General features: G+C 39.9%; 2 protein-coding genes across 17 annotated transcripts; one reads left to right on the top strand and one right to left on the bottom strand.

Moving 5' to 3' along the window:
- Positions 1 to 503: 503 nt before the first annotated feature.
- SHC3 (SHC adaptor protein 3) lies at positions 504 to 60,423 on the top strand. Of its 13 annotated transcripts, none has more exons than XM_033085934.2 (16): positions 822 to 1,092; positions 1,825 to 1,964; positions 2,255 to 2,339; positions 2,932 to 3,086; positions 3,224 to 3,385; positions 18,594 to 18,664; positions 30,744 to 30,807; positions 33,398 to 33,517; positions 36,681 to 36,734; positions 41,650 to 41,701; positions 45,679 to 45,805; positions 46,866 to 47,019; positions 47,980 to 48,076; positions 48,981 to 49,175; positions 51,275 to 51,570; positions 54,537 to 60,423. In XM_033085934.2, exons 5-16 carry the CDS (start codon positions 3,236 to 3,238, stop codon positions 54,663 to 54,665), a joined length of 1,509 nt encoding a protein of 502 aa, XP_032941825.1. In that variant the 5' UTR covers positions 822 to 1,092; positions 1,825 to 1,964; positions 2,255 to 2,339; positions 2,932 to 3,086; positions 3,224 to 3,235; the 3' UTR covers positions 54,666 to 60,423. The 13 variants fall into 13 exon arrangements, with proteins under 13 accessions (XP_032941820.1, XP_032941819.1, XP_032941818.1 ...); XM_033085933.2 differs by having other exon boundaries at positions 3,221 to 3,385; XM_033085929.2 differs by lacking the exons at positions 822 to 1,092; positions 2,932 to 3,086 and adding an exon at positions 504 to 801 and having other exon boundaries at positions 1,886 to 1,964; positions 3,221 to 3,385.
- A 2,540-nt stretch (positions 60,424 to 62,963) lies between these two features.
- On the bottom strand, positions 62,964 to 72,684 carry S1PR3 (sphingosine-1-phosphate receptor 3). Of its 4 annotated transcripts, none has more exons than XM_033086378.1 (2): positions 72,641 to 72,684; positions 62,964 to 67,319 (listed from the first exon to the last, which is right to left on the bottom strand). In XM_033086378.1, exon 2 carries the CDS (start codon positions 67,135 to 67,137, stop codon positions 65,992 to 65,994), a length of 1,146 nt encoding a protein of 381 aa, XP_032942269.1. In that variant the 5' UTR covers positions 67,138 to 67,319; positions 72,641 to 72,684; the 3' UTR covers positions 62,964 to 65,991. The 4 variants fall into 4 exon arrangements, with proteins under 4 accessions (XP_032942269.1, XP_032942270.1, XP_032942267.1 ...); XM_033086379.1 differs by lacking the exon at positions 72,641 to 72,684 and adding an exon at positions 72,413 to 72,505; XM_033086376.1 differs by lacking the exon at positions 72,641 to 72,684 and adding an exon at positions 72,244 to 72,324.
- Positions 72,685 to 121,896: the final 49,212 nt, after the last annotated feature.

The raw sequence follows: 121,896 nt of genomic DNA, 5'->3' as shown, positions 1-121,896 counted from the left end.
TTATGTACTGTTTCTAGTCCCAGGAACTATAAAAATCAAGGTTTTGAAATGTTCCGTTCTCCTACCCTAAGACTGGATTTGTAAGTGAGACAGTTTCCTGATCAGACACTGAAATAGGCACTGGATTTCAAGCACTGTGTAATTCAGTGGCTTCTGCTCCTCTGCAGTGTCTAATGCCAGATTTGCAGGAGAGCTCTGCATCTAAAGGATGCCTTGGAAGCATTTCTCTGTCCAGTGAAAGTTTAAAGGATTGCATCTTTTGCTGGTGCTCTGGGAAGCTTTTATCCTATAGCTTTCCCTTTGCCTAGCATTCCCTGGAGTGATGATCATACTGCCTTTAAATATCTACTGTGCTAACAGGGTAAATAAAGAAGAAATAAGTATATGCAATTTTTTTTTTCCAAGGAGAGCTTTGGATTTGTTTTTATGGTTATTTTTATGGGGGTTTCTGTTATTTGGGTTTTCTTTGTTTGTTGTGGGTTTTTTTGTTTGTTTGTTTTGTTTTTACCAGAGGTCTCTGAAGGCAAACCTGTAAAATCTGTGAATCTGCGGGCGCACAGAGAGCAATCGAATATCAAACAAAATGTGCACATTCATGTTCCTATCCTGGATGTAAATGAATTGGCTGAATGAACACAGCCGGGGAGAAACACAGATCTGACTCCACGGTTTTCTTCACATGCTGCTCCTATGGACACCCCAGGCATTTCTGTGGCAACACCCTGTCTTCCACGGGGGCTTCACGACCCATCCCGGTCTGCCGACACGCCGGCTTCATTTTCTGGTGTTGCAGCAAAAAAGGTGCCGCCTGTGCTGGGAATGGGATCTTCCACTATTTAGCAAGGCTTTGCTGAATGAGTCATCAAAGCCGGCTGGTATTGGCTGGGCTGGTGAGCACCCAAGGGATTGCCTGGCAGAGGCTGCGAGGCCTCACTTCATTCACAGAAATGTGGGGATGCTAACCAGCCCTTTCATTCACACGCGCAGCATCTCATTCACATTTTGCAGTCCTGCTGGCCGCTTCTAATGAAGAGAGCCGTTCGGGAGCAGTAGGGTTTTCTGGGCAGTAGAGACACGTAAAAATAGGCTATGGTGTGTATATTTGCTGTTGCTGTGCTAGGAGGATGACGAGAGGAATGAATGCTGTGAGGATGCTGTAGCAGGTTTGCTGTGGGGTGATGAAAGGCTGTTCTGCAGATCAGTAGAAAACTGCTTTACATTGACTAGGACATTGCCATTCATCACTGCTGGGATAAGAGGTGCTGACTTAATTCAGTATGTCATGAATATATTAATTAAATACCTGCATTTAAGCCGGCTGTTTCACTGTATTTACAGTTTGTATAGTGCAGCCTATAGTCGTGGGAGAAGGAAGGAATTCCATAGGCTTTTTTCCTTTAAGTTTTGCTGCAATTAGCCATTTATTTTAAAACTTACTTTGCACTACACAGATTCTCTGGTCTGAATTTGTTTATAATGCAGTTTGTTGTCCTACATCCAAAAACTGTTTTGCAAAGCATATTGATTTATATGAAAAAGCCATATGGCTTGTGATGGGCATTGTGTATCACAATGCTGTACACATTTGGACTTTTAAAGAAATTGCAGGAGGAATGAAATACCTGGGTTTTGCATGTTTTGCTACTTCTCCTGATCAAATGTTTGTGACTGACATTTATGTTTGACTGACATTTAAGGCTTGTTTGTTGTTGGGGTTTTTTGGTTTGTTGTTTGTTTTGTTTTGTTTTGTTTTGTTTTTCCCCACTGCAGGATGTCAGTTTGCTGCTACCTGGACTTTTAAATATTTTTTCAGAGTTTTTTCAGTTTTTCAGAATTAAACCAAACATTCCAGTGAATTGAAGATCCTCTTCATGTTTTTCTTCAGAGGGAATACAGTTGTGAAAGAAAAAACATCTGTTAAGCCTTTTGTCGGACATCAGAAAAATACCTTTCTTCACACATAGGTACTTACGTAATTTCTGCATGAAAATAGGATGTTCTTGTGAAGTAACAGGGAAAAAGGATTTCTTTCTCTATTAAAATTTGAATATGACAGTTTCTGTGAGGGACAGCATTGACAAAAAGGCACTGTTAGGCTGCTTTTGTGGAAAAAAATGTATATTTTCTGTAGTTCTGTTCATTTGTTCTGAAAACCTTTAAGGTGTCTGTGTTCTGCTGCAGGAGCAGGAGAGGGGGATTATATGTATGCAAATTTTGTCCAGATATTTGCTATCTAATTGTGATTTCTTTATAGATTCACAAATATGTAAGGTGGAAGAACATTTTAACAGATGAATAAAGTGTGGTGTTTCATAAAGGCTTTTAATTCAGTTTTAAAGGTAATTGCCTTTGGTACTAAAAGGGTGGTGGGAGGGAATAGGAATTAAAGGTTGGGAGGAAGTATCTGTTTGAGAAGATAGGAAAAGGGAATTTGAGAATTGATTGGTGCTAGTGTGCTGTAAGTGGGTGGATGTGGGGTTTTTTTTCTTCTCTCTCCTTTTTTTTTTGGCTACAGGAAGTGATTTGCAGTGTTCACAGCCTTTTGTTGAAAAGGGTCCTTCTCATTTGTGTGAGTCATGCTTTTGCTGCGAGCGAGTTGGCAGCTCTAAGCAGGACTGGGATCTCAGTCACAGAAAACTGTTACTTCACCCAACCTTAACAGGGAACCAAAAGAAATTTCTTTAAAATATATATTTTTTCATTTTTCCTTATACTCTTTTCTTTTTTACCCTAAACTCTTGTTAACCCTCTGTGTCGTTATGAATTGCTTGCTATGTTAGTACAGGCATCTCCTGCATTGGCATCAGATTTGCCAGAACATATGCAGGAAAGCAGATAGAAGGGCATGCTTCAACGTACCAAGTATAACCGCTTCAGGAATGATTCTGTGACATCTGTTGATGATCTTTTTCACAATTTGCCCATGAACAGCAAGGTCTCAGCAGTTGCTACAACTTCAGCTTCTCCTTCGTACCTGGTCTCACCAGAAGTGCTCCGCAAGGACCAAGAAGATGGACCCACCGCCCTGTGTACCCTCATCCATAAAGTGTCCCACTTGAAACTCTCTAGCACGGGCAGCCTTTTGGGTATCAAAAACCTCTCCTCTGCAGTAAAGGAGCTTGCTGTCTCCAAATTGCAGGGAAGCTCGAGTGCTTCTAGTTCAGCAGCAGGGGCTTCAGACAACACATGTAACCTTGTCTCTGCCACTTCGTGTTCTCAGCAGGACGTGAGCAAGATGAGTATGGGGAAAAAAGCATGGTCAGAGGAAATGCACCTGGGAAGTGAAGATTGGAATCAAACTAGCAGTTTTGTCGATAAATCCTCTCGAGGATGGCTGCACTCGAGTGAGAAGATCCTGGGACCTGGTGTGACGTACATTGTGAAGGTTGGTCTGTTTTCTTCCATTCTCTGTTTTTATCAATGAAAAATTCTCTGCTGGTTTTGCTGACAGGATAGTCAGGCTGAAAGAATCTTTTTTTTTTTTTTTTTTTTTTTTTTTTTTGGTGCATAATACATGAAATGTAAATGCAGGAAGGAAGGGTTGGGAAGCTGTGTTAATTTGTTACATTAAAGCAAACCTGCAAATAATATTCTACAGCTGTATAAAATCTTCTTCCTAAGCTAAAAGCTGATTTGATTTGGGTTTTTTAGCCTTCTTCTGAATTTAGGTTTTCAGTGTTATCTAGCATATTGTATCTATCTTGGAGACGTAGGCTTTCAATATGTCTGGTGCAATATACAGGAGGAAAGACACACTCCTTGATGTGAGGAGAACTGCTAATCATGCATGAATTTTTCAGTTTTAAAACCCTCTAAGGGCAAGTGTTTTTTTAAAGTGAAAGGATATTTAAGATCTTAGAGCAGTAAGGCAGAGAGCACAGTTCTTATTCTCTTTCACAATTAAAAATAATGTTGTGGGTAGAGCAGGAAAATGCAGCTTGTTTTACATAATGAGCATTCAGCCACCTTAAATGTTATTGCTCTTTTCAGTTCATTGATACTGCATGTCCAGAGCAGAGGATCTTAAGTTTGCAGGGTAAACTTAATGTTTCTGTATGCTTTGAAAATATTTTGAAACCACCTGTTAAAGTAGAGCTTTCAAGATATGCAATGCTTTCTGTAGTTAGGTAAGAATCTGGTTACACCTTTCAGCATAGTGTGCAGAAAGTGTAAAAATAAAATTACTGTCCAGAATTCATTCTTCAGTTGCCATTTTCATTTACCAAGAGGCTTTTGTATCTTAAGAGTTAAACTGTTTTGCAGCAGGCTATTAACATTACAGGTCTATTTTTAGTGTCATCTTATTTTTGGTGTAAGAGTCACAGGTGACTTTATTTCAGGATGCTTTAAAACTGAGTAACACCTTTGTTGCTTAACTCTCACTGCTTTTTCTCAAGTCTCATTATCAAAGGCAGAGTGCATATTTAGCTGTTGGGGGACTTTCATTTCTTTGTGTTAGTGGTGATAATTCTTTGTGTTAGTGGTGATAATAGATTTAGCAGGTGGTGGTAGATTGTTGGTAAGTTGGCCAATTGAGAGCACTGTTGAAATTGTACTTTTTTACTACTCTGAAATTTACTGGAACTACAAAGGAGTCAGTGCTACCTTTCAAGCCACAAACTGCTGCTCTGTTACTCTTCAAGAAGTGTCTCAATAGAAATAACCTACTGTCACTAGACATAGTGCTGTTGAGACTCTGATGTTTTTTTGCACAGAAATACTCTGGTTAACAGAATGTCATTTATCATTTTCATATTAGCTCAGGGGACTCAACCATTTTACTTTTTATTTTGCTTGGGATAGTATAAGCCAAATAATGACTGTGGGAATACACTGCTGCTGTTAGTTTTACCTGAAATGATCACTATGAATCAGAACAAATACAGCATTCACTATCTTAATCCTTTCAGTAGCTGATCTACTATGTGCTAGAGGAAGCTCATAACTTTGAATTGAAATGAGAATTAAAGTTATATAGAAGTGGGCTAACATTTATAGTTAGTAATTTATCCATACCTAATAGAGATAGTAGAACAAATATTTTATTAGTGCAACTGATGTTGGGTACATGAAAGTGTATTTTTACACACTGTATACATCAGAATTTTCAAAATCAATAAAATAATTTACTTTTAGGTGTTTGTTAGTAGTTTGTTAGTCATTAAAATGTATGGAATCTGGTGTATTGTTTCTCTTAAAAAATATTATTACTTTAACTTCATGGGTTTTGGCATAAGAATCATGGAATAGTGCTCTAAATGTAAAAACAAAGATTGAAAATAAATACCAATATAAGTGGTTAATGAATGAATGAAATAAACTGGTCCTGATTAGTTCCTAATTTGCTTGCTTGTTAACTATCTCAGTTTTCCTTGGCAACTGCAGCATTCATATGGATAAGAAGTGCAGTTCCCAAATCCTTAAACATTGTTTGCTACCAAGGCTTTTATCCAATCAGACCATCAAATCACTACACAGATGATGTATACTGAGGGAAAAATTCCTTGGATACCTCACGGCTATACTGACTGTCTGGGGGACTCATACCATGTTTAATTAGTACCATATGCCTTTCAGAAAATTCCATATGCCATTAGTTAAATGAGACAAAAATTAGATTTGATGTTAACCAGAAAACTGATTTTTTTTTTTTTGGTGCAAATGTGCACTGGGTTACAATTTCTCATCAATCCACATTTAAAACATAAGATTAGTCATGAGACAGGGTTAATTGTAACTACTGGGCAGTTTGATAGCTCACACTGGAGTCTTCTGAAGTAAGAGACACAAAATTCCAAAATTCCTATTGCAATATATGAAAAATCTGAAACTTCACTGCTGTTCCCACGTTTTCTCATATTACTCATTTTTAAAATAGGCAGTGTAACTCTAATGCTTAAAAGGGGTGTAGGTTGATGATAAACTGTAACTATATTCTGATTTTCATGGTCTGCTGCAATGCAACTATTTTCAGCCATAAAAGTGCTGGTACTTTCTAAATTTTTTCCTCCCACTGGATTTCATGTTGCATTTTTATATATTATAAAATAAAGATTTTCACAAAAACAACCCCAAAAAACACTTTAGTAACAAATTAGACAATGACCATAACCATATTTGGGACATGATGTCTTAATACTACTGCTGGACTGTTTAACAAATAATGAATTAATGGTGGGGGGGAAAGAAAAAAAGAAAACAGAAGTGGTTTGCTGTGCTGAAAGTCCTTAAAAAGAGCTCGATGCTTTCTCTATAGTGGGGCTGATTACTACAGAGAAAGATTACAAGTGCTCATGTTGTCAGAAAAACAAATGCATAGAATAAAAAAAAGTGTAAAAAACTGAATAATGTAACCACAGTTAAATGTTTCAATGTAATCTGTCATTTCCAATGATAAATATCTACTGATGAATATAACTGGGTAATGTTATAGACATTTTGGAGTTTGGTTTATTTAAATAAGAGCACAACAGTCAAGAGGCAAAATGCATTTCTATCTTCAGGTAAGTCGTGGCTGGATTTTGTAACAAGTGTCAATGAGTTTAAAATGCAAAATGCTGTTGTTCAACAGTTCAAAGCCAAATAAACCAAAAATACTGTATAATTTTATATACCTGTATGAAGTGTATCTGAAAAATCCAGTAAGATTTCAAGTGAACACAGTAGTATAGAATAGATCTGGGTAAATCTAGTGTTAAACATCAGATAGAAATATAGTATCTAAGGGAGAGGAAGGAATAACTATTTTATCCAAAAGAATCACTGCAAGTCAGGCAAATAATATTTAAATAAAAAGGACATTAAATATTTATTATTATTATTAGTAGTAGTAGTAGTATAGCAAAGTATTCGAAGAATATACGTAATCTTAACTGCAATTATTTCTTTAACATTTTAACAGTTTCATTCCTTGTGAGGGAGTAACAGCAGTTATATCTGATGTGGAAAACAGACTTAATTGTGAAGCTGTTCAAACATATCACCAAGTAAAGGCTTCAGTTCTGCAAACATTCCTACATGACACTGTTTATGGGAGCATTGTCATTGAAATAATTGAGGCTACCTTTGTACACTGGAAGTTAAGTGTGTGCTTAGGGATGAACTGAATTGCTGTGTCTCTTTAATGGCTAACCTAGACTGCAAAGCACAGCCTTAAATGGAGCTAACAAAGTGGAAACTGCATCATATGTCGCCTTCCCCTAGAAGACTTCAGGACTCTTTGGAAAAATGTTTCTCTCTTGTTTTTGTTTTTTTTTTTTCTTTCTGTTGTAGCCAGAATTTATTTACTTCTCACCAAAAAAACCCCAAAACCCCCAAAAAACCCGCAAAAAACAAAAACACAAAAACCAACGAAACAAAGCAAAAAACCAAAAAAACCCCTACCATATTACAGCCAAGCTTTTTTTTTTTTTTCTTTTTGGTTGAATTTATCTTCTTTATAGAAACAAATATGGAAGTGTGTTTGGGTTTCTTTTAATCAGAGTTAATTTCAAATTTTGTCACTCAAATTGAGGTAGTGCTGTTGGTTAATCACTGATCATTTGGCATGGCCTGACTAAAAACATACTCAGTAGGATTTTGTGCATATAATTTCAATTTAAAAAAACCCCTAAACACAGTCCCAGAGCATTCTATTTGTAATGAGGTATACATGTTTAAAAAATTGTGTTGTGTGTTTCAGTCATATGGTAAAAATAGGATAGAATACTGACTTTTTATTTCAGAGTTTGCTACCCTCAGCCTGGGTACACAAACAGTGTTAACAAAGACTAATGAAACTGGCTTATCACTATGGGTTGTAAAGCTGCATGCATGCAGATTAGGGGAGAGAGAGAAGTAAGTGACAAAGACAGCTTTGGTTTAAGTAATTAATCCCTCCTATTGTACTATATTCCTGAGAGATCAGTTAGTATCCTTTCCATTTCCCTTCACTGTTATTTGGACACTGTTAATATATGAAAGAAGGACATTGATGCCTGTTGCTCTGTTGAAAACCTTTCTTTTGATGTTCATGGACCTGACCTACTGTGGGTCTGTTGTACATTCCAATAATAGGAAAAGAACATTTCTCATAGAAATTAGATCAGATTCTACAGGCAGAAATCATATCATAGAGTCTTTAATTATAGTATTATTCTAATTACATGAATCAAGTGCTATTACAGTACATTTGCACACATTCTGTAGAAAGCAAAGCATGTATTGATTTCAGAGTTGAAGGAGTCAGCTAGCGACATGAATGTCTGTTCTCCAGTACATTTGGAGTGTTTGCATGGAATATTTTTGTTTAAAGCAAAAATTATACTCTTGCTAGTTTTTTATCCTGCTAGTTAGGTATGTCCTACAATTTTAAAATTCCTAGATGAATTTATTTGGTTAGTGTAGGAGGTAAAATTGCATTCAGGTAGAATTCCTTCTCTGTTTTTCCTTGGAAATTGGATTGTTGGTTTCTTTATTTGTCTTCCAACAATGTTTACAGTAGGAATATCATGTGACCAATGTAAATATCTGCCACTAGAAACACAAAGAAAACACATAGATGAATCAAGATCTTCAGGGAAAACTCATGCCCTTCTGTGCTGCTAGAGTAAAGGCTCTCTTTTGTCCCAGTGACAGGGTGTTTTTCTCTCCTAGCCGAAGAGAAATCTTGTCTCCACTAATGCAACAGCTATACTTGTACTGCAGCCTGGCTTAATTTTGTAGCTGAAAGTTCAAATGAATGCTGAAAGTATCAATATTAAATTTTCCTGTTTACAATGAGAAAAAACTTGGATCTAGAGTGTAGAGTCAGAGACAACCAACCTTTCCAGCTACTAATGCTCTTTCAAGGTGTTTTACTCCCTCATGCAATGAAACTAATTTCATAGAGGAAGAGGGGTTCAGTATTGCTTCTCTCCAATTCTGCATTGTCATGCAATATTAATTTAGTTTGATCCTATATATATTTATGACAAAATGTAATGCAGCTCTACCTTTGTCAGCTGCAGGCGGGTCTGAGGCAGAGCCTGACTATTTGAGTTGTGATGGGAATAGTAATGGGACTCAGTGCAAGCACATTTCCAGTCATCCCTTGTTTTCTGGAGAGATTGGGCACAATTCAGTAGGGATAATCTAGAATGTTTATTTAATAGGTTAGATATTTCCCTTGGCTTTTCAAATAAGTTTTCATAGGGCCAGGTAAGATATCAGTCTCAAAAGGCTAAATCAGACATTCCAAGTCACAGCTTAAAGTTCAAAGGCTGAAAAACCCACATCTGAAATTAAACAGAAATGGCAACCAAAGCCATAAAAACTAAAAATAGACAGGGTATAGGGTGACACAAAGAAATAAATGTGAGGTAGACAGAAAAAGCTGCCTAGTCTTTATTTTTTCTACAGCACCATCATATTGGATTTACTGATGCAGGGTTTTTGTTTGGGTTTTTTTTTTGTTTTGTTTTGTTTTTTAATTTTTTTTTTTCAACCTCAGAATAAATCCTGAAATGAGAGACATAAGTTGAACAAATACCTTCAATAACAAGGATACGAACAAAAGAAGGAGATTTTATCTTAAAATGTTGCCTAAGCTCGCTTAGCACCATTTCCATCCTTTGGATATGTTGTTGTACTGTGATGGCTTTATTTCCATTTTTGGCTCTTACTAATTTAGGAATGACGCAAGAGAGAGAATGTCTCATGGGACAACAACATCTTTCCTGACTAACATTTGACATTGCTTACCTGTAATAAAGTAATTATATGAAACAGAATTGTCTCTTTTTTTATAGACAAACTGCTTTCATTAACCACAGGACATTTTAGAAATACCTGTAACTTCCCAAAGAATTGGAATGTTTCAGAAACACTGCCTTTGTCACCGAATGTAGGGCCCGTGTTTTGTCACCACATGTTGAATGCAGATGCTACGGTGTTACTCATGTTTACTAACATTTTTTGTAAATTAATTGTGTAGAAAAACGAAGCAGCTAGCGACTGACTGGAAACATTGTACGAATTCTCTGTAACCATATATTCATTTCTACCAAGAATAGAAAAACTGAAAAGAATGGAAAAGCAGGGCTGTTTAGTTTTGGGCACAAACTGGAAGCTGCAGGTGCCAATTCTGAGCTGACCCTGGCCTTGGGAGTTTTGGGAGTGGTAGTAAAAAGTGAGCCTGCTTGGAACCATGGAGGGCCTGGTGGTACCCCTGGCCTCCCAGAGCTGCTCTGCCTCTGCATAGCCTTTATGCTGCAAGCAAACCTTCCTGAGACTTTTCATTATTTGAATCCAACCTTGGAAATCTCTCCCCTTATCCCCTTTTTTCTGCACAGTGGAGGTTATCTTTTGGGCACTCTTACTGAGAACACAAAAAACTATGGCATCAGCTATAGGAGAGTTAAATATTGGTAAAGACCCAGAAAGAAGATTTGATTTAATTGCTGAACTCTTTCTGTGAAGACCAGAGGTACATATGGCATTCACATAAAAAAGTACTCCTTCTCCCTCTGTGCATGTTTTGGATTTTCAGTTTTAACAGTGACAAGTCCTTCCTACACCACACCTCCAAACGCACAGTTTAGAAAGAAGAATAGTATATGCATTTCAGATACTTAACATGGGTGTGTATTTGACATAGTGGAAAAGCACCTGTTAGATATTTTGTCTTCTGAGTCTGTGCTTTAATGATACTCCTCATCAAGAAGTTCTACTTGCTAATGACTCTCTTATTCTCTAATGACTGAGGAAGAACAAGTTCTTTAATAGCTAGATATATTTACAGTGTCCATATTTACGGTTTCAAATGTCTAATGATGATTTCCAACTATTGAAGCATATTGTTTTGGCTGCAGAATCTTTTGTGTGTTTGTGTTAAATGAATTCTGATGCAGAACATAAGCTACTGGAACTAATTTGCATGGTGCTTTAAAGGGAAGTATATTTTAGTGGATATTCAAGGTAGCAGCAAAGCAGTCTGAAAAGTATTCACTGAATTAAAGCATGCAGATGTGAAAACGAAGCAATTCACCTCTGCTACTGCAGTGCATACTCTAAGTGGTTCACACTGCAATAATTGCATTCACTGTTATTATATATTTTGAAAATTAAATCTATAGAGCTAAAACTTGTGGTGGTTTTTTTCCCCTCAAATGTAGCTTTTTTAAGGGAATTTTTTTCCTATCCAAAATATTAAGGATTAATATACAATATGTTTGCATTTAAAATAATAGAATAAATCACTGTCCAGTGTGAACTTCTGATTCTAACATTCTGATTCTAACATTCCTGAGGTTTTGTGAGAACATTTATCGGTAAGGTAAGAACATAAGAAATATTGTTCATGCGAAACTATCGATATGGGATTTTTCTGAAATCTTGTGAAGGCTCTGTTCATTTAGCATCTCTGCTACATAAATAGTTTTGAGCATGATGTTGGCAATCTTGTTTCATCCACCTGCAAGTAAGAAATAAGAAAAAAGTATTTTATTTGAAGATGTTTTGTTTTCAACCCCATTTGAGATGGAGATTAGAAAATTGTCAGAAGCAAAATTTGTTTCTCAGTTATATCTTTCCCCTCTCTAGCAAGAAATGAGACCTCAGAGTTGACTCAAGAAATTGCTTTTCAAGATAAGATAAAATATCTTATTCTTTTCCTAGCTGAATCTTTTGCCTTTTTAAGAGGTTCTGAGTCCTGACTGTTGAGTTGTTTGTGAGATGCTGCCAGAATGCTTTCGCAGGGTAAGACAATTCATAGAAAGGGCTGGCTATCATTTACCACTTAAGAATTGTTAGTCTGAATATATTGGACATATAATCTATTTTTTCTTCAGAAACAAGTTATTGTACAAGAGGAAATAGGAAGGTACTGGTCAGAGTTGGAGGTATTCTTGGGAGAACTGTGTACTCTCATCCATTACTATAAAAGCAAACCACCTGTTTTCAAGAGGAATGACAGTCATATCCATCATAATTTCTGCTGTATGAAAGCTCTGTTGGTTTATTTGTCTCATGGAGGATTTTGTGATGATAAATTTACACTGAATGGTTGAGGCTTATCTGTAGTTGAACCCCAAAGAAGATTTTCTGTTCTGTTTCCACTCAATCAATCCTTTCTTAGAGTTTTCCATCTGGATTGGAGCATGCATTCTTTAATGAGAAAAAAACCTTTGGGAGAAACATTGATTCACTGTAAAGTTCTGTACATGATTACTTACTGGTGTAAAAATTACCAACTGCAAAAGTATGAAAGCACAGAAGAGAACCTTTCTATTTTCCATGGCTGCATATGTTTATGACACATTTTTGGTGCCGAATTCTGATACTGTCTAAATATAGGGTCTTTTCCTCGTTCAGAACAAGGCTGCCAGTGCTTCTTTCATGCAGGATTTCTGTTTCCACAACCAGGTATGCTGTTCTGCATGTAGCAGGAAAGTACACAGCAGAGGTACAGACTGGGGGTTTGGCATATACGGGTAGAGCACAGTCATCAGGTACCCCCAGAGACCTGCATAAATGTCTGAAGATATGTCTTGCCCCAAGGGGAGGGAAGGGCAGGAGACTATGGCATGGCTGAGAGAGCATGTTAGCTAAGCCCCCCTGTTAGCTAAGATTTTAATATGGTGTTCCGTGATAGTTAGGCAGATGATTTAAAGGCAAATACATTTATATTCCAAACTGTTCGAACTTTTCAGAGAAACTGAAATCTCTAGCAGCTTACTTAAAACTCTGTGACTCCTGCTTATACAAATTTATTTCTCTCTGAATATGTAGTCTTGGTTCTGCCCACAGCTTTTTCTAATATTATAACTTACTCTACTTTAGAAATGTCACAGAACAAATTTTCCATCCCATTCTTCTACTGCAAGTGGCTAGGTAAACTAGCATAAATCTGAATGATTTTGTGCATGCCGGACCTCCTTTTAACCACACTGCTGTCTGTTCATCTGATGGTAGCCAGCATTTTCAAAGTCTACCTCCTCTGCTCATCAAATGCTTTGTATTTTCAACAACACCTGAAGCAAAAGGGAGTCCTGCAGGCTTCTGTGATGCCAGAGTTTGGTTGAAATGTTTGCTGTGATAAATGCAGGACGGTGGTTCTCCATCTACCAGGAAAGACCTTCCCTGACATTTGACAACGCCCTCTTAGAAATGGGCAGCTCTTAAGGTAGGAAAAAAAAAAACAAAACAAAGAAAGAAGCAAAATCCCACAAAACAAAGAACAAAAGCTCCACAAAACAATAAATAAATAAAAATGCCTACAAAAAACAAGCAAGAAAGGTTTTTGCACATTAGAGTGCAGGTCTTGCTAATCATTGAGTCCAGAAAAATTTACCAGATTCCCAGATCTATGTCCCTTTTGGGTAGCTGAGCCACATCGTTGGGTTAATGACTACTATGATATTGTAAGGGGCCTTTACATATGTGTTTTTTCACGATGAGTGCAGTACCTCTATATTTAAAAGATTTCAAGTGTTGATCAAATCATATAAATAAAATACATACAATTACACTATGGTTTCTATATGAAGTAAAGAAGCAAATGTATGTTTTGATATCTTCTCTTTTTATGCCCATCCCTTGCTGATTAGCAGAGTTAAGTAATTTTCTGGTGCATGTCTGAGTCTAACTGGTAAGGTATTCAGGGTAATAAATGTTCTTGTAAAGGACAGTTAAAAAAATAGGAAGCCTTGTGGCCCTTACTATTTTTCTTGAACTTATTTTATTAAAAGGAACACTTTCTGATTACAGTTCCTTCTTATACTTGTAATTTTTTAAAAATATTTTTTAAATCTGTTCAAAAATTGTTTTTGTGAGTGTTTTTTTCCCTGCTTCAGTGGTTTATAAAGTGGGTATTGTAAATTCAGTTAAGCTGGGAATTTCATCTAATATGATATCAAAGGGATTGAGTTTCATATTAATTGTTTGTTTGTGGACATCTGGATTTGAATCTTAATGTGATTTAGCGTAGATAGCAAACCTGAAAATAATTTTTCAGTATTGTAGAACATTGTTGAACTTTCAGTGCACATTTCATAAGCTCCTTTAACTGTTAATGGTGATACCTGAAATTAGAGGGAACTGTCATTTTGATGCATAAATAAATGTGTATTACACTAGTAGCAATAGAATCTGAAATAAAATCTTCTTTTTAAATAGGAGAGCCCTTGGCCACAATTAACTAGCACCAGTCAATTCATACTAACTAGTCATTTACTTCCCTGGAATAATTTAATTCTGGACTAGCTCTTTGGTGAATGAGAATAAAATACAAAACAATAAAACCCTCAAAACCAAGCAAACAAATTCCCCCATCCCTGAAAAAACAACAACAAAAGAGAAATGTAGGCGTATGACTTGAGATACATGAGAATCAGATGCGGCAAGCAAAAAGATACTCACTTTTTCACTTTTGCACATGCCAAGTAAAAGCGCAACCTAAGCCCGTGGGTGAGAAAATTGCAGTGAATTGCCCAGCTTATTTTATTTCTATTTCTGGAACTTAGATCTCCATACAACACCCAGAACCCAGGAATCAGAATCTAATTTTTGAGCCCCCAGGCTATTATCTGCAGCTGTGCAATGTAAGAACATACTTCGGATACATCAATATTTGAAGGCGCAGGCTAATTTTTGTCTAACAATACAAGTGTATGTCTGTTTGCTGATGTAACCATGTTATCTCTCACGTGACTTGTACAAGGCAGGTACAAGCTGCAGAGCAGTGAACCACTCAGATCTGATGATGGTCATCTGGTTTCACAGATTAAAACCAGTGAATCTCAATTTACTAAGAATACCCATGCAGTTTTGATGAGCTGATGATACCCCGGTAGTTTGGATTCGGAGGTTGAATGTTCTTATTTTGTTTTAGAGTAGGTCATGGGTAGATATGCTATGCACAAGGCAGACACTCATCTGCTAGACGTGTATGTAGGTTGGACTGCTTCAGTGCTGTATGGAGCTACATCCTGATGGAATATTAGAATAAGTCTTACTACGTTATTATAAAAGTATTTCTTTCAGCTTCTCAGTCCAGCAGTGGAGAATTTCTTCCAATAACTTGGTATTTTGAAGAGGTTGTTAGGAAGCACCAAACAAGGTTGGTCATATTTCTGGAGCAAAGGGCTTCTCTGACAGTGACTACTCTCCTTTATTTTTTTTCCTCTTGGCTCCAAGTACACGAATGCATTCAGCCAGTGTTCGTGTCTGTTTCTGAGAAGTGTTGAGAGATCTCAATATCCTCTTTTACACAGGCTTCTGTAAAAAGTTTTAGTTGCTGAACAGGAATTTTCTGAGTCATAAAGAAGACAGGTACTTTAGGGAGTATGGAACAAACGCATATGGGACAAACCAGAAATCTGAGACATATAACCTTCTCTTACACTAACCTGTCAACATTGTAGCTAATAAGGATGTTGGAACCACATGGAATGAGAGCTACATGGTCCCACCTGTATGTGGCACTCTGCTTCCTGCAAGGTACTGTTTAGCATGCAAAGTACAAGTTATGAATCTAAAATCTCTGAATGGGAAGGTATTCATTCATATGAAATTCATACATTTTCCTTGAGAAATAGTACCTTTCCGTGTACACAAGCTGGAAACTCATTCAAATATTATAAAGTCCACAGAAGGCATAATGTTATCTGAGAAAGCTTGGAATTGGTAGTCCCAAATCCTCCTACTTCAGGGTGGGCTACATCTTGATATATTTGGTTCCTGAGCAATGAGAGGGAGGATGATAGCAGGAGCTCATAAATTTCACAGTACACAGTAGCTGATTGGTTAGAATATACATTAAGTTCTGGGTGAAGAGGAGCTTTTTTTAGAGGTAGACTGTTTTATAACTTTATTTTTAATGTTTCATGGAATGCCTAAAGCAAAAGGTAGCATTTCTTTTTAATCAGGGTATTTATTTGTTGAAATAAATGAATAATTTATTTCCTTGCTATCTTGGTTGTATGTCTTCTTTCTGTGGATCCTTGTCAGGATGTACTTCAAATGGATATTTTTAGACAGCAGTGTTGGTCTTGGGGAGTAATTGAAGCATAGCAGTAGGTGAGTTATATGTCCCTGTAGTTGGCCTTTGGACCTTTTGAATGTCAGTTTTTACAGTAATTTCGTTACTTGAAAACATGCCGTGGTGATTAAGTGTTCACATCTTTTATCCCAGCAAATCAGTTGCCATCTTTGCATTGATCAGTCAGGAATACTGCAAGCCTTACTATGTTGTGTTCAGCTGTCTCCGTGATATGCATAAAACTAGTACAGGGTAATTTTTCCATCTGACCTTCCTTCAGTCTGACCTTGTCTCTATTTTTGTTAATGCAGATCAGGTAGTATGACTCAAAGGAGTCTGAATGCACGTCTTCTAAGTATGTGTATGGGTTTTTGTCTTCTTATTCGTCTGTTTATTTTGACAGTGGCTTGTGTGCACATGTTTTTGTGTATTTATTTGCACGCCTGCATGTACTTGTCAAAATACCTTCCAGAGTTTGCTTCCAAAATGCTGGACCTGGTTCTCAAACTCATGCAATTACTTTGCTTTAAAAGACTTGTGGCAAATATAGGTAAGTGAAGGAACAAGGCAGCCCAAGAGTGTTTTAGTATTGAGAGGTCTAAACTAACATGTTTCTGAAATAATTAAATTTCTTTAACAAAACCCACAAAGATACCTTTGAAGAGTCATACCATTTATAGCATATTTAATTACAAAAGCATCTCATATGAAATAAATAATGGGCAAAATTAATCTCTGAAAGCATCCTAGATGAAAACAAAATGACATAGAAAGAAAACAAGAAACTATTGATCATTGCTGTTTACTGGCATAAGTTAAATGATTTCAGCTAATTATCTCAGATGATACTAAAGAATTTAATCTCCAAGAAAATGAAATCACCCTCTGAGATAATTAAAAATAGAGCTAATGACTTAGCTTCCTTCATCAAAGCATGAAAATGTGGTTGTACATGTTTTAAGTACTCAGGCAGATGTATACGCAAAAAGAGGAATTTATTTGTAGTAATGTTGGTGTAGTTTTACAGTGATGACAATTTGAGAGTATGATCTTTAGCTTGAAATATTCTTGTGCCAGGATTTCTTTAGACAAGATGCTTTCCACTAATATTTTATAAACTTTCAAAAAACATAGATTTGGAGATTTACAAAATATTCTGGGAAATGGATCTTGAGATAACCCTTCTCAGAAACTGTGTGCTATCATAATGCAAGTTCAAACAATTTAATGTATAAGAGTCAGTTGATGTTCTAGCTAATTTCCTTCAGTGTTGTGATAACTTCATAGCATTTGATAAAAATAAATTAAATAATAGTGGATATGTAAAAAGAAACTAGATATTCCCTCATCCTGTTAACATTTTATGATATACATATTTTTATGGAAAATCTTCACTGAAATTCTTGATATTATGGTTACTGATGCAGTCATTCTCTTAAAAGATTATTTTTTCAGCAAAAAATAAAATTCCCAAACATGCAAAAATTGTGTCCCCATTGATTTTTGCACCATTTTCATCACAAATAGATTTTATTATGCTGTGAAGATAGAAAAACTGATATAAAACTGATGTAAGAGCTGATATAAAAACACAATGCTAGAATAGCATCATGGTCATCATTATGAGGCTCATGGTGTAAAGACTTCTCTCCAATTCCCCAGACTTTCAAAAGTCGGTTGTATGGTTGAATACTTCACTACTTGCAAAGATGCTGCCATGGGCTATGCCAGTCATGAGGCAGTTTGTGCAAAGACGCCATACAAATATCAGACAAAAGCTTTAGCTCCAGTAGGCTTTAGCATATGCAAGTTATGTCCACTTTTGGAAGCAAATCTAGAAGATTCACCTGAGTTTTTCTCACTCCCAGTGATAGATACTGTTGAATTTTAACATCTTTCATAACGGTACTCCCTTTTTTCCACAGAGATGCAGGGCAGAAATCTGGGTCAAAAAGTCTCATCTTATCTTAATATTAACTAACCTTCATGTCATTCCTTTCTTGAATGACCCTGTTAAAGCAATTTCCCATCATGGATTATTAGTATATTATATTAGCTCTTCCCACCTTTTTACTACTACAATAAATGAAAACACTAAATCATATCTATCCCTGAGCTGTTTATTAAGAAATTTGGTTGCTGTTGTTCTTTTCAGCTTTCCCTGTTATAAGTTGCCTTTTTTTGTTCTAATGAGACTTAATTCTCTCCCTTTTAAATAACTTTGTCCTATTAATCAATACTAGATAAACTTCCTTTACCACATTTCCTTGCTCATTATTATATCTGAAGTGGATCAATTAAGAAAGAAAAAAACTAAAAAAAGCACATCAACATATTATAAATTGAGTGTATCACAGTGACCAGGTTAAACAAAAAATGATATGTTGAATGAAATGTGGCACTCTAATAAAACAAAATGTTTATGGAACAAATCTGTGACACAGAACAGCACAATCACAACAACCTACTTTAGACATAGGATAAATCAAATGTAAAAATAAGAATTGTACATTGCCTTGTTATGGATAGTTGCACTTTCTCCCAGAACTCAAGCATAATTATAATACATTTTCCAACTGTTTCTTTTTCCTTCCAGTACTTGGGCTGTATAGAAGTCTTACGGTCAATGAGATCTCTTGACTTCAGTACTAGAATGCAGGTTGCAAGGTAAGATTTTGTACAATTATGTCTTTTAAAGTAACTTCTCTGTCCCCAGAGTGAAAAGGCCAGAAAGATGGCAAAACACATGGTAAAGGATTTTTGGATACCATAAGTCCACTTTTAAGTTTTGTTTTTATATGTAAATCTCTTTTGTGGTATTAATACAGTTTCCGCAGGACTTAAAGGCTATTTTCTCTGTGGATTTTTGATATGCCAGGAGCTACTTTAGAAAATATTTACCTGTTTATTATGCTAAGTAAGGCACTTATCTGGGTACCAATTTAATGACATTTAAACCAGTGAGAATTAGAACATGTTTAAAATCTATGTTCTTAAAATTAGTCAAGGGAGCTGGTTTGGAGCCCCATGTTTATGGGTTTTTATGGTAATTTCTTTCAAAAAGTTGTCAGATTATAAACTATTTGCCCAAAGGATATAAAGGAAAATATATCACCACAATGATACCAGAGGGAGGGAAAAAAAAAAGGAATTCTTTCTTTTTCAGACTGTATGTAAGAAACAATAAGCTCGTATTTGTTTCGTACGACAGTTCCTTTAAATGCGTCATGGTATTTTTGTGAGAGCAGTATATAAGTATAACACTGAAGAAGTAGAAGGGTCCATGATTTATTTTCTACTATGAAGAGTATTTCTGAGAACTATAGGAATGGTGTTTTGCAGGCCTTTTCACTTGAAAAGCTGACTCATTGATTTCAGAGGAATATAGCACTGATGTCTTCTATCAACTGGACACCACTTTTTCAGATTCTGGAATTGAAATGATAAAGAAATCCTTTTCAAAGAAAGACATATGAAGGGATATTACTGGATACAGTGCTTGAATTTCACCTCCTTGGAGTGTCTTACAGTTGACAATAAATAAATCCATCATAAGCCATATATCATACCATAAACAGCTAAATACTTCTTTTATTAAATGAGATAAATAATTTGTTTTTAGGTTTGGATGCTAATCATATGGTCTATATGCATTGACTTTGAGTTACACTTGCATACAGCAGCTTTGAATTGGGCCATGTATGTCCTCACAGAAAGTTAACCATTAATTTGTCAAGATGCTGCACTGGTGAGAGGCACAGAAGCCAAAGGATGGTAAATGACAGAATCCTGTTTTTCAAGCAATGTGGACTATGAAGGCATTTGATAATTTGCCTACTGTTCTTTTAAAAATGTATCATGTACATTTCAAATATTTCAGCCATAACCTTTGAAAATTATTTCATATCTAAGCAGACTTATAGTTCCAACATAGGAGGTATATCTATGTTTACCACTTGGAAATTGATATTGGCTTACAAAACAGTTATGATAATTATTTGGTTTGCTTTCTATATCAGGAAGTGAATTAATCTTAATTTTTCTGCACAGTTTCCTTCACTGTAATGCCTTAATTGTAATAGTGTTGTACTTTTCTTATTACCTACTTAAAGGCACTATTCCAACATGAATGCATAAGCATATTTGGTGATCTGAAGTAATATGGTCTACACAAACAAAATATCTTTGCATTGTAGTTCCTCTAATAAAAAATGCAAAAGTTTATTGGCTTTTACTGTGAAGCTAACTTGGAATTGTATGTTTTTGTGTTGAAGTTACAGCATATTTCACTACATGAAACAATTTTGTTATCCCGCCTTCGTCTAATTATATCTAGAGCACAGATTTATTTTTTTTTTCCAAACAGGAAGCCATATCTTCCTGTTTTGCTTTTTATTTTGCATTTATAGTTTTCTGTTTATCATAAAACAATGAAATCTCATAGTTTTTGTAATGTAGTTCCTGATCTAAATTTTTTTGGTTTTTAGGTAGCTTTCTAATCAGGATCTAGCATCTTAATCTGCATTTTATTATTTCATCTGGCTCTAGAAATCCCCTTGTCATGTCCTAGGTTTTCAGTACTGACATGCTTCGTTGTGTAGCATTTCATTTACAAGCCTATTGTTTATTAAGAAAATATTATTAAGGAATTGCTAAAATTCTGGTGTGTTTTAAGAAACATAATGTAGACCTCAAAGTATGTACTTAATTAATAAGGCTGCTGTTCTGATATTACAGGCGCCAATTTCCTCTTAAGAAGACACCTGGTACCAAATGGTCTGTGCAACCCTTTGATTACAAATAAAGTAAAAGCACCTGAAAATTACATTTATGTCTGCTACATCATACATGTATTTTTAGGTACATCCATTACCAATTTCTCTGCAGCTTGCCTCCAGTAAAAAAAAACATCCTGGTAACCTGGTGGCTTCTGATGTGGTGTGGCCAAGGCTTAGGTCTGTAGTGTTAGCCATGACTGCATCCGCCAAGGAGCCTGGGTCCATAACTGAAGTAAAAGCTTCTCTGTGTAAACCTCTCTGTGGTGTCTCCTCTAACCAGAGAAACAGATGTCACAGCAGCTGCAATCCCTTTCTGACCCACGTCTTTATAAATTGATCCTACTGCATGTGTCTTACCTGTTGAATCCATTATTTTCTCAAGACCTTTCAAAACCAATCATAGAAGAAAGTGATCTGTCTTGGACTGATATGACTTCTGGCATTATGCATTATTTACTAAGTATGACTAAAAACAGAAAAAATGAATCAAGTTACTTGATTTAGTGTGGAAGCTTGGATGCATTTCTTCCTAATAAGTAGGCATCATGTTTGACACATACAAAGCCCTTACTCCCTTTTTAGCACTGCATCACATGCCTGTCCCTGACTCCTTTCTTAATCTTACTTTTTCTCCATGTTGCAGAGCTTAAACATAGGAAGTCAGTTATTAGGAATCCTAAATTTACCTTTTTTCTGCCTTCTAATTATTGCATATGTCATTTTATGTCTCTGTCATCTTTGAGGATGAGCAAATCCCCAAAGTAAAATAAGCAGCAACAATTCCTAGAAGAAAAAACTTACAGGGCTTAGTAATGGGAGGGTAAGATATGTAGTCTCTTGCTCTGCTTGAAAACTCCTGGTATTATTTTAGACAAACTGCTAGTCCCAGTCACAGACAACTCTGTGATTAAATGAATTAGTGCTTGTAAATGGCACTTAAATTGTTGAGTGAATACTTAGAAATTACTTAAAAATTGGACTGAGATTTCCACTTCTCTGGTGAATTAGAGATAAGAAATTCATGGGTAAAGGTTGTGTAGATAATTTGAATGACTTTGAAAATCACAGCTGTTATAATGTATTAGGAAAGTATATACATCAGTGTGCATGCATGAATGTATCTGACAAATGAAGAACTTTGGCTTCAATTTCAGGAACTGCACCAAAGCCCCAGAGTAAATAACATTCCTTCTTTATTGCAGTCCTGTGAAATATCAGCTTATGTCATCTAATGCTGTCTAATCCTGTAACTTGTGTTTATTTGCCTTTTCACTTTTTGTAAACTAAAATGATAAAACTTGCAGCAATACATTTATCTTCATGTGAGAGCAGTGAGCAAACACTTTCACTTGGCATAGTCTTCATCAGATCTTAATAACCTTGATGGTGCCTTGCAGTGGTATTACTGCCCTAATTTTGAGTTGGAGGAAATATGAAGTTACGTAAAATTTCTAACAGATTTTTGCCTTTATCATTACACATTTGAAGTCTCAAGATTCTCTCATTACAGGGGAAATAGAAGAACTAGAATAGTATTAAGCAATTGTATTGTATTTATTTTTTCCCATAATGAATGTAACGTCATGTGAATTCTTGAGCAAATAAGAGGATGCACCAACAACGGTCAGACATTACACATAAATGATAAATGAAAGACAGCTGAATCCACATGTTGCATCTTTAATTACCCAGTGATAATTCTTGTAACACATGTGATGTCAAGATGATTTTCTTGGGCAGCAAGACAAACAATTTTCAACATAGTGGAGGAGCAGGAAGACTAGCAGACAAGACTACTGAGCTAACCATGGGTGGCAAGTGGTTAAAGTTTGTCCGAAACCTACCATCATCGTCATAGGAAGGGGCCACTCTTAAGCTTCTGTGGCCAGGCCCTTTGTGCCTTCAGGCTTTTTGTAAAATAATAAGTTAAAAATCAGGTAAATTCTTTTGTAAATGTGCAGTGTTTGAAGTTCATTGTTTGTTTATTGTTAAAGCTGTATTAGAATAGTGAGTCCTCACTTTGTGTTGTATGCATAAGTGACTTACGCACTGATTTGAATTAAATGTTGCATGCACCATTTGTTGTACATCTGAGTCTGAACTACAAGGATGCATGTTCACTGGCATCTAATTGAATGACATCAGTTTACTGCATGCAGCATCATGAAGTCACACTTCGCCATGTCAAGTAAAATATTATGTTGCATGCTGTTTTAATAGCAATAGGTGAGAGGACTGAAGTACCTCATATCAGCAGTGGACTCAAATCCAAACTCTGATCCTACATTAACTCTATTGGGATGAACAGCTTGAAAAAGATTCCTCTCCAAATCTGAGGCCTGGACTTTATTAATAAAATTATTAAACCAAATCCATTTATGCCAATATTCTTGGAGGAGAGATTGTGGAAATCCAAATTTTGCAGTTGTATTTGTGTCCAATGCTAAACAATATCAAGCAATTCAGTTGATGTACTGTTTCACCTGTATCTGTATTGTTTGCAGAAATTGTCAGCAAGCATCACTGAAAAAAAGGGTAGAAGATGTTGAAAAGCAAGAATGTGTCTCCTGTGATTTTTGAAGGCAGATAGGTAAACTGTTATCTGCAGTAAATTTTGTATTCAGTGTCCTCCTTGACATGATGTCTTGCTTAAAGGTGAGTATGTTTTATCTCTACCCTCTTCCATGTGAACTCTGGGTGTAGGGTGGTGCTTAGGGGATGACAGAACACATGGACCATTTGCAGTTGCAGTAAGAGGTGGGCACAGTTACTTTACAGTCAAAATGTGGGTAGCATGAGATGCTGGCTGGTTCACCAGGAAGCAGGAGTCTACAAAGTGATAGAAACATCCCTATAATTCACACAGCACACCTCTGAGTGGGGCAATGACAGCTATGGTGACTGATAGTTTGAGAATAATTTACATTTTCTAGTTAAACTGTTATTAGCACAGAAATGGGGTAAAATAAATAGGTTTTTGTGTGCCTGAGACTGGAATATTTCCTTTTCAATGCAGTATTATTGTAGAAATTTTTACCTAGCATTTGAATAATTTTACTAACATATGCTAATGCAAAGCCAGAGTGAGAGCAATTAATTGAGCTCCCCCAGTCTATGTGCCTTTGTAAGGAAACAAAGAGCCTCTTGGAGAACGGAGAAGGTGGAAAGTTGGAAGCCAAATAGTCAGGGAAGCAGTTATGGATATCACTGTATCCTGGGTTTTCAGAAAGACGGTGACTCCACTGCAGAAGCAGTATCTGAAGTAGAGTGCTATTAAACATGTTTTAAATACAAATTGCAGTTAACAACTGACAGAAACCTGGAAACCAAGACACTCCCTAGTTCTGCTTATAGCACCTGGCAGCTTGATTGCACAAAGAGTTGATGGCATAAGGAATTGTTCACATGACATGTCTGGTCACACCTGACAGTTCATCAACACTGAACAGTCCTTTTTGGCAAACATGGCCCAGATACTTATAAAGTGTCATCTGTATTATACAGAGCTTTTGTAAGATACCTCTCTCCAAAATCCTACTTTGGACATGAAGCCAGTTAGGCATTAGAGAAAAATAGCTGTAAGACTAAATGTTTTCACTCTACTTCTGTAACGTTTCCTGTGTCTGTCTGCCTTTGAAATATCTGCTAATATCTACTGTTTGAGAGAAAATACTTTAGTAAATGACCTGAGGCTGGGCCTAGTTTGGAGATGACTGTGATCCTGATATAGCAACAGAAAACAGTTTTAATTTCTCTCTCCATTTCTCTGACCAGGACTACAATAAGTGCTAGAGACCAGGCTGAGTGGAAAAAAGCCTGAAGGTCATAAAAGACATTAAAGGATTGAGCTACTTAGCAGATCTAAACCTTAAAGTACATATTTTTAGATGTTTTTTGTGTCATTGACTATATTTTTGACAGTTGGAGGGCTGTCTATAAGGGAGGTTTTGTAGCTGAACATTGAACACCAAGGTTTCATATACTCTTTATGTTCACCAAAGCTGTGTGTGCATGCAAAGTTAATAGATATATCTAAGTAGTGTGCCAGTGGAATAAACAAATCTCACTCCACATTTCTTAAAATAAGATCATTGTTCAGAACTATTGTATTGGAAGAAATCATCAAGATCAGGTAGATTTTTGTGTTACTGATGCATGGAACTGGGTTTTCTGCACCTTGCTTGCATGTTATAAAAGAAGGAACAAGTTGTGCAGAAATTGTCTCAAATATTCCTTTAAAAGATAGGTCATGTATAAATACTGAGAACAGAGCATTGAGCATACCAATGGATAAAAAGTTTCTTTGCCAATAAAAGCAAAAAAGTCCTTTGAACTGCATTGATTTCTCTTGGGAGATTAATGGAAGTCTCACACTGAAGATGCAGGAGCATAAGAATAACTATCATTAGATGGATTGCATACTGCATATCTAATGACATGTGGTATTCTATGCCTAATATTTGCCAAAGCCAACCACTTGAGTGTATAAAGTTTATTCAATAAGCCAAAAATTAAGTTGGCCAGCTTCCTTTCATTTTCTGCTTTTAGATTTTCTACATGTGAGAGAACTCCATTTGAAGAAACAGAATGGGAGCTGAAAAAAGTAAAAGAAGAGTCATCATCATCTTGCTCTACAAGTGATATCAGCTTGTGTGACACATCTGCTTGATGTCACCGTCTTCCACAAAAGTTTTCTTCCAGGCTTCCCACCAAGACAGGCTTCACTTCAGTCAGGATGGTGACAAATGGCATCACTTGGTCTCTGCACCAGTTTCTGTGGGCGTTCCCCCTCAGGGGTGCTGCTGCATGATACTCTGGATTTGTGGCAGTAGGTGCATCTTTGCCACAGAGTTAGCTCCCCTTCCTTTCCATACCCTTGATTCATTCTCCTTAGCTGCTTCTTCAGCCTTGCATCCTCCAGACATGGTCAATCTGCTGTCAAATACTGGTTCAGAGGTTGGGAATGTCCCCTGTGCTACTCCAAACAGACCATGCTCATTTTACCTGTTTTGCAAATGAACAAAAAGTATTTCAATTATTAAACAGACTTCTAAAAATGTATTTTTGGTCTCTGTTTTTTTTTTTTTTTGTGGTTGTTATTTTGTTTTGGTTTTGTTTTTTAATTTTCTCAGAAGAAAGTTATTTTTAAATTTAGTACAGACTTCGTTTATCTTCAGCAAATACTGGTACAATATTTGATTAAAATTGACAGAATCTGTCAATTAGTACTGTTAAGAAATAACTATAAACCTTCTGAACAGTTCTTCCATTCAGAAAGTTGGTCTTTTGATGTCTGTTTTTCAACCTGTGAAATCCTAAGCTTTTGAGGTGGGGGAAAGTAAACTTGGGAACTACAGGACACTAGAATATTTTAACAAGAGAATATTAGTAGGTTTTAAATATTTTGATACAAAACGTTTCAGACTAAAATGTTGTCACTTTTTCTCATCTCATTATTTGAGATGATTTTACTTTTTCCAAATATGCTGAGAAAATCTCTGCTTTTTCTATGTGTGTGCCATATCCCTGAAATATGAGTTCCGGAATTCTGGGGTTTAATCAATTAAATCATAATAATTTAGACCAGGAACAGCACAATCAAAAAATGGAGAGTATTTTCGTGTTATGATGTTTCATAGAGGAACACATCTGAGCTTTTTGAGTGGACTACTTTGTATAGCAGAATAAAATATCACTAAAGCTATGAATGATACCAGGACATTAGTGATTTTAATGGAACTAAATGGCAATGTAAAATGTCCTTTTTTTCTGCCTCAGATGTCAAGCCACTTTAAAGCAGAATAGGTCAATCTCAGAATATTGGTGATTTTTTACTGAATACACTTGAATGCTGAAATTATATTCAAAATACGCAACCTGTTTTGTGCCAAGAAAATGACTCCACAGTATGACCATCTGCAAAGCAGAAAATACTCTTGGGCAGATTTGGAACTCAGCATGTGGTCCCTACTGCAGACAGCACGGTAACTAATTTTACAAGAGATTGGCATAACTCTACAATGATTTTTAGCTGAGCGTAGCTGATGAAGCAGGATGTGGCTTAGAAAGGTAGTATGTCTCTCTGTCAAATAATTTTCTTATTAGAAAGGAAGCAAATGTTGTCACAATCAGCTTTTCCAAAATGTGTAATATTTTGTCATGCAGATATATACAGAACTTCTGTTTTTGCCTTCCTTGGGCAAGTGTTGCCATGCAGAAGCCAGGTGATGTCATGCTCAGCCTAGTGGCAATATCTGTTCCTGAACTTGATTTGTGGCTCAAGTTTTTGTGCTGCTGAGGCATTTGCAAATTTGATTTACTGAAAAAAAAGGATTATATCCTACCTGTCAATGCAAGCTGGAAAGAAGTCTTTAGGCCATCCTTTCCACATCACCAGCCTATCTGGCTATCTGTGCACAATTTCACCCACAAAATGATCTAGAATATTCTGGACAGAGTGATCAGGGAACTGGCATAGAATCATAGATCGGTTTGGGTTGGAAGGGACCTTAAAAACCATTCAGTTCCAATCCCCCTGCCATGGGCAGGGATACTGATCACTGGACCAGCTTGGTCAGAGCCCCATCTAACCTGGTCCTGAACACTTCCAGGGATGGGGCACCCATAGTTTCTCTGGAATATCTGTTCCAGTGCCTCACCTTCCTCCCAGTGGAGAATTTCTTGCTAACATCTTGTCTAAATCTACCCTTTCACTTTGAAGCCATTCCCCACGTCTTATCACTAAGTGCCCTTGTAAAAAGTCTCTCTTCACCTTACTTACAGGCTCCCTTCAGGTGCTGGAAGACCGTATTAGCTCACCCTAAAGCCTTCGCTTCTCAAGGCTGAACAATCCAAATTCTCTCAGCCTCTCCTTATAGGAAAGGTGCTCCATCCCTCTAATCATCTTGGTGGCCCTTGGATAAATGCATATCAGTGCAGTGGCAGATGTTCAGTCATCCTTTTTCTTCTTATTTTCTTCAAATACTGATTTTAGACTCCTTAACTCCCACGCAGGAAAAGTACTGTGCCTTCTGTTGCAGGCATGCAAAGAGTTGCTGCCAGGACATTCTGACCTTGATTACACAGAATTGCTCTATGAATATGTTTTCTGAAGTTCCCAGTATTTTCACTACAAGTATTGTTAACTTGAACTCTGCAGTTGCTTGAATACATTTGGTATTCACAGAGGTTCAAACCTCAAAGAATCCTAGTCTTCCCACAGCCTTTGGGAACACTGAGTTCTATAAAACCAAGATATTTTACCAGAAAGGAAAATAGATAGCTGGAAATTGTATAGTGATTTTTTATTGAGTTAGAGGATGTGTAGTCCAGGTTTTCCAGATATTTTTTTAAAAAAGTTTTCTCTGCTTTACCAAGACAGGGCATGCAAGGTGTAGTCAAGGCTACCTTGCAAAGCCTTGCCCTGGGCTTCAGCCTTTTCAGCTAGTGCATTTCATCTCCTATGCTCAAGTGGCAGTTTTGATCAACAACGTCCTTGAATGAGATGAATCTATTGAATAACACACTTAAAGTCTGGTTATCAGGAGCTGGCAGATAAGAGAGGTAGCAGCAAAACTGCTACAAGACCCAACCCTGCACTAGAAAAATAACAAGATTGCACCGATTTTTTGTTGAGTGCAGTGGTCTGAAAATCCCCTTGTCTTTCTCTAAGTTCCATGCTGCCACTGCAGAGAGAAGATGATGGGAGTAAAAATAAGAAGAGAAAGGAAATTATAGACTAATTTATCCCTCAAGCACATATCTGAGAAATCCAAGTCCTTTCTGTGAGAGGCAAAACCTACGAGGTATCTCAATGCACCAGTTGGACCACTGGAAGAGACAAAGAACTGACGAGTGTTGGTGATGTCTCTGTGAGAGCAACTTGCAGTCAAGATGCTTAGGAAACTAAGACACACCTGATCAACAAGAGTCATAGGTCTGAAAGACTGAAGTGGGCTGGAAACTGCCACTGGCCTGGGCTTCCCATTCTATTACCTCCCAAAGGATTTGCTTCTGCAGAAGAAAGAGATGGGAAACCACAAGTTTTACCTTAGCAGCCAGAGAGGATAACTCTGTGAAAGATGATGTCTGTTTTTCTTGAGTCAAAGAAAAGCATTTTTGGTGAATTTTTCTTTTGAGAGGTGCATATTTACTTTTCCCTGGTTGCATTTTCAGGAGTAACTCTTGTCTCAGTATCATAGAGATCACTGTGTGATGCTTGCTGTGCTTTATTTCTAAGATGCATCTGACATGTTCTTTTAAACCACCTGCTTTATACTTGCTCTGTGAGAAAATCTAGTAATTACTTTAATTAAAACACTTTTTTTGAGTTAAAAAAAATGTTGGTAAAGGTGGGAACTAAATACAGGTGCTGAACCATGAAATGGGGTGCTGTTGTAGCTATAATGATCTGAGCCCATATGCAAGGAAGGGTTTGTAGTGAGAGGCAATTTTATTAGGTTAACAGATGTAGGTAGGGGGAAAAAAGGCATAAAACAAGTCACGGAACAATCAACTTCTCCTCTAGACCTGAAGAAAAGATAATGTACTTGAAAGAATTTTTAACCATCTCTTGCTATAAATCTCATACTTCTTCAGAATGGCAGGACTGCAAAACCTACTCCAAGGTGTGTTCCATTACCACAGCCACCCATCTCCCCAAACCAATAAAACATGGTTCTTCCAGGTGATTCAAACTTTGGATTGGGTCCAAGCTAAAAGCACACAAGGCATAACTATGTAGCAATTACTGGTTGCCATCTGATGTAATCTGCCATATTTGCTGAGCCATAAGTTGAATGCTGATGTGAATAAATGACATCGTTCTCCTGACTCACTTGTTGATCCTGTGTGTAGTTGATATGTACAGATATAACATAAAGTTAATATCATTTATGTGTTTATCCAGCTGATATTTCAAGGTTTTGACTATTTTGACTGTTCTTTAGCATGTAGTTCACTGTTTCCCATTCTGTTGTTTTCTGGTTTGGTTTTTTTGGTTGGTTGGTTGGTTTCGTTTTGTTTTGAGTTTTGGGGGGTTTTTGCATTAAAAAATATGTGCTATTTGCATGAGTTGGATTCTAAACATAATGTGCTGTTAGTCTCAATTCATATTAAAGATAGTTAAACAAGATTTGGAGTCTTACTTGTTCCTGTGAAATTATTTCATCGTGCAGTGGAAAAAGCCTATTAAAACCTTGTACCTAGTGGTCAGAGGGAAGGTCTGTTTGTTTACAAGAGAAAATTCTGGACACTGACCAGGCTGACCATTCGGATAATAAGTTGTTAAGTACTGAAAGGAACTGTAAGTTTTGTTTGGAACAATATGATTTCAAGAGTGTTTGTGGTGTACAGTTACTCTTTTTCTATGAAAGGGTATAGATTCAAATTAGTTTTTGATATATATTTCTTTCCACCTACCCAAGCACTATGGGAAGAATGAAGCAATGCTAAAAAATTGAAGCAAAATATTGATGGCAATAATTTTCCCTATAATATAAACTTAAGACCACTAATAAACTACTCATACTGTATTGAACTAGTATAAATTAAAATGTTGTACATCTCATATACTGTGTAGAACATATGTATCACCAGGAATATTTTAGGGTTCTGATACTATCTAAAGTCTTGTGATTTTGCTCTCACTGGAAAATGCATAGTATAGTAGTAAGAAAAATGGTGCTTTCTAACTCTCACATTAAAATAAATATTTTTTTTTAAAAAAAGGTGGGAAACAATGTACAAATGTGGATGGTATTAAGAGCAATATTCTCATTTACAGTGAGAAAAGGTCTTTTTAATAAAGTGAGGGAACATTTTCTTTTTTAGAGGAAAGCTAACTGACCCACTAACTATCTTCACTTGTGAACAGAAATACAGTTGAAACCGTTCTTTCCAGTGCATTTCAAGCATAATGAAGAAGCCCACACATTCTTTTGCCATAAAGCTTTTTTCTGTCTCTTCAGGGAAGCAATCAGTCGTGTTTGTGAAGCCATGCCTGGTGCCAAAAGAGCCTTCAAGAAACGAAAGGTATTTTTTTTCTTGTAGTGCAGTTGTCTGTATTTTCTCTGTTCAGCACAGTGGAGACCAGGCACAGCAGGCAGGTGACTTTAAAGCAGCTTTGAAAATTGCAGATGATTAATCATTTAAAGTATTGGCTACTTTTACTCACTGTATGTTGTTACCTGCCCTTTTGGTCAGGATCTGCTTTTGTAGGCATCTGGAAATATAAATACATCTAGGATGAAGATTGTGACTTTATGTTCCTTCCGTAGAAACCTCCTCCTTCTACCTTCTTTTTTTCTTTTATAGATTGCAGGTGGAAAAGTTAAAACCAATAAATGGTATGCCTTTTCATAAAATGCATTAGTAAATTATGAAAATATGTTCTGGAAGATACAGCAGAAGCCCAAAACATATATAGTTTTGAAAGTGACTAGATTTGTTCTTGAAGGATAGATCTGCTGATGACATTTAATGAGTTTGGTAATCACTGATTTCTGGAAATGGAAAGAGAATATGAAGTGATCCTTTGCTCCCTATGCTCTTTCCATAAACACCCGTAGCTGATGCTCAGTGCCCAGCAATGATGGTGAGTCCGGTGTGTACCTGACAGGGTTATTACCATGCTTTTATTTTTATTTGTGTGCTGGGAGTTAGTCTTCAGACAGGGAGAAGAGGAAGCCTTGGCTCAGCTCCTGCACTGATGGTTCCCAAAGGTCTCTTCCAGGGAACTCCTAGCAAAGCTGGGATGTAATGCTATTTCTAAGGGAAGAAGCATAGGAAGTAGTTAATTATAGCCCATGTGTGTCCTCTTGGGCACAGAAGGAGAATGGGCAGTTGAAGGAAAAGGTCTGCCTGCTTCCCCAGCTTCCCCACCATCTAGGCAGAATTTCAGCAGAAAGGAACATGATGAAATGTCACTTGTTTGCAATGGAGAATTATATCCTGGTAAAATCAGTCATACGTTACAACATGGGTCACAACATAACTGGAAATTGTTTCAGAAATTAGGACTGTGGTTTCACCTCCACCAAATTTCTTGATTCTCCAGCTTTTCATTTTAAATCTGAAAGTAAAGATGAAAGTATCTTTCTTCTCGGAAAGAAAAATGACACAAATGTAATTGAAAAAATAAGTTAAACAGAGTTCCAAGTACCTAGTGAGACACCTTGCTGTTTTTAGAAGTGATATTGCTTATCTGTTATTGAAAAGAGCAACAAAATCTCAGATAAATGTCAAAGACCTGTCTTTCACTGGTCTGTACATTCATCATGTTTCTGCCGCTAGTGGCATATCATTTTGGTTAAGGTGACATGTACTTCCTGAGGCCAAATTTTCACACATTACCCACACTGTGGTTAGGTAATCCTTAGGAATGACCCAGGAATCACGAAGGATTCAGAAAGAAGAGATACAAGAACATTCAAAAGAGTTTGTTCAAAAGAGAAGTTAATGAAGTACTAACTCTGTAACATGAAAGGGTTGAAACAGTGCAGGACGCGGTACACAGGAGCAGTATGTATGTAATGTATTTTTAATCAGTTAAAGAGAAGGAAAAATTGAATGCATGCAAAGTTTCAGGACTATCGAAGCTCACATGTGTCCATCCTACTAGGAACAAAAATATCCAAGCTTGCAAGCAGTTTAGGACAAATGCAAACATAGCAGCAGAAGAACACTGTCTCCAGTCATTTTGCTTTTATATCCTAATATAAAATTAGGACCAGTGTGAATATTCACCAGTGCAAGTAGAGCAAGTTAATGGACTTGTTCTGTAACTGATGGGAAGCCAGATTTTTTTACAGGCCGTGGTTACTTGAATGAGGCTGCTCTCATGCAGCTATGTGGCTCCCTGTAGCTGTTGAAGGTGAGAAGTTTGTGAATTTTCTTTGACAGCATAATTTCTGTTGCTACAAAACTGCCTAAGAGCTGGTGAAATACCTATAAAAGTTATCAATACAGTTACATCTGCTGTATTACGTTCTTAGACATTATCTGATAATCTTTAGATACATGTTTTACCCCAGCAGAAAGAGATTTTATTTGTCTATATGTGGCTTTTACCTACTCTTAAGTCTACAAGCAAAGTCATAGAATGGTCTGGGTTGGAAGGGACCTTTAGTGGTCACCTAGTTCATGACATTCTGTATCCCATTTTGTGAGCATTCCATCGGTATCCCTGGAGTCCCACTTTACATGTGGCAAGGGGGTAGAACAGTCAGTAAATGCAGAGCAAACAACAGATTTCATTTCAAGGGTTGAAGCTATATTTATATAACAAGAACATTGTCATTTTAAGATACTGACTGAAGGCATTCATTTTAATCTGCTTACTTGGTCCCTTGGTGAAGATAAGATTGTGCTGTCTCACAAAACCCCTGTTTTATTCGGCCAAGAGTAGGTGAAGAACTGCTTGGCTAGTATCATTATTATTATTAATAGTAGAAGTAGTTGTATGAGAAATATTTTCTGGAGGAAAACAGCTGTTGCAATTAAATGATCTTTGAAAAGTCACAAGTTTTTAGAAGCCTTTAAGATCACTGCTAACCCTGCATACAATGATAGTAATTCAAAAAATCAGAGAACAAAAATCTGCTTTTTCCCCTCCTCCTCACAGCCACCAAGCAAAGTCCTTTCTAGCATCTTGGGAAAGAGCAATCTTCAGTTTGCAGGAATGAGCATAATGTTGAATATCTCCACCAGCAGCTTAAATCTAATGAATCCGGATACAAAACAGGTGAGTGTAACTTCTGTATTAATTTGTGATGCTTTTGATGAACAGCCTGCTGCACAATTACTTGATGTCTGCCAAATACTCAGTTACTCAAAGTTATTATTCCTCAATAATGTCATAAAATGAATGAACACAAAATATTATCATAGTGGAAGTCAGCTTATTTCACTATTCAACACAACTTTGATGAATTATTTTCTTCTTGCCATATTTCAGGTAGATCAGTTTTGCTCTTAAAAGACCTATGATGTGGAATATAATTTTCTGGTTGTGAGTGTTCTTATTGAATAAAATTACAAACTTTCAGAGTCATAAAAGGGATGTACTTGGAGCAATAACTAAAATACTGAACACGCATCCCCAATTTTATTGTTTTCTTCCCATTTATAGTTTTAAAGGGCAAACTGTTCCTGGGGTTGCTGCTAAAAATACAGCCTCAGGGATTTTGCAGTGCAGTGAAAGGCCAGTCTTTTAGAGAGACAAGGCAGACTTTTAAAAGTAGTTCATTTCTTCTTCTTCACTGTGCTGAAGGTACAAACAGACTTTCGGGAATCACTGCAGTGGTTTGTGAATGATGTATGAGACGAGAAAAATCTTTGCTCAGGGTATATATAAAGAGGAAGCAGACAGACATGCGTAGTGACTGCTGTGCTATTTGCTGTGAACCACATATTGCGTTAGGGCATGCAACTTTCTGCCCAGATACAGACAGAGAGGGGAAAAAAGTAAAATTCCTACTGTCCTTTGGGGCCTCAGGGTTAAAAAATAAGAAAGAATGTATACACTGTGTATTAAAAAGCTTGCTGTTCATTACTATGTTTTCATTGGTATATCTTCATTCTTATTCTTATTTAGGGAACATCAGAGTCCCTGCAGTGAGCAGCGAGGCTGTGGGCACAGTGCTGTAACTGGTTGCAGTAATGTGTAGCCTTACTGTGGAATACACACAGCAGTGGTTTTCATAAGAACAGTTACCCCCACCGGAAGCATAAGAACTTGATGTTAATTAGCTCTACTAAGGAAGTGCCAAACCCTGAATGTTAGCTTGTTGACAGCTCACTTCTCGGGCAGAAATATAGTTAAACTCATTTACTTCAGGGAAGACTCGTGCCCCACATGCTTTGCCTTTTCTCTGAATTAACAAAACTGTTCATCTTTCTCTCATATCATTCTTTTTGAGGTAGATTCTTCTGGGTGCTTTAGGCCTGGGAAACATCTGGTTTCCCAGAGATCCCTAGTCTGGCTGTGGCCTGCCTGGTCTCTTGTTTACGCCAAGGATTTGATTTGCAGATAAGCATGGCCCAGCAGATTTGCCCTTTGAGGCCCCACATAGGAGGATGGCTGTGAACTTCTGTAATAGCCTCTTTTCTTTTTCCTGGCAGATCTGGAAGGAAAGCAAAAAATAAATAAATTAAAAAAAAAAAAAAAAGACTAAACAGTGTGGTAGAAGGAAAACAAGTGCACGTACCCCTGCACTACGGTTCTATGAACATATTAAGCAGGGATGAGTGGAAAATGATTTTGTTTTGCTTACTTCTTTAAAACAAAGATTGGTGTAGATTGAAAGGTTTCTAAACTATATGCTGACGTTAGTGAATTGTTTTATTTTAAGCAATGAAAGCATTGATAGTTTACTGTGTCTCTTTTCAATATTTTGGTATTGGTGGAGGTGGGGTGGAGAGTACCCCTACCTCAAACTAAATTAGCTGTGGAATTCAAAAAACGCCTGATTTGAACTAATTATTTCAAGCACTTTTCAGCTTCCTTAAAAATTGGAAAAAAATAGTTTAGCGACAATCAGAAATAATTTTTCTTTTATATGCTAAAATAAAAGATTAGGTTATTTGCACAAGTCAAGATAGCAATAATATGGAATTGTGTAATAGAACTTCACTAGTTGCATTCTGTTATTAGGATATTCTACATTTAATATGCATTCTACATACTATATATTCTGTTGTTACTTCTAAAAGGGAAAAAGAGAAGGCAATCCTCACTGCTGAGTAAGAGAACACTAATTCACCAGTGTACACTTAAAAACTAACCACATCTTTGGAGGCTCTTCTGGGACAAGCAGGGCTATTGAAAATGAAGTGGCCTTTACATAAAAGAAACACTACAAACAGTAGTCACCTCTCTCTGACTTAGTGAAGCAGCACGATCCAGAGAAAGTCCTGCCAGACATTTTTGTTTCCAAGGAAGATATTTGATCATTCAGATCTTTAAGAAGCAGGTTAGGAGAAAAATGTTGGAGAATGTTTTTCTAGACTATTTTTTTCCCAGAATGTATTTTTGTATGTGGCTCCCTTTCCAAAGTGAAGAATAAAGATCCTAATTCTATTGTCAGATTCTCTGAGGTACTAAACACGGGCCTGGTCCACAATGAATTCATTAGCATGACTTCTGTGACTCAAATCTAAAGTGAATATTTCTTTCAAATGACCTTTTCTTTCTTGGTTGATACATTATTTCAGTATTAAAAGATATTTTAAGCTAATTCTCAGAATAGCAGAGATGTCCTGCTTTTATTAGAGGTTCAGGACAAATTGTCTCTTCCCAAAGAAATATCATATTAGTTCAAACTGTACATAAGCAATTTGAATTTCAAATGCCCTGGAGTGTGCCTATGAATTTGTGTGCTACACTGCAGCTGGATTCAAAATTCTGTTTGCATATTGTAAACATGTTGCTGTTTGAAACATAAAACAACCAGTAGGTGTTGGATGCAATGTTAGGAATCTTAACTGGTGTACAGGTTGGCATGGTTTCATCGATTTCACCAAAGTGGCATCAGCAGAAAAACGGTTTGATGAATAGGACCTTTTGTTCCATTCATCATTATCGGTAATAAAGAAGGTGAGTTTTAGCAGATTAAAATTTCTCCAAAGACACTCTCGGACAGGTCTGTATGATTTACTGGAGTTCTGAGTACATTTAGCAATCTTGCAGTGTCCTGATACATTTTAAAGAACATCAGAATAGATACATTCATCCATAAGTTTGTTTATATTGTCATGCTACTCTTTGAAGTCCTTGTAGGTAATTTTGATCTTGATTTTGGACTTTCACCAGCATACAAGCAAAAAAAAAAAAAAAAAAATGAAATCAACATTGCAAACTGTAAGAAACCCATCTGATTCACCCTTATTCTTTCTGATCCATACAGATCATAGCAAATCACCATATGCAGTCTATCTCCTTTGCGTCTGGAGGTGATCCGGTAAGTATTTCTCTAAAGTCTTCTCCCACACAGATACTGCTTTATGAGGACCCTGTGACAAAGTTTGAGGCATATCTTACCTAAAGAAAAATATAACCACAATAGCTCCTGTTTCTTCTTTCATAATTTTTAATTGATTGTTGCCATTGAGCACTCTTTGAGGGGAATGGCTGACAAGTGTTCATAAGCATTCATATAGTAACTGATAAGCAGGGCTTTTTTTTTTCTTCAGGGTAATGTAGAACATTCATATGGGCATTTTAAGGATTTTTATCCTGTTTTCTATCTTGCACTTGTTACAGTAATAGAATATGTAGCAGCTATATTTATAGTATTTATAGTATTTATAGTAATGCATGCTTTTCTTTTTTTTCCTTCTCAACTGTGTGCATTGAAAAGCCTGCTAAATTCTGGCTGCAGGTATATTTGCTACTGTCATGGAGCTTGAAGACAGGCTTTCAGGAAAAGCACAGATCTTTATCTTCTGTTTTGCAAAGCCTTTAGATACACCTACAAATTTTATTCATTTTGATCAAAGGGCAGATTCCTGCTTATTGTGCTTTTCCCTATTTTTATAAGCTGTTCGTCCAAAGGGATATTAATAAATGGGCTTGAAAAGTATTTGTCACTCAGGAAGCAAGGGGAAAAGTATGAATTAGTGATAGTGCTCACCTTTTACCTTAGAGGTTTGAAAGCTTTTAAAGTTAGATTAATTGAATTAGTACCTTTTTCTCCTTCATGTGATTATCTGTCATATATCAGTCATGTACTACAGTTCAGGCAATTTCTAGCCTGCTTTCTGAGTTAATTCTCTCAGTTCAACTCTCTTAAGGTGAGGATGCTTGGTGCTTTCTTTGTTCATTTTGCTATTGTCAGAAAACATAAAGGCAAATTTCAGTCTCAGTATAGCTTTGCTGAGCTCAGTACAATTACAGAAGGGAAAAGGACACAATATCACAATAATTTGGGGAACAAAAAATGGATCAACAGCAGCTTTGGAACACAACAGATTGCAATGGATGCTGTAAATGAACAATTCCTGAAGTGGGCAGAGGAGTGATTAGCACAGCTCCCTGTCTCCGTAAGAAGATTCTTTGCTGCCCATCTGCCATCCCAAATGCTAGGTCCTGGAAACACCATTTCACACTGCCCACTGATGAAATGATTTACCAGGAAAGAGGAGAGGAACAGCAGTAGAATTCTGGATTTGGAGTAAACAAGCTTTTCCAAATGTTTTAGAGAGCGAAAAATCTCGCTACTGAGTCAGTGTTCTACCAGAGAAATAAAATTGCATGCTAGAAGGGAGGCTACAAGGGAGCCTACAAGGTACAGTGAAATTATGAATGTGTGTTCCCAATAAGACTACTTCATGAATTCATTCTGGTGTTGGGAGGAAGGAAGTAGTATGAGTATCTAATGTTTTTCTACAAGCTTGTCTCTGGCCCAGTGAGGAATGACTTTAAATCAAAAGCCTGTGCAAAAAGCAGCTGGTTCCTTTGTCCTGGATGCATGTAGAAGATGACAAAATGCAAGGATGTGATTTAGCTTACAGCTTTATTAACTCATCAGAGAGCCATCTAGACATAATTTCCATCAGCCCTTAATGATTTCCACTTGGTAGTGGACTGCCACCACCAAACTGCATATCCCAACCACAGCTGGCCTCCAGACCAAATCTATCCCCAGACCAATTTATCTCCTTATGCGAGTTTTAAACTGGTTTGAGAAAAGCCATAGTGACCTAGGAAGCTAGTCTGTGCCCATCTTTCTTCAGGAAGTGGTTCCCTTATTTTGAAGTTATTTTGAAGTTTGGTTTATTAGGAGGTAAGACTACTCTCACTTCTCTACCCCATTAACCTTTCTGCTCTGGATATCTACCTCCCAGCAAATAGCTTTACAACCTTCCTCCCACTCCCTTACCATTAATTATATTATTCAAAAGAGAACCCCTGGAGAAGTGTTCCACAGTGCTGGAGAAGGGCTTGAATACCATGTATACTTTTGCAATATTCCCCTTTGCAATGAGACAATTTCTGGCTGTGTCAGTATATGGGAGCTTAAAAAATCTCCCAACCAAATCCTTTTACACACCATTTCAGAGCCATTTTTATTTCACTTCCAAGGCTATGTTCTCAATCCACTTTAGCTTTCTTCAGCTCCTCCTATGAGACACTAAACAATTTTGCTCCACAGTAATTTCAGGTGGCTGTTTCCAGGCTACCAGACAAGACATCTGTTTTTGGAGAAATCTGCTGAAATTTTGGAGAGGAGGATCTCATAAAGACTAATATACAGGTCTCTCAGAGGTCCCTGAAGTAGTTTTTCAGTTTCAGCAATACCTCCAAATTTTAGCACCACAATGCAATGTCTTTAGGCTGAAAATTATAGCTCATTCATACTATTTTTCAATCCTTGAATGTCAAGGATCACTTTGCTCTGCCAGCTTATCCCTGTAGAGGTTTTGGATGGGGGTCTTATAACTTAGCCACACTGAAATGTGACCACCTTAGGTCCTTAACAGTTTGTCATAGTCAGCTTGAATCTCAGAGCTTTAAATTAAATAAGGAGTAGGTGTTTTCAGACTGTCACACCCACGCTAGCTATGAGATAGATCTATGATTTACTCAGGTATAAACGTATCCATTAGCTATGCCTGAAGTAGTAAATTGATCTGTGGCCCATTTTCTAGTCTTTCTGCCCCTGAAATAAATAACACAGTGCAATTTGCACCCACACATTCACTCTCTTCCCACGTAGTGGTCTCCTGGGATCAATGCCAAGCATGTACTGGTCCCTCAGAGTTTCAGGACATGCTGCAAGAAACCAAGACAGTGAGACAAGAGCTCTGTATTACTTGATACTGTGGACGTAGTCACCTTTGTTTTCCCTTACTTGTTGATATGCATCCTTAATTCCACTGCAGTCACTGCCCAGACACTGTGCCAGAGGATATGTTAAGAAATTATGAGACAAAATGGAAGGGCTATGCTTTTTTAACAGACCAGCCTTACTGCTGCTGTGTCTGAGTGCCTTGCAACAATGCATTAAGTGACATGGTTTCACATCTGGCACCAGCAACCGTAACTGTGCTTCGTCATTTCCCTTGCTTTCTCCTTAGGAAGGAAACTGTATGGACATTCAGTGATTTGTTTTGGGTGGCTGGTGATGGTGTGTGTGCTTGACTAGAAAAAGCTGTGCTGAAGAAGTCTATCTTTTAACTGAAGATTGATGTTTATTGTGACATTAGATCTTGGCATAATTGGCAATGATCCTGGATCAGTCACCTCAAAAGGCTTTTGGGTAGATTTACGCAGCCAGCTGTAATGTATCCTGTATATCCTTTGGGTTTAGCTATATCTGAGTAGCCAGGCATGCCAGGAAATACCAGATCTAACCAGGACTTCCTGATTGCATCAAGGCAATATGGCATTTTCCAGATATATCAGCAGGCCTGAGTGTTTCCCAAAAACCCAGGCCTTTCTGTTTCATCTGCATAACGATAGAAGTCTGTAACACTTGCACACAGGAGCATAGGGGTGGCAGGAGAGGAATAAAAAAACCCCCAAGAATATGTCTGTGTGCTCTTGCCAGAAAATCCACCAGGCATGTGGCAACAGGAGTGGCAGGGAGCAGCCTGAGGGCTGGGGGAGGGCGTCCAGGGATACTGCTTGTCAGAGACAAGCAGGGGCTGAGCACCTCTGTGCCATATGGCACTGCAGTCAGTAAAGTAAACACCTGCTTGTCACACATGAATAAATGCCATTGCTCAGTATTTCTGAGGAGCAGCGCTGTTACTCCCACTCTTTCTGCCACAGAACCAGATGATTATTCATCTTATGAACCAAAATCTCAGGGTAGTTTGAAGATAAGAACTTGTAATTCTATTCCCTCCTAAATGAGGCCTGGGCCAAATCCTACTGAGTTTGTTTAATTGATGGAAGGGATTTAAAAATTCTGATGGATTTTACATTCTGTAAAAAGGAAAGTGGTGCAATTAGTACCAAAACCCATAAGCTTTTATATGAGGTTTAAGCAGTATGCAACTGTAAAACAAATTACAGTAATTTCACGAATACAAGCCGCACCAATTTGACTAAGATTTTGCTCCTAAACTGGAAATGCGGCTAATACTCAGGAGCGGCTAATATGTGAATAATTTTCTGACATTTACAACCTCAGAAGTGCCAGCCAGAGTGCCGAGCTGAGCTGCTGCAAAGTCGGCATTTTGCGATTGTTACAAATCGCTACTCTGTTGCACCACGGGTGGAGCCTGGCTGCCTGCAGGCAGCACGGGGGCGGGGAGAGAGGCGGGAGAGCTCTTTCCTTCCCTCCTCTGCCACAGTCCGGGGAAGAGACGGGGGGAGGAGAGGGGGGACCCGGGCCGCCCCTGCCGCAGCTCGGGGAGGCGGCGGGGGGGCTCCATCCCCGCCCGCTGCCACCGCCGCGGGAGCCGGGGGTGCTCCGTCCCTGCCTGCCACCACAGGGCAGCGCCAGGCTGTGGTGACTGAGCCCAGTGGCAGCAGCGGCTGGCCCCCAGCGGCCCCGCCGAGTGGCAGCGCCGGGCTGGGCTACCTGGCCCCGTCGGCAGCCCCTAGCGGGCCGAGCCTGCACAGCCCAAGCCGAGCCAGTAAACCCCGCCCTGCCGCCATTCTGTTACTATTTGGCAACTTTGTTGCACGTGGGTCCTCCCTGCAAACGACAGAGCGGCTTATATTCGGGTGCAGCTTATTTATGGACAAAAACCAAAATATTTGCCAACACCCAGAGATGCGGCTTATACTCAGTGCGGCTTGTATTCGTGAATTTACTGTTTGTCATTGGGGCTCTGCCCACAGGACTCTACATACTCTGGATTGTGATCTTTTGCTGTAATCAGTACAAATCATTCATTGTAGATGTCTTAATTTTTTGACAGGATACTTCAGACTATATTGCATATGTAGCTAAGGATCCTGTTAATCGTAGAGGTAAGTTTGAAATATCTATTTGATGTCTGTTTTTCCTTTGAGAAACACTAATTATTCATGGCTTAGGTCAGATTCCACCCCGACCCCCCACATTTATATTTTCCACCCTGAAAAATAGAAATGTAGAATGTAGCCCAATCAAAGGATTGCCTTTGAAAGAGCCATGGAAAAATTGTGTTGCTGTAAGAAGCAATAGTTTCTTTTTCAGTCTTGGAATAAACAGGTCTTGCTGCTAGTTCATACCCAAATATAATTTTGATTCTCTTCATCTCTTAAATCAAACACTTGCCTTACTTGGCTGTGTGAGCTTCTAGGCAACAGCCAAGTCTTACCTACACCCAACTACTGTGCAAGGGCTAAGCAGTCATCTGATTAAGTCATCTGATGAGCCAGCTGAATCTGTTAGGTCTTCCCAGTACATGCCTAACTGGCAGAATCAAATTGTGTTTCAAATAGCTAGCTTTTGAGTCAGCTTACTGTAATTCTCTTTCTTAGTGAAGGTTTACTCAAGGTTGTATTGCTTTAGTAGCAATCTGTCAGGGACAGGGACCTGCTGGTTGATTGTGTTCACTAGGTCTTAATGCAACATACAAAGTAGTTTGCAATGTACCTGAGAATCTATTTACTATTCATAGATCATAGAGACAGAAGAACAGACTAACAGGAAAAAAAATAAAATTAAGTACTTCCTAGAGGACTTCTGCAGAATTCAGACACTTTAACTTCAAAATGCCAATCCTGCAAACCCTCAGCTGCCCACCTTACTGTAAGCACAACCAATCCAGTAGCTTCCATATGTAGCCATCTTTAATGATACCTGAGGAATATGCTGTGTACATGTCTAGAGATGTCCAGACTTGAGAGTATTAGTTCATAAAGATTAAGCATACTAGGCACTAAGCATACTAATATGCTGAAAGGAAATGAAATACCTAGAAAACTTAAACTGAACGGGAGGTAGGGAATAGTCCAGTTCTTTGCAATATGTGTGACATTACATCATGTGTCCCCTGTCATAGAGGTTCCAGTGTCAGGCTCTGGAATGCGTAGTAGAGAGTGGCTCTCCAGCCCTGTATCCTTTTGCTAAATCCAAGACTGATTTAATTGTTCTGAGAGACCTCAGTCAATGTAGGGACTAGCGCTGTGGACCAGATATTTGCTCTGTAGGGTTTGGAGAAGCCCTGTGCTCTGTTTTCTGTCCCCATATGAGTGGATTTTGTACACTATGTTCCTTCTGCACTGAGTTCTTCCTGTACTATGTTCCCTCTCTTTACATTGATTGTGCTTATCCTAAGCTTCCTGTGACTTTGAGCTAGGCTGTCCTAGACTGAGGAGTCATCTGAGCACCTGATATTGTTGTCTTCCTTTGGTGTATTCAGGTCAAGTAATTTAGTTTTCTTTATGAAAAGATTGACAGATTGTAGCATTCCAGCTACTGTGCACATCCTCCATCCTTCAAATTTCTGTACCTCCTTCCTTCGTCTTCCTGCAGCTGTTTTAAAAAGGTATGTGATACCTGCATAACAGAAGCTGCCACTATAGCAGAGAATGCACCTTCCTATCTTTTTCTGCTTTTGTCCTCTTCGTCGGCTGGTTCCTCCTAAGCCCTTTTTGCTGCAGTGAAGCACTACTACCTCATGTGAGATTCTTTCATGCTGTGATCTTTAAGCCTTTAGCACTATGGTTTTCCCATGGGTGCTTTCCCACTTGTGTGCATACATCAGTGGTTTGCAGAATCATGTCTTTGTATGTCACCTGTATTAAAACACATTCTTTAAAAGGATCTAATTTACCAAGGGACCTGAATTGCCCTCTTTCACTTACCGTTCTGTCATTCTTTGTGTTGTCTGCAAATTACTTTAAAAGGGAATTTGTCTTTGCATCTCTATCTAGTGCAAATGTTACTGCTGCTGTTAGTGACGCTACCCTACCATCAATGCTGTAGTATAGCTTGCATATTAGACTCATTTCTTCCCAAGGATGGAAAAGCTGTCTTCGTGCTTTGCATTCTGGATCTAGCAAGCTAAAGGCTGTCTATTTTCTGCTGTAACATTCACAAGAAATCATCTCTGTGTGAGCCAAACCTTCTCATCCTTTTACAAGAAGCATATCTCCTACCTGCTGAAAGTCCATTCACGTATCCAAGGAAACAGGTTACTCATTATGTCACCTACTGAAACTACTTAATGACTCATGCTTCATTTCAGCTCCAGAAAGGTTCAGCAGTGAGCGATGTCGCCTCTTTAAATTTGCACTCTAGTTATAAAGTGCAAACATTTTAGCTTTGTTTGGCCTAACTACTTTTGGTTCACATTTTCAGAGTGCACCTCTGCACCTTCCATGGGGGCTGATTGTGCAATGCCAATAGCAGTGTTGCAGAGGGCATAAAAAACCAAATGCCTCACTGCTAGTCAGGGATGTCTGCCTCTGTCTTTGGACACATGGGGGTCCTGTTTTTGTCTGCTGATTCCACTTTCAACATGCAGCTAGGGACATTTTCCCTGGACGAGGAATTTCAGCTTGCTGGTTGGCATAGCAGATGTGCTAAGGTGAGAAGAGACCACTGTATCTGTTTGGCACTGTACTGGTGCCATCTCATGTGAACTAGATCCTGCTGCTGCTGCTGAGGAAGAGACAGCAGGCATTCCTTACTTGCACAACTGCAGGTTCCTTGGCCCTTTATTCTTGTCTCTTCAGAAGTCTATCCAATATTTCAGCCTCTGAAACAGTAATATCTGAACCTACTTACTCTCCCTGTATTACTTTAACTAAATGTCATGATCAGTCCTTTTATGTAGGACACCAGCATCAAATGGACTTGGTTCCGGTGAGTTGGACACTGGACATGTACTAAAATGCATTTTTTCAACTTAAGAGTTTATATTCAGGTTATTAAAGCAGTCAGGGGTGCTGGCAACCCCTGTTGCTGACACAACAAACCAGTGACTTTGAACAAGAACCAGCTTCCCTGTGGCAGGACCTGGGAGAGAACCAGTTTTAAATCCAATCCAGGCTATAGCCAGTAGACAATATGCTTGTCCAGCTCTGAGTATGGAAAATTAACTCACCTGGGCTTCTCTGGATATGACTGAGATGTTGTTCATTGAGATCTTTGACTTCCACCTCTTAGCGCCCACCCGTGCTCCTGCAGTATTGAGTGAGCTCTTCACAAGTTCACCTCTTTGTGTTTTTGCATATGGTCAGACCTCCAATCCATTCTCTGGTTTAAAACCAGCACAGATTTGGCTGCTGAGACAGCTGATAAAGTTTTCTCAGCCTTCTTTAGGAAGAGAGTTTTGTTGCTGTCTCCTCCTTTACTGCCTCTGTTGCAGTGGCTTCAGAGAGGTTGCACATGGGAAAGTGCTGGAGTTAATCAGAGTGCTCTGCACTCCTCAGCAACCCCACAGTTTCCTGGGAGTGTCTCCATGCAAACAAGCAGGAAAAAGTACCAACCTCTGTATTCCTGGAATAAGATCAGGGCTCATTATCTAGAAAGTACATGCGGATACTGCTCCTCCCTCAGACTGCAATTTGGGAAAAAAGAGCTGCTTGTGAACTTGGGGTGATTAGACATAGAAGTGAAGTAACTAAACTGAGGAAAACAAATAAAGCTTTTATTGTTATTACCATGTGTTAATATTTTTTAAGTTTCAATTTAAAGCTTAGAAGTTTTACATAATTGGTTGCATTCAAGTAATAACAAGCGAAATGTTGAGTTTCTTTTCTGTTCGTGGGCATGTTAAAATAGTGGAACGGATTTGTAATCTTGTCTATAGCAGTTACACATCAGTGTAATTTTATGTAACCTTTTAAAAGTTGTGATTGCCTGAAATTCACTGCATCAGAAGTGGGTTTTATTGAAATGTGCGCATCACTAATAGGGCAACTCAGTTTGACATGTAGGTGTTTTATTACAGGTCATTGCATCCCACCATGACATAAACAGTGATTTGCATGTATCAATCTTTTTCATTTAGCTTGTCATATACTGGAATGCTGTGATGGCCTGGCCCAGGATGTCATCAGCACCATAGGGCAAGCATTTGAGCTTCGATTTAAGCAGTACTTGCAATGCCCTTCGAAGACACCTACTTTCCCTGATAGGTGAGTGCAATTGCAGAAGATAGTTAAAGAACATTCTTTAGCTTTCAATTTACTTGATAAAATGCGGACAATTTTGCTGGAGACAGATGGGACTTGAATGCTTAAAAAAATTTCTGTTGTATTAGCAGAACAATGCTTATCTAATGAATATGAAGGAAGTGCAGTCAATTTAAGAGAATAGTCTAAATATGGATTTAAAAATGATGTTAAAATGATCCTGTGTTTTGTGCTGTAGTTTAGTAGGTAGAATTGGATGCCCAAGAATGATTGTTATTTGTGGCATTTCCTCATTACTGTCACAGCAGCTGTGTCAGTTTAGATGGAGTAGGTCAGACTGCTGGGCTTCCAAAATGACTAATGATGTTTCAATATTTCTCATATTAGGATGATGTTTCTAGGAATGTGATGTATTGCAGGGAGGTTTGAATGCACTGATATCTTAGGGATACAAACTCTGCTTGTATGTGTTCAAATTGCTGGAATATAGCCTTCTGTTTTCTTCAGAGACATGGATTTCTATGTGCTTACTAACATTACTAGAAACGCTAGTGAACTTGTACCCTCTGTAATCTCTTATATCAGAGCAAAAACAGGTATATAGGGAATATAAAATGCTAATATCCTAATGTGGAAGCCTGCTGTATTCACATCTCTTGATTTTGTGAAGTTCTTGCAGAATTACATTGGTGATAGAGCAGTTATAACGAGAGACAAAGATTTAGAGCCTAGTAAATCTATCAAGTCGTAATATTTCAAGTCCTCTTTTAATGTTAGATAAAGCTGTTTGTTAAATGCAGTTCATAACGGTCTTTAAAGCTGAGGTTAAAGATATTCTATTCAGCATAAAGAATTTGATCCATTGCAAAGGAGGTTTATGTCAGTTTGTCTAAACAAAGAAGATCTGCTGCATGATCCATCATTGCTTCCTGACTTACAGTGGTAGCTGAAGTGTGCATACAATATGCAGTAGTGATCCCCTGACAGGCACTCTTAACCTGCTGAAAGTATCTGTAAGTGCCTTACAAGTGAGAGGCAAAAGAAAGCACTCTCTTCCTTACAGGATGCAGAGTTTTGAGGACCCATGGACGGAGGAAGATAACGAGGCAACAGAGCATCCCTATTACAACAACATCCCAAATAAAATACCTCCCCCTGGCGGATTCCTTGATGCCAGGCTCAAAACAAGGCCTGCCACTGCTGCAGACACAGCTCACGTCAGTATGATTTCATTTCTAGTCTCTTGCTGACTGATCCAAATTTTTTAAAATATATGTTTTATGGTGGATACCTTGGGACTGTCTGTAACTTACAGACCTTCCTGTGTGGCCAATTTCTGTCTGAATGGCCATTGCAGATCAAGGGGGCAACGTATTCGGCAGGTTCAGAGCAAATTAACGGAGGTGAAATCCTTATGGTACTAAAAGATTAACCAGGTTCAAGGAACAGAAATCCACTGGGGGCTACTACATTTGCAGAAACCATGTCTGTTTCAGAGAATATCAAATAGTGCACATTAACTGGGAGTGATTTAATACAGAATAATTTAAACAATCTAGTGCAGTCATTACTAACAGTTCATTATGTTAATGATTTGGCAGTGATCAGTATTCAGCCAGGTTGCTAGGTAAGTTTTCCACCTCGTGTTGAACTAAGGTCAGCTTGAATATTTCTACCAGCACTCCTATCAAAAGTTTGACTGCAGTATCCATGTAGTCCCCTAAGAGGTGCTTTCAGATCCAGCACAATTCTGCTTGAATCCAGAGGGGTCCTGTCTGTAGCCCACATCCTCCCCTCAGTGCCCAAGTGCATCCCCTGGTACCAATGTGAGTCTTTGAGCTCCTTCTGTGAAGAGTGCTGGGGCTGTCTCCTGGTTCCATGTGTGTTTCTGTGGAACACTTTTCCAAGTAACAGGTTGTCAAGACTGACTGTGTGAGTACAAACTAAAGAAATGGTGCTTCATTTGGTATCATGGGGGTCACTAAGAACAGAAAGCAGGGAAGAGCACCTGAAGTTCATTGGTAATATCTTGCTCTTACACAAATGTATTTGTATTTGATGAGTTGGAAAGGAAGAGTGAGGGTACACAAAATACATCCAAGGAAATTGGCAGAACCACTTGTTTTGTGTAATTTTAAAGGCAATTGAAAAATTTCTTCCACATGTGTCCATTCTAGTCTGCATCAGGAGTGGGACGAGAGCAAATTTATTATCAGAGCCATCACTTAGGAGAAAAATTCAGTGAAGAATGGCATCACAGGCCTGTTAAACAAGGTGAGTTTTGCTACTTTTAGCTGTAATACTGCAGGTGGTCTTGAAGGGCAAAGCACATGAAAGTCTGATGCCTCAAAGTCTTACTGCAATAAACTGTACTTGGTTGATAGGTTCCCTTTTCAAAGTTTTAGTCTTGATACCAGTGAAATTTGATAATGACCTCTGGATAAATTATTAAATGCACACCTTCATGAAAGATTATCTTCTGCAGAGCAGTTCATAAATAAAATTACCCAGACTTTCAGCTTTCTAACTTTCTATATCTTAAAACCCTATGATATTGAAGGGTCTGCTGCATTATCTGTTCTGAAAATCTGATCCACTAGGGTATGCAAAATAGAATTTTCAAATGAAAACCTAAAGTGAGAAGTTTAATTCAAAATGTGAAGCAATGCTCTTTACTCAACAAATAGCAAATAGTGCATAATGTTCCTGTTGTTGTCTTTGAATTTCAAGTAATTTCAAAATATATATAAAATTTCACCCCATCCAGCATTATGTGGTACCTTTACTGTGTTTCTAGTGACACTTTCATTCAAATGCCAGAATATATTTACTATTGTTAATCTGCTCACACTTGAGGATTTTATACTTTCTCCTCCTCTCATGACTCCCCAGCAGAATATAATTTTTGAAATTTATAATCTTTATTTACAAAGATTTCCTTTCCTCCTGGGAAATAGCCCCATCATATCCTCATTGAAATATAGTTCTGAATCCATTTAATTAACACTTTTTTCTACTAGATCCAGCAACTATTGACCTTACATCTCCCAGTCTGGGAAATTTTAAAACTGTGGTGATGTGGTGTGATGATAAATGGTCAACACTGTTCTGTCGATTACATACACACACACACCCCAAAAATAAACAACCAACCAAAAAAAAGTCTTGAATTTTCTAGGATCTCTGGATATTTGTAGTATGTCAGAAGAGAAATCAGAAGTAGCACCAACAGCAGAGCTGCCAATATATGTAAACACCCAGCATATAAATACAGAAGATCTATTGGCACTTCAGACAGATGATGAAAGTACCTTCAGTGGAACAGCAGAGGATGCTGAAGCAAGCAGCCCAGGAAAGGATCTGTTTGACATGAGTGAGTTCCCTTCCTATTCTCTTCCTTTCTAACCAGTGATCAAATATGTTTATGCATTAGTTCTGTATTAAAAACAAAAAAAAATTTTTTTTTTTAGTTTTCCAAATTTAGTGTTCCTGGTGTAGTTATGGTGAATTTTAGAATCCATTGTGGTTTCATATTGGACTAAACTAATATAAGGGTGGCTGAAGACTTGCAGTTAGCCTGTAAAATATCTGAGTTAAAGTTAGTTGCAGTCCATGCTGTCCTTAATGTCACAAGCAATTATGTTAGAAGAAAAATTAATAAGGAAGCTTGCCATAAGGAAAGTGAAGGAGGGTGAAGGTATGGATGGGTGGGTGGAGAATTGCTTCAGCTTGTCCTGTGAGTGTGTTATGAGGAAGCCAAAGCATATATGAAAAGTGTTGTGCCACAAGGAATCTAGTATGGAATTAAAGCACTGACTTACCTCTTAGTCTGGGTAAACCTACTGTCCTATCTGTTTCAACTTTGAAGACAGCTTTTCCTAGATCAAAATCATCACCATAGCTGCAAAATCACGGCTTAAGCATCAGTCATAGTCTGGCATTTGTGCTACTAATACACATTATTTTCAGCCTTGAGGAGACACATAAACTGAAGAAATAGTGAAAGAAATTTGATGCACAGAATTTTTTTTTACTCTTCCAACCTCAAATAAATTGCTTATCATGCTTTATTTAATTTGCATAATTAAAAAGCAGTGAGACAAAGCAGTTGGTGCCTACAAATTATTTGTAAAATAAAGTATCTACATTTCTGCTATCTTAGTATAGAAAAAAATATTTTCCTGTCTGTATTTCCACAGCTTAGTGAGATGTTCAATTGAAAAAAAGGAGGAGAAAAAATATTTGACAGAGTCAAATCTGTCGGTGAATATAGATCTGAAATGAGAAAAATCTGCTGTTTGAAATCAGAGATGTTTACTCTTACCATTGGAACATCAGAGAAAAGTAGTATTAGCAAATGTGCTAATTAGGCCTAAGTTGTGGTTGGTTTGGTTAAACATATGTTGGACTTCATGCAGACTGCGGTATAGTGAAGACATTTATAAGCTACTTTTATAACTGGCTGAGATATCAATAAGCAGCAAGAGCACAATATTTTTCCTGTTTCTTTGACCTAAACTGGCCTCTCTGTGGCCCCATGCAAACAGGGTTTTGTACTCCTCACATCTGAACAATCTATTTAGAGCTGGTGTATTGCTTCACTCTGCCGCTCTCCAGATGTCCTTTTGTAAGCCTAGGGGCACAGAACATTTCTTTTTGATATGTACTGGTGGGCCAGATGAAGGTCTTGCAAGAGTAAATAGCTTCCAAGAGGTCAGTACAACATGTAATGAAGCACTCTATGGCGTATTTGCTATTTCTGTAAGACTGTTGGGATCCATAATGACGCTTCTTTCCACTCAAGTCTACAATTGCACTGAGTTCAGGACTTAGCTGAAGTTTGTAAGAGGCTTCCCCAAGGCTGATTGTTGCTAGGTAAATGATGTTAAATTTGCTAACATGTGTCTGTTTTGCAAGGTTCTCTTCCTAGATGGTGGCTAGGAGTAGGCTGAGTGGTGAAGGTGAATGTTCCCTACTAGACATAGCCTTGGGCTGAAGACTCAGTAACGGATAATTTTAAATGAATAAGTTGTTTGAACAGAGACCAGATATGAGTATAATGACATTAGGTACCCCTATAATGCAATTTATTTGAAATTAAACTGTCTGACATACCTAGAAAGACTGAAGGAGAGATTTGCCTGGTACCAGATCCTATAAATACAGCTGTTGACAATAGCCACTACTGAAATAAACCAGTACCTTTCAAAAGATCTTGCCAAGGTCAAGTCTGATTTTTATCAGTATCATTCCGTGCATAACATACATTTTAAACACATTACAGTACTCAGTCTTAATATATTATATAAATCAGTAAGTCTATTAGTGTATTTTCTCTCATTTTTTTCATAAAGATGAAGAGAAATGGCTGTAATGAAAAATAAATCCAGTTTTAAATGAACAGAATATCACCATTTTGCTACATGATTTACCTTTGAATGATCCTGCTCTTGTTTCTTTCTCCATAACCAGAACCATTTGAAGATGCTCTCAAGAGTCAAACATCTGAGGCTATGTTGAAGAAATCCATCTCCACGGGATGCACCAGTCCCCCTTCATCCAGAGTAGCTGTCCGGACTGAAGCTGAAGAGCTGAGTACAGAGCCATGGTATCAAGGAGAGATGAGCAGGAAAGAAGCAGAACAGCTATTAAAGAAATGTGGAGATTTCCTCGTGAGGAAGAGTACCACGAATCCTGGCTCCTATGTGCTGACAGGCATGCACAAAGGACAAGCCAAGCATCTTCTTTTGGTGGACCCAGAAGGAACTGTAAGCACTGACTTCTCACTAATAGATGAGGTTTCTGACTCTACTCATTTTCTCTAAATGCCTTTAATCTTCTTTGCAGCTTATTTACACCTTATCATAAGCACCACCTCATATCTCTGATGTGCCATCACATCTCTAATTGTCTCTTGATGCCTAACAGAAGCCTGAGCACATGATTTCTGCACATTGCAGGGAGCCTTAGGGCGATTCCCAAGCAAGTTTACACTTTGACCACTGCTGTGCAGTCTTGGTCAGGAGTGCAGCTAAGCCACTTGCCAAAGGAAGGAGGTTTGGCTAGCATGCACACAGGCAATTTGCACTTGACATCTCTGTTGCCTGGGATATGGACCAGGCCCTCTATTCTCCTGCATGTATGCCCAGGACAGAATTGGGGTAAAGCCTGTTCTGTCTCTCAGCTGACGAAGGGACCTTCCCCACAGCAGGATGGAGGGGGCAAGGGAGCTCTAGTTTTCTGTAGCTGTCCTGCCCTGCTTCTTTGGAGACATAAACCCTTCAGACAAATTGAAATCATTGTCATGAGTTTTATTCTTGGTTCCTGATAGCTGCATTCCTCTGCAAAGGACAGCTTTAGACTACCTGCCCCATGGTAAGTGAGAAATTCCCATAAAGGGGCTGGCATCTGAGCTGAGAAAGCTGAGGCAGAATTACGTCAGTCCTTCAGAGCCTGTATTGCAGCTTTGAGTAGCATCCATGTACTTATTGCAATTAATTACATTTGCCACATGAGGCCAGTCAAAGAATGGTTTGGCACTCTTGAGGTGCCAGCTGCATAGCCTCGGGTTTGCTGGGAACACCAGCACAAGGGAGTGGCTCTACACCTCATGAGGGGCAGCCTCTTTAGCTAAAATTTGCCAACAGTTTTGTGACTCCTGTGACAAGGTAGCCTAATTCTCTTTTAGGCATAAACCCACAAATAACTGTTACAGGCTAATGCAAGAGAAACACTGCTGTGTGGCCTGGCAAGGGCAGGAATGCTGTGTCCCACCGGGAACTCTGCTGCAGTGCTGACCAGCATGGAATACTCAGGTTGTGTGATGACTTGCAGGACATTTTCTTCCTGTACAGGCTGGAGGGCCCTCCCCCCGCCATCTTTGCTGTACTGCCTCTAGCGCATCTCTAATTTGCTGATCTCCTTGGTTAGAGACCTGCTTGTTATCTGCACCTATCCCTTCCCTCAGCTTGCTTGTATCACCATGGCCCAAATGGCTCTGAGATGCTTTGCTCAGGAGGCACTGTTCCAGAACAATGATTTTCTGCAACTATGGTTAGTTACAGACAGCCGTGCTGTCTGTATGATCTGTGGGATCCTGACACAGCTTCTGAGCAGCCCTATTTGCAACTTGTCAAAGTGGAGAATCATCAATAAAACGCCAGTGTGTGGCCAGCCACCACAGCATGCCAGTGGCTTGCGTTTCGTCTGCCTGGTCTCAGCGGGATTGTTCTTGAAGACTGATTCACACAAACTCTGCCTGAAAATTAATTTCACACACAGTACCCAGTGACATGTAACAGGTCTTAAGGGTGTGTTCTCAGAGCAGAGTTAACTGTCCAGTTACTTCTGCTCTCATCCTGCTAACAAAAAAGTAAAAAAGGAAAAAGAGAGCCTTCATTCAGATACTTACAATGGAGGACTGAAGGATTTTTCCAGATTTAGAATTAGACCTCTGGTGATGGTAGAGTGTCTAACTTATGGTAAGAACATCTCAGAATACAGATAAGTAAACTTAGTGCTTTCTTAAAGATACCTTTTTCATTTTGAAAATATAGTTTGATTTTAGAGAAAGTGACGTTTCAAAGCAGAATGTTTCAGAAATTGGCAGAGCCTTTTGGTATCCTTCACCGACATAACTATGTGTAGACTGACCAGAAAGCATCATATGCCATCTAAGTTATTTGTTTCCTTTTTTTTTTTTTTTTACCCTGTGACCCATTGTGTTAAGCTTCTAGCATTTTTTACAGAACTTAATGTTGAAACTAAGTTATTACAGGGGAGGTGTCCACCACAGCATTAGATGACTTTTGAAAGTTTTAACACAAGTTGTTCTTCTTCGTGAGAATAGCTCAAGGAGAGCAGACAACATTTCTTACTCAGAACAGTGCTCACAGGCATTTGCTTGAGGCAGCATAGAACCAGCCTAATACAGAATTTTAGTGCAACATGGTGTTTGCTTGGTGGATCTGTGCTCTGCCTGTAGCAGCTGTATGCCTAACTCATTTGAAATATAGGAAGGAAATTTTTTGTGAACATGTGGCTAAATAATAAAAGATTGCTTTGTAATATTTATTAGTTTCAGGCTTCTGGTAATTTTGACTGTTTTATCCTGCGATATCAGTTTCCTCCTATCATGGCTGGAATATCACATAGCAGCAGAATGCTGCTACAGAGGATTGATATGTGGGCTAGAAAAATTATTTTTCCTGCCCTGAAGTGATTTGGTGAATTGTGCAGCACAGGACAAACCCAAACTAAGCCAATACAGTGGCTGGATCACTTCCTAGGAAGGTCTTAAGCACAAAAATGCTGAGGTGCACAAAGAAGCTGGTTTCTGACATATCTGGCATGATAGCTCTTTCATATTAAAAAGGTGCAAATACCTCAAAGAAATACTTGGTCCTTTGAAGAAGAAAAATTGATCTAAAAATCTGACTTATAGTGAAACAAAATCGTGAATGAAAGTTTTCAAGCAGACCTATCCATAAAGAGTAATAAGAATAGGCTGGTCCACAGAGTTGCATGCAAAATATCTATTTGGTGAAAATAGGGGAAGTGAGAGAGAAAACAAAAGCCACACTGGAGAAGCACCAAATTTCCACCAATTTTGATGGACGAGGGATCAGTTTCTAAAATAGTATTTTGTCATTTTATTCTTAGACAATTTTAGTGTGACATTAAGGGGAAAAGTACCTTACTCTTTAATCTATCTTCTTGCATCCTTTTTTTGAAGGTTCGTACAAAAGATCGCGTCTTTGACAGCATAAGTCATCTCATCAACTATCACCTTGAGAATAATTTGCCTATAGTTTCTTCAGTGAGTGAACTCTGCCTGCAACAGCCTGCTGAAAGAAAACAATGATTCCAGATAACTCTTTTAGTTATTGCAACTTGCAATCTATTACTGGCAAAAATTGCAGATCTGAAAAGAAAATGTACATTAAAAAACCCCCATATATTCACACACATTTCACAAGTGTGTTTTAAGTTTAAAAAGCCCCATTTCATATGGTACACATGAACATTTTCAATGCTTTATGTGACATGAAATCACAGCAAAAGTCTTTCTTAAAAGTAATTTCAACAAAATTGTTCAGATTCTCTAATGTGAATGTTGATAGTGTATATACACATTATATATACAAATACAGTATATATTTATATTTTTCAAGTCAGTCTGTTGACAGTATAAACTATCTTCTGTGCCATGTGTTTTTACCAAAAGAAAAATGACAAGTGTGATTGTTCAGATAAAAAAAATAGAATTCAGCAGTCTCAATTTCTTGAGAAATTTAATATTACAAATCTTATTTCTGATTTTACCTAAGAAGCACAACTATGGGGATCACAGATGGATTATGCTAGTTAACCATGGAAGGAATCTGAATTCAGTAACTAGTATTCCAACTCAGAAATTTAGCATAAAATGTTTTTAAAAAGTGTTATTCAGTGTCACTGATATCAAAAGGATTCTATCTTTCCGACATCAAGTTTGAATTCTTATATGATGCTATTCAAAACATTTGTATCTTTAGCAATGATTTGGTGTGGTCTCTGTGTGTGAGATGTGTGCTTTGATTTTTCTACTGATATTGTAACAGTGTACTGTAACTTCAATTTATTAATTTCAGTGCTAAGATTATTTATAAGTAGTTCTCTGCTTATGGTGAAGATCTAGGTGTCCTTGAACTAAGAGTCTCAAATCAGATGTTGCATATTGATTAGACAAGTTCAAATAACTTGTGTTTAATAGGCTTAAACAAGATGTACATGACTGTTCAAAGACATATCTGAAAAATCTTTTCTTCTTATAAGCATTGAAAACTGTCTGAACTCAGTGATCAGTTTTGCAAATGATGCAAACGACGTCACTTGCATTTACTTGCCAAAGCATAACTTCATTTGGCCTTCAGCAAGTGATAGGTATTGGAAATATACTGTTTTTCTCTAAATAGCAAGTTAAAAAAAATACACATATAATAAAGACACATTTCTGGCAGAAATGCCCTTAACTTTTGGTACTGGGAAATGCTTTAAGGGATGTTTGTACTGTTCACATTTAAGCATTATATAAAGTTATTTTCCCATTCTATGAATCTTATTATGAGTCAAACTCAATAGACACAGTTCCTGTAAATGCAATGCTTGTGCCAGAGTCAAGATTTAGCCTTCAGCAATCCAAGGTTTTCTCTAGCACTAGTCTCTCACATCAAATCTTCAGAGTTGATTCATAAAAACTCAACAGGGTAAGTCGAGGTTAAGTATCTGCCTACCCTGCAGTATAATTAAAGTTACATTTGGTTCTAAGATTTGCTAAGTTTAAAAATTATTCCAACCATAATCAAACTAACTGAAGAATTCCCTCAGAATATAGTCAAGACTATCATGTTAAAATTCTGAAATACCTTTCTTGTACCTTCTACTTTTAAATATGGTGAAGTTGCAACTTGAAAGTTTGATTTTGAGTAATCTCAAAACTGAAAATTATTGAGACACCTATTACACCTAATGATGTAATCTGCACCTTTGTAGAAATACACTTGATTCTGTAATTAGAACCTCCAGAAACCGAACTAAGACATTAGTGAACCAAATGCTTGTGATTAATTTTACTAAAGATAGTTATTATTTGCTATTTCTAGGTCTGAATGAGAGCTGAGAGCAAAGGAGGGCAATTAAATGCTGAATTCAAGTCAAATCTGTATGGCACTGAGTTTAGTGGAATTCTTAAAATTTTGTTTTACTAGACTGGGAGTGACAAGGAAATAGCAAGAGATCTTATGTCCCAAAGTAGTATCCACCAAAATGACAATCTGAGAGTCTCAAAAAATTACTTTATTTATCCATGTCTCACCATATTGCAGTTTAAATTATCTCAGCTGCCACTTTTTAAAATATATAATGCTTGTTATTCCAGGCTCTAACCTTCCTGTAGCCATATTCTGGAAAGTTTTCACTGCAGTATCAGTACCTATAAGAGAAAATGTCTTTTTTTTCCTTTGAATATTGTATATAATTTCAGTAAAATTCTGCTGCATAAGCCCCTTAGGTGTCTTCAAACAGTCCACCTCCTTCCTATGTCTGTTTTGGATCCCTAAATACCCTGGAAACATGAGACAAAATTTGGGTGTATGACTTAAAGGCACTAAACATACACTGAAATAAATATCTTAATTTTTTACCACAGCCCCAGCTGTAGCTTTAATAACTTAGCAGCCACTTAGCTGCACGTTTTGGAAATTAAAGCCGGTGTCAAGGAAACACAAAATGAAACTGCTTGACAGAAATACTAAATTTCCCAGACTATATTTCACAAACTGTGCCTCCAGGGAAATGTGGCTATTTTGAGCTGCTCTGTCAGCACAACCAATTTTCCTAGCTCAGCATATCCCTTGATGATGCAAAGGTTACATACATCTCGTCTAGATGCAGTGTGGTCTGAGATGGCAGCAGCACCATTGCACTGCGACGGTGCCCTGCTGACACCATGGGCCAGCAGGTCCTGTCTGGCCACACATCAGGATACACAGGCTTTTCCACATGGCTGAGAGCCACAAAGCCTCAAAACTGTCCAGAAAGGAAGAGCATGTATGCCGCTCCATTTGTGGATCCTGGCATGTTTTTTGTCCGTGTCATTCAGGTAGATTTGGCCTTCCCTTTTATGAGAAGGTGAGAAAACTGTAAAACAATTTGGATAGCAGTTCCAAACCAGTTGTCATGAGAGCAATTTTAAACTGATTTAAACCAGAACTAATGAACCTGCTAGAGTGGCCAGGCTTGCTTCTGTGAGGAGCCAACACTGCAACCAAATTAAGAGATGTAAAAGTAATAAGATAGATTTAAATGCTGATAAGTTAGCTGAAAGCCTGACAACTGACAGCATAATAATGTGAGTCTTTTAATGTTATTTTAATAGTCTTTGGTCTGGAGTTCCTCACCTTTTTTATTATTTCTTATGCAAACTCAAAGACTAGACACTTGCTTGTGGTAATTCAGTACCATGACTTCAAGAAGTGGGATTTTACTAAAAGAAAAAGATTTCTAGATTCAGCAGAAATCACCGAGATTAGGTGATATTGACATCTTTTGATGTTTTTCCAATGAACAGCTGCGAAGTCAGAACTGGAACTCTAAATATCCTGCAAGACTGTCTACATTGGTTTTGAGTCGTATCTGATTAACAGTTTTGATTCCAGTTGTGTTGCAACTATAGGAACCAATAACAATGCAAACACATTCAATGCCTTTAAACAAATAACATTTCTATGTGAACCAGGTGATTTTGATTACTTTTTATTGCAGATCTAGACTAATTATTAAGTTAATAAAATTCACCCAGTGTTGCTGGCAGTGATAGGCTGGACATCTAGGCACAATCATATTCCCAAACTTTCAGTTATTTCAGATGCTTCAGAAAAACTGCATTACCTTCTGACAAATGGGAGTTTGCTCAGAGTGAGGAGTTGCTCCCTTTCCTTAATGTAAGAAGAGAATGTTCAAACTAACCATGCCTGACTGATCACCATATGGGAAGATGCAATTTCCATGGCTTAATGTCTGCCTTTTTGCCCAGTTATACAGTTGTTTCACTCCACTTAATTTCATACAGAGTTCACAACTGGAGGAAACACTGGTTCTGCCAAAACCTGTCTGCCAGATATTCAATAAAAGCTTGAACAAAGGACATAGTCCCTATATTCATACTTTTTCCACACTGTGGAATAATATACCTACATTTTTTATCATCATGGTCCCCAGGCATCACGTAGAGTTAGATGATGAGAATATAAAAAAAATTATGCTGTAGTATGATTGCTGCTGGCACATCAATGCCAGATGCCAGCTATAATGCATTAATAACAGAATTGATGCATATTTAGACATTTGTCAGTAGATTTGATAACCAGCAAAGTTTTGCACCTTCTAGGAAATTTGCAGTTATTAGAAGGACATTTGGAACTTGTGAATATTCTGCAAAAAGCTTACAAATGATGCTTTCAAAATTTTGTTCTTAGCATCCAATGTCTATCCAAAGTAAGTGGTAGAACCAAGAATTTATATTAAGTAAACCATAATCCATATTTGCATAAAAGAAGTCTAAACTGAAGAGACATACTTCCCTTTTTATCTGCCTGACAGTTTCGAAATATGTCTGCATAAAATCTAAATTCAAACATGCCTTAGTGTACTGTCAAAACCACTTGACTTACGTGGTCTTTTTTGCCCAAGCTGAAGTTTGCGCTCTTCACACATCCATGGGGGTTCGAAACTGTGGGTGAATTTCCACTTAATGCTCTATGATCAGCTGGACTGACTCTACTCACTTGCATACAGTGTCTGTGGACCTTGGTCATAGCTGCATTGGATGCAGCTGGAATGAGGGCAGGCCAGTGGAAAAGATAACATGGACATGCAATTTGCTTGCAGTTAACCAGAGGCTTGGATAGAGTGAAAAGCTGTCTTGGGAGCGAAAACTTCAGGGATAAGAAATGTGAAGCCTGGAAACATGAGCCAGTAGGCATTTAAGCCACTAATGAGAATAGAGAGTTGCTGCCAAATTATAAACATGCTAATGGGTTGATAGAGTTAAAGCAGAACCTCTGGGGATACAAAACCTACTGCTCATCTCTTATTGAGACATTTGTGTTCACAAGCCCTGATCCGTTCCTCTGCACACGCCAACGTAAACATCTCCTAAGGCTACCAGGGAGAAAATGCAGGGCTTTTTTTTAATTTTTAAAATTTTTGTCTCAGTAAAGGGGATAAGATTTCAGAGCTACACATTTCTAGCAAAAGCACCATACAAAGAATGTTTAAACCTTGTTTAACAACAGGTCATGGAAACCAAAGGAAGAAAGAAGTTAGAACTAGGTGACTCATTCTGCTACCCCACTGTGTAAGAGACAGTGCAGATGACTCAGAAAACAAAGGTGGCTTCAGAATTTGAGATTAAGATGCAGATTTACACTTTATGTAGCTATCATGAAGATCAAATAAAGTTCAGGTCAAGTGAAAGCTTTTTCTAGCAGTCCTCCTTTTTCTTCCATGAGGAAAAGGATACTGAATACATCCAGGTATACATTAATTCAAAATTAAATTAAATTTTCTATTAAGTGAAGAATGTGAAGATTAGTATATATTTGTGTCCTTTTTGTCTGGATTGCTGTGATAACTGCTTCCTAGTAAAGTCCTGCAGAGTTAAAACTTGAAAGAAGCTAGGTTTCTTCTTTTGAGGTAAATGTTTTTCTTTGCATTGTGTGGGCAGCAACAACAAAACTAAAAAGTGACTATTTTGCTGTAAAAGGAAGTTTTATTGTACAATTGTTATTTAATACTATTTATTACTTTTAGAAAAATTTTTAACTGAGAATTGCAGGAAAAATAACGTATGTGGAAATATTGTGATAATTTATATTCCTAACCACTTTTGTGAATCTCAAGTGTTTGCCTCTCTGCTGACTGTGACATTTTAGCTGTAGAGACAAATTTTGTCTCTGAGGAAGTCCTTGAGCAATGTAGTTTGGAATATAAGTGTCATGCAACTGTTTTCTGATTATTCAGTTTGTATATGTTTAACCAAAGTAATAAAACAGTGAGCACTATTACTAGATTGAAATGCATGTAAAGTGGGCTTGAGTCTATTCTCTTATGCTGAGGTTCCTTAATGAAGTTTACTTGCTGGTTTGGGGTTGGGCTTTGGTTTTTTTAATTGACCTGAAGGGAGGCCTGTTTTGTAGTAGAATGTGTGCCATTCCAAAAGGTTTGTATGGACACTGAATATCAGTAAGTCAATCAATTCCTCGATCCAGTAGAATTGGGCATGAAAAATGTCAGAGGACCAAACAACATATGAGCACCTGGACCTCAGCTACACTGACCTTACACCACCACAGGAGCTCCACTTTGACACAGACAATACGTGTGTTTGTATTCAACAAAATACTATTTTCATGAAAGCATGTTAATGCAGGCCCCTTCTTCTGAGCCTGATAATGTCCTGTCCTGGAAAGGCAGCTATCCTGCTTGGCACGCTGGATAGGTGAGAATAGAAAAGGGTAGTCCACTCCACGATGTTTTGCTGTGGAGAGTGACTGCAAGGACAAGAGCAGCCACTTTGTGTACTGTGGAGAGGGCAATGTCTCCATGTCAGCACGAAGCAGAGCTGTGCTGAGCTATAGCCCCGGTCCTCTTCCTCCACTGACCACATATCTTCTTGCAAAGGCCCCTCCTTCCCTTTTGGCCCCTTGGACAAAAGCTGAGCCCGAGCATGCCCTAGGAAGTTACACTGCTCTTGGGGAAAAGAAATGCATCTCTGAATGCAAACTCTGCATGCCTCTGCATGGTGCCTCCAGCTCTCTTCAGGTCCTGGAGGGCCACAGGGCAGCAGCAGCAATCCCCTGTCACTGCTGCTGTGCCTGGCCCTGTGAGTCCAGCCACGAGAAGGGAGTGTCTCCAAGCCTGGCATGGCCTAGGTTCCCAGCTCCTGCTAGGAGTGTCCCCAGGTGGCAGGTGGAATGGCACCTGCAGGTGAACACCAGCACATCTCCGCTCAGGAGCAGCTGACTACCTCACTTTGAGGCCCCGAGGTTTTTGGTGTCTGGCACTTCACACAGATGTTTTTGCCATTTCCTTACTAGAGCAGTATGAAACAAGCCCGGAAGGCAGCACAAAGCTTCACTACAGTCACTTCTTGCAGAATGTCTCTCCAGGGAGCAGCCATGCAGAGCAGACAGCCCTCGAAGCAGATAGGCCAAGGGACTAACCCCACTCCCAGAAAGCAGGGACAAAGCCCTTCCCCAGCCCTGGGGATGGCAGATGCAGCACCTGCCACCCTCTGCTGCTTCATGATTCATTCACAGAATCATGTAATATCCTGAGCTGGAAGGGATCCATCATGTCCAACTCCTGGCCCTGTGCAATACACCCCAAGAGTCACACCATGTGCCTAAGAGTACAAATGTTTCTTCAACTCTGTCAGGCTTGGTGCTGTGACCCCTTCCCTGAGGAGCCTGTTGCAGTGCCCAACCACCTTCTGGGTGAAACTTCCCCTGACTCCTCAAGGCTGTTTCCTCAAGGTCTGTCACTGGTCATGACAGTGAAGAGGTTCTCTTCCCTCATGAGGATATTGTAAACCACATTGAGATCCTCCCTCAGTCTCCTCCACGCTGAAAATACAAGATTCAACTGCTCCTCGCACGGCTTCTCCTCCAAACCCCTCACCATCGTCATGGCCTTCTATTGGACTTTCTCCATAGCTTAATGTCTTTTTTATACTGTGGTGCCCAAAACAGCCCCCAGCACTCAAGGTGAGGCTGTCCCAGCTCAGAGCAGAGCAGGACAATCCCCTCCTTGCCCGGCTGTGATGTTGTGCCTGACGCCCCCCAGGACAGGGTTGGCTCTCCTGGCTGCCAGGACACTGCTGACCCAGGTTCACCTTGCTATCGACCAGGATCCCCAGTGCCTTTCCACACTGCTGCTCTCCAGGGTCATATTCTCCCGCCTCCCAGTCTAACATACAACCAGGACCCCACCATCACAAGCGTGGAATCCATCAGTTGCCCCTGTTAAACTTCACACGGTTAGGGATTGCTTAGCCATTGATTGCCCTCTAATTTGAAGACAGAGGCAAAGAAAAGAATGTGTTAAACACCTCTGCCTTGTCCATGCCCCTGTTTGTGAGGTGACCATCCTCACTCTCAGTGGGCTGATTTTATTTCTCAGCTGCCTTTCGTCACTGATACTGAATAACTCCTTTTATTGTTCCCCACATTTCTGGCAGCTTCATCTCCAACTGAGCTTTAACCACACAAATTTTCTCTCTATGCTGGCAAACAGCATCTCAGTATTCTTTCCATGCCATCTGACCTTGCCTCCACTGGGCACACACCTTCAATTTTGGTCTCATTTCCAGGAGAAGGTATCTGTTCAGCCAAGACAGCCTTCTGCCTCTGGAGTATTGTCTTGAGACACAACATCCAAAGTTTAAATGAATGTTTTCCACAGAAGGCCAAAACCTTTTCACAATTCTTTGAAACATGACTGCTACTCAACACCTTTAGTTTAAAAGTTTGTGGTTTTTTTATTAGAAGTTTTCAAAATGTTTCTGGTACCTAATGAGCTGAAAACACTAAGACCCTTGGCAATAAAAGACTCTTGGAAAGCAGATTGTGAAAACCTTTATTTTCTCCATAGGTGGCTGGATTTGTGTTTATTTAATAATCCATAATCAAAACGAATATTCCAACTAATGAAATAATATGAATGAAATGTTGGTCTTTGTAGCCTTTGCTCCATGTAAAACCAATTGGAAAGGAAAACCAAATTTGGTTTCCTCTATGCTCAAATCAGTCTAGATGATAAAAGGCTTAGATTCTGGGATGTGTTTGGAGGAATCTTCTAATATTTTAAGGTGAAAGAAGATATTATCCATATTTTCCATCTTCAAGGGTATGTCATCTTCCTGGCTGTTTAATGTCAACTGCTGTTAAACCCTTGACTTGTCCTAATTTAAAATTCTGCTCTGAAATCTTCCACCATCTATGCCTTATCTAGTACTTCCCAGTGGGATGGACTCACTGAAGATTGTATTGACAATAGTTTTTTCCTCCAGTCATAAGTAATCTGTAAATTGTATTAGCAGTGTTACATGTGAAGCCACAAATCTTAGAAACCTGCTTCGTGTACAGCAGGGTAGTGAACTAACAAAATATCCCCACAGCTCCACAATAAGAGAAGGAAATCAAAGTAGAATGAAAGGGTTTTGTCCTAACAAGCAATCACATGGCCTTTAACAGTGGAGTTCTTTGCATTACTTGTGCCTCACACCAATACTGACAACAGCTAAGGCTAGAATGCAGATGTTAAAACTCACTTTATGGACTTTGGCTGTTAAAAAATTTCATTTTTCACCTATATGAATCATGTAACATCTTTGACGTGAGGGTTGGTGTGGGCTCAGCCACCATGTTTTCTCAAACCATTGTGTTCCTAAGGCCTCTCTGCTCTACAACAGCAAGGAAACTGCCACGTGCCACCACTTTGGGAACTAACACAAATATAAAAATATTTTAGCTGGCAATTTTAAAAGCCACAACTTTGGGAGAACTTCCACAATACAGCCCAATAGCAATGTAAAATCTAAAAACCTAATTAAGCCATGGCAACGCAATGTCACCAGTTCTATTTCTCACAAAGCTACAAAGCCTGCAGCCTGCATTTACAGTCATGCTTACCTTGGTTTAGCTTTTTTCTTCTTCTCTAAGTGCACTGTTTTTCAACATTTTTGGTAAAAATTATTTCATATTTACTACTCTCATTCACAGTTATTTCATTCAAATACAATTCTTCTTTGTTCTTATACACTTTTCTAACACCATAAAACATTTACAGACTGTTAATTTGTAAAAGATAATCACAATGCAAACCTCTACATTTTAAAGGTTTTTTCTACATAAAATACACAACTGATACACTATACATACTTGAGAAGTGTCTAACGCTGCTGCTTTAAATGATTAAGACCAGAGTAAAGCTAAGAATAAGTTGTTTCAGGCTGTGTATTGAGGCTGTATATAGCCTCAACTACTTCTGATTGTGCATAAGGCAAAGTGTATTTTGAGACATTAAACACAAATCTTTGAAAGAGCACAATAAAGTTAGATGTATACATTCTTACTGAGACAATGGGAACTTGTCCCAGAATTTCCCATCAAACTCCACTGAAGCCTCCAGCCATAAAATACAATTGATTGAAGTACCATGGGCTGCTTCCATGGGGACCTGAAACCAGATGTCTATGAAGTCTTCACTGCTCCAGGACTCAGGGAACCACTCTGACACTCAACATCAGCCTGGGCCCAGGCTGGTAAGGCAGTGACAACGGTAAAGTTTTCAGGTTTCTCTGGAACAGGCTCTCAAAAGGCTGGGGCTCCAGGTCTTTCAAACTAAATAAACCTTCCTTCCAGATCCAAGGCAGGGTTGGGTATAAATGGAGATATGCTCCATTTATGGAGCAGGACCCTGTTGTACCGCATCTTCCCTCTTGTATCTGCAAAAGTGTCCAGAAATGGCAGAAGCATTGGATTCCACTGACAGAAAATGGGCCGTTGTCCCACTCGCTGAACTTTCTGGGGAGAATTTCTAACACAATCCCACACTGTGGTAGGGTCTGGAAAGGAAAGAGGGAACTCCACAGGAACCCACTGTGGTTCACTGCTTTCTGAAATGACACGTCTCTGTTTCAGAACTGAAGGATTCAGCTTAGGTAGTGCATTCACAACGTACACAGGTTTACATAGGCTCGACATACATTTTAAATATATTGAAAATAGTAAGCAAAAATATATGCGTTGAAGCAGCACATACACTTGTTACACATGTATTGAGGGGTCACATTTTAACTACTTTAAATAGCAAATATATATCCTCTCTCAAAGGTTTACTACTGCTTACTTAAAATATGTTGTGAAATGTCACAGTGACAACTGTCAGGTTTGTCTTTCACTAAACATGGAAAGTTTGAATAACAATGGAAAAAATAAAAATACTGCATTGATATTAAAGTTTCTGACAGCTAAAAGCTACTACTTCATTTTAAATATCCCCATTGAAACGCATCTATTTGTACAATTAGTCACACTGTATACTGCAATACAATGTTTAGCATGTTGTAAACTTTTACCAATCAATGACATTTTAATGAGAAATTGTACAAATATACAGCTATTTATACCACATACTTATAAGGCCATTAACACAACAGTAAGATACATACAGAGAACTATAATCACCAACTTATGCAATGAATTCTTCTCCCAGCTGGCAATAACTGGGCTCACCTTACAATCGTCAGCAGTCTTTAGTGAATGCTGAAGTTTATAGCAGTTTTTAGTGATGTCTTGCAAGATCACGAGGTGTCAAATGAAGCCTTAGCATGCACACCATTGTGGCACATGATGTCCTGAGCTGTGCATGGACTCTGTCCTGGCTGCTGGGTAGCATGAAAGGCTTTTTCTGAATCAGGTGTGTCACTGAATGAACACCCAAAGCGAATGATTGTTGATAAATAAGTTCTCAAAGTTAAATAAATGGTTAGTGTTTTTCCCTGTGACTGAAGTGCATGAATATTTAAACTACACTCGTAGCTCAAACTTTAAAACCACAGAAAAGTACTTGTCTCAAGGAGTCCTTTACTTACAGAAGTTTCCATTGTGAAATGAAGATTCATTTTTCTCAGCAATACATGAGGGAACATTTATTGGTGGGAAATCTTCCTTTGGCTTCTGGGTATTGCTGCTGCTGGATTTACTTCGACTGTTATCTGGAGTGGGTTGGATAGGCAAAGATCTGGCCACCTTGGATTTCACCAGGCAGCCACAAACAAGGCGAAAGAAAGCCCGACGCATTTCCTTACTGGCCAGGGTGTAGATGATGGGGTTCATTGCAGAATTTATGACGGCCAGAGCAATAAACCAGTGGGCTTTGTACAAGACGGAGCACTCCTTGACTCTGCAGGCCACATCGATGAGGAACAGGATGAACAGTGGAGACCAGCATGCAATGAAGACACTAACGACGATCACAACGGTCCTAAGGAGTGCCATGGACCTCTCAGAGTTATTGTGGTTGGTGACATTACGACTGCTGGACTTAACCAGTATGTAGATACGGGCGTAAAGGATGACAATGGCAACCAAAATGGCTATGAAGATACTAATGCAGAACACAACATACTTTTTGGAGTACAGAGGCAAAATTGTTGAGCAATCTGTTAAGCTGTTTATACAGTTCCAGCCGAGGATGGGGAGGGCACCCAAGGAAATTGAAATAAGCCAGCATGTACCAATGAGAAGAAACACTCTGTATTTTTTATTTGCATCATAAGGTCTCATTTTAATCATGGTCAAGTGCCGCTCAATAGCTATCGCTAGCAAGCTGAAAGTAGAAGCTCCCAGGGCAACAAACATGCTACCTTCCCTAATGAACCAGATTGTGGAGGACAAGCTCAGAGTTTTCTTCCCAGACATAAGAATGTTTACTTTGTAAACAATCCCAGCTAAAAGATCACAGAGAGCTAGATTGCCAATAAAAAAGTACATGCGGTTGTGAAATTTATTGTTTTTCCATATGGCAATCAACACCATCAAGTTTTCCAGGACTATGAAACTACATAGGATAAGAAATGAAATAGTAGGCAGGTCTATTTTATCAGTTGCCTTTTCCCTTAAACCAAGCTTTCCTGTGTAATTATAATGCAGTGCAATCAGAGAGTCCACCTCTTCATTTCCTTGAGGGCTGACAAGAGCATCAGGTGTCATGGTAACTGCTGCCATCATTTGTTTCTTGATGGATGCTGGACTTTTTTTCTTCAGTATCACAAGAATATACTTCCAATAATTTTCCACAAGAGGGAGATCAAGTCACGTTCCTCCCAGCGCTCCTCTGGGCAGGTGTTGTGTCTCCCCACCTCCAGCAAGCCTTGCATATTAATTTGGGATGGTGGCTCTCAAACCAGGCTCTGAAAAACAAATGCAACATAAATATCAGTGTCTTCCCATGTCACCCAGTGCTTAAGCTGCAACATACACCCAGGAGCCAGGGGCAAGGGACTGTGACTGATGAGACACCAAGACTGAGCACAGCTGCACGCCTCTCACGGTAGCTGTAGGTAAACTCAGACACAGCCTGGATGTAGAAATACAAGGGCAATGGAGCAAAGTGTTCAAAGGTGTTTCCCCCCTATAAAATTTCCATGCTGAAAAACACACAGAAAAACCATGAGAAGGATTGGCAAACAGACCCAGCAAGCCATAGTGTGCACAGCAAGCAGCTTGCTTCCTCTCAAAAAGACTTAAGTGTACACTGCCCTACCAAAACACCCAACCATCCCTGCCTCCACAGCAGCAGGGCAAACTCTATGTTTTCTAAGCTTGTTCTTGTTTGCCATGCACACCCAAGGTAGGAAAGATCCTGAAAAAGTTGGTCAAGTCTTGATGCCAGTGTGCATGCTGCCAGTGCCTAAAATAACTAAGGGTATAAAATAAGGGTATAAATTTCTGCTATTTACAATTGAGAAGATGCACTGAAAGCCAGTGACTATAAAGCCAACCCTACCTCCCACTCAAATTAGTTGGATTTCTGCTACCTATTTTCAAGTAAACATGGCAAGTCATTTTTGTAAGTATTGTTTCTCTTTATAGTTAACTTTACTTTGTTTTCCCCTTTATGTATACAGGACATATATTTACTGTTCTTTGGTTTGGTTTTTTTTTTACACCAAATTTATCTTTCTTAGAAATTCTGATTTTCTTTTAGTTACAACTTAGATTTACTGTAGCATCTTCCCATGGATTTTGAGGTTCCATTTTCACAGCAGATGTTTCAATATGTAACTTTTTTAGAATATCAGAAGAGATCTGCCCAGTAAAAATATCTGAAGATGTCAGAAGCACTCACTGTTTTACCAAAAATGCTGCAGTTTAGTTGCTGTATACTCCAATGAAAATCATGAAAATCAGTGGAGATGAAGACAGAAATTGTTTCATGTGAACCAAATCTGTAATTTTTTTTTTTAAAAAATTGTGTCCTGACCATAGCATTTATTTACTCAAGGGTCATGAACATTTTCCAAACACATTAAAGACACATTCAAAGGACAGGTATCAAGATAAGGAGGGATGGAACAAGATGATCATTAATGTCTCTTCCAACCCCATCCATTCTGTGATTTTACGATTCTGTATACAGGTTTCTTAAGATCAGAAAAATGTGTGAGCTACTGCTGACGCAAGAGACTGTTTTGTGTACTTGAGAAGTCAAAGATGTATTTTCAAGTGCCTTCTGAGGATGAGGGGAGGAGCAAACCACATCTCAGACAAAAGTAAAGGGATTTAAATGGTGACCCACACCCTATTTTCCCACCCTTCCTTTTCCTTGACTCCCTCCTTCAGAAGAGAAGCTTACAGTGAACTAACTTTAATTCTTTACTACACCCAGGATGTACTAAAATTACTTTCTGAGAAAATAATCTGGGTTTTGCCCTCTGTTATTTACACATTTTAGTTCATAGGTCCAAACTACTACGGTTGAAGAAAGAAGTCCACTTGGAAAGACATTCAAGAAACAGAGTTGCAGCTTGGTGTCCTTGACCTTTTTTACTCTGAGGATGACAGCTCCTTTCCCAGGAGCTGAACTGGGCCCTTGAGATGTTAAATTCTTTTCTGAAGCATGGTAACAGTGAAGCTCTCAACAGAAAAACTTCACCTCAGCTAAGGTTCACTGTTAATTGTAATTCGGTTACAATCTGTGCACTGTTATCACATTAACTGTCACAGTCTTTCATTGTATTGGCTTATAACAAAATCCCACTGTGTCCATACGAATTGCAAGCACTTTCCACTGTAAAATAAACAATTACTTTTGACTAGAAAAGTATCTGTTAATAATAGTTCAACCAGCAATACTCACCAGACTGGCTGATGACTGCCTGAGAATAATATTCGTATCATTTAGGAGCACCACATGCAACAAAATAAATATTTCTTTAAGTCATTTTCTAGAGAGTTATCACACTCGTCTATCAAAGCACAAATACATTTATTTCTGTGAAGAAAATTACATGCCAGACATAGGAGTTTATCAGCCACAACTCAGCAGATGTAAAGTGTCATGACTCCACTAAAGGTAGTGGCACTATACCAGTTCCCCTGGCTGAATGCAAGGATGATGCACTCAATCAGCAGAAATCATACAGCCTCTGCCATTGCTAGTAATTACTTCTCTTAAAATTGATATAATCAGCTAGTATCACAAAAGTAAATCTTTGCCTCTGACAAGCTAGTGAGAGGACAATGAAAGTTGTAACATTATTATTTTACTGGACTCTCACTGACTGAGTATCACACAAGGCATTTGAAAGTTAATATAAGTAATGTAATAAATTAGAATTTATTTCCAAGTAATATCAGTCAGCCATAGTCTTCTTTTGTTTACCTCCTGCTTTGCAGCCAGTAATTCAGAAAGCACATTCTTCTTCAACAATTGGAAAAATTAATGTTCGTTATGGATTATAATAACAAGAAAACAACAAGTCAGGCTCAGGATAACAAGTGTCACTGCTTTATGACAGCTCAACAGTTTACTCCTCAAAACAAGCTTGCCCCAGTCACATCCTGACTGCAAAGTATGGACTTCAGTTCAAAATACTTAAAAACCAACTTGAAGAACTTGTCTGTGGCATGTTGCTTGGCCAGCACTGTCATGGTTAGGTACCTCAGCATCCCAGACTCTTGAAATCACTGGAAATTAGTTTTATTTCCTCTAAAGAAAAGCCGAGGATCCCTATTTCTGCACCACCAGGTATCACTTGAAGGTTAAACCTCTCTGCAGTGCAGGGGCAATCTGCCTGTACCTCCCCATGGACGCGCTGGCTAAAAAAGCAACTGCTAAATTACCAAATTACGGCAGGGGTACAATGTCAGGAACCACAGTCGTGTTTAGGACAATTCAGCTGCCTTCTCCAGCTATTTGGCTGACCTTTGCTGTCCCAGCTCCAAGGATGGAGAGAACAGCTGGGGTCGCTGTGAGCACCAAGATTACCCCGCCTGCACAATCTCCTCACCCACCGGCACGCTCTGGGGTTTAACCACTGGAGAGAGGTTAATGTGGTCTCCTGCAGAGGTCAAGGATCCTGACAGGGCCAAGCACCCTTTCCAGTTAGAGCAGGGGCTCTTTACCATGGACCACAGCACTGGTGCATGGGGTCCACCAGTGTCTGTATGGTCCCTCTGCGGCATACACCATGAAAGAAGCCATGCTATTGGAAGGGCATTACCCCTTGACCTGCCCGATGGCAAGACACAGATCCTTTGTCTTCTCCAGCTGAACCACAAAGTAGTACAGGTAGAAACTCAGGGTCATACCCTTCACTGGCTCCCCTGGGCTGCAACTTTTCTCTGGGAACACATAATTCCCAGTGCCAGGAGGCAACAGGTAACTTGTGATAATGAGGATGCCAAAACCCTTCAGCAACCATCTCCCTCTGGACTCTGTTTCCAGTGGGCTCTCTGGTTACAAGCCCCACAGGGAGCGAGAGCTTTTACCCTCTCATTAGTCACTGGGCACTTTATATCTAAAAGAAATAAGAAATTCCTGTATTCAAAAAGCAAGCCAACTGCTCTTGATTTTCCTGAAATCAAAGCAACATGTGAGAATAAAATGAGCATAGGACTTGACCTTCCACTGTGTACTTTTTCTTGCTGAGGAACTTACAATACCACACATTCAGTACACTCGTAATTTGGAATTGTATTTTCTTGTTTTCCATATAGCCACAAACAGACTTCACCAAAGAAACCTGATATACCATCACCACCACCACAGGCACTGCAGTTCTCCCTCTGCTTCCACGTACAATACACTTTGGCCAAAATAGAGAATTTTAAAAACAGCAAAGGGAAAGTCAAGAATGCAAATCTCAAGCCAAACGTTTTTATATTTTATGTATCTGTAAAGCCCTTCCAAATGAAAAGTAAACACGTGCAATTTATCAGGCACACTCTGGTAGTCTCATTAACAGAAAGGACTTTTGAGAAGAGCAGCACATTTCAATACACATTTCCACTGAAATTCAGCTGCGCTAGATGCAAATGAAGTTTAGACAATAAACACTGGCTGCAGAAAAATGTCTTAGAGAACTCAATTACACACTTGGAAAAGATTTTTTCCTAAGTGAATGTGCCGGCAGTTCACAACCTCGGGAAAACAAGTAGTTACTTTTCTTGGCTTCTGGCTCTTCGACATCAGTTTGAATTTTGTAATACAGAGAAGCACACATGTACACCTCACAGGGGAGCTCCCGGATGGTTTAACTCGCCGTCAAAGGGGAGGCATTTTGCCTTCTTTCCCCGTCTCCCAGCCCTCCCGACCTGTTTCCCCCACTCCAAACTTCAGCAACTGTTCTCAAATTTCCATCAGCGCCGCGGCCTGAGCCTTCTGGGGTGACAAACAAGTCACCCGACGTGTCCGCGGCGGGCACGTCTCACACAGAACACATCGCTCTACCCGCGGGTGTGCGGAGCCCTAGATCCGGGTTTCCCCCGCGGCTCCGTGCCGCTCCGTGCCAGCCTCCGCTCCTCTGCGGCACGCACAGCCCGAGCGGCGGCTCCCGCTCCGACGGCCCCGCACCCGGCCGGTCCCCGCAGACACAGGGGCAGGGAGCACAGGGAGCACAGGTACCTGCAGGGTCCGCGCCGTCCCACGGCTCCGCGCCCGCCGCCTCCACCTCGCCGCCTGCGCGGCGCCGCTCGGGCCCCGGGGCTGCACGGGGCAGGACAGGGCCGGACCGGGCCGGGTGGGGCTGGGATGGCCCCGGCCCTGCCCCGCCGCCAATCCCCGCGGCTCCGCGCTCCCCGCAGCCGCCTCGCCCGGATACCCCGACCGACCTGCCGGCCGCCCCTCCGGGCGCTCCTCGGCGCCCGCGTCCGCCTGCCCTCGGTTCCTGCCTCCGGCTCGCAGCTCCCGCGCTGCCGGACAGGCTCCGCTCCCCGCTGCCTGCCTCCGGCCCGTCCCGTCCCGTCCCACCACGCCTCACCCCGCCCCTTGGCCGCTCACCGTGCCCCAAGCCCGGGGGAGCAGCGCTCCGGGGCTGGATGCTGCCGGCTGGGCACGGGTACCCAGAGCCTAAAGTTTAAAGATTAAAAGGTGTTTTGGGCAGCCGGCGTAAAAATGTGAGGCTGCAGAGCCCACCGCCGGGTATTTATAAGGTCCAGAAGAATGCGAGGTGGAGGGTTACTCGGGTCGAGCGATTAGAATGTTCGAGTGAGGTTGTACGTACGCTACCTCTGCTCCTCTGTTTCACTGTGTCCAGTAATGCGACCTTCAGAGAGCTTGAGTCGAGAGGAACAGGGTAAAACATTCAGAAATTCTCGGTAAAAGTACTTCTGGTTTGACCCAGAACTGCCGATTACAGCGTGCTCCTGGAAAGGTACCTCTTGACAGAGCTGTTGAAGGAATAATAGCAACCCAAGGACAGCAATAAGCACGTGGATTGTGCCAGTGATGGGAGCATCACTTTGAAAAAGAAGTTGGAACCTGGATCCAAGTGTTTTATTTAAATGTATTTGTAAGATGCTTGTGGGTACAGCAAATCTTTCTGTCAGAAGTGCACATGATAAGCTGGCAAACGGAAGCACTGCAGCAACCCTGCTAAGCACAGGCAGACGTGTAGAGTTGCCTGTCGTCTCATAGCAATCAGTGTTTTTCTTGGGAGCCTCCTGTCTGGACCTGAGCATCATCACACTTGGAGTCATGCCGTGGGCCCGGCTGTTGGGTTGCCTGAACTGTTCTTCTGAGGGGTGGAAAAGTCCTGGAGGAAAGCAGAGCTAGGCTTTTCATAGCCAGAAGTTTAAACTGATGTAAGAAAGTAAATGGCTGTTCCTGTGACTACTTTTTGTCTCCTGGAGAGGAGAAATAGAGCTTCTCTGGTTTAGGACTTCGGTAGGAAATAAGGACTACAGTGAGCAAAATGATGGTAAAATTTCTTCCAAGCTGGTGGATCCCATGGATATGACCCCACTTAGCTATGGATAGGACTATACTGCAATCCATAGTGGTCTTAGCCTTATCTCCTGTCCTCCTGCTTTGTGTGCTGTGTGAAAGCTGCTCTCTTCTGCCCAACAGGAGTGGAAAACTCCTTCCATGTCACAAAAAGGTACACACCACTTTTTGTCATAGGGGAGCCCAGGCCTGTGAATTACTGTTCTCCCGTTGCTCAGATAAGCCTTTTTCTACAGAAAAGCCTTGTTTCTACATCCCTGAAAACCACCCCATGAAGCTGTATGGTCCTCTTGGCAGCCACTTTCTACGCACCAGCGAGATCCAGTTCATAGATGTATACCGGATGCAAATAGCCCCTATCCTGGCTCTGCATTCTGCTGTTATTCTTTGTCTTTTTCCCCTCTCTCCTTGCTTTTCCTTAGCTACCTTTTGAGTGCTTGGAAAAAGGAGCCAGAACAAATAGTTACTTTTATTAAAGTATTGTAGATGAGGGGACCAGATACTGCCACCACCCCGTTTTTTTTTTGCAATAGTTCAGGAAGTGGTAAGGCTGTGTCCTGCAGCCCATAATGGTTTTAAATTTCCTTCTGCTGGGCTTACTACCACCAGCAACTCACAGAAGCACCTAGCAACAAGGCCCCAGTACAGTACAAGGGAAGTGGTGTGAGATGAGGATCAGATGTTATTTCTGAGTGAGACTTCTGACAGTGTCTGACATTGTGGTGTCTGAAACCACCCTGGCTGCAAAGCACCATGAGCAGTGCAGTCCCCCCAAGTGGGCACAGCGATCTCATGCCTCACCTTTCTTACCCGTCATGGAAAACTGACTTCTCATACAGCTATGCTGCAGGGGTTTCTGATTCGTCAGCAGGCAGTGGTTTCTTGCAGATACCTGCTGACCGCTGCGGTTGCAGTGGCTGCTGATGTCACTGAAGGTTGATGGCAGGATACTGAAGGGCAAGCTGGAGAAGCCACGCAGGAGCAAAGGGAGGTAGAGCGTCTCTGTTCAGAGGCTGCAGGGGATTTGCCTGGTGTGACATCTCGGGCCAAAGCAACTGTTGGTGAAACCCTTCTGAGAAACCCTCAGCCTCTTTGGCAATAGCTGATAGCAACCCACTGATTCAATCCCAAATGTCATGCAACAGCCAGTGAGGCAGCCATGAAGAGCTTTCCATGAAGATCTCAGGCTTAAAAGAAGTTACATTTTTGTGGGGTAGAGAGATTAATGACTAAGAAGCACATAGAAAGAGATGACCAGGAGCAGTGATGAGTTTTCATAGCAACAGGAGGTTAACAGCTCAGTTTTCTGAGAATGAGAAGTCTCCTTTCTGCCCTGCACATTCCTGAGTGATTGGGCAAACGGGATGAATAATGGGAAAGCACTATTTACTGATGTTATTGGGGGTATTTGACGGTGAAACTAAAACTGAGAACAAAATGTTTCCAAGACCTGGAGGTTGTGAGTGACCTGCTGATAAAATGCAGTGTTCATTTCCATGCTGCTAAGTGAAACATAGTAAACCAACTCTAGATGCACAAATTCATGTAGAGTGTTTAATACTCAGAAGAGAGGTCTTTGTGGATAGTCCTCAAAAAGCAACTGACATTCATTAACTGTCAAAGGGAAACTGTATTCTAGGAATGAGTAAGAAAGGGAAGAACAAACTGGAAAACATGATTGGGCTCTTCTGGGAGCTTGACACCTTGAGTAACACAATTGTCTGTGGTTACTTAATCTCCTGTTTTGCAAAACATAAAAAAGTTAAAAAGGCAATAGAAAAGTTAGAAAAGTTATCCGTGCAGGGAAAATTCAGGTTGGCTAGGCCTAATCAATGGTCAAAAAAAAGATAGAAAAACACAAGATGGAATACTTTAAAACACAAGGACACAAATTTCTAAAAACACACTGTTGAGTTATGGAAACCAATAAACATTAAAGAAAAACTGGTTAAACAAACTGATGAAGCCACTTGGAGTAAAGGGCTGCCAGTAGCTGTTAAGTACAATGAGAAGGCAGTGCAGGGCACGATGGCTGGAGCCACAAGCAGGGGTAGTGTTTACCCAGCATGGTTCTAGCTCCAAAGTTGCCATAGGCCAAATCCTGCCTGTGCTTTTTTCTTCTATGTTGCAATTAATGTGATCTTGACTAAGAGGCAAACCATGGCATATTTAAAAGTGTGTCTGTTGCCCACTCTGGGGGTATTGAATAAAGGAGATGTTTCGGTTGCATGGCAGAGGAAGAGTCAGCGAAGGGATCAGAGAGAGAAGGCTCAGCAAATTTCAGCAAATATCCAGGTGAAGTTATCTGAATGGTCCTGAGCCTCCCAGCACCCTGCAACAGCCAATGGATTTGCTTTTCTGTTGTGGGTTTTACTTGGAGAATAACTAATTAAAGAAAGGGTACTTTTTTTCCCTATGCAACATTTTGCCCATTGAAGGCAAGTGTATGATGAGTGCCATTGATACGGATGGCTTTTCAATACATGCTTTAAAATCAAAAAATGGTTGAAGTCACTTCTACTTACAGATAGATGAAATATATAAATATGCAATAAAAACTGAAGTCACTTTCATATGAAAGATATTGTGGTTTCTCTACAGACAAAACAGATAATGTTTCAAGATTAATATTGTGCTTCTCATGTAGTAGTTACAATTAGTCCTTGAAGAATCTCTTTTTTCTGTTAAATGTTTAGGGCATGATAAAATCTTTCTGATATCTGCCTGTTAAGATCATGCAATGTTTTATTAATGCATTAGCTATAATTTTTTCATACTGACATTCATCCAATGCTTTACAGGTCTGTCATTGATTTACTTGCCTGGAGTTCTTGAAGTAATGCTTTGTCATTTGCAAAATCAATAAGTTATTTTGATATGTTTTGGTATGAAAGCTAAACAGTAGCAAAGTGATTTTAAAATTACAGTTCAAAGCAGAATGATATTTATCTGATTCTGTGATAGCGTATTTTAACTCTCTACTTTTCTACTGCTGCTGAACTATCATCTTTATATTAACAGATGTATTATGCGTTAATGCATCTAGAAGATGAAATAGTGCAACTTTTTTTTTGTCACACCATTTTTGTTCTTGTTTCTGTGACTCCAACTCAGTGTTAAGCCAATATTAAATGTAGTACTGTTTAAATTAGAAATCACTGAAAGATATGTAAGATTAATTAATACTTCAATTGAATATAAAAATAAAACCAAAATGGGAGAACATTTATTTGGAGTGTTTTAAAATTATAATATGGAGCGATTGAAATACATTTGGATACTATGTCAGAGAAGAAATCTGTCAATAATTATAAAATATAAGCAGAAGATATTTTTGGAAACTTCAAAAACTGTGACTTTTCTCACATCCTCATGCACTTGCATACCATGTAAGTAAATATATGCTCATAGGACATATTTCATTTGCAAGTTTTATATTAACTACTGGGATCACGTACTTAGCTAAGGTGAACTCTGCCTGCCTCTGCGACTGACACCTTTCTCTAGGGATAAAGGGGCAGATACTCAGAGCACGGCCAGATATTTACTGGGATTATTAAAAGTGACTCATCTCAATGTCCAGCACTGTGCAGACTGCACATGTTAAAGGAAAGATAGCTGTTGTCATAGCACTTCCACCCAGACATGATGTAAAAAGTGAAAAGCTGTAAAAGGAGAAGGGGAAATGCGTTCAGTCAAACAGCTCCTTGGATTTCCCCATCTGCATTCTGCAGCCCAGCATTCCAGACATGAAGACATGAAGACGCCTACATCACTGTCTGAAGGCTTGTCCCTCCTTTCTTTCCTGCACATTATTTCCATCCTTCCCTGGTAAGTTTGAGTCCATCCTTCCCCAGTAGATTTCAGTTCATCCTTTTGCAGTAGTTGCCATCTCCTCATAGGCACTGAGTCTCGGGGTATAAGTGGGAGATGTCCAGGGTGATCTGGACCAGCTCATGTGGATGCCACTCATCACACACAAATCCTGCAGAGCTCCTGCTGCCTGGGCTGCCTCCATGAGTCCTGCTGGTGGGCATTCCTGCACCCCTGCAAAGGGTAGGCAGAGCATGGCTGAGGCATGGTGCCTACTGCCACATCTATGGGCACAGCTGTACACACACCATCCCTGAAGGAGTGCTGCACTTCCCTAACACAGCATCACATGATGGGAATGTGCACATACCCTGTGGAGCACACTGACCCTTTCTTTTTACATCTTTTAGTGAAACCAAAAGGATGGGCTGAAAGAACAGAAAAACTCAACTCTCAGCAAAAGTGGCAAAAAAGTGTCAGGAGATAAATAAAAATTCAAGGTCATCTGATTGAACTCCTTCTAAACTAGACAAGGACTACAGAATGACTAAAAATCAAAATAAATGTGAAGGTTTTGAATAGAATTTACAGTAAAGAACCATATTTAAGTTAATAGAAAAGTTAAGAAGCAGAGGCTAAGTGTATGTTATCAAAGGGAGATGGAGATAGAATAATAAGATGGTTTGTGTTAGAATGGACCTTAAATATCACCTAGTTCCTCCTCCACTGCCATAGGTAGGCACATCTTCCAGGAGAAATGTTACTCAAAGCTGCATCCAGCCTGGCCTTGAACACTTCTGGGGATGGGGCATCCACAACTTCTCTGGGCAACTTATGCCAGTCCCTCACCTCCAAGTAAAGAATTTCTTCCTGATATGCACTGTAAATCTACTGTCTTTCAATTTAAAGTCATTCCCCCTTGTCCTATCGCTTCATGCCCTTGTAAAAAGTCCCTCTCCAGTTTTCTTGCTGATCCCCTGCAAGTAATGGAAGTCCACAATTAGATCATCCTGAGGTCTTCTCCAAGCTGAACAATTCCAAATCTTACAGCCTGTCCTTGCAGGAGAGGGCCTGATCCTGACCTCAGATCATCTTTGTGGCCCTTCTCTGGATTCTCTCCAGCAGGTCCACATCTTTCTTTTGTTGGATGCAGGGTTCCAGCTGGGGTCTCAGCAGAGCAGAGCAGAGGGGCAGAATCCCCTCCCTCCCCTGCTGCCCACACTGCTTTGGATGCAGGCCAGGATACAATTGATTTGAGAAATATTGAGGAATATTGAGCTTCTTTTTCACCTACACACTCAAGTCCTTCTTGGAAGGATGCGAGTGCTTAGGAGTCTTGAAGGCCTGGGACGGGCCAAAAAGAAAAGCTAGAAAAAATAAATTTACAACAGCCAGGTTCTTGGAACATCTTGCTGAAAATGGACCTCTTTTGGGACAGCAAAAAAGCACAAAGCAAGAAGGTTTTCCCCTGAGCTTGTATTGACACAATGCTTTTGTAATGCTGGAAGACTGTACTTTGTTTCACTGTGATGCTTGATGTCCTGTATTTAACTCTTGCAATAGTGGGGCATGATTTTCTTGCCCTGCTGAGATAAGTTGAAACTTATCGCTGCCATTATCTTATCAGCCACGTTACTGTAAGCTGTTACCATCTCTGTAAAGGCAGTCTATAGCTTGCTGTTGTTTCTTCAAACCACTGGCCACCGTGGGCTGCAAAGTGGTGTGAGTTCAAGTGGGTTTAACACCAGCCTTGCTGTCTCCACTGAAAGGCCTGCCATACCTCAGACAGGTGTGGTAGGATGTGATTAAAAGATCTCTAGGTCTGGGAGCCTGGAGAGGGGCCACCTCGCATGGCCAGGGCCTCACCTGTGGGTGTGGGAAAGGGGTAATGCAGGGGCTGGTTGTGGGGTCAGGGACACCCTTGGTACAGATGGGAACAGCGGGAGATGGGGCTGGAGATATGCCCCTCCAATGAGTAGTGCCACCAGGCCCCTGACAATGACCCACCTCTGCTGACCCCAGGAGGGGTCGTGAGTCAGAATTCTTTACATGCTTTACAACAGTGTGGCTGTGCCCATATCAAGTTTATTCAGTTAATGAGTTACCTCCCCTTTCAATATCTCCAAATTCCCTCAAAGCCTGTTCTGGAAGATGTAATTCAAGTTATGTTTGAGCCTCACTGGCAGTGTGCGGGGGCTGTATGGCCAATTACATCTTGTCTACCACCAGCTTGGACAAGTGACTGCTGATGAGACACATCAGGAGCCAAGGAGGACACTCATAATGGGACATGTGGAAGTAAGCTGTAGAATCCTAACACGTGGTCCCTTAACAGCCAAATAAATGGATACCTAGGTTAAACCTAAGTTATCCAGGTAACAGAGGGATGGAAAGGAAGAGGCCTTTAAGTGCCTCTATGTCTGCAGAGCGTTGTAGCATATTTGTCTGCAGGCAGCCTGGGTTAAGGCTACTTACACCACCCCTGAAATTTGCCTGGGAAGACCAGAAAGTCCTAGGAAACACGTGTTCCCTCATGAGCCAGTTTACCTGTTCCACAGTGGCCATGCGACACAGCCACAGAGGAAAAGCACTTCAAACAGGAGACATTGTTTGTATTAGCAGCATACTAGGCTAAAATCTGTACCTACTCTGAGTGTAGCCACTGGAATTCTAGCTGTCTCTGCCATGAGGAACTTGTATGCTGGGAGTGATTATGAGGAAAGAAAAGAGAAGTGGAGGTGGGTAGGAAAAGAATTAGCATTTAAAAAGAGATAATAGACCTGGTTTTGAAAGCCATTGAGAAATTCTGAGAAATTACCAGGCCTAAGAGGGGCTGAGAGTACTCAGAAATGTTAGAAATCTGGCATATGTATTGACTTTACAATAATGACTCAACATTATTAGAAAAGTAGAAAACAAGCACTGTTCAGAAAAGAACCCTAGACCAGCCACAGCAGCCCCTTAATGTTCTTATGTCCTGCTCTTTTCGACATCTGTTTCTCTTTACACAGGAGATAAATTCCTCCCATACCACATAGCATTCCTTAAGAGGTGTTATTACTTGCTGAAACAAGAAGTTCCCCAGAAGCACTGTGTGCCACTGCTGCCAATCAGACTTTAAGAGCTTTTTAGGAGCTAATGGATGGCGTGTTTGTTGCTGTTTCATGGAACATGATGGCTGAAGTGTCACAGTAAGGGTCTGTGTAAATAATGCCCAGATGGCAATATGGCCTGCAGGTGAGACTGAGGACTGTGTGGCTGAGTGGAGTAGGATTCCTGGTGGAAGAAGATGGATAAGCTTTCCAGATTCTTTCACACATATGCACACGATGCCGTCCATACCTGTACATAAAATAGTGGCAAGTTGTTTCAAAAGTTTGGAATGTGTTTTTCACTGTTCTTGAGAGTGTCTGTGTGGTGTGAGGCAGTGCTGCGTGGTAGCACCCACACACACTGTCACTCAGACACTGGCAGCCTTATTGCTCCTCTGGCATGGGACAGTGCTCTGCCGCTGGCTTGCTAAGTAATGCGTATTCTTGGTGGCACTACTGCCTCTAATACTAGTACCATACCAACTACCCAGTCCTGTCTGCGGGATTGTCAGGGTTGTAACTTGGGCTCATGTCCTTACTGCATGCTATATAAGTTACTTATTAACTTCTTTTACACTAAGCCATTTTCTGTATGGAGGTGTACAAATAAGATGAAACGTTGACCTTTTTATGATCCCCACTGATATTAAAGGTCCTCCTGTTTATTGAGGCTCATATTTATCCATATCTTCTCATTGTGTTTCCTTCTTGCACTATACCTTTTTATATGCCTTTCCCTTCTCAGAATGTGAGGTTCTCCAGCTACTGAATCTTTTTCTACTATTCAATTTTCCATACTGAGTTTTCCTATATTCCTACATATTTCTATAGCTCTAATTTCTTCTCTTAGGCTTGAAAGCTCTGACACCAACCTTCTTTTGCCAATATTCAAACTCTTGTACCTTCTACCTGCTTATTTATTTTTTCTACTCATTGCTACTCTTTTAAAATTCTTCTAAGGACAGCAATATTTAAAACATCAGTGGTACCAAAAATTTGCTTCTTGTTGGTTTAGTGCTACAGCTCACATGCTCCCAGGTGTCTGCTGGAACAGAAACAACTTGCTTAAGTGTGATAGTGTCACAAACCTCGTCTCCGGAGAGTTTGGCAGAGCTGAAAGTGAATAGGTGTGGAACTAGATGCAGTTCATGGGTCACCTGATATCTGAGGTGGTGGATCTATCACCTGAGGAGAAACATTGCTCATTATAATTTTTCCCACCTCCAGAGAAGAGTAGGAATGTGTGTCTCCAGGGCATACTGTTTTCTGGGATGTTTTGGAATAGTGTTATTTATGCCCCACCCATTGGCAAGCCTGGGAAGAAAAGGCATAATCAAAGCCTTACTTAGCTTAAATACAGAGCTCTCTGGTTCTGGATCACCAATCCTTCATTTGCATCTGTGCTGATGGTCATGTGGCATGTATAGACACAGAACAGTTAGCAGTGGCATCTTTCCAGCTGTTACTGGGGAGCTGTGCCTGCACTGGGGAAAGGGGAAATGAAAAGGGGAGCTAAACACCCCCACAGCAGCAGGACCATCACTGCTGTAAGTTGCTGTAATACTCTAGTGCAAAGGAGGCAAGTATATATCTCAGCACCCATGGCTTTCAGCTGCACACAATTTCAGATCTCTGCCTTGTTCAGACACCTTCTCCACCCACCCGGCTGGGATAGCACCACAAGAAGTGGAATGGCACGGGAAACAGAATAACCCCAAAGCAAAGGACTGCTTACACATTCATACCTCAACCCCAAGCTGCTGAAAGCTTCAGGAGCTCAAGTTAGGCAGGAAACACCAGAAAGCAGAATCCATAGCTCAACGTGAAATTAAATTCAAAATCTATCATATTTCTCTGTATTTTCTTCAATGCTCTTCCTGGAATTGTGTAAAGGCCTGTAGATCTTGCTGATGCTTTCAGTTCCTACTCTTCTAAAGAAAATTGAGTAAGTTGTACATAGGAGAAAATTTTACATAATGAGATAAAGATATAAGAAGCTGTTTGCATCCCATTCAGATATACCCTTATAAGAATCACTTATTTTACTGTTTCATTGAGGGTTTGATGTTACAGTACTCCCAAGGTCTGTGGGACCTGGACCAACACAAATCTGTAGTCAAAGTCCAGTGGGTCTAAGTGTGGATGTCAACACACAGAGTTGTCATGTGCACATCAAAAATGTTCTACTAAGAGCATATCAGGAGATCTGTGACATGATATTTTACCTAACAGCAGCACAGTCCTTTGGTCTACAGGGGTGCACACTCTCTGTACCAGAGACAAAGAGAAGGATCAGTAAATGAATGACTGTATTCTGTTCTCATGTAAAGCACCTTACCACTATTAATTCTGATGGAAACTATATGTGCCTGTGCTTACTTATATTGCACACAGGGGACAGTGGCTGTGTGGCTAATCCTTGTGTCTGTATCAATCACCTTTTCTTTTTAAATGCTGATTTTTATCCATTTTTTTTTCTTGTAGGTCATTGACTCATGCTGCCTCCAGAGAGAGTTGTCTTTGTGCTGGAAGACAGAGAAGTAACACAGGATAGTGGCTGTGGAGCAAAAATAATTTGTAGGATTCCTGTTTATTTTCAGATTTAGGAGGTTTGTATAAGAAATTAATTCTGTGGGGCTTGCGCTTTTAAACAATGTACAATTTTCACTTAATTTCTGCACTCACTTTATGAAACAGCTAATGAAATGTTCTTGTTCTGAACTATTAATTGGATTATGGTCCAGAAATTATGCATTCCAGCTCTGAATTTCTGGTCAAAACAGACCAGAATGTTAGTGGCATTATCTGGATGTCCTATGGATCAGGATTTTGAGAGGCAGGTAAAGATGTAGAAAAGATTGAAAGTGGTATGACATTTTTGTAATACCTTCCTTCGGCATACACCAGACTTCCAAAAACTCTGGACAAGTAGAAATACCACTGAAAGTGTATTTTGTCCTAAGAAATCTCCATTAAGCAGAACTTTCCTATGTGAGCAATTTGTAATTCTTCTTTTAGGGTTCTGGACAGAACTGAATCTTTATATGAATTTGTTCATCTGAAATTATTTATATGGGTTTTTTTGCTAATTTGGTTTTCCTCAGCCATTTAAAGAGAAGAAATGAAAAGAATATGTTCTTATTTTGGAATTGAAACTGGTGGACCTTTGAGCATATTCTTGCCTTCTTCCAGAGATATGCATATGATAAGAATGAGGTGCATGAGGCAAGACAGGTACCTACCACTATGAGCTTGGAAGACACCCATGATTTCATTTTGTAGAATTTCGTGATCTGCATTTGCTGTCCTGTGCTAACTAATGGTCATGCAGATAGTGGCTGGTATTTTTCCAGGCTTGTTTGGTGAGTTTTCTGTTGAAACTTGGCTATTGTCCTATCAGTTAAGGTCCTCTAATATATTGCCAGACTAAAATAATGTGGCTTAAAATAATTTATTTGATATTAATTCTTCCTGTTACAAGATTGGAGACTTGGACATGATTCCCTAGCACAGAAGGAAAAGTGTCTTAATAGTTGTTGTGGAATGTGACATGATTCCAGGTATAACCATGTGGCCACTTGTTTGAGATAAGAGAGTTGAGCAGCATTCCTCACAAATGCTATGCTCTGGGTCACATGAGGCTGCAAAGATAAAGCATCTGCCTGTACTTTATACAAGACTCTATTCCTTCTCTTTCTCTTCCCCAGGAGAGCTGGAGAAATACCTCACGAATTGTATTTCATCAAATACTGTAGTCTCAGCAGTATCCTCTTCAAGTGTCTTCTTACAGCAGTGAAGATGCCCCCACTCAGAAAATGAGGACCAGAGCATTTATGTATATTAGATCTGTTTCAGAGAGGGGGAAGAGATGTACTGACCCACTCAGGTGACTATTTTTAGCTGACAGGAATAACCACAGGATGCAGGGGAAACATATCTCAAGAGATCACCCACAAAAGGAGTGAATTAATAGCAGAAGTGCTATAAATACACAGGGGTGGATGACTTGAGTGAGAATGGCTACTTTAATGGATGAACTGTGGAGAATTGCGTGAGGGGAATGTGTGTGTGGCAAAGCAAGAGGAGTTTTCATGGGCATATTGTCTCAAAGATAAACTCAGAAGGACTTATGGGTAGAAAATGTCTCTTGGAGGGTATTGGGGTTTTTGCCCCCTTTACTATAGCGTAAACTCTTAACTCTTAACTCTTAAGCCTTGTGTTCTGATTTTTCTTGGCTTTTGTGTTGCTTACCTATACTCCACTACCTGTGGAGTATCTTCTTTATCACAGTCATTCATTAATGTTTTGTGTCTTTCATAAAGAAAATAGCACGAAGGCAAATGGATTCCTTCGCCCTGATAAAGGAGCTTGAAACCAAAGAGAAAATTCTCCCAGGCTTTTCCCAGAGTCATTGCACATTCTGAAGAAATGCTTCTGTGTTGGACTGAAAATGAAGCCAAAGACCTGTCACAGTGAGTAGGAACAGGTCGATTTCTGGGTATCAAGGACCATGTTACTGCTGATGAGCAGAACTTCTTCCAGCATTGCTACAGCAGATCCCTTCACAGCAGCCCAGCTTCCTGTGAAGTAAAGTGCAGTCATGGTTTGGAAATTCACCATCTCTGGTTAAAATTAGTTATGAACTGGTTGGGTGTGAGTAGTCAGCCCCATGGGTCTGTGAGGCTCAGTGCATGTGTTGCTCCTTTTCTGTGTGATAATTGTATTATTTCACTCCAGGGCCTTAAGAGATTTTTTCAGTGGAAATTACTGAGTAGTCAGTCCCAGAATGTTGACACAAAACATATGGGTATTCTTTGCTGGGAAACATTTCTTTATGTACTGGAAAGATTATTGACTCTTCCTATTTTCAAGTGTGTCTGATTGCCTTGAAAAATGTCCTAATGTTTATGTTATATTTATGTTTGTTATATTTTTGTCCTAGTATTAGGACATTCTAAGTGGTCTATGGCACCAGCAACTTTGAAAGGTCTGAACTGCTTTTTTGGCTGCAAGTGGAAGACTTGTGCTCAGAAACATCTATGGCATTGAAATTCTTTCTTTCCTTCTAGGGCAGTGGACTTGTATTTGATTTCTGCAGCTTATGAGTCATTTTACTGAGCGCTCAGGTGAGGGAAAGGAGCTAGTAATTCCGACAATGTAATGCAGAAGTAAATGGGATTTTGGAAGATGGTCAGATGTCCCTGCTTGGGTTCTGTGCTATCTGCCTACAGAGATTGCTGCTTTCCATAGTTTTCAAAACACATTTTTATGCAAAACACCTCAGACAGAGCAGGTAACAAAGTCTAAATAAGCCTTAACTATAAAGTTTGTTTAAATTACTGCTTGTCTACGGTGAATCAGAGGTGGTTCCTGTTTAATTGTTAATCTGAGAACGAAATTAGCTGATGTTTTACAAACTAATGCTTTATTCACTCAAAGTATTTTGTAAATTGTGTTGAACAGTGGAAAGTTGCCAAGGTGTTTGTATTTGTGACATATTTTATTTTCTCTTTGTGATTTCCTACATGAAGGTTAGGTTCCTATTGTGTGTAAAACAAAAGTGCAGGCAGTTCCATTGAGCCTTTTAAATTTTATTTAAAAAATTAATGTCTTAGTATGCAAGTTGGCTGAGGTGATGTTGCAGAAGTTTTCATTACAATGTGATACAAAAAAATTGATTTGCCTCAGCTCTCAGAGTGCAGCTTTTGAACAAACAACTTCAAACTGCTACAATCAAGGTTAAACATCTAATGCATCTTTGACAATTACAAGAAATGCTGTAAAAATAACTAGGATTAAGCGCAGCGCAATTGGTGGCCTGGTGCAGTGCCCTTGCAGGGAGCACTGCACGCTGCTGTGGGAGATGAAAGATTTTTGCTTCTTGTGTTCGTTGCATCCTGTTGGGATTGTGGAGGGTAAGTGCTAAAGGGAAACCCTGAAATTTTTGGGGTGGAATAACATACCATCAATGTTGCTGAGGCACCTTTCTTGGCCTCCTTGAGAGGATATAGCCAGGACTGGCTCTGAAGGAGCTGCCAGCCCAGCCCTCCATGCCTCATTGTGCTGGGAGAGCCAGAGGCAACTTCAGACACAGTCCAACAGGTATCAAATCTGACACATAACCCCACGTAAAGGGTGTGATAGGCAAAAAGCAATCAACCAAGCAAATCTGTGTTAAGGCTCACTTTCAGGTTCTCTGCTTTGTACTAATCTCTCTCTAATTCTGCCTGCAACTGGCACAGACCAAAGGCAGCCTGTGAGAGAGGCCTGTGTGGACATGCAATATTACCATGTTGCTCACTGCTGTGAACCTTGGCACAGGAAGAAGTCTTGTCTGAAAAAGAATTTGTGTTCATTTTTCTTTATCAGGAGCTGTTTGATCACCAATTTTAAACAGCTTAAAGCATAAATGAAGATAAAAATCAGCAGTCATGGGGCTGTGAGGAGAAAATACAACAGATTTTGTCAGTTTCTTTGACAAGCAAGTTTTCAGGTTGTGAAATACCTTTGTTATATTTTTGAGATATAAATTTTGCTCTTGCAGGGGGTGTGCAGAGTACGATTACTTTGGAGCCAGACTTTAAAAAGACAATCTGAGGTGCCAGCTGATAATAAATTTCAGGCAGAATGCAATTAAAACTGAGTCTCTTGATTCCTGGTAAGCTGCCTGAAATGAATATTTAAGAAATTTTATTTCAGCATGAACCACGGTTGTTACAGCCTCACCTGTTGTCCTATAGTCAACTCCTGGCACAGACAGGTTGGAGTAGCTCTCAAAAGGTCTTCAAGTGATGGGAGCTAGTGGAAAGAGTATTGAGATAGAGTACAAATTCCTAATGTTCCATAAATACTGTATGGAGTGTGCTTCATGGCTAGTAAGCAAATATTTAACAGGAAACCTCAACAGCTCTGTTCATGGAGTCATGGCAAGAAGAATTTCCTTTCATATTCTTGTAAGCTGATCTGGCTCACACATAAATGAAGCCCCCAGGAGGCTTCTGTCCTCCTGTTTTGGGATTTCCACTGGGAAAAATTGCAATTAGTGTGATCTAAAGCAGCTACACGTACAACTGAAGCCTTGCAGCCCTGGGAGTGCAGTGGAGCTGTGGTGTCTGGGCACATCTCTGGGATATGTGTGCACTAGCGCGAGGCCATGCCATTCCAAAGTCATTCCTACCTCATTGGCCTGTTTTCAGCTAGAGTAGAGTTAATTTCTGCTCAGCAGCTGTTACACTGCTGTGTTTTGTATTCAGATGGGAACAGTGTTGATAACACATTGATGTTTTGGGTTTTGCCAAGTTGTGTTTATCCTGAGTCAAGGACTTTTTTCTTCTCTCATGCTCTGCCAGTGAGGAGAGACGCAAAAAAACCTTTGAGGGAGCTCAGCTGGGACAGGTGACCTGAACTGACCAAAGGGATGTTCCACATCGCAGAACCATGCCAATATATAAACTGGGGGGACTTATGGGGAAGGGGAGTCCATTTGGGTTCAGGGTGGGGGGTGACTTGGCATTGGTCAGCTGGTGGTGAGCAATTGCATTTTGCACCACTTGTTTACTTTTTATTGTCATTATTGTCGCCATTTACCATTGGTATTGTAGTTTATTTTTCATCATCAAACTGTTCTTATCTCAATCTGTAAGTTTTACTTTGATTCTCCTCCCCTTCCACCATGGGGTTTGAGTAGAGAGGGGGTTTGAGTGAATGCTGCTGGTGCTTTCTTTTCCATTTGGGATTAAACGACAGTAATACTTTTGGAACACAAAGGGTTGAGGAAACAACGGATCTGACCACACCATGTTAAAACATTCACTGTATTGGTTTAGCAGTTGTTAGTTACAATGCAGATGTATTTTCTCTCATATTTGTTTAGTCTCTGTTACACCAGTTAAATTGTTAGCACTGGACATCTGTTATCCTCCTACTTATTTTGCAGAAAGTGTACAAGGATGTTTTAAGAAAATATAATGAATAGGTAATGAAACAACAATTGTCCTGTTGCCTAACAACTATTCATCTTTACTCGACATGGTGGTAGTGTATCACTAGATAGGGTGGAGCTATCTAGCAGTATCTTGCAAAAGCAAAACCACAGAAGCTTTCTACCATATCTAATCTAGTACCTACTTCTAGATGTAGTATTTTGTCTAACTGGTTGGGCACAATGTCCAGCCACTTCTAATTCTCCTTGAGCAATCATGTGTTAGTCAAATGCTTATGGGGAATAGCACAGCTGGATGCAAACTAATGATTAGATTTCAATTGCTGATTTTGTGAAGAATCAAATCTTCTGGCCATGATTTCACAGATTAGGCCAGAATGTCTGGCTAGAGAAATAAGGCTCATCTTTTGTCATGCTGCTGTTTCTAAGAGCGAGACTGAAGTTAAAAGACTTTGGCTACTTGCAATACATGTTCAGTCATTTGGGCAATTTTTTATGTCAAGACTCTTTGAGCTCCTGCAATTTGCAACCATATGTCTGGGCTCTGAAAGATCACCTGGTATGAAAAGAGGTCCTAGCATTTTTGTCTTGTAGAGGAATAAATATACATCTGCAAACTACGTCTTTATCCTTCTACAGACTCTTAGGAACTGCCAAGTACATAAATATAAATCCAGTACTTCTCTTAATGTAATTCTTAGCCCTATTGTCCTGATAACCCATTGCTGAATTTGTGCCCCACCACAGTAGGCACTTAGCTGAGGTGTTTGTTCTGGGAAGGCAGCCTTTTGGAGGGACACATGAACGCAGACATGTATGCACACACTCCTGTCCCAAGACCTAGTCAACAAGCTTCCCTGTAGGGCTTCTGTCTGTATTAGTCATGACAGGACAATCTCAGTTGAAGATGCATCTACCTTAGGTACCTCAGTTGACTGTAAAAAAAACATTAGGTGAGTCATAATACTACTTCTTGTTTCCCTTGGTCTAAAAAATGCAAAATGTATTTCTCTGTTATTGAAAATCTTAACCTAAATTACACAAAATACAGATTCTAGTTGAGGGGCTGGACAATGGTTCTCTTGCTTCTCACTAATGCCTTGTTCATCTGGCAGTACAACAGGAGATTTTTAGAAATAGGCTGGTTGCAAAGCAAATACAGGTTGCCAGGACACAGCTACCCTTCTGAGATTTGCAAACATATAGTTATATGTACCTCTGTCCTCTTGGCATATAGCCTCATTCAGTTTTCAAAGACAGAGTTAAAATTGTATCAAGATGGAGAGAATATATATTTATAATTTCAGGTAAAGTATATTATGGGAATGTTGCAGTTCAAACAATAATGCTTTGTATAAACAGGCAGTTTTCAGCTTATACAAAGTTTAATAGAAATGCAAACAACTTTAATCCTTTTTTGTAGAGATACTTAATAATGTCCATGAAATAATGCGTAGGTATTGATTTTAATGACTTTACTTCCCCCTCCCCCCACCCCGTTTTTGTTTGTTTGGTTGGTTGGTTTTTTGGGGTTTTTTTGGGGGTTTTTTTTGTATTTTTTGGGGGGAGTGGAGTTTGTTGGTTTTTTGGGTTTTTTTAAGTGCAGTGAGTCATATTGGGAGAGAGGAGAGGAGAGTTGCTCCAAAATATTCTGGAATAAATATAAGGCATAACTCAGTCATTAGCAACTAATTTTTTTCTTGAGTGATTCAACATCCCCAGAACAACTGTGACTGTATAAACCACTGCTCTGAAACTGGTCCCTCTGGAGTGATCTTCATTGATGGAGTTCTTTTTTCTAGAGAGGAGAACAGAATAGATTATTTACTAGCAGTCTAATCTCCCTAACAGCTCTCACAAACCATTCATCTGGTTCAGAATATGAAGGACACTCAATTATTCAATAAAAAGGTTAAGCTTGCGGTAATTATGCATAGTCAGTAATGAAATGTACTTTCCCTGGGTATTTTTTGAAAGGGATGCAGTCTGACAGATGTTTACAACATCCTTTCTGGCAATGTTTCCCGAGGTTTTCGTTTGTGACACTGTTTATGCTTTTTTTAAAATAGCAGTTCATTGTCTTCAATGCTTTACTGAAGTTGCATGCATCCAAGGCAATGCTACTCATACCATTTCTGTGTAAGTGTAAATATTCTGCTGCATAAGAAGGATCAGGGAACAACCCACCTAACTGCTGGCTCCACACTTTCATCCTTTTCTTCATCTATCCTTCTCTTTGCTTTCAATATAACATTGCCTTGCTGAGTATTTTGTACGTAACCATAAATTATGATACATATGTAGGAGCTTGTAATTTTACTGCTGGTGGCATATTTGTCTTGTGGTGCTTGGATGCTAGCTGGATTCTGTCTTCAGCAATTACTGAAGGTTTGTTTTGTTAATGAAATCTTATTGATGAAGTGGGACTCTAAAATGATAAATACAGTAATTTCACGAATACAAGCCGCACCAATTTGACCAAAAGTTTGGTGGAAACCCGGATGTGCGGCTAATATTCGAGGGCGGCTCATACATGAACAATATTCTAAAAGCTACCAACACGGAAGTGAGAGCCCGCGGCAGCCCCAAGCCAAGCTGGAGCCCGGCCGGCCCCGGCTGAGGTGGGAAAGCCTGGCAGAGGCGGGGCCAGCAGTGTGGGGGGCAGGCGGCAGAGCCTGAGCCAGCAGGGCGGGGCAGGGGGGGCGGCAGAGCCCGGGCCAGCAGGGCGGGGGAGCCTGGGAGAACTGGGGCTAGCAGTGCAGGGGAGCATGGCAGAATCAGGAAGCCCGGCGGGTGGGGCTGCCTGGCAGCGGGGGAAGCCCAGCAGAATCGGGGCCAGCAGCGTGGGGGAGCCCGGCGGTGCGGGGGCCGGCAGTGCCGGCCAGGGTGAGTAAACGCAGCAGCGGGGCGGCCAGCGTGCCTGGCAGCGGCGGCGGCGTCTGGCCCGCCAGCAGGACGAGCAAACGCGGCAGCGGGGCGGTGCTGACGGGAGAGGGGGGCCAGCGAGCCCGGCGGCGGCTGCAGCACCACCCGGCTGGCCCCGTCGGCAACCATGAGCGGGCCGAGCCTTCCTGGCCCCACCCCGAGCCAGTAAACCCCGCTATGCCGCGATCCTGTTACTAATTGGCCAATTTGTGAAAGCTGCGCACGGATTCTCGCTACGAACGAAAGTGCGGCTAATATTCGGGGTGCGGCTTATCTATTGACAAAGACAGCAACATTGTCGAGGCACCGGAAGTGCGGCTTATACTCCGTGCGGCTTCTATTCGTGAAACTACTGTAGTTTTGCTAAAGACATCTTCTACATTTAACCAAAACTATTTCTATCAACATCTTATCTTGAATATCCATACTTTGATAAATAAATACTAACACATAATACTATGTCAGTGTGAAGGGGCCACACAGAGGCCTCTGCAGTTTCACTGCAGGACTAAGCTCCATGCACACCACCCACAGCACTGAGGTCTCTGCTGGGGAGAAGCAAAACAATGAGTGCCCTCATTGCCAGGAGCGGGGGACCAAAGAAAAGCTGCTCAGAGTGCCAGAGCACTGCTGTGGGCTCTCTGTCAGGAGCAACCACTCTGACAAGAGGGATTTGCAAATCTTGATCCTTTGAGCAGTGCTGTTTCAATGATTTGCATCCAGAGGCCACACCTGTGGTCTTTTCTCCAGGCTGCAGGGCTGTGTCAAGAAGCTCCCAATTAATGTTTGGGTGGCTGAGGGCATTAACACCACTGTGGAAATGAACTGAGTGAAAAAAGAAGGTGGCAAGGAGTTATTTTTGATGCAAATGTTTTCCAGAGACAGTGCCCAGAGATCTTCTCTGTTCTTCACAGTTTCCCTCTGAAAGAGGAGGTCATCATTTGGGCAGGAGGTGGCTTTCCCCAGATGTGGCTCTCCCCAGATGTGCCCAAGGGTTTTTGAATAAACCGGGCACATCATGGTCCTCAAGAAAGGACAGAAGCAAAATTAAAATTAATACCTTTACTGAAATATGAATCATTCAGGGATAGGAAGGACAGACTTAAATAAGAATAAAGAATCAGTTTGTATAACAGTTAAGTGTTCCCTATATCTGATTCATCTCTTTAAAGGCACAGAGAAGAGTGTGCCAAAATGAAGTTCTGAATTTAGGTGAGTGCTTCATAGGCAGAGAGTTGAAGTCTCCTGAAGCTGATATGAACTATAGATACATATAATTATGTTTTCATTGCTTCTTACTGGTCTTTAACACTTTTGTAACTGTTGTCTATCTTTTGACTGCATATTTTTCACTTCATCTATGTCAATGCTGGTTTCTAGTGACAAGGCTACCTGTCTGCTTTCCAGTGTTCCTATGTTTGTTTATTTGCCCCTAAAACAAATGGCAGCATTCCTTCATTAGCTGCACATAAGCTGTCAATGCACAGATGCCTGTGATACATTTTTTTGGTAACTACTGTTATCCGGAAGTACCATGACCTAAAACAGGACACTAGGCAGTGTGACCAAAGCCTAAGGACTCCACAATTCTGAAAATAAAACCTACTTTCTCTATCTGTTCTCCTCAGCTTTCATAGACTGAGAGTAAATCTGCAATATTGTGTCTGGCTGCCAGTGCACACAGGGCCAGTCAGAGTCCGGAGTCAGTGGGAATGGATGTGACACCTCTTAGTGTTCGCAGAAATCCATACAAGGAAGAAAAGAAGAACATCTATAATGAATTCAAGGTAATCCCTGGACTGTGGGTTTGGAAAGTTGGGTGATTTAAGAGATTATTTAGTGTCCTCATTTAAGTAACACCACTTGTGCTGCCTTAATATTTACAAGTATTTGCTCTGAGGGCTGGTCACGAAGGTTCTTGGTGTCATCTGTTGTAGACTAACAAACCAAATTGTTTAAATACTCATTAAACTCCCATACAAAAAGAAAAGAGTTCAGTTAGACCATCACATCAAACTGCTGATGGTTTTTCTTATTTCCTGTGGAATGTTTCGGTGGGAAAACATCTTTCTCACGGTGTTCCAAGAATATTCATTGTGGAGGGATGAATTTACTATGTATGATTGGTTTTCTATTCTCCCATTGTGTCCTCATCATCACTTAATGTTTATGTTGCAGTAATCCCCATACCCTCCATGCAAACTGAGGATGGCATTGCAATAGGGGAAGACAGGGATCCAACCTTTGGCCTGAAAGATTGGTGAACCAGCTTTTGTTTGCTTTTGCCATCTTATAAAAAAGTAAGGTTTTGGGAGCTCAGATGACAAATGCAGCAGGGCAGACTGTTTGTAGGCAAAGATGCATTGTGCCTCAGCCATGAGACAGTCAAGGAAGACCAAATACAAGTATGATAGAGCTCCCTAAAGATCTACAGCCAATGTAGATGCCCAGAATTGTAATAAGTATGTAATAAGTACATGTCTAGGAGGAGAGATTAACTGAGAGAGACATTCAAATGCATGTTATTATTTGGGGTTTTTTTCCATGAAAACTATGAAATATGAAATTGGACTCTATTTTACAATAAGGCTGAGGTCAAAGGAATAATGCTGTTGCAAAACAACAGGATATGGTTCACAGGCCAAGGAAGAATCTCTGGAAATGGAGAACTCCATGAGAAAGAGAAAGATGAGCTATGTGTCTGAAATTCACCATGATCTTAGTCACTCTTTAGCTGATGATATGCCATGCCATCCCAGTTCTGGAGAGGCATACAGATGGATATTTACACATAACCAATGCTACTGCATGAGAGGTTAAGACAGCCTTGCAGGCTCAGCAGTGGGAAGCACCATCATAATGCATCAAATTAAAGATGAGAAGAAGTGGTTTTCTGAGCAGACCCTTATCTAAATAAGAAACTGGTAGCTTCCTTTTTACCTTGGAGCACATTGGAAAACAGCAGAACTCCCTTTAATGGATATTGCAAGCTGGTAGTGGAAGACTTACAGTAATTTCACGACCATAAGGTGCACCGGACTATAAGGCACACCCCCCGGGAGTCAGCAAATTTCGCAACTTTGTAGATCATATAGGGTGCACTTTTTTTTTGCAGCAGGGCTCCGCCCCCAGTTCCCCTGCGTGGTTGCTGGACGAGGCCCTGCCTCAACCCGGCAGGCATGGGCCCCCGGGCCCGTCTGTACCCGGCGGGGCCGGGCTATGCCCGCTGCCGCTCTGTGCAGCATCCCTGGGGCCAGGCTATGTCCACCGCCACTCCGTGGAGTGTCCCCAGTGCCAGGCTATGTCTGCCACTGCTCCGTGCAGCGTCCCCGGGGCCCCGCTGCTCCAGGAGTTCCCTGGCGCTCCAGGTGACCCGATGCTGGCAGGCTTGCCCCGTGCTGCTGCTGCCCTGATGCCAGCGGCTTTCCCTGCCCCTTGTGGGGACCGCCCTGATGCCGGCGGGCCCACCCCATGGGGCCACATCCCTGATGCCGGCGGCTTTGCCCCCCCGCCTGGGCTGCGCCGCTGCCCTTTCCCTCCCCCGTACTGCCCCAATGCCGCCGGGCTCACCCCGGCCCGGCGCTGGCCTGATGCTGCTGCCGGGCAGGCTGTGCTCGGCTGGGGACTGTTGCTGGCTCACACTTCTGGGGTGGCAAATGTCACAACTTTGTACATCAGATAAGGCGCACTGGACTATAAGGTGCACTTCCGGGTTTGGGGGAAAATTTTAGTCAAAAGGGTACACCTTATAGTTGTGAAATTACTGTACTTGAATAAGCAAGAATATTTGAGTGTAAAAAAAAGACCTAATCCAAAGTTTATTGAAAGACTAGAGTGTTGTATCATTGCATATCAAAATGTATAAAAATAGAGAACAACATGCTAGAGAACAAAACAGTGCTCAACTCTTAACTCTATTTGCAATTCATGCACACTAGTTGCACCTTCACAGATATAATAATCCTGTGTCATGACTCAGATGCCAGATTTGAAAGTGTGAGGACCAAATTTAAGGTATCACTAGAAAAAGATTAGCTCAAACTTCCACCCAGAGGTTTAAGAAAATTAAATTAAACTACTTGCTGCCTAGGTAATTAATTTTCCTCGTTTACAAATGCTCCACTCAGTTATTTTAGCAGTGGCTTTTTTCTCCAACTACTTAATTCATTTCTTATAACTTCCTATAGCACTAAATCCCTTTCTCAATTAAGTCCTCTGAAGACTTCTAAATGTATTTTAGTTTTGTTTGGTCGGTTTTTTTTTCTTTTCAGGCTTCAAGGCAAGGAGCTTTTCCCCAGAGACAGGGAATCACTAATGCGGGCCACATGTGCATATCTGCTGGTGGCCCAGGTTTCTAACCATGGCTGCTGTAAACTTCCCACTGCTCCTGATGTACCTCCATGCTTTTTGCTTTCTTAGAAGTGCATCCTGACCCAGCTCAGCAGCTTCTGAAAAATAAACAAGCTTCGGGTCTGGCTTTTGGTTCCTTTCAGCTGTGTCTTTCTCTCTGCCAGATGTGGACAGAGTCCTCTCCTACAGGGTGAGCTGGTGGGGAGAGAAGGTGGGCATGAGTGAATGAGCTCTTTTCTCTTTCAGCCCCATACAGGTCTTTTTTTGGCTGCATATTTACTGGGGTTTACAGAGTCTGAAATGTTTTAAAATTTTGAATTTTTTTTTAACATTTCCTCTTCTTTTGATTATTCAACTTAGGTATATCATGTTAGTTCAGAATGCAAAGTCATATGAGCCAGGATTTTCAGGCAAAGATAAGGAGACTTCAGACAAAGCATCTGTGCACAGCCCGGAGTAGCAGAAGCTTCCATCCAGTCACTTTGCCTCAGATTAAATCTTTACAAAGCAAATTTTGCAAACATGCATGCAGCCGCAGCCTTACTACCAGTTTGGCTACAAATCTCTTCTATTCCCAGGAGCATTAGCAGAGGAAGTTTCCCTGGGACCAAGAGACAAGGCAGCACTGCAAAGTAAGTGCAAGGAAATCAGAGGTGGTAGGAGTGGAAATACAGGGGTATGTCCCAACTTTTAAAAGAAAACAGAAAATGAGAGGACCTTCGGGACTGGTATTTTTCACAGAGCCTGGGAGAGCTGGACTTCATTTAAAAACATGTGAAATTTAAAAAAGGGGTTTGTTTGGTTGGAGTGGCTAAACCTGGAGTCCCATTATGCTAGACCACAAGTGCCTGTGATGCTAGTTATTTTATGGCTGCCTGAGGCAAATCAGTTGCTGTATCTAATTTTGCTGTATCTATGCTAAGTTTAGTGGTGCCACAACAGTTCAAGGGCTATCCAACTTTTGCTTGTATTCAGATATCATCAGTGGAGCAGCAATAGGGAATACAGTGACCACACCAGATATTTATTTTAGTTTTAACTTTCTTAGCAATAGTATAGCTATACAATTGACACACACAAAACCACCAAAACCCAAGCAGTGGAGTCATGACTTAAAAGCATGTGATTTATTTTTGTCACTGAAACTATCAAGAGAATTGGAAAAGAGAGGTTAAAAAGTGCAGGCTGTTGTTTCTCAAAAAGCCAGGGACATGGGAACATCCAACCCTATTTTAAGATAAAGGGGTAAAGGCTGCCTGGAGGAGAGAGGCTCTTTTCAAGTTGTTGACATGTTAGATGATGCTGTGCTGCAGGGATGTAACTGTAAATAGTGGCTTCTCCGTGGGTGTTTACTCGGACTTCAAGTCAGTGAGGCTGTTGCTGTTGTAGTCTCCCTTAAATGTGAGCCTGGGGGCATTTCAATGCTACCAGCCTCTGCAATTGTACTGAAGTTTCCCCTGCTAATACTGCTTTTTTTGGTAAAAGTCTTAGCCCAATCAGTAAGGTTATTATAGAGTCTTTACAGATCTAGTTCTTTAAAAAAAAAATCACATTTTTAACCCATATGTTTGCTTGGAATTCAATCAAAGTCCATGTGAAATGTTAAAAAATGGCAGAAAAATAAAAGCAGTACAACATCCATCAAATGCTTTTCAAACCCCACAGTTTTAAAGCTGATCTCTGGGTTACTCTGGGCATGACTCATGATTTCCCTATGTCTGGTTGGCTATAGAACATGTTGATTTACTGCTTTCTCTAATCTGTGTATGTTCACTAGGATACATCTGGCTAACATCATGGTGGGAAGAGCATCCACGACTGTATAATTTTGTGGGTCTGTGCTGTGCTCCTCAATGTGCTCCCTAGACTCTGTGAGCTCAGCATTTTGCATGAGCATCAAGAGCACCTCACACAGCACAAAATAAAAATAAAGACTAAGATATTTCCCACTAATGCATTCTCTTGAAGTGGACATCTGGGATAGGATGGATTTGTGTGCAGCTGGTCGCACTTGTGCAGCCCAGGAGCCATTTTTTCAAAATCTCTATGGCATCAGGGAGACCCTAATTTCCTTGCCTGTCAGTATTCCCCCCTGGTCTGTGCTGATCCAGGCTCAGTATCTTCCCTGGGACAGCAGCCTCTCTGGTGGCTTTCTCCTCCCCTCCACAGTAGTTCTTGTGGCATGTAAACTTGGCTGACATTTGGGTAGCCAGCATGTCTGCAAAAATGCAGCTATTCCTTCTGGGGCAGCTGCACCAGGAAGGCAGCTGAAGATGTGAATCAGGCACTAACTTTATCTTACCTGCACATTGTTGTGGTGCTAGTCTATTCTTCTCTTATGCAGAGTGCCAAGCACTTCAGTTTTCCCTGGGTAAAGAACCACTACTTAGACATTAGCTATACTCTCCTGGAAGCTTGTTTCTGGAAAACCAAAGAAGTTCCTTTATAAGCACTAGCACAGTCCCAAGAGCAGAGGGATGAGCATCCCACAGCACCTGGATGTGAGGAGCACACCACACTGTCCTGCACTGCACTGAGGATGGGATCTTCTATTGAAATGCCTGATGTTCCAAGTGGAAGTGAGGCAAAAATAGAGCTTCATGCTCTGTCCCATGTTTCATGCAGCAGCCTGCCTTGGCTGCTGCTCATACTGGCTGTGAACACAAGCTGTGGGCACGGCCTGGGGCTGTGTAACAATGATAAAAGCAGAGGTAGCTCCTGGATCTTTGTGTGACATCAGACTCGTGTACAGGAGCCACAGTAGGGCAAAATGACTGTGGTTTTCTGGGACTGGAGAAGAAAATGGCTTAGGACTGCAAACTGTTTTTTCAGAGGAGTCAAGCTACAATCTAAGTGTGTCAATAAACTGTTGAAAGGCCAGGTTCAACTCAAGCTAATTATTAAAGAAAAAGGTTTCTACTGATGATTGAGTACTTTAAGATGGTCATGTGCTTTGGGGATACTTTGGTGGGGGCTCCTGAAGTAAAGGTGTAATTTCACAGGACAGACAATGGAGAGAGGCAGAGAGCTCTGAAGGCCTCTTGTGTGTACTGAGATCAAGAAGAGCTATGAAGAGCTTTGGATCTAGGCTGAGTGAGGAGGGAGTGGATTTTTGTGCCTACAACAGTAGCTCCTGGGTGGGTTCAACAAAACAGCTGGAGACAGCACCCCAGTGTCTTCATCACTCAGTACTTTCTGCTGCAAGCATATCATTGCCTGACTCAGTTTAACACAGGCATTAACATCTTATGTTTCATTTACCTTCTGCAAGTCCCTCGGCATTCAATGTCATTTTTCTGTCCTTGATAAAAAATTACTCTTTCATTTCTGACCCTGAGAACAGATTGTGACTTGGTGGGGTTTTTTCTCTAATGTTCCTTGTGAGTCCTGCTGAGGAAAGCTTTTGCTTTGGAGGCACGCAAAGTCCAGTTGTTCCAAGAAGATCAGCCACCTGGCATCAGTGGAAACATCAAGAATAAAAGTAAGATGTGTCTAGAGACTTGTGACAGCTGGAGAGAGGCCAGTTGTGTACAGAGGGACTGTGTGAACTTGAATATCAACCCACGTTCTTATTTAATGTTTTTCTTTCTTCGGTTGTTTTTAGGGAAATGTGGGCTGAGGCTTCAAAATACAGAAAATGCACTTTGTTCTGATGTAGAAGGGTCCTGAGAATAACTGAGTAGGTTGAATATATTATGAAGTGCTAAGTTTCTTTTTGTTTACTGTATTTCACGGAGCTATAAGAAAGAACAAAATATGTTATTTCAACTAAAACAAAAGCTGTTCATAAATTCAGATGATCTGGGCAGAAAGGATTGGACACGGTGTTTTGAAGAAGAGAGAAGGAGTGAAAAATGTACAAAGTTTCAAAGACAGAGAAAATTTTTCAAAACTTCTGGAAAAACACAGCACTAAATAACAAAGAGCTTTCCGGTCATATTTCTGTGTAGGAGGCAGAAAACCATCCACTAGAAAGCTGCTCCTGGATGTTGGGTCCCCGTGTGTCCTGGAAAACATGACTTTGTTTATTCATTTAAATAGAGGGATTTTTTAGTGCCCGAAAAATCCCATGTCCTTTCACCAACTCTTCCTTTTAATTAAAATAATTTCCAAACCTCTGAATGCTGAGCTAGTCAGGAAAGTCAAGAAAAGTAGCATTGATGTTTCACAGCTATCATACTGCAGTTAAGTGGGAAAAAGCCCCAAGAATTATTGAATGTATGACAGTGGGGAACAAAAGCACGTAGGTGATGCTTTGGATACCTCCTTTCTCTCTGCATATTTGGATGCAGATACCCTGTGCCAATGTGGGGTGCAAATCCTGCCTCCAGCCATGGCCTGAGCCCAGGGTTCTGGATGTGACAAGGCAAGGTTAACTAACACAGACATGCTGTGCAACAAAGATATTTTGGCTGAGGGGTGCTGGCAGAGGAGGCAGTCACTGGTTACACCAGTTTGCTACTTCTCCCTGCTCTCCTGGGAAGTTTGAAAAGCTACTGGCACCCTTACTGCTCAAATTGCACCATTTCCCAAGGCAGGCTTTAGCCGTGCATGCTTGGCTGGGTACTGGCAATGGTTTGCCTCAGTCATTGCTGACTTGGGTAATTCCAACCTTAGGTCAGGCAAATTAGCTCATAACCATGTCCAAACAGTAATGTTACATATATTTTCCAGATCTCACTATCTCCCTGTTAGCCTTAACAGTCTAACACTTTAAGAAAAACTTTGGTTTTAACAATTCCATTTAAAATTCATGCTCACTTTAGCATCTGGTACCATTTCTTGATGGCAGCTCTTCTCTCATTTAGGTAAGTGAAATTTTGTAAAAAGTCTCTAGTTCCACGTAAAGAACAATGCATTAACTTGGCCTCTCTGGATACACTTCTTTTCTTCTTCTAAAACTCTATTCTGTCTCCTTCATGTCCATGTACTTCCACATTATTGTATTTCATTTGCTATTTCCTTTATCACTTTAACGTCCTCTGTCACTCTGTCTCATTTGGTAGGTTTTCTTGCGCAAGACTGTGAAGAAAATTCTTGTACAGGTTCCATTAATGTATATTTTAAAATCTTGTCCATCCTAGGCATGAAATACTGCATTTGGTTTTCACAACAGCTGAGAAGGGAGAAAACATCACGAGGCAGAACAATGGTAGATGCATTAACACATGGCAGAGATAAGATACATGAAGTGTTTGGTATTGCTGATTCTTAATGCTAAAGCTTCTGTATTGGTCTCTGTAGAAGGATGGGGACAAGTGGAATAAATGCAGTCTCAGGACTTTAAAACTATTGCAAGCTATTTTCAGAAAAGCATAGTAGAAAATGCCAGCTTGTGGAAGTCTACACTGTATTTTTTTGTGAAAGCCATCGCAAGGAGGTATTTTGAAACAGGATAATGATGATGGCAGATACTGATATTTACTACTTATCAAACAAAAGTGAGATCCACTTTTTAAAGATGTTGACATTTTTGTGCCACAAAAACCATGTGAGGTTTTTGCCTGCTGGAGGCCTTTGTGAGAATTTCTCATTCTTGGACTTTTGACTGAGAGTTTAATGCAGAAAATTGCTTCCTCTTGTGGTACACACTAATAAAAACACAGTAAGGATTTGACAAAGGAAAATGAATGTCTTCAGCAACAGAGGACTTGACTGTCCATTTCTCTTTATTTTTTATTTTTCATTTATTTTATTTTTCATTTTTTATTATTTATTATTTATTATTTATTTCGTTTTTGTCCTTTTTACTGCAGACTGCTGCAGTAATGATGTACCGTTGTTCTTACTGGCATTGATGTATGCAAGCTCAGCACTGCTGAACTTAGCAAGCAGTGATCCAGAATAATATGAAGGAGTATGCAGGTATTTGCTAGTTTATAAACAAGGCTGGTAGTTTAACCTTCACATGGTGTCTAGACAGCAGCAATTAGTAGTAATTAGTAAGTACATCTGCTGTCTGCTTAGTCCATTGCAGCTCACGTGCTGTGGAAGTAAGGGATCAAAGAGTTTTACTTCAACATCAATACCCCATAAAATAGAGTCCTGCGTTAGATTCCCATATGTTGAATGCCTGCTTTGCTCTGACGATCTGGTTTAGAGTTTTTGAGGTGCCTGTTTCCCTACTCAGGAGCCAGCCTGGCAGATAAAAATAATGGACTAGTAAACACTTAGCTTTGTAGTAATAATAGTAAACAAAAAAACAGTCTTGAATTGGATTCCTGTCATGTAAATAAATTGTTGCTTCTAGGTAAAACTCAATTCTTACCAGGTCAGAACTCCACAGATCATACTCCAAGGTATAAATTCATGTCTGTGCTAGGCATTTGAATTTGGCTTTTTACTGGGCTTGACTTAGTAAAAGGCAGCTTTCGTCATGCCTTCTTGCCACTATGTAGGTGCTAACTGCACCCCTGCCTTGTCTTAAGGCAGAAGGGAGGTGGCAATATTGCAATATGCTCTGTGTCAGAAACAAAGCAATTAAACACTGGACTCTCTGCTACAGCTATTGTAGCATCTGGCACCTGAGAACAGTTCTATGTGTGACTCTCCAAGTGGAAAACCACTGCTAAACGGTTGAGGAAAATGCTGTTGTCCACCGTTCATGTGAAGAGAGGAATGTAAACAGAAATTATTGTTGGTTGGGTTGGTTGGATTTTTCCCCTATTTGCTTTCAGATGTCTATATAACACCCACATGGGCACTGCTGCAAGTGGCTTACATACTTCTGATAACATCTACCTGTAATATGGTTGCTGCCAACTACACCAACTAATTGCAAGATTAAGTCAACCTTAATCACAAAGCCTGTCAGCTGTGCCACATACCATGAGCAGCATCACAGTGGTGGAAGAGGGATGGCCAAGAGCCTTAGAAACCATCTGGATTTTTCTCTTTGGCACACCTATCTCTTCATTTCTCTCCCCTAAGACAAGAGCTTGTGCTTCAGAGGGCTCCTAGAATAGTTTCCTATTGTCAGCCCTTGCAAGTAATGTTTCTTTTGTGTATAAGAGGTGGAAGACTGGAGTGTGTTTAAAACCAAATCATTTTATAGTCAATAATTGTATTAATTCACAAAAAGCCAGGAACTCTATTCAGGGAAAGAATCCTGTCTTCCAGGCTACAGAATGTTGTTTCTCAGACTTTCCTAATAAATCCTATATGAGGAAGAGAAGAGTATGGCTGTCCCAGGATTTCCCCGAGACTGATGCCTTGGATATGCTGTAAAATGAGGAGCTGTAGCTACCATATCACAGACTTTGTCTCTCTGTGTTCCTGCCACATTGCAGCTCTTTGATGATGAACATTTAGTGGAATTTTAGCAAAAACTTCTGCTAGCTCTGTCTTCTCTCTGACAAATTACTGGGGCCTAAGAAATTTTTGCAGGGTTTAGGAAAATTACTGCTCTTGAACCAAGGGCTGAGTGTCTCCTTGGAGGAAACTTCATCCTATTAGCAAATTGCTCTGGAAAACCCAGAAAGCTATAGTGCTAAGTATAAGACCGCTTTTGGAAAGCAGACAGAGGAACAAGAAAAGAAAACTGGGTGAAACTTTGCTGAATAATAAAGGTCTGGTTTATTGCTGATGTTTGGGTCAGTCAGTCTAATTGGCCCCAGGGAGTACATTTCTGAAACAGCTGCAGTCTATAATGTAAATCAATATTTTAACATCACAGTTAAAGGGCCTCTATTGCATTAAATCTGCAACAAATATCAGATCTGAATTGTTATACCCATCTGGGGATTCCTGAAGTGTCCAGAATGGATTTTCTGTTCTTCAGATAAACATCAAGCCAAATCTGTGACTGTTTTGTTGCTCTTAGAAGGTGAAATAGTCCAGAGAGCTAACCCACAACAGATTGATGAATCCCATTAAAAAAGAAAACAAACAAACAAACAGATTTTTGTATTGTATACAAGCTGCAGTTTCCTGGCTGATTTCATGGCTAGGCTAATTCAGGTTGTAGAGCAGTAATGCAATCTCAAACTGAGACATGGGTCATGTGAAGTTGTCAAAGTCTCCCAGTCTGACAGAGATTTAAATACACTCACTCTGGTCTTTGTTGTAACATGAACATCTAAAGACATTTTTGCATCCCAGAATATCACCAGAAAGTGAAAACCTCTGAAGGATGAATGAATATATTTTCTTAGTCAAGGAGGCAGAGAGAGTTTCACAAGCATGTTCTTTATACTTGATCCTTTTCCTCTGGTTTATATACACTGACAAAGCTATATGAGACTAACCTCCAATACAAAATGGGGCAAGTCAATTCTACCCAAGATTTGAAAGTTCAGATGCAAAAAACCAGTGACATAACCATTGGAATCAGCAATGCCATTTAAAGAAGCAAACACTGCAGAGAAGTACTTGATCTAAACTAATGATTGTAATATTTTTTTACCGGCTACTACTCTGAAAATTTCTATAAAACCCATAAGTAAATTCTGCACAAAATACTTGTTTGAGTGGTAAACATAAACAGACTTTTGGAAATTGAAAGGGAAAGGGCAATCTTCAATATTTTGTCCAATAATTGAGTGCATGGAGACACAAACATCCACAGGCTGGAAAATACATGGAGTGGGAGCATTATTTTGAGATGTGTGAAATGTTCTGTATAATTAGTTTAATATTCATCACTGCCTTTGTGGCTAATGAGTGATGATGACTGCCAATATCTCATTAAATTTAACCTTACTAGATAATTTTTCTTCAAACACAATTTTGGCAGATTCTCCATTTTCTTACCATCTTATTGTCCTTTATTTCAAAGATACTATTTATCTACTCAAAGGCCTCTGTGGGACTGGCATACTTGTAACTGGCACCTCTGCTAAGCAGATGAAAGCATTTCTATTTTTCTTTCTTAATACATGAAGAAAGTTACAGTAATTTCACGAATACAAGCCGCACTGTTTTGACCAAAATTTTGCTCTCATACCGTGAAAGCGGCTAATATTCAGGTGCGGCCAATATGTGAATAATTTTCTGACATTTTCAGCCCTGGGAGTGCAAACCAAGTCAGTGCAAACTGCAAAGTCGAGCTCCTGCCAGTAAAACCCTGCATTTACGCCGTTGTTACAAATTGATACTCTGTTGCATGGCAGGTGGCGCTGCTCCGTGCAGGCAGCACGGGGGGTGGGGAAGGCGGGGCAGCTCTCTCCTGCTTGGCCCCGCGGCTCGGAGGAGGCAGGGGCAGCTCTTTTCTGCTGGCCCCGCGGCTCGGGGGAAGCAAGGGCAGCTCTTTTCTGCTGGCCCCGTGGCTTGGGGGAGGCAGGGACAGCTTTCTCCGCTTGGCCCCGCGGCTCAGAGGAGGCAGGGACAGCTCTGTCCACTTGGCCCCACGGCTCGGGGAAAGCAGGGGCAGCTCTCTCCGCTTGGCCCCGCGGCTCGGGGGGCTCCCGTCCCCGCGTGCCGCCGCCGCAGGAGCAGGCAGGCTCCATCCCTGGCTCCCATGGCCGCCGCAGGTGCCGGCGGGCTCTGTGCCCCCCCTGCCGCCGTGGGGCAGCGCTGGGCCGGGGTGACTGAGCCCAGCGGTGGCGGCGGCCGGCCCCAAGCGAGCCCACCGAGCGGCAGTGCCGAGCTGGGCTACCCAGCCCTGTTGGCAACCCCGAGCCCTCATGACCCGAGCCGAGCCAGTAAACCCCGCCCTGCCGCGGTTCTGTTACTAGTTGGCAACTTTGTTGCACGTGGGTCCTCGCTGCGAACACAGAGCGGCTTATACTCGGGTGCGGCTTATTTATGGACAAAAAACGAAATGTTTGCCAACACCCAGCCATGCGGCTTATACTCAGTGCGGCTTGTATTCGTGAATTTACTGTAATTCCACTTCTGCTTGCTTCTTCTTATTTATTTATTTATTTTTTACTTAGTGTTGCTCTTTTACAGTAAATAGTTGGAATGCACTTCTTTGCTTCTCCTGATCTGGTCAATTTGAAGACAGCTGGAGCTGTGGACACAATGCTTTGATGCAGATCTTCAGTGGCTGAAAATACACTGCCTTTGCCTCAGTCAATAAATACATTGTGATTTAGCTGTTAACATGACGTGCTTTGTTCTCGTCTCCTGCAGAGAGGTATTCTTGGGGCTCCTTTATGTGTAGATGAGGATGGTATTCTTCATTCTGTATACTTGTGTTCTACTGTTTCCTTCCAAAAATAATTGGCCCCACATCCTTGTCACTGGTGTACTTCAGTCCCATACTCTTCTCTCCCATCACCTCCAGCATCTCTCTATTTTCTGTCCCATCTTATCAAATCTTGACATGATGCAAAATGAGTGACTGGTCCAAATGTCTGCTTTGTGGCTTCCTTCTTTGAAAGACTAACCACGGGCTGAGGCTTGCCGGTCATCAGATGCAGGTGTAGCTGGAAGGGGTTCCCTTCCCTCAGTGTCCATTGCCAGAGCCACCCTATGTCCTGAGTGGCTGTAACTGGTCACAGCTGCTTTTGCAAGGATTTTTGTCCTCTTATAGCTGATTAAAAAATCTCTGGCTGTTAATGAGAAAACTTAGGTTTTCTCTGAGCTCCTTTCATCGTTTAGCTCTATGAGGTTATTCTTTGTTGGACTCACGGGTTTCCAAATCTCATCATTCCATAAAAGAGCAGTAACTGTTTTAGCAGCATGTATAAGCTTCAATGTGCAGACTCTGAAGTTTGTTGTCTCTATGAATTATGTTCCCCCACAAGCATCACTGCTGCTGCAACGCTGAAAAGGGAGATGTATAGCAACATTCGTTTAGTGATAAGGCCCTACTTACGGGCTGTGAAGTATTCACATAGTAAAGATCGGTATTTGATTTATACCATCTGGCATCACTGTTCATATTGCTCCAGAAGAAGTAAGGACAATGGTTTTCTGTTCTACTTTTAGAAAGCTGGGACAAAAATCGCTATGTGCATAGATATTCCAGGGCCACCCCTTCCTTCAAACCTGATATACCTAGCAGAAAAACAGTCCCACAGGAACTGGGGCTAGCTTGAAGGGGTGGAGATCTGATGCCAGTTCAAAGTTCATATTTGGCAGCTCTAAGAAATTTTGGAAGAAATTCCTAGAAATCTGGAATTGCTACAATTCAGATTGCTTAAGAAGATTAAGTACTCAGTGACATCAAGGATGATCACCTGCTGTAATGAGGCTGTAAACTGATACAACTACACTGTCCTTTTCATCTGGTCTCTGATTGTGCAGTTGTTTTATAAAATGAAGGTGCTGCAAAAGTCAGGACTGATTGCTTCATTTATAAAAGAAAGAAAAGAGAACAAAAATATTTAACATCCCTCTTAAGGAAAGGGAGAACCCCCAAACATTCCTATCCATCCATGGAAGCAGTCTATTTTATGTCTTTTTGCTTTCTCAGTTGCTTACCCATCCCAGCACCTTCTCCAGCTCAAAGCGATACAGAAATGGGGCAAGGGAATAATATGCTCTGTTCTACACACGCATACATCAAGTGTCTCATGAAATTATTTCTCCTGTGTGACCTGTGAGTTAGGGAGATCACAGCCCCCTGCTCTGCCTTTTTCTCAGGTCCACTACTATGTATATGGGAAACAGTGCCTCTGACTAGTCCCCTGTCCACTTAATCTTTTCATGGCCCACCAATAAGCTGAAATTCAAAGTCTAGTTATTTTCATCTTATTATGTTTTTTCCCTCTCTAGGCTTAATATGCTTGATACTACTTTTCCAGGTTTTTGCCTTTATTTTGATAATTTTTCAAGGACTAGCAGTTACCATTTCCATGTGAGGTCTATAGCTTCTACAGACTATCTTCAACAAAAATATCCCGGTTAAAAATTATGTGGAGGATTTTATTTAGTAGTTAAAGAATGGGATTCAGTTTCCCAGGTTTTCAGTTCAGTTGTATTTCTTGAAATGAAAGAAATTCACCTTGGTTCAATTTGTTGTTATTCAACTGGTGTTATTTAATTTAGCCCAGAACTGTTTTGTTTCTATATTGCACACATTTCTTCTTCCACTTCTCCTGTTGCAAAAGACTTCTCTGAAAGCACCACAGTTACATTTATCTATCTGTAACTTTCATGACTATTAACTCATTAATATTTGTGAAATATCTCCAAAACTCTGGATATCAGACTTGGTAGAACCATCGTATTTTGAAAGATTGAATTTTTAAATGAAGTTACTCAAACAACTACTGAAATAAGCATGAGACTATGGAAGCAGAATCCGAATAAAATAATTTTTCAGTCAGACCTACGCTTTTCCTGTTGCATGGAAATGCTATTAAAATCCTGATAATGAATGCCTCTTTGCAGAAAAACCCCATATGTGAACACAGCAGTAATTAGGACATCTGAGAAAGGTCTCAGAAAAGTGAATAAAAATCCAAGGTCAGCAAAAAAGAAAACAAATGCAAAGTTTAACCCAGGACTTCACCGATGAGTAGGAGTGCATCCATTTTAGGACAAAGCGTTACTTTGTTACAAAAACAAAGTGTACTTTGTTATAAAAGCTACTGTTTCCTTTTGTGGCCTTTTATTTTTGTCGTCATGACTGCATTAGCTGTCTCTTTATTGAAGTGTTTGTACTCCAGATACGAACATTGCAGCTTTCATCTAGCATTCATTTCTGTGAGTCAGGACCAAAGCTTTATGCCTCTTTATAACTCTTCCGTGAGTCCTGACTCAAGCCCAATATGCTTAATTCTTCTATATCTCTTCCTGATGTATGAGCACTGATAGTTATCTTATGCTCACTAAGAGTTTCCCTGAAAGCATATCTTCCTCTGTGAGTTTGAAATTACTAAGAGCAGAATGACTTTGCATCTGAGAAATTAAAATATATCCTTAATGCATCTGAGCATTAAGGATCCTGGATAGGTAAAATGTGCTCTGTGTGATGGATGGATTTTTAATCTACCTTCCCTCTCTATTTTGTGGGTACCTTATCCAACAGGGATGCTGCTGAGCAAACTGGCTTTCATCCACCAAACCACTTAAGCTCATGCTCATTTTGGGACGTGTGAATCTTTCCACTGAGATATCTGAATAACAAGGGATCATAGCTCTTTGGAACCACTAGTCCTGGAACCCTTAGGAAGAGAGAGAACACAGGACCTGTTCTGGAAAAACAATTAAAAGCAATATGATATCTTGTTACTTCAATATTCAGTACTGAATAACTTATCTCACTAGTTCCTGCTGAAGCCAGCAGGATTTTAGGGAGCTGTTCCAGGGCAGATCAGCACCCCACACAGTCAGGAACGGGGAGGAATTAAATGTTTGTTACTGAGTGGAAGCTGTTGGTGTCAGTGTAAATGGTCACAAATACACCCTTACACTCAAAACCACAGTTTCCAGAAAGGACCATCACCGCTCCTTGAGCCAGCTGTGCTGGGCTCTGCCTCAGAGAAAAAGCTCCATCACCAGCATCACTGTCTGGGGTGTACCTCATCCCAAAACCCTCAATCAAGCAAAGCTGCTGTGGGTCTGAGGGCAGATTTCCCCACGAGGAGTGGGAAGCTCAGGAGCAAGCTCTTGGCAGGTGTGGCAAGGGGTCTGCCATTAAGGAGGGAAAGGACATGCACCTTATGTTCTGCTCAGTCCCATTTCCTCCATGCTGGGTTAACAAATGTGCTTTTTGTTATGATGAATTAATGGTGTTCTGGCTTTGACTGAGCAGCATCAACAAGCTGCCATCTCCTCCTATGCCCCTGTAACCACTCATGGCTCTGTCGTGTTCCTAGAGCACCTGTGCTGACAAGGATCATTTATCAAAATTAGTTTGGGAAGCAGCTGCACCTAAGTGTTTCCATGTATGCAACAGTCCCTGAAGGATGGGCAGGAAGTGAGGGGGAGGAAGAGTGGAAACCCAGGAAGATGATCAAAGCCCACCTTGATTAGTCTTCAAGTGCTTGGCCATATTCCAGAAGGACAAAAGCAATTCAGTTTTTACCTGGAGCTCTGAAAAACTGGAAAAAATAAAGGTGTGTCTTGAAAACTGCTTTTAAAATGCTGAAGAAAACTGCTTTAAATAAAAAGCTTGTACGTGTGGGGACTCTATTTGTAGATGGGTCATAGTATTCTGTAACCTTACAGCAAGTCAGACAATGAGAATTGGTCATATTAACTACCAAATAGACAGTAAGACTGTCTTACAAACAGGAATTTTACTCAGCTGAAAACTGTTGTTTTAAAGGGGGTCTTTTTTCTTTTACTGCTCTGTGAGGAAAACATATTTTATGTCTGCAAGATAAAACTTGTTGATGCTAGCCATCAGAAAGATTGCTTCTGTTCCACAAGTCCTCTTCGTTGTCCTCCTGAGATTATTACTGCAGTTTTTATTCCATGATGCTCTCAATCCATTTTATTCATGTTTCTCCTTGATCATTTTCTACTCCAGTCTGATCAGATCTTACTAACCTTTTCAGGATTTTGAAACTCCGTGTTCTGTTGTCTCTTCTATCAAATTAATCTTACTAACTATGAGAGCAGAAAAAGCGAGATCTCAGCTGATGAGCTTAGTTGTAGTCCCAGCACAGAAGTAGGATGAATCATACCATCATGTTTCTCTGATCATCTCTGAAAAATACTCGCTGCTGTTTCATTTTTTTTAGAGGGGTGTAAGGTAGGTGGGAACACCCCCATCCTGTGCTGGCCTCTGTTGTGGGGTCAAGAACAAGGATGGGAGAGGTCCTGACATCTCTTTTGCTACGTTGCTGGGAATGAATTTGTTCTCAGGGTTGCAGCTTGACAGGAAGAGACAGGGAAAATCTGGTATCCTGACAAAACTTCAGGAAAAAAATAACATCCTTATTTTTTGTTGCAGTGCCAACATGGCCCCTGTGCTCTGGGACTATCAAGCCAAGCTGGACATCTGGTGTGGGGATTCATCTGATGGAATGAGAAGGACTACATCAGAGTTAGTCACCCGAGGCTTGCTTCACAAGCCCACAGGCAGAAATGGGTACTTCCAAGGGCGTGATTTGCCTTATTCTAAAGAAGTTATCCAAACCCATATTACAGGAATTGTGCTCCAGATACCCCCAGGTTTCTCTGCTGAACTAGTTAGCTCATTCCATTTTACTGACACCAAAAAGAAATGTAACATCTATTATAAACCTCTTCTGTAACTACTGAAACTTACTTCTTTCCTTCCCCAATGGTCAAAAGAGAACAGTAGGTCACCAGATTCTCAACAACAAAGCTTTATGTACCAGGAAATGTTATCATGTCCCTGTGTCTTCTACATGAAATAAATGGGTTTTTTTCATCTCAACATTTCCTTGCAGGACATCTTTCTTCATTTCTTATCACTTCCACTGTTTTGACTGGACTTTCTCCAGCTTGCCTTCAATATTTAATATATTGTATTATGATTCAATACCCCAAGCTAGGTGATATCTCCTGTTGTTCACACCATAGCCTCTAATTCAGTTATCTCCTTTTATTCTCATACGATAAACACTGTGCCTTTATGAATATTGAGCCCCATAGTAGATTTTGAGATATAGATATCTCTGGTCTTTCCTCATGAATCCATGTTCATACCAAACTTTGAACATGAAGACAAACTGAAAAACTCAGTTATTCTTTCCAGTGTTTGGCAGAATTGCAGTGCTGACACTGCCAGCCCAGCAAAGAGGAGGAAAAATAAGATTAGCAGCAGTGACTGACTCCAAATGCCTTCCAGGGAACTGGCTGCACTTGGGCTAGAATTTACATCTCAGCAGTAGACAGATTTACATTTCAGCCGTTAGATCTCTGTGAGAAACTTCTACTCCCTGTGCATCTGTGATTTTTCTAGCTCGTAGTCAATGAATACACATAGATTTAATACTAGTGGTAATGAAGACATAGGGAGCTGTAGGATAATGAGAAGCCGGAAACTGTTTCACATAGTGAATGAAAAATGTATGTGGGTGTTCATAGTACTCAGATGGAGCAGAAAATTATGATGTTCAGTAAAAATAGATGTTGCTGGATTATCCCTCCTAAAAAAACCCTCCTGAGAGCAAATACTCGCCAGAAAATCCCTCAAAAAAATCCAACTATGGGACAACGTTATTTTGCTCTTCTGTTCTGCATAGCCATGCTGTTGAGTTTAGAAGACCAAGGCTCTGAATATGCATTATATATGCAGCAGACAGAAGAGTGACCAATGTGCTTTGTATTATTTTCCCAGCTTTCTGTGTGCAGCTGCAGAGGGGAGAAAAGTATTTATTAATTTCTGTAAAACTTTTCTGAATTATGAATAGTTCTTCATTTTATTTTAAAATTAGGCCCTATTTCTTTAAATTGAGCATGGGTAATTTATTTTGGTCGTCTAATTTTAGTGTTTTCTTGTAAGTGCTGTTCACCAATTCAAAACCAGTCTTGTTTTAAGCTGACACTGCTCTGAATTAGTTCACTCTGTGGACTAGTGCAGCATATGGCACCAAAATTCAATGCAAGAAGAAAGTTAGCTTTTAATTTTTGTGTCTGTGGCCCATAAAGAGTACACGTGCTATGAGAAACATTAACCAGCAAGAGCTTGTATAGGCAAGGCTGAAACATCAAAAGCTACTATCAGATGGTGCCCAGAGCTTTCTGGGCTTGTCTCAGCTCCTGCTATTTAATGTAAATGAGGTGATTTCACATATGCAGATAGTGGTGTGATCCTACTTCACATCTTAGTCTTCCTTCAGGGAGTCAAAGGCAGCCAAATATTTTGAGGAGCCCAGCACCCTGAAGGCAACCACTAACTGTCATGGTGAGGCACCTACAGAGTCGTAACTCACATGTGCAGACCTGGGCTAAACCATCTTTTCTGTCTTCATAAGGAGTAAGTGCAGCCAGCAAAAGGGAGCGAGGAGAAGTGTGATACCTGAAAAACAAGCTCCAGCTGACTGGGAAAGAGAAAGGACATCTAGAAAGAGAAGACCCCATGCCAAACAATAAGTAAAATTGAACCAAGTTAAACTCAAATTCTTGCAGCAACAAAGCCCTATTCCCTTTTCCACTTCCCAGCAACAGAAGGAAATAAATAAAATCAGCTGTAAGGAGAGACACACAGAACAGATGCTTTGATCTAGATTTCTCCTTGCAAGTCTGGTGCTCAAAGGGCAGTGCCTGGTCTTTAAATCTGTGTTCTCACTGATCCTTTTTACATCACTTTTTCCATTCAGTCTATTTCTTTTTCATTGCTCTGAAGACCCAAGCCCTTTCTTTTTTTTCCCAAGCAAGTGATTCCTGTTCTCTTTTCTTTCCTAAGTCCTTGCTTTACTTCTCCCTGATGTTGATAACTTATACTGTGATCTCTTCACACAGCTGACAATAGGGAGTCAGGTTTCCCTGTGATACCCAAGCAGACATTTGCAGGGTGTCAGATGGAACCAATATAGTTAAAGAATAACAGAAAAGTTTGAGGATTATTTATATTTTTATGGCCTTTAGCCATGTCTCCATATGCTTCAACATCTGTTGTTTAGCAGACATTAAACACTGCTTGAGCAGTGAGATAAGTTCATGGGTTATATTTGTACTTTAACCAAAGGGCGGTGTGCTTTTATATGCATTCTAGAATTCATGGGTGCACTTAGTCAATAACAAATCATATTGGACCATCTGCTATTTAAAAGCTCTACAACTTCTTATTGTGAGGTTTTTATGAGACTTACCATGTCATCTAGAAAAAAAAAAAGAATTCATCTGCTTAAAGAGACAGCTTCTTCAATAAAGATTCTTGAAGCTTTCCTTAAGTGCTGATTTAAAGCAAGGCACATATGGTTGCCATCATAATGGCAACCAATGATTGCTGACTGGTAGGACAGTGGTGAGATGAGCTAGTAACACTTACTGAAAGACCCCAGCTTCCCAGGGCTCTTTTTCCACGCAGCAAAGGTGAAAACATTCAATCGTTTCCACGGTACTGAATTTGTATCTCTAACACAGATGTGTCTCACAAATTAATTACAAGATCTCAGATCTAGGTACCTATTGTGAAGTACACTATGTAGGCTTAATTTCAGAACAAAAATTTACAAGGATTTATAGATACACAACATCATGTTGATAAATGCTCAAATGAGGCCAGAATTTAACCAACCTTTCTAACAGCTGCTGTTGATAGCTGCTAGTCTACTTATTTACAGCAATAATTCAGCCTTAAATAGCATAACTTACTGATGACTGTCACAAAACCTTCAGGAAAACACTCATGTCCATGAGGTTTGGAAAAAAATATGCAACAGAATTTATTCACAATTTTAACATCCCATTTTAGAAATCTGTCTTTGCAATCTTTAAATCTATCTATCCATCTTCTCTCTGATTTCTCTTTAGAACTGGAAATACTCCTCTGAAAAAGGTGAAATAAGCTTCTTTTTCACCTTAAAGAAACTTGACTTCTCCAAGAGAAACTACAGAAAATATAAGGAGAGGAATTTTTTTTCAGAGCATCATTTTCCACATTGTATGCATACTTGCACACCTCTTGGAAAGTGCACTGAAGGTATGCTTCAGCTGCAGGAGAAGTGTCTAAAAAGAGTATTTTCCACTTTTCCTTCTAGAAGTTCTAATGCTTTTTTACGACTGTAAACCTTTAGAAAAAGGCAGCTCTTGTTGCCTGATTGTTCTCTATGCTTCTATGCAAGAAGCAGGAATAAAGCCGATGGTTAGACCTGATTACTTACATGCACAAAGACCCACAATCTGAGTAGCCCGAGCTGCCTGGGCAGCTGGAATTCTTTCTGTACTTGTCCATGCATAGCCTATAATCACAGCCTAACTTTAAAAGACATCTGTTTGCTTCAACCAAAATGAAATATTCTTTCTAGAAGCCTAGTTGAATGCATTTTTTTCTTTGCTTTTATATAATATAAAACAAAATATATATAATTGAAATTTCAGACACAGTGTTTGATATGACTTTGGAAAATTAACAGCTTTTGTTTGTAGCAACCAACTCCTATTTTTTTTTTTTTTGTCTGAGAAAGAAGAAATTTACAGATTTTCAAAACAAGACAGAAGTTGGAAACTGTGTCTGAGGTATTTAGTAAAAATAGTCCCTGTAGTTTCACAGGATGGAGAGAAAATTCCAGCAAATCAAATAGTCAAGCATAAGCAGAAAGCTGTGCAGCCCTCAAAAAGAGAGACTTTGGGATGAAAAACTGGCACAACAAATTATGAAACACTGAGAACTTATTTTTACAATTGCTGTAGATTAATTAGAAAGCTGCTGGTGTGTGAGAAGAACTGCAAGTCCGTGGCTACTGAGTCCCCTGAGGGGGAGATGGCCTATCCAGAGCGCTCGAGCAACAGTCTGATTTTCCTTAGAGCAGAGCTGATTTCCCTTCTTCCTGTAGGGGCTTCTGATGATGGGAGATGTTTGGTGCAGTATTTTCTTATCTAATGAAGCAGTCAGCTTTACAAGGGTGGCTTAACTAAGGTGGTTCGCACGAACTGGAGGGTACAGGACAGCAGCCTCAGCACTACCAAACCTGTTGTTCACCAGAGCCAGGGGGGACCAGAGGTGGCCAAGGCAGCCAGAATATCTCTGCCTTGCAAGGCACCATTCACAAGTACTGAGGGGCAGCACCAGGAGAGGTTTCCCCCCTACATCTCATCAGCCAGAGAGTGACTCCAGAGCCTCCTGGAATATTTTTGGATGTAGGGAGGAGTTCTATCATTCTAAATAACTACCTATGCCTCATGTTCACACCATATTTGAGGTTTTGTAGAAAAGCATACTTATATCACAAATCCCGCACATCACCCGTTAATTAGAATGGTTAGAAGGATTTTCATGTTTTTCTGAAATTTAAGGAAATGCACCAAATAACAATTAGTAATACAATTTTGTGTTTTCAAAAACAGTAGATGTGGATGAATGGGCAGCTACGAAATAATTTTTGAATTTGACAGGAGTTGGGATGGCAATCTGCCCTATCATAGGACTTACCTTCCTATTTTTTCCAGTTGGATTTTTTCTAAATAAATCATATTGCTATGCCTCAAACGTTTTGATGCAATGTGGCATCCCTCCTAACCCATTGGTCTTTTGATGCAAGGCCAGCTGCTACTTCTGATTTTTTTGTGTTTGTGGCATTTTTGAAGCCTTTATTGAGGAAAATTCAGATTCTTTTGGGGATCTTTCCAAAACTTAAAGCTGAAGATAATGAGTAAGTCTGTAATGTAAAGCAGAATTTGAAAGACATTGTAAAGTGTCAGAAGGGATATTTGGCATCCAGTGATTAATAGACTGCATTTTGAACAGTGATTAAAAATGTAGATTCTGTGATGCTAGCTGTGAAGAACATATATAAGATTCAAATGTGTAAATGTAGTATAAAATTTAAGAACTGCACCTAATTATTTATCAGAATCCCTAAGTAAATCTACATTTGAGTTATATAAACTTAAATATAAATTCTGATTGATTGTAGAAGACCAAAAATTGACCTTATTCCTGAAAGATTTTTGCAATCATTGCAAACACATTTTAAAGTGTTTAGAACAAAGCTAGCTTGGTAATTGCATGGGAGTATTGAAATCTGACAACTGGTCTTGATTTTCTGTAATGTGTGTATAGACTGTGCACCTTCTTCAAAACATTTGAACAGATAACTTCCAGGTCTCAGATAATCAGCATAAGTACAACACTCAGAAAATCATAGGAAAACCATGCGCTTGGGTTCCTGCCTTCTGTTTCATGAAATGATGATTATTTTGTTTTAAGAAAGCTCCTTATATGATGTAATTGTATTTTAGATGAGATATAATTATTTAACATTTAGTGATAGAGTCTCAGTGTCCCACTTTCTAATAAAAATATTTACTTTTTTTCATTAATCAGATATCAGTTTTCAAAAGGACTGAAAACACCTTGTCTAAACTTTTTGGAAATTATTAATATCCTACAATTAAAGATTCAATTTTACTTTTACAGCTCTGATCATTCAGTATCTCACCACTGTGAGTCTGTTAATCAAAAATCAACATTTAACTCATTTTGTACTTCGCTTTACTTCCTTATTAAGTCATTCGGAGGAGTAAACTAGAAGTGAAATGAGAATTCTGTTTTCTGCCAAATTATCCTTGCAGGTGCCAGAACCTGAAGGCATTCTGAAGTGCTTTAGATAATGAAAGCATGTAAGGAGATTGGCAGGGAAGTGCTATGTGAAGAGGTTTTCAATGTGAAGGTCCAGGAAAAGGAATGAGCACTAAGAAGTTGATACGGTGGCTTAAGGAACACTGAGAGAAAGCATCTGGAATTCTCGAGAGTGTCAGAGGACAGCTGGGGAAAGGACCAGGAAGAGCTGGGGTATAAAGCAGTCAATTCACAGATGTTTCAGACATATTTCAGCTAAGTTGAGGTGAAAAAAGAACCCACACTTTGACAACAGCCTCTTGCAGTGACAGTGCTTGGTAACAGCTTCTCAGGACAATAGGTGCTGCAAGTATTGCAGAGATATTTCAGCACAAAAATACACATGCAGAGTAAACCACCTGGGCCTGCCTGATGCTGGTTGGTTTTGTGTATGTAGGTTATGAAGGCTGCTCACTTCTCATTACCTTGATTTTCTAGAAACTGTGTGTACCCAATAAATGAATTTTCTATGGCAAACGCATCACCACTGAAACAAACATCAACATAACAAAAGCACAGTGTTTGAAGTCCTGTAGATTCATTGAGGCAATATCTAATTTTTAGTCAGATATCACTGTAAGTACAAGGTATATATATATTGTGTGAGAGATAATAATCTTCCTAGAAGGCAACACACTGGAGAGCTCACTATTATGATGAAGAGAATTGCCTAAGAGGAAGAGGACTTTTTGTCCTCTAATAACTACACAGCTTATTTCTGTGTTGGTAAGAACTGGAACATACAGTTTCTTGTATGGCTTGAGCTGAAAAATAATTTGTCAAGATTTAGGTATCAGCTGATGTGCATGACTTGTGATTTAGGAGTGCATGTTTCACTAACACCTTATCAAAGACTGGGAGAAATGGCAATATTTAGAACATTGATAGAACAACTTTCAGAAGGAAACTAAAGAAATGTACTTCACTGTCACCATAATTAAGTGAGAAAGAATACTTTCCTGTTTTGAATAACTTCTTCCCATGAACACAGGATGTGCTGAGAACTGAAGCACAAACTCGAGTCCAGCAAATGCTGGAATCTGTTTTTAATTGTTTTCCTGGTAAACAATGGCATGTATGCTGGTTTAATTGATTTGCTTTTACTAATCAGCACAGAGTATTTCAGTGTAAATTACAAATCACCTGGTTTTCTGAGTGCTCAAATCTTGACAATTTACAGCAGTTTACATATGCTTTCCAGCTGCTGCATTTATATGAATGAAAACAAGGCCAGAGTTTGAGATAGTAAAAAGACTCGTCTTGATTTCCAGAGGCTTTGGAAGATTCTCTTTGAGACCATGAATCTATGTTAGGAGCAGATAGAGACCCACCAGCCACATAGTTGTATCATTTATCACTGAAAAATTCACACCAAGAAACTTTGTGATTTTCTTAGTCAAGCTAGGACAGTAGGGTTTTATTGCTTTGCATTCTTCATGCCAGATCAGTCTTAAAAATTCATATGATTCAGTTTGGTCTTTCTCTGACAATGAGACAGACATGCATGAGATGGGACTTGTGACACCCATCCATATTGATAAGTCTGCACCCACTCCATTAAAAAGAATTTTTACATGATAAAAAAACAAATTCTGAGAGTTTCCAGCTACCAGACAGTATGTTGAAAATATCTACTTCTGCCAAACACTATAAGGGTACCAGTAAACAAACTTGCATTATTTTTGGGAGAAAAGCATACGATAACTGAGGGGGGAACATTTGTGGGGTTTTTGTAGAATTTATACTATGATCTATCCAGTGTGATGGGAAAACTTTCAACACAGATTTCACTCAAAGAACACATCTTCTTCTGGCTCTTCTTAGTTCTGCTGTAAATTAAATTCTGCTTCTGTGTTCCAGACAGTTCTTCAGTATTTTCCCCATTAACACCCATGCCTTTCACTTTCTGTCTTTCTTTGAATTGGTTGGTCCACTTTTAAAATTGACTAGTGAGTATCAATCATAAGCAATTCCCAAACACTCTCATTTTCCTTAATTCATAGCCCTTGACATCATTCCTGCATTTGGTGTCTCTGTCTGACCTGATATATAAATATCAGATTGTATTTCACATGGAAAACTGCTATTTTCATGAGGTTGTGCTTCCTCCCATGGATTCTGAGATTTGATATTAAGATAATATTCATATTACCAGACCTGTGGGTCATTTTGTCTCCGTGACCATTCATATCTAAACTATTATTGTCCATATTTATTTTTAAAGATCTGATCTTGCCTTTTAGACAGTAGACCTGTAAGTCTCAACCAGATCTCCATCATTCCACATTCTTTCATCCCTTACTTCTAGTTTGTTTCCTTCACAAGTGCAGCAACAAAATTGTCTTTGCAGCAAACATTATGTGTTTTTTTCTGTCCATGCTTTCATTTATATCAGAGCCTGGAATGTAGAGAGAGGTTGCTCCAAGAGGCAATGAGGACTAAGGTGTTGAAATCCTGTATTCTGCCCTTCTTGAAACAAGAAAAGAGAGAAAGGGCAGGGAAAACAGCTGTGTGAACAGCTCACAAAATATCCCTTAGAACTCATCATCGATGGCTCATGGGGCAAATCACTGTTGGTGACTGTATTCTTGGGGGAACTGAGCCTCCTCTCTGTGTCTTTCTTGGCAAGTTGGTCACAAACTCAGGTGGTCTCACATCCACTTGTGCCCACTGGTCATGTGTTACCTCTGGTGCATACGACAAGACCAACAAAGCTAATTTTTAAAAGTTTAGAAATCACCTATGTGGGAAACAGTTCAAAGAAGAGACAGAAGGATTTAATTAAAATTGTGACTGACTAATCAGACTATTTGGACAGACTTATATTCTTCACAGAGACTGGCAGTTTTCTGGATTTGAAACCTTTCAGAGAAATGTTCCATGAAACAGTGCTGGAAGATTTCGTGGTTTGCTGCTTGCACCTCCCTGTCCCCAGAGTGCAGAAGAGATTTCACAAGCATAATGGTAATGTAGGAGGGCATGTGTCATTACCCTGTCAGCAGTCCTGCCTGGAAACTAACCAGAGACAGGCAATAGAAAACAGCCTGGCTGTGTGAAGAGAATACTGTGCTGATCACATATTACATTACTCTGAAATTGAAAAATTACTTCTTCTGAAAGTATAACTTGTGGAAGGTTTGATTGCTGTATACAATCTCTTAATGGGAATGCAATCTGCTTGCAGACTGCTGAGGAATACAGAATATACAGTTCATTGTTTCACTGATTTCAACATACTGACATTAATAAACTAAATTAATTTCTCCAAGAGATGAGTGTGGCCTTCAAGAGCACCTCGAGACATTATCCTAATTGCTTTACCAAAGCAGGCGCTTACTGCTAATATGAAAGCTGCCTTGTACGTAAAGAAAACAGCTCAACTCCAAAGTGTAACTGATAGAAGAACTTTATAAAAACTTCTGATATTTTTATTTTGACTTCTATAAAACTTCTCTGGATTTAAACATGTGAAACCCATATTGAATCAGACCTTATAATTAAGAAGTAAGTAAAATTAATGCTGTTTATGCCATTATTGCTTATATTTTTACTTTCTTTTGGTCTTAAATCTTGCCTGTACTCCTCTTTCAAAACTATCTGATTTGAATTTGTCTCTTATTATGTCTGGATTATAACAGTCAGCAAGCTAGAAGACAACAGTCTGATTTATTTTTAATGAGATTTATCAAACTAACTGATTTGAGTAGAACATACCCAGTTATAGGTCTACACAAGTGAAAGGAATGAAGTGACATAGGCAGGCTGCATGCATTCCACAGCACATTCAGCACAGTTTGCTGAGTTTAAGAGCAACTGTGAGAGCAGTGTTAAAAGCACTAAAATGTACTTATGAGGTATTGTATCTCCATAAACAGTGTATATGCGAAGGTAGTGAGCAACCTCTATCATCTGAAGGATATGCTGCCTCTCTATAGTAGATTCAATAGCTAAGGTGTAATGAGTAGGTTTTAGTGGGGTCAGCCAAGTGATGTCTTTTGGTGAACTGCTACTGTGAACTTTGAAAATGTGTGTTGCAGCATTAGGCTTTCTACAGCGAATCACAGGTGAAGGGCACTGCCATCAACAAGCTTCAGAGCACAGATCTTTGTAACACTCCTTGGTGGGTTTATATTGGCCTTACTTCTTGTTAGAAGCTTTGAGGAATAGGATAAATCTGTACTAAATTTCAGGAAACACTGATTTATTCTGAAGCTGTGTAACTGATGCTACTTAAGGTAATACAAAATATTTACAAAGGCTGTGATTTGTCATCAGAAGGGAAAGTTCTTAACAATTGCAGCATTCATAGCATGACTATAAATAGAGATATGTATATTTTTTATTCACTTCCCTCTGTCAGGCTCCATCAAAGATAGCAGTTGATTAAAGCTCCCTTTTGTATCATCCTACTGCCTTTCCTGTCTTACTAATATGTGACAGTGTGGAGGTCATCAGAGAGTCTCTGTTATCCCTTTCCTCTTTCACTTCAGAAACCTTTATAACTCAATAAAGCAAGGATGTTCATATTTTCCAAAAGTAGCCCTTCATTTTGGATACCTCAGTGCCTACATCATTTTTCACAGGTATCTGTGACACTTTGAGAGTCCTGCCACCAAATTATAGCTCATTCTGGAAAACCTGGCTGCAATGCTTGAAAGCTCACCTACTGCCCACATACTGCCCTACTGTCCTGTGACAAAGCTTTGATGGCCTATTGTCCTTTTGCTGTTTTGCTGTAGGGAATACAGAACGTGCAAGACGCTCTCCTGAGTTTCAGTTTTGTTTACTCAAAGTTGTACAACGTTTGATCAAAGCATAACATTTGAAATACCTGCCAAAAGGTGAGATAAAACCCAGCATTTTATACTTAAACAAATCCCACATTTATCTCTTGTTCAAAGGTAAAGGTAAGCATGGTAAAAGACTTCTGTGTCCTTCCAACTCCTCTGTGACACATTCAATTTATATGGAGCCAATTAGGTTCTCTGCATGGCAAATGTTTTACTGTAGCCAATTGAACTGTGCTGCTCAAAGGACACTGTGTTAATGGCTTTTGCAGAAGTTGGAACACACTATGGGAATGTTATCTTAGTGAATGAGGGGTTCAAGACTTCCTCAAAAAATATTAATGGAAATTGTTGTCCGGAGATTTCCCAAAAGATTTAAAGACTTTTCCCCTCCTCTACTAAAACAGTTGCTGAAAAACTGCAGACCTTGCAGTGTTCAGAATCAACAAAATAGTCAGCAGATTCTGTTTCTGTCCCAAAGTGAGAAGTTCATGGTTTTTTTTTTGGCAGCCCCCATCCAGTGTTGGTGGAGTTCA

Source organism: Catharus ustulatus, chromosome Z (assembly GCF_009819885.2).
Source record: "Catharus ustulatus isolate bCatUst1 chromosome Z, bCatUst1.pri.v2, whole genome shotgun sequence".
NCBI classification, from domain to species: Eukaryota; Metazoa; Chordata; class Aves; order Passeriformes; family Turdidae; genus Catharus; species Catharus ustulatus.
This window is presented reverse-complemented; position numbering and strand designations above follow the sequence as displayed.

Excerpts from the sequence above, each read along its gene's own strand:
- SHC3 (XM_033085923.2), top strand. The coding sequence starts at position 2,846 with ATGCTTCAACGTACCAAGTATAACCGCTTCAGGAATGATTCTGTGACA. Across the intron at positions 49,176-51,274 it reads AAAGGATCTGTTTGACATGA|AACCATTTGAAGATGCTCTC; the intron begins GTGAGTTCCCTT and ends CTCCATAACCAG. Across the intron at positions 51,571-54,536 it reads TGGTGGACCCAGAAGGAACT|GTTCGTACAAAAGATCGCGT; the intron begins GTAAGCACTGAC and ends CTTTTTTTGAAG.
- S1PR3 (XM_033086378.1), bottom strand. The coding sequence starts at position 67,137 with ATGATGGCAGCAGTTACCATGACACCTGATGCTCTTGTCAGCCCTCAA.